At 39.1% G+C, this 121,896-nt stretch overlaps 4 protein-coding genes across 24 annotated transcripts; 1 reads left to right on the top strand and 3 right to left on the bottom strand.

The window, feature by feature from the left end:
• Positions 1-1,263: 1,263 nt before the first annotated feature.
• On the top strand, positions 1,264-44,784 carry PCM1 (pericentriolar material 1). Of its 21 annotated transcripts, none has more exons than XM_056330565.1 (41): positions 1,266-1,463; positions 5,527-5,645; positions 6,236-6,484; positions 7,614-7,886; positions 8,436-8,606; positions 8,784-8,900; positions 10,183-10,326; positions 12,306-12,483; positions 14,777-14,886; positions 15,273-15,489; positions 16,694-16,892; positions 17,200-17,376; positions 18,160-18,317; positions 18,528-18,742; positions 20,252-20,409; positions 20,491-20,620; positions 21,315-21,449; positions 22,965-23,155; positions 23,673-23,867; positions 24,809-25,031; positions 25,130-25,275; positions 26,232-26,425; positions 27,615-27,798; positions 28,457-28,815; positions 29,358-29,516; positions 30,298-30,354; positions 31,573-31,745; positions 31,830-31,958; positions 32,382-32,502; positions 32,791-32,928; positions 33,188-33,315; positions 34,370-34,504; positions 34,741-34,938; positions 37,124-37,183; positions 38,962-39,100; positions 39,832-39,980; positions 40,917-40,986; positions 41,974-42,230; positions 42,451-42,543; positions 42,662-42,785; positions 43,635-44,784. In XM_056330565.1, the coding sequence occupies exons 2-41, from the start codon at positions 5,550-5,552 to the stop codon at positions 43,658-43,660; spliced, it is 6,375 nt and encodes a 2,124-aa protein (XP_056186540.1). In that variant the 5' UTR covers positions 1,266-1,463; positions 5,527-5,549; the 3' UTR covers positions 43,661-44,784. The 21 variants fall into 21 exon arrangements, 20 of the variants coding, with proteins under 20 accessions (XP_056186630.1, XP_056186556.1, XP_056186575.1 ...); XM_056330545.1 differs by having other exon boundaries at positions 33,182-33,315; XM_056330557.1 differs by lacking the exon at positions 1,266-1,463 and adding an exon at positions 1,945-2,085 and having other exon boundaries at positions 33,182-33,315.
• A 1,325-nt stretch (positions 44,785-46,109) lies between these two features.
• LOC130145639 (general transcription factor IIE subunit 1-like) lies at positions 46,110-52,780 on the bottom strand. The gene is made up of 4 exons (XM_056330753.1): positions 49,377-52,780; positions 47,928-48,129; positions 47,175-47,401; positions 46,110-46,771 (listed from the first exon to the last, which is right to left on the bottom strand). The coding sequence occupies exons 1-4, from the start codon at positions 49,822-49,824 to the stop codon at positions 46,377-46,379; spliced, it is 1,272 nt and encodes a 423-aa protein (XP_056186728.1). The 5' UTR covers positions 49,825-52,780; the 3' UTR covers positions 46,110-46,376.
• Positions 52,781-63,256: 10,476 nt separating this feature from the next.
• On the bottom strand, positions 63,257-79,448 carry ASAH1 (N-acylsphingosine amidohydrolase 1). The gene is made up of 14 exons (XM_056330738.1): positions 79,291-79,448; positions 74,245-74,291; positions 73,964-74,054; positions 71,785-71,871; positions 70,878-70,956; positions 70,439-70,513; positions 69,576-69,621; positions 67,995-68,139; positions 66,739-66,793; positions 66,451-66,532; positions 65,727-65,858; positions 65,333-65,456; positions 64,719-64,775; positions 63,257-64,068 (listed from the first exon to the last, which is right to left on the bottom strand). The coding sequence occupies exons 1-14, from the start codon at positions 79,366-79,368 to the stop codon at positions 63,979-63,981; spliced, it is 1,188 nt and encodes a 395-aa protein (XP_056186713.1). The 5' UTR covers positions 79,369-79,448; the 3' UTR covers positions 63,257-63,978.
• Positions 79,449-83,862: 4,414 nt separating this feature from the next.
• Positions 83,863-92,422, bottom strand: FRG1 (FSHD region gene 1). Its single transcript, XM_056350539.1, has 9 exons — positions 92,273-92,422; positions 91,900-91,967; positions 90,033-90,155; positions 89,151-89,208; positions 88,856-88,970; positions 88,379-88,483; positions 87,532-87,623; positions 85,936-86,046; positions 83,863-84,987 (listed from the first exon to the last, which is right to left on the bottom strand). The coding sequence occupies exons 1-9, from the start codon at positions 92,332-92,334 to the stop codon at positions 84,951-84,953; spliced, it is 771 nt and encodes a 256-aa protein (XP_056206514.1). The 5' UTR covers positions 92,335-92,422; the 3' UTR covers positions 83,863-84,950.
• Positions 92,423-121,896: the final 29,474 nt, after the last annotated feature.

The following is a 121,896-nucleotide window of genomic DNA, read 5'->3' as shown; positions in this document are numbered from 1 at the left end:
GCTGTAACAGGCAGTCTTATGCTCACTCTTTTACATACTACGTATTGTCCAGAACTATTCCCTTCATATGGGGGCATCTGCTGGAGAAAACAATGGTATTTTTTACGGAAACATTTTTATTTCACAGGTTTTCCAATCATTTAGTTCCTTTTCTAAATTACAGATAGATTAATGTGTAATCGAAAAGTATTCATGTGTCATTTTTTTGGTGGAGCAAAATACACAGGTGTAAGTACTAATATGGGAGAGATGTGGGGTTAACTACATTTCCATGTAGTACCAGTAGAAAGTTTCTCACCCAGGATGAATTGCGAGGCCTATGTAAATATTTAATACTTCTGCTTTAGCAACTCAGTGTAATGGCAATGCTGGAAATGGTAACTCGCTTCTCCCATTCTGATGAGGGACAATCCCCTCAAATGAAAGAAATATAAACTGTATCAGCTTTACCAAAACAGAAACTGAAAATCCAGAGTATATTATGCAAGTCCAGCCCCTTGAGGACTAACAACAAGAACTTCTGCTAAATACCAAGTTTATCTGCCTGTAACAAGCGGGTGGTCAGAACATAACAGCACAACTATTACCCACAACTATTTATTTTTTTTTAAAGGCCAAATCCTCTGTTTTTTTCTGTATTTTTTTTTCCAAAGGAAAACATAAAGAACTTACATCAGTAAACTCCAAGCCCTAAAGCAAACAGCAAAAAATGAATAATGGCATCGCAGGAAAAGAACGTAAAAAACCGTAGGCCACTACAATGATCTCCACCTTTTCATCGCTGCAATTTTCAGCCGTGATTTCTTACAGGAGACCCAGCGCAGACAGAAACAGACTCTGCAACTCGATGCTGCTCCAGATGAGGACAGGACCTGACCCTCGCCCACGCGCCGTGTTTTGAGGCGACGTTAGCAGGCTTCCAGTCAGGTGAAGCCATTTACAGAGCTCATCATCCTTCCCGCACCTTCGGTTAGCAGCAAACCGAGCTCGGCGCGGTGGGCAGGCGCGAATCCTGTCAGGGGGCGGGGCGGTGCCCGGCTGGAAAACTACCGGTCCCAGGAGGCGCTGCGCCCCGCCCGGGGCGGTGCGAACCGCCCCTCGCGCAGTGCACGCTGGGATTTGGAGTTCCTGCGGCCCCCGGCGGCACGCGGCCATCCTCCGCCGGCGGCGCCCGGAAGCGCGGGAAGGGCACCGCTGGGCGGGGTTACTAGGTAACGGTGTGTATCCGTCCGCTGGGGCCCGCCTCTCGCACCCTTGGCGAGTGGCGGCCAAGATGGCTGCGCTCGCTGTTGGGGCAGGGCTGTGAGTCCCTCCGCCAGCGCTGTGCCGCGGCGTTAAGCGAAGCGAGGCCGCTGTTCGCTGCTGCTGGAAGGCGAAACGCTCGGTTGGGTAGCGCGGCCCCGCCGGTAGTGAACGGCGGTGGAGGAGAAGCCGGGCCTTGGTGACCTCTCCGTCGCCGCGGGGTGAGCCGCTGCCTCCGCCCCCTGGCGCGGCGGGTCGCCCCCCGGCCCTCGCTGGCGCCGCGGGCCGCGGCCGGTGGGGCAGGGCTGGCGGGGTAGGCCTTTGCGCTCCTGCGGGCCCGCGTGGGTGGGCGCCTTGGCCGGGGAGGAGAGGGGGTTCGGCTCGCTGTCCGGCGCGGCGCGGAGGAGGGCTCCGGGGGAGCCGGCACCGGCAGGCCCAGGGGAGGCTCGCGGTGCCACGGGCTGGGTGGGTCGCTCCCCTCGGCCGCGGGAAGGGCGCGTTACTCGCTCTCCAAGGCGACGCCGGCCGGGCGGCGGCCGCGCTTCGCCCTGAGGCGCTTTGAGCAGAGCCCGCCTACGCGCCGCGCCCTGCGCCGCCCCGCGATTCGGCGCCGCGGAGCAGCGGGCCCCCCTGGTCTCGCCTGCCTCCGCCGGCACAGCGCCGGGGCGCCGCGCGGGCTGCCGGACCCGGCCGCGGCGGGACCCGCCGGGCCTGGGGGCTCGACGCCTTGCCGTGGAAGTGGACCAGACCGAGTCGGGACGGCAGCCTGCGGGGCGCCGGGAAGGGCCGAGGCGTGCGCCCGGCCCCGCTCCGCCAGCTGGTCGTGGGTTTGCAGTTCTCTTGGTGCGTCGCTCGTGTGAGGACTGTCCGGTGCAACAGGAGAGGGCTTGCTCTCTTGACTGCGCCTTTTTGATGATTCCCGTGTGGTTGGCGGTACTCCATAGGCGTTCAACGGGTTAATGCAAAAATAATGAGCAGTGGCGAGCAGATGTTTTAAAAAGCTAAACTTGTTTGATGCCGGTTTTAGTCTTTATGGCTCTACGATGGCTTTTTACAACTTCTTGTTTCCGGTTTAGTTTTTAATTTCCAATAGTTTCTATGTGTAGGATTAAGTGCTCTTCAGAGCTTTTGCAGTTCACGTGAATGCTATAGGAAGAAAAAAAAAAGTCAAAACCAACTCCACTGTAGAAAAAAAGGCCTTTTAAAATATGCATTTTTCTTCTGTCAGCATATTTTGTAGTATAGTAATATTTGTGAGCGATTTGCATATTGCTGTTACATGTACAAAATATGTTTTTACTACAATCTTTCCTGTTTTGGATATAATGTTACATGTTATCTTATTATTTCTGTAGAAAATACACTTGGAAGAGTTTGGGTTTGGGTTTTTTTTTCCCCCCAAGTCCCTAGTAAATGTTGTAAGGCAGTATGCATATGCTTCAATAGAGCTTTTATACAGATTTTATAATGTGCAGGAAACTGATATTGGTAATGGATTGCTGGATTCAGAAATAGCATGATGGGAGGATACCAAAACTTCTGAGATGGTTTCTTCTAAAATAGCTGCTGAAATGTAAAGTAAGAAAAAAGAATTGGTGAGGTGTGTGGAGGAGAAAACCACAGCTTCATATGGGAGAGTTTCATTTCTAAGAAAAAAGCTGGCTGAACGTCTGTGTTTAACTGAGTTGAAGTGATACAATATCAGCATAGCTGATCTTAAACTCACTTGAATATAATTCATTTGGAAATATCAAAGACTGTAATATGAATATTTAGAAACTTGCTCTCCGGAATGTGCATGGTTCTGTTAGAACACTTTAAAATCCGCTTGCTGGAAGTAATCAGGATGTTGTTATTTTTGAGCTGTATTTATTAGGGTGCATTGGCTTATGGCCTTGTTTGAGAATATTATTTGGCATATTCTATGTGTGGCAGTGTATTTACTTCAGAAGTAATTGGAGGCTCTTAGAGCAGAGATACTTGAAGATAGCTGTTGTGAAAGCTTTAAATGAAATGTGAATAGTTGTTTGTATTGTCTAAAAATGAATATTGCCACTTCTTGTGGAAGGTAGGGAAAAAGTTCCTTTGCTACAGTTTAATAGAATTTATATAACATGACATGAAGAAACAGATTACTGAAATGGACTGTAAACTCAGGTGGCCCCTAATCTTGTCAAGATGAACGCATTATGCTTAGTAGCATAGGTCATGATAGAGTGCCAGTTGAAATGCTGGGTCTTGCACATCTACAAAACTGAGCAGTTTATCTGTAGGTGAAGAAAATTCTTACAAAACATAGCTGTTTTCTAAAATAAGCTAAACTAATAATTATGCATTTGTTTTGAATGCTTGTCAATTTTACCTTGAGTTGGCAGGAGAGCTTCCCTGTGAACTTTTCATAGGATGCTTGTGCTTCTACATGAAAACAAAATATGAAAGGGCATTTTGTTCTTATTTGCTAAATTTTTTCTAAATAAATTTTTTTCTAAATTATTTTCTAAATAAATCTGACAGGGAAAGTTGCACAGAAGGTGTAGGTTTACAGCTGATCAGTCTGGGGTTTGCTTTTCCTGATGGCATTGCTTTTATTTGCCTTCCTTGAGCCTACAGATAGTTCTTATATAGTAATAATGTTAGCCAGATCAGGGAGCTTATTCAGTTGAGAACTCATCTGCAGTTTGTTTTTTTTATTTTATTTTGGTTTTGTTTGTTGGCTAGCTGGTTTATAGATGGTACCCTCTGATTGCTTGGCCTCATGGACACTTGGGATGAAGAAGGGAGTATGTATGACTGTGCAAGGACAGTAGGGCACAGATCTGCCAGTTCCCAAAGTAGAAAGCACTTAATTACATCTGTGTTATGATTCTGATTGCAAGATGTAGAAGCTGAATTACTCCTAAGTGTGTTAGCGTGGCTTAGGTTGGTTCACTGCTGAGTGGAGATATGGTTGTGGTATAATGAGCATACCTAGTAGATCCCATTTCCTTAATGCTATAGTAATAGGCTCTGTTTGCATAAAAATACTGCTTTGTGCAAGTGCATCTACTGAGAGGGCTGTGTTGTGTGATTTTGATTGAATACTGTGCCTTAGCGACATAGGTGTACTAGTACAGCTTTTAAACTTAGTTGAGGATTAATTTTTTTTTCTGGAACTGATGACGAAAACCCCAACTTCTTAGATACTTCTTAATCTTGAGTTTTAGGTGGTTTCATCTGCGCTGTGTGAAATCTTGGTGTGAAAATTAATAGTAGATAGGTTGCAGTAAAATATCTAGAAATAAATGGACCGTTTTCATTTGTTTTTCAGTTAAAGTTAGGATCGTGTCCTAATGTAGCAGCTAAAACTAGCTGGAAGAAGTAGTTCTCTGCAAGACTCTTCTAGATCTGGAGCAAACTTCATAGCTGTTACAAAGAAAACATTTGTAGCTTTGTGCAGTACCAGCAGCACTTAGGCTGCACAGTTTTTGTTGTAGCCTTAGAGTACATACAGTTATGTATTCCTAACCTTTTAAAGGAGCCTAATCTACTTTTACTGTCATAAAGGAATACTTTATTTCTAATCTTTCAGCTTTAGCAACTTTTTTTATTACCAACGTCAAAACTAGAAGTGAAAATGAAAACTTGTAAACATATAGATTGCTTTATATTGACCAGAATGGCACTATCAGAGAGCAGCAAAGCTCTGGGAAACTCAGATTATTTTGTTTGGATTTGCTAGAAGCTATAATAGAAGTGGCACAGCATTTACTGCTTAAATAACTGTAGTAGAGAAAGTAAAAATCCTTTTATTGCTGTCTGTCTTGCGTGTATCAAGTATCCCCTTCAGTGTCTGTTGTCAACATCTTAGTAACAAAATAAATGTGAAAGATTGACGTACTAGGTCTCCAGAGTCACTTATTGTTCGAATAGACATCATCCTGCACCTGAAAGTGCAGGCTTTATCAATGAGAAAGCAGTTTTTCCAAGCAGTGTAGTGTGTTTTAAAGTGAGGAAGATTGAGAGCCTAAAAAGTGAAGAAAAAAAATTATTTACTTTCTAAGAGCAGAGATGAGAAAAACCCAACCCAACCAAACCCCAAAAATACTACTTGTTTAATTTTTCATGCCAGTATCTGTGTTCTTCTCACTGTTAGATTTTTAGCAAGGTGGTTTTTAGTTTCCTAAAACCGCGGTGTGTTTAGATTTTATAATGATTATGTAGTTGGCATCTCAGATTATGAATCTTTAACGTTTTCTACATAAACTGATTTTAATACAGCATATTTCTTTCAACTATTTATTTCAGATTCGTTTTCTTGGTTGCTTGTCATGGCGACAGGAGGTGGTCCCTTTGAAGAAGGCATGAATGATCAGGACTTGCCTTGCTGGAGCAATGAAAGCCTTGATGACCGGCTAAACAACACGGTATAATTAATCTTATCTTCAGTTACCATTTTATGTTGTACGTTAAAATTACCAGGTACATCCTGTTAGAGGCTGGTAACAATGCAAAACCCTAAGCCTTGTCAGTACAGCTTTATAGGTAAATATCTGCAAAACCAGTAAAATAATTGAGGTAGATGTAAGCAAGCAACAAGTGTGATTTAGAGGTGGTAAAATATGTAGATGTATTTATGCAAAGTGTTTTGGGTAAATAAAGTAGCTAGACACGAAAGCGTTGTTGGTGTCATGAAAGTGAAAACTAATTTTAAAACTTCTAAACTGCTGAAGTGCCTTCAGCAAAGAAGAAAAATACCGTTTTAACTTCATTTGAAATTAATTTAATGCACTGTAGGATGAAATGGGTTTCTGATTTCCTGACACGCTATTTTTAATTTATGCAGTAGAGAAAATAATATTTTGTAACGTGACGTTTGCGCTAGGAAACTTAGTGCATGTTTGATACTGCTTTTTATTTTTACTTCTGAAATGGAAGTAGACTCACTGAATTGTAACATTTACTTTTATATATGTGGATAAGAAATACAGCTATTTTTTATTTCCTTACTGTTAAGGACTGGGGAAGTCAACAGAAGAAAGCAAACAGATCTTCAGAAAAAAACAAGAAAAAACTTGGTGGGGAAGCTGAAACGAGGCTTACGAATGATATATCTCCAGAATCCTCCTCACCTGGAATGGGACGACGGAAAACCAGAGCTCCTCATAGTTTTCCTCATGCTCGATACATGACTCAGATGTCTGTTCCAGAGCAGGCTGAGCTAGAAAGACTTAAACAGAGATTAAACTTCAGTGATCTGGATCAGGTTTGTGTGAATACTAGCTCCCACTATAAATGTGACTGCAAAATTTATTCACTGTCTTATAATGAATTGACAAATAAAGCAAGCTTTCACAAGCAATTACAAAAAAAACCCCAACCCTTATAGGTACCACGGGACCCAAATCAAAATTCAGGTTTTGAACTTGAGAAAATTATGGAAGGTTCAGGATCATGGCTTTCCTGTACTTCAGAGTATGCTAGCTGTCTTCCCTTTTTTTCGCAATCATTAACAAATTCCTGTGTCCTCAAATCGGTATTTCTTACTCATCATACTTCTCTGCCACTTGATGATATCTGTTACCTTATTTTGAAAGGCTGTTCTTGAAGTGTCAGTTTGTGATTCTGAACATTGTTATCCTTGTGGATTAAGCAGAAGAGTAACAATACAGACTGATCCTCAGTAGAGTGTAGAGAAATGTATGGCATCAATTTGCCATAACTGATTCTTTGGGAATATGGCATATTCATCCTTCCCTTGCCTAAAACAGTGAAAAGTATGAGGGATTAATTCTTTGGTAACAAGGCATAAATTTGTGCTAATGATTTCAGAATAGAAGCTTGTTAGTCTTTACCAAAGTTTGTTGTTAACTTGCTTGGGTTGTGAAGAGTCTTGCAAATGTGATTGCTTGCTTTGACTTAGATTATCAAGACTGGGCATAACTTCTTCCTGAAATGTATGTTATGGCAAAAAGTTGCTAGTCGGAAGGTTCTAAAGAAAAGCTGAAGTTATGAGGTATCATATTCTGCAAGTGAATATGTTGCTCTTTTACTATTGTTAGCCTCTCAAATGTACATGGAGAAGTAGGATGCCTTTCATTATAGTAAGGGTTGAGGCCACAGCAAGGATGAGTAACTAAGCTCTGAGGAAAAGTAGAACCCTTTTTCTTCTCAGCTGTTCTGGGAGTGTGGGCTTGCTTTCTGAAAACTATATGGCAAAAATCATCAGCACGGTCTTCAGCTAGCTTGTGGCTAGTCAGTGACTAGTAAGCTAACTTTAAAAGCAGTCTAATAATACTGCAGAACTGGTAATCCAAACAGTGAAACTAATCAGTGTTGAGAATATATTGGAGGAAAAAAATAAAGCAATTGCTCTTTTTCTTGTTTGTTCACAGAGAAGCATTGGAAGTGATTCTCAAGGCAGGGCAACAGCTGCTAACAACAAACGTCAACTTAATGAAAACAAAAAACCATTCAACTCCCTGTCACTGCAGATAAACACTAACAAAAGCAAAGATCCTGCCTCAGGTTCCCCAAAAAAGGAAACAGGGATACCAGTGCAATGTAAAGAGTCGTTTGGAGGTGCTCTAAGCAAGGATTTCTTGCAAAATTGTCAAGCCTCTGTTCAAGAAGATGGAAGAGGACAGCCAGCTATGGATAGCAGCCAGGTATTTGCAGAGCTTGCGATGTCTACAGAATATTGACACTCAGGTTGTAACTACCTTGTTACTTTTCAGTGCATCTTTCTAAATTTCTGAAAAGTGTAACTGTTAAGTCTTTATTGGAATATCCCACTGTTCTAAAGGGCAACTTGAGGAAAATGTGAAACCAAACTTAATGATGTAGTTTTCTTCAGAAATTTGCTTATTGGTAACAGATGCAGTATTAATTTTCATCTTAGAGGTTGGTTCTTTTTTGTACGGTTCCAGAAAATAGTCTCAGAGTTTAGTATTTTCATATGTTAATGAGCTGAACTCTGTTTTAGCTTACGTCAACAAGAACCCCTGTGCTTCAGCCTTGCAACTTCATGCATGTATAAATCTATCCTTATAAAACCTGTTTACTTTTAACCACTTGCAGAAGTGTGCTTATAGGATTGAAAGTACTAGTATGTCACCTATTTAATTACTACTTTGCTGTTGCTGTCACCATGTCTTGTGCATTAAATACCTTAAAGCTGTAGTTGGATGCATTCAGTAACTTTAGTGTCTTTACAGATTGCGAGCAGACTAGTTCAAATTCGTGGCTATATTGCTAAGGCCAGCTCCATGCGGGATGATCTTGTAGAGAAAAATGAAAGATCGGCCAATGTTGAGCGTTTATCACACCTTATAGATCACCTTAAAGAGCAGGAGAAATCCTATCTGAAATTTTTGCAAAAGATGCTTGTAAGTTTGAGAACATAATATATTTTTCTGCACTGTAAGCTCTTTTTTAGGAGTTGACCATTGATGTTTTGATGGTGCTTCTGGGGGTGTTGGTTTTGATATGTAGTACCTTCCATAATTAATTTTTAATGCCCCCTTTGTATATAGCTTTTGATTTATGCCAATGAAATATTTCAGGCTAGAGAAAATGAGGAGGATGATGTTCGGACTATAGATTCAGCTGTGGGATCTGGTTCTGTAGGTGAGAGCACATCGCTAAACGTTGATGTGCAGTCTGAGGCTTCAGATACCACGGTAAGCTGCCTTTTAGTAATTAAGGTGCTAGAAATGAAGACTTTGTTTTGTTGTTTTGTTTGTTATGATAGTGTCATAATTTGCAGTTCAATTTGAAAATAGTAAATCCCCAGACACTCTGTTCAGGAGGTGTTCATGCATGTGTGGATTTTTTTATTATTATTATTTTGGGGAAAAAAAAGAATGATTCTGTCAGAACAACAATGTATCTTGATTAGGTTTTTAAAAATCCTTCTTCAAAGTAGAATGAAGGGTTAAATGTTTACTTTGGAAGAGCATGCACAGGACTTACGTAGGAAGGTATAGGGTTTTTTATACAGTTTTTCATCTGTAAGTTCATTTCTGCTTGTGGGTAATACTTGCTGGTGTTTAGTGGGGAGAGGGTTAGAAATGAATTATTAGTGGGTCAGTGCCCAAGCACCTTTGTAGCGATATCACAGAAGTATTGACCTAACATAAAAGTTTCTCTCCTTTTTTTTTGGAGAGATGAACACCTTTTAGAAAATGTGCTCTGAGTTTAGTTCTGAGATACACAGACAGTCATCCTTTCTATTTATTAAAGCTTTTACGCTAACGTGGTAAGCAATTCTTGTAGTAGATGCAAAAGTGTTTTAGTAACAACTAAGATTTCCATCTTCCAATACTGCTGTACTGAGGAGGAGTACTAGAGAACTGGCACTTTTTTGGCATGTTAGTACACTGAATGTTCTACAGATTAGGAGAATTTACATGCTTGGAAGTAAAACTGCAGTTAAGACATTAAGATGTTTTTGTAATTATTTTTAGCTTTGTAAGAACTTACTCTATCCCTATAAAGAAATAAAATCATAGATGTGGAAGATGTACTTTTAACTTTAAAAAAAGGGTATCGAAAAATGCAGAAAAAACAGTTTAGTTTTTAAGTATACATGTAAACTTGGATTTTTCTTCATCTTTGCAAAATGGATTTTAGTTTTGTTTGGCTTTTCATTTTGCATCTGATTTCTCTTTACCTGCAGCTTATATATGTTACATGTAGAATGAATACTTGTAGTCTTATACAGTTGATTGCTATACAGTGTTATTATGAAAATTCTAAGAGTGACTAAAGATGTCTTTGCTCTTTAGTAGATTTTATTTTCTATTAATCTTCATTATTTGACAAGATACGAGTGGGTAGGCTTGTAACTTGAAAGAGTGTGCTAAGTTGGAGCACATCTTGAAAATCTAATGTGCCTAATAAAGAAGGTATCTTCTAGTTTGAGTGTTTGTCCCCACACTGAGGACAGACTAGGGAATTCAGCTTCACAGGAACAGGTTACAGACATTGATGTTACAGCAAGTCCTAAAGGGAAAGGTGACAGAGCTGCTCTATATGACAGGAAAGACTGGTTTTGTAGGCTTAATACCCTACATGGTATTATGGATACGTGGATTGCCTTCAAAGGTACAGTTCAAAATTCCATTTTAGCCTCAAATAGGACTTGTACGTGCCAATCTTCATGCGTACACCCACCCCCACTCCCCCACCCCCTTTTTTAACTGCTTCAAATATATTTGTTACAGTGAATGTTCCCATTTGACTTGCTTGTCTGTATACAACTGTCTTTTCATAGAATGAATTGTCTGCCTGGAGGAGTTTGGGTTTTTTTAGAGATGTTTGACAACTTTCTCTTCTGAAGTGTCAACATTGACAGAGAAAGTAATTTGGTACAGCAGGTGTTCCGATTTCGTATAGATGATCCTTCCAATTTTGCTGTTATCTCTGGGAAAACATTGTAAATGTGACTTCCAGATACTTGGCATGTTTATGCTAATAGTCTGCCAATGCAAATTTAAGCTAATACCATATAGAGAAAATAAATTAAAGAATAGTAGCCTTAACTTGTTCCACAAATATTTTATTTTATAGCTGTTTTATATAAATACGTGGTTGGAAGGAGGAAGACTAAAGGGCTTGGAGTCTAGAACTTTGGTATCTGTTACCAGCTTTTCTATGGCTTTGTCCCTTACTCTGATTTAGGGAGCAAAAAAAAAAGTCTGATCCCCATTTACACGACCTCCCTGCCAAAAAAAACCCCAAACACCAAACAAACCAAAACAAACCACAAAAGGCTTAAATGTTTCATCAGACTTACTAGTCTAAATGCAGAACTAGGCTTGAAAAATTTGCTATGTAATTATGTAATTTTAATGAACTCAAGCAAATCTCGTACTCTGTATAAAGCTTGGATTATTTAATAGGTGGGTAGAGTGAGACACATCTTCTTTTTCCCTTTCTTCCCCTCGTTCCTTCCTGTGTTGATTTTATAGTGTACTCTGTTTTGCCTCTACTCTGCTCTTTATATATAAAGACAAAATAACAAGGATCATCAGTGCCAGCTGCAGTGCATGTTTTGGTGACACTTTGAAAGGTTTAGGTTTCTGGGTGGGTGCTCCTTTCTCTACTGGAAAGTTGAGCATTCCCTGGTACCCAAGAACTAGTTATATAAAGATGCCTACTTCTATTCTGACGTTTGGTGCAGTATTTTTGCACTGAGAGAATCTTATACTTCAGGATCTTAGCCCTATGTGGAGAAGATGATGCTTTTAAGTTAGTAATGTTCTTTTTAAGTACTTGTCAACTCCTAAGAAAAAGGAGGCAAAATTTTCCACAGTTTCATCTGCATAGTGCAATAATCCAAATTCAAACAGGATGCGGGTCTTAACTGTAGATGTCTTATTAAAATACTTAATTTGCAGACAACCCTTGAATAAAAGTTTTGAGGCAAGTCTCCAGCTTTTCATTAGGTTAGGATGAGGAAAATAACTTAGTTCTAACATATCTTAACTGCTCAACATGCTTTCATTCCCTCAGATCTATTTCTATGTGTTTGAAAATAACAGTATAGAGGAGATTCTGTGCATGTGTTTGTTTTGAAGTTGGTTTACCTAAATCTGGTGTATTCTAATATCTATGGCATAAAAGTAGCATACAAAATTAGAGGAGAGTAACTGCCCAAAACATTCTGCTGAAAATTTGGAGATTTTAGGCCAGTAAATCAGTCTGGATCTTTTATTATATGTAGCTCCGTGATACTGTGCCTTATCTTGCTTACTTTGCCAGTCTTGCCCTCTTTTATGATTCAAAAGACAGGGATTCCTGGGTTGGTCTTTGGGATACATTAGGGCAGCCAACTGGATTTGTAAAGCAAACTTAACCCCCAGGAGTGGTAAGCATGCCTTGATGGTACAGTTTTCTCCCTGTTGGATGTTTTTTTCAGACTGAAGAGGACTACTGAAAATGTAAAGGAGTTACATTTTCACCATTTTACACTAACCAGGCTGTTAGATTCTATTCAAGTCCTGCTTGTTTAGTCACTTCTGTTGCTAGTACTCAACAAATAAGTTGTCATGATTATGGTAAAGTTCTTCCGTATCTTGCAGGCCAGAGATCCTCAACAGGAAGCTGAAGAGGAGTTGGAGAATTTAAAGAAGCAGCATGATTTATTGAAAAGGATGCTACAACAGCAGGAGCAATTGAAAGCTCTTCAAGGAAGACAGGCAGCTCTTCTTGCTTTGCGGCATAAAGCAGAGCAAGCAATTGCTGTCATGGATGATTCTGGTATGTGGAATGACAGTGTCTTTGATAGCATGTTAGCATGTTGATTGACTGATTAAAAGGGGAATTGTGGAGTACACATGAAAAAGTCTTTTTTTTTATAACACGCTCTTTAAAAATCTTACCGCAAGGCTTCCATTTCTGTAAAGCGTTGACAGTGTAACATTGTAAACTGATGTGTCAGTTAAAAATCACACAGCTGATTTCTGTGGTTTACTTGTAAAATCCTGAAAGTGTAGGGTTTTCTGCCAAGGATTGGTCTTCCACTTCAGATGAGGAGTTTGCCTGTCATCTCCATCGTTATACCAGGACTTTGAAGGAAAGAATCTGAGCAGGGGATACAGTGTGTTCTCTCCCTTATTGCATCCTTCTGGCTATAGGCAGTTGCTGGTTTGAGGCTTTTGTTTGCTTTTTCATTCGGGTTTTTTTTTTTTTTTTGGTGGCTGGTTGCTTAGTAGTTCAGTAGCCATTGGTAGACTAATGGTTTATCTAACAAAAGAAAGGAGGAAGTTGCTAAAGCAGTTAAATACGTAAATATTGGAACTAGAATTCTGAAATTCTATGACATGTAAATTGGAGGCATGGGTCTGATAATAGAGCACCACCATTATGTTATAATCTTCAGTTTAAAAGCACGCTTCTAATTTGTTTTCATATATTCCCAACTTTTCATAAATTATCTTTGTGTCAGAGGAGACTGATACCTGCTTAAATGTTGTCAGCAGAGTTGTTTTCTCAAGAATTCAGTCTTAAAAGGGAGAACAGTTGTCCTTGATTTGTGTACTGTTGACATGTGAATTATCTTTTGTTTGTTGGAAACTCTTCTTGCCCCCCACCCCTCCCTAAATCCTGCTCAGTTTTCTTTGGAAATTTGGTACAGTTATGTGTACAGTTGTAGGGAATGACATTTTTGCACTGATCAAGTTTGGATTCAGACTGTGTTACTGTTCCATGACTCTTCCCCATAAAGAGTTGCCATTAGGCTTGATTAGAGGGTATATGGGATAGCAGTTCTTATTACAGTTATTGTATTTAAAATAGGTTAATTTTTAGTAAGTATAGGCTTCTACATTTTACAGAAAGTCTCTCCTTAAGGTTCCTTGCTCTCATGAGCCTCTCTTTCTGCTTTTTGTCCTGTCCTTGATTTGATAGACTATGGGAAAGAAGGTGGAACTAGTTAAGAAAACACTAGATTTTAGTGTAGGAAGAGAAGCAGAGAAGTTGGTAGGTGGTAGAGAGCTTTTAGAAAGCTACCACAGGAGCAAGAGAAGCAAGTGCCTTGGAAAGGTGGTTTGAAATGGTTTTCAGCAGTTGTTTTTCTCCTGTCTGCTCTGCAGCAGTCGACCTGTGATGGAATCTGCTTTCTCTCCTCAAATACACAGAACTCTTATCTTGATGAGGAATGGGTAGATGAAGTGGGTATAAAATAGGATTACTTATGATAAATTAGAACTTTCTTTGTTTTAATTCTTTGGTGGTGTTTTTATTTATTTCACATTTCCACTTATGTCACTCTTAATAACAGTTTCTTACTGCTGTATGTGTTGACTGACTTAAAAGATGTGGTATGTGCCAAAACTGTAGAGTTCATTCAAAACATGCAAATTCAACCTAAGGCAAGATAAATGTTTTAAAAATTGAAAACAGTAAAACTATTGTGCATGATCTATGGGGAAAATAAGGAATACTTACGCTTGACTTTTCTTATGAAGTTGCTGGTTCAGATTACTCAACTGCCAGTTCCCTATCTTAGTATTGTTTGAATCTGAGCTTTCAGGTAGGGGAGGAAAGCTTTCTTTCTAATGTGTTCCTCTCAAAGTTTTTTGAAGGACAAACCCTGAAGACTGCAGCTGTAAAGTTTATAACTTAGACTAAGATGAAAGCTTGGTGTCCTCTTAATTCATTATTTAAAAGAAGTAAAATTACATGCACTGTTCTTAGTTTGTCTGTTTTAAGTAATAACCATTTTATTTCCAACAAGCAAAATGTTTTCATCAACCCTGGACATCTTGTTGGTTTTCATTTTGCTCTGACTTTTTAGCAAAACACAGAACAGACTTATAAAGTCCTTTTGTATGGTCCTTCACAAAGGAGCTGCAAGTTGGTTTGTAAGTGTTTCTGTAATGGAAGGAATCTTTGAAGAGTAAAGTTAGTGGGAGGGACATAAAAATAACTGCTGTGTTTTAAGAGATGCAGTATATTGATGATCTTGTTAATCCAGACATTTTCATCAAATAGCCTTTATTTCATTGCTGTGGAAAACTACTTATGTTTGTTCTTCCTTCCACATGCCCAGTTGTAACAGAGACTACAGGTAGTGTTTCAGGAGTAAGCCTTACATCAGAACTGAATGAAGAGTTGAATGACTTAATTCAGCGCTTTCACAACCAGCTTCATGATTCTCAGGTCAGTCCTTGGATTCCACTGTATAAGTTTTGCCTATGTCCATTTTTCTTACTTTGAACAGTGCCGTTAAGTGTTTGTCTTGCTTATTTGTGTGCATTTGCTAGTGGAGTAATTGGGGTTGCCCCAAACTTGAAAGCTCAGTATCTTTGTGTTCTTAAGAGTTATTAGCAGATTGATCTGTGCTTTCTGTCTCAGTTTTCCATAAAATTCCAGAGTAGTTGTTTCTATATTGCGGTATAATTATATATTATGTCTTCGGTATCGCTTTCCCTTTATAATGTTCTTTGTTCTGGTGTTGAGCCTAGCAGGCCTATAAGAGGGCTTTTTGTTTTTACAGTTTGAGTTTTTTCATAGTACTGTGAATAAAATGAAGTTACTCTTTTTAGACACAATCTGTGCCAGACAACAGAAGGCAAGCAGAAAGTCTTTCACTTACCAGAGAGATTTCACAAAGTAGGAACTCTTCAATGTCTGAGCATCTATCAGATGAGAAGGCACAGCTTTTTAACACAATGCGAATGTTGCAAGGTAAAAAGCAAAAAATGGACAAACTGTTAGGAGAACTTCATACGCTTCGTGACCAACATCTAAATAACCACTCCTGTAAGTAAATATGGGCTGAATTGCATCTTTTCAAGAATACAACTTTTTTTAATGTGCATGTTTGTAATACGGTCCTTCAATTTGCAACTGGTTAATGAGATGCAGGTGTTAAAGCTGTGCTGGGGCAATATTCTGTAAATGTTCCTTAATGCTTTGTAAGTTTCTGGCTTAATGGATAGCTCTACAAGTAATGATGGTTTTGCTCATAGCACTTTAGTTTTTAAAGCATCATCAAAGTTGACTGTGAGAATGTGGTGACTGAGAATGTGAAGACTCTTCAAGTCTTGTCAGTGACACATCTGACCTGTAGAGTGTAGTATATGGACTTGAATGTTCTGATTTTTATCACAGTACGTCTGTATTTGTGTACTTGGCAATTCAGGTCTTAGTAGATCTATGGCATTACAGGGTTTCCTTCTCCACTGTCAAAAGTTTTTCTCATGCCCTTGTCACAGGGACTTTGATAATGGGCTATGCCAGAGGAATCTAACTGTCTGAATGGACTAGAGTTTTGGCCTGTGCCTTAGACTGCTTTTTCTTCTTCTTGAAGTCTTGATGTGGGCCTACTTGCTGCTTCACTTTTTTATTTTCTAGAAATACATTTGTACTGCTGCAGTTTATCCTATAGCTGGAAACGTCTGAGCGTGATCGTAGCATATTCCGGTTAACATTAAGAAATGAGGCAATTGAAGCGTCCTCCTGGAGAAGACCAGAGTGATTTGATAGTTACTATACCCCCATCTTTCTGCATGTACTCAGTGCATATAATATAAACATATTTGGATGTGACTTCACGTAGCTGGAAAAAGCAAACATTTATGCTCTACAGCATATAGACAAAAGAGCTTAGCACAGGAAAAGAGAGATAGGATTTTTCTTTTTAACATGTTGAATTCAGCCATTAATAAACCCTTAAAAGAACTCTTTGGGCACATTCACAGCATGAAAGCTTCCACTTTTGAAATTCGATAAAGTTAAAAGGAACTGACTGAAGTCTTGTTTACAAAAAGTACTTACTACTCTCTGCCTATTGGCGTTGCGTGCCATGAAACTTAAGACAAAAGCTTTTGGGCTTCTAAGAAAAGAAGTTATTAACTGTTGTTTTGTATGTTGGTAATACTTCTGTAATTACATTTTAATATAACTTGATTAAGCGCGTTCCTTTTTGCAAGTTTTTCTTATGAGTGGTGTTTCTTTTCTGTAGTTTTTTCTGCTTCAGGTTCTCCTCAAAGGAGTGTTGATCAAAGAAGTATAACTTCAGCTGCTTCTGGTCCTGTAGGCATAGTAACTGTTGTCAATGGTGAATCAAATAGCCTGGCATCTGCTCCTTATCCTCCTGATTCCCTGGTTTCTCAGAATGAGAGTGAAGAGGATGGCAATCTAAATCCAACAGAAAAGCTTCAGTAAAAGCTCTTTAATTTTTCATAATGTGCTTTAGTGATTTTTAGTGTTACTTTTTTAGTAACTTCTGTGTTAAGAAACCATTTCATATTTTAATCTACTTAATTTAGTATTATAGACCATGTAGTCAGTGGTCCAAGACAGTTAAGTGAGTGCAAAGCTTCAGCAGAATGTTCTTACAGCTAGGAAAATGGCAGGAAACTTTAAGAACTATAAATTATATGTGTACATATATGTATGTACTTTTCAACTATACATGATTTGATTAATATGACAAAACGCATAGCATTTTTATTTTTTTTTCCTCAGGAAGCTGAATGAAGTTCGTAAGAGGTTGAATGAGTTACGTGAATTAGTTCACTACTATGAACAAACATCTGATATGATGACAGACGCTGTGAATGAAAACACTAAAGAAGAGGAAGAAACAGAAGAATCAGAAAGTGATTCTGAACATGAGGATCCACAGCCTGTTACAAATATTAGGTTGCCATGTTTTTTGTCATCCTAAATCTCTTGTAGCTAAGTTGTTGCAGGTTTTCTGAAGCAATACGTTATTTCAGTCAACCAGAAGTAACTTAACTCTGTGATTGTATTAACTTTCTGAGATTTTAATATGAAGTAGCTTTCTTAAACATATGATTAATAATAATCTTGTCCTTGGTAACTTACATATATAGCAAACACAGATTAGACTAGACAATTAGAGTCACTGTGAGAGACTTCTAAATCTATAATTCCTTTGGATTTAAGCACTGAATTATGTGTATGGGATTCCGCTAGAAGGTTAACAGGCCTAGACTAGAGAATTGGAATAAACTCAAACTTCAGTTTAGACAGGTATTTAGACTTGGTGTAACAGGGCAACTGCATGCACCAAGGATCTTCATTGTGCAGAAATTAATACTAATTTAGCTATGAATCATATAAAGCTTCTATCATACAGACATGTATTTTGAAAGCCTCTTGTATTGTTGTAGATCTAGCAGGGGATAATTTATTGCTGCTTCTGACTGCTTTAAAAAAAAAAACCGGAAAAAAATGGAGGGATGAATACTGAGGAATTCCAGATGTCTGGACTAATTTTTATATGGGGTTGATTTGGGTTTTTTGTTTGGTGTTTGTGTTTTCTTTTGGTGGTTTTTTTTTGTTTTGTTTTTAAAGGGTCAGGACACATTCCTATAAAAGCCAGTTAATAAGATGTCTGAAGTAAAATTCCATCAATATTGGTTCTTAAAAAGTTAACATGAATAATGTATTTTACTCTAGAAACCCTCAAGGAATCAGTAGTTGGAGTGAAATAAATAGCAACTCAAATGTACAGTGTGGAACTAATAACAGAGATGAAAGACATCTTAATACAGACTGTGAAATAAATAACCGATCTGCTGCTAATATAAGGACTCTAAAAATGTCTTCTACTCTAGGTATGTTCTAAAATTTTCTAATAATTTTAACTCTTTAGTGCAAATAATTGATAGCTGCACAGAATTTAGGATAGCCTTGTTTGATGAGCAAAATGTTCAAGTTTAATCATTAAGCTCATATCTTTCTAGTGTCTGGTAATTACAGTGGACTTCAGAAGTTCAATAATGTGTTATTCGTACTGTTCTGTTTTCTCCTCTCCCCACCTCCAGACTGTCATAATAGAGAGGACGACAAAGATGCTGGCCTACCCCAAGGTGAAGATGACGAAGTGGAAGAACATAGAATTAGTGAAGATTCCATGTCTAGTCACAGAAGCAGTCTGGGTGATGCTGCTGGAGATGCTGAGTTTGAGCAGAAGATCAATAGGCTTATAGCTGCAAAACAGAAACTTAGACAGTTACAAAACCTTGCTGCTATGGTGCAGGTATTTTATAAATCTGTGCACAAAAGTGGAGCATTCATTATTTCATGCCATGTATAACATAATAGGGAAGAACACTCTTCTTTGAGTAACATTTACAATGCTCGTTTTTAGGCTGAGAAAAAGAGATGGTGTTTGTTTTTTCTGAGGTCAAGGTGATATTTTAAAGTTCAGATCTGGAATTTTCTTGGGGCATGCTAACCTAATAGAGGAATGGCCTTAATAGCACTGTATTACAAAATATGAACCAAGAGGTCTAATATTTTTTAAAATATTGATCTGCATTTTTATGCTTATAATGAATATTAATCAGTTTCAGTTTTTTGAGTCCTGGGTTTTGCACATCATTCAGTTGGTAAGGAAAAATTGCTTTTGATTATGGGTGGGTTTGTTGGTGGTGTTTTTTGGTTTTTGGAATCTTGAGGGTCAGCTATGAATTGGAAGTGTTTTTAATTTAGAATATCTCATGCTAATTTAGTGATTTTTATTAAACTTATTTTCAGGTATCTAACGTCCCTACAGAATACTTATATTTGAGCACTGTGTAATGTAGTGTCTACATACTGAATACGTGTAGGTGTGTCAGAAATGTAAAGGCTTTATATGAGAACTCTTAAAGGATGCTTTACAATAGCAACAGCGTAAACACTGTGTTGTTATTTCAATATTATACTGCTATCAAAAATTTGTCAGCATCTGGATGGATCTTGTTTATCATCACTATAGAGATGTTAACTGTACAGTGGTATAAATCAGCATGAGGTGATACAGCAGCCTCAATAGATGGCGTGTCTTCAGTCTTTCCTTCATGTTTGCAAGTCTTGTATCTCTATGTAGTTAGTAGGTAGTGTAGGTCTGTGTAGCTGTGTTACAGTTGGTCACTGATGATCTTTTCTGTTCAGCTGGTTCTGTGTTAGGAATGATCATGTAGGAAAACAAAAGAAGCTGTGGCAACAGTTTTTATGTTTTCAGTTTAAGTTGAGAATTGAAAATACAAAAATTATTAAATAAAGAAGAGTGGAATAGAGAACCATGTAGAAGACTGTTTCTCAAATACTTGAACTTTCAAGAGTAGTTTCGTTTATATTGTAAGCTGTGAATAATAATATTTAATTTCAAGAGTACAGTAATTAAGCAGTCTTGTTCACCTCAGTCTCCTATTCCTCTTGTTACCTCCCACTTTTCTTGACATGCCTGTGTGTTTTGTCCACTCAGTCATAAGCATAAAATACAATTCAAGTGGTTTATGGTTCCAGAATGAAACAAGTTATCGTCCATTTATAGTGGAAGTTTCAATAGTGTGAGCTTTGTAACTTTTAAGTTATTTTATTAACTTAATTTTTCTTAAAGTTATGATGCCATGAAGATGATGACTTTTCAGTTTATGATCTGAACTAAAGATAAAGCTATTCAGACTGTTAAGTTTTGAAAAATTCGTTTGACACACTAAACTTGTTACATTTTATGTATCAATTTGAAAACAGTCTAACTGCCTTTCTGACATCCTTTCAGGATGATGATCCAGAACCTCAAGCAACAATTGCAAATGCGTCTCTTATTGGTGACTTGTTCTTGGGTGAGATGGAAGAGACAAAGCAACAGCAACCAAACAATGTCCGAGCTAGTACTAACAAATTACAAAAAGATGTAGGACTAAATGAAAAAGCAAGGTATGCCTTTGTCAAAGGTTAGTAGAATCATGTTTTAGTCAGCTTCTTGCCAAGTAATATGCGGTTAACTTACCTACACAGAGAGAAGTTCTATGAAGCTAAACTGCAGCAGCAGCAAAGGGAGCTTAAGCAGTTACAAGAAGAAAGAAGAAAACTGATTGAAATTCAAGAAAAAATTCAAGTGTTACAGAAAGCTTGTCCTGACCTTCAAGTAGGTAGAATGTATTTCTTTGCTTTCTTAAGCTGTTGGGCAACAAGACATACCTTGCACACTGTTTTTTCACTATACAATTTGGAAAAAACTTGAAATTGGTAATACTTGTGTGCTGTAGGCAGCTGGACTAAGCCTAGAGAGGAGCTCTGGTTCTCATTACACTGTAGTTTTTTGCTCAGTGATTGCTGCATCAAGCTCTAATGTCACTGTACTTAGTCTTCATAAGCCTTGGTGTAAAGTCTTCAAAGATAACAAACCTTTTTTTCTTATTTTCAGCCTGAGATTTGTCTGCCCATCCTGCTAGTCACTGCATCTTCACTCCTTTTAGTAGTCATTTGCAGGGTCTGGTATTCTGAAACAATATTGTGTCTTGTAAGCACGGTCAACACTTTGTTGTATTCAAACAACTGCACACTGCTGTACTGTTTCTCATCTCTTCGAAGATGAACTTTTTTCTATGAAATGAGCATTAAATTATCAATACTGTGCATCTACAGCATTATATAATACAAAAATAAGTTTTGTTGATTCCTTACTAAGTTCTAAAATAAATATTTAGCCTTGATTTGAAAAGCCCTTTTCACTGAATACTGCTTTCCTATCTCATAAAGCCAGAACTGTGTTGGATTTTAACAGCAGGTGAGTCTCGGAAAGCTATTCTACTGTTTTGCCGGTTTGCTTTCTCTTTCAGTTGTCAGCTGGCCTGGGTAACTGCCCAGAAAACAGGCAGACTTCACCAGCAACCTCAACTCCAGCTATGAATGAGTGTAACACAGCTGGCAAGCCTTTACTTGAGTTTGATGAATCTGTACCAGTAGGCAATGAGGTAATTCATACTTGATATTGTGTGACTTAGAACCTTTTTCCTTTCAAAACCTTTTTTTAAGTAACTTGGACACATTTTTAAATATTTGGCCTGGGTAGCAAAGTAGTACCATTTTAATGAAGTGTGTATGACTTTTTTTATTTCTGGAAAAATGTAAATATTGACCTGAACTGGAGAGAGATCTTTCCCCAAATATAGCAGTTGTTGCCGAATATTAATGTGGAATTTGAATTAATTTTGAATTTATACTGTGAACACATGATAGTGTGTACTACAGGCAAGTCATCCATGAACAAAATGATGGCAATATCTGAAATGTAGTTTCTGCTGCACATCTTCCTTCCTCTTTTCCCAACAAATTCATGTCGTAAGTAATGATCTGGATATTACTTAGTCTTTCTGAAAATTATGCTAGCGTCTGTAGGGGTGCAGGGATAGGGGGTGAAAAGTGTTTCCCGGCTGGACTAGACATCAGAAACAAATGTCTGAAAAATACCTGTTTTAGCAGACTTTGACTTTCTCTGTGAATTGCATCAGCATTCCTGTAAATTTTCCTTTAAAGGTTTAGGTAAGGCTGATTGGGCAATGCCTGTACTGTTGTCATTAAAAGCCAAATTTTCCTTCTCCAAGAGGAGAATTTTGGAACTTTGGCATCTTCCAAACAAGCATTATAGAACAACTTGTCTCTTCACTAAATAAAAGGTCTGAATTCTTACCACTAAAACCAAACTGTCTCTAAAATGAATTGGCTGATGCAATTGGTAACACTTTACAAACAAGTTGGGATATTAATTACCAAAAGACATGGATTTTTGTTGGAAAACATCTTGGCTCCAGCACTACCAGCTAGTTCAGGCTTGAGTACATTGTTTCTTGTCTGTCTTAAGCCTGTGTTTTGCAGTCTAGTTCATTTACACAATTATTTTTGTATGTTACGCTGTTTACATGTTTGTAAAATTATTGTCATTTATTCTTTCACTGTATCATTTTAGATAGGTAAAGGCCTCTTACTACCTGTACCTTTCCTTTTATGTGTTGCTCTTTATAAATCATGGCTTCCTTAAGTCTTGTTCAAACATACACTGCAACTTGAAGTTTCTGCAAGTTGCAGAAAATCTTTTTGTTGTGTCCACTGCTTTGCGATCAAAGAAATATTTGGCACAATTTTCAGTTTTCTCCAGAAGGCAGTATTCTGTCATGCTACTTAAAGAGCTAACCAGTAATGTGTAATTTATGTGATAAAAAGTGTTGAGTGAAGCATGCTATTTTTCTTTAAAACTTTTGTCTTATAATATTTAATTACCTCCTTAGACGTTGCAGTATTTCAGGTAAATAGTAAATATGGGATATGTTTTGCAGCTAGCTTTCTGTGGTGTGGCTTCATTTACAATATAATAGCAATGCCTGAACAAAAAGGTATCAGTGTAGCATCAAATACTGAAATTTTAACTTGGGACAGTTTAGATTGTATTTATTTTGTATATAGTCTGATGTCTTCCATTTTACTGTAAACAGTTATGGTCTGAGATGAGAAGACATGAGATTTTAAGAGAAGAATTGCGACAGAGAAGGAAGCAACTTGAAGCTTTAATGGCTGAACATGAGAGGAGGAGAGAGCTTGCAGAAACAATATCTGCTGTTGCTGCATCTGTTAAAAGCGAAGGATCAGAAGTTCAGTGTACTCCACAGCACAGCAGGACTGAAAAGTAAGAACACAAGTCATACTATGTCAGTTGGTGGGTGCTTCTGTTATTTAGTGAGATGTCAGTCTTAGGGCGGTTCCCTGTTTTCATTGAGCACTGAATGTGATGATATAACAGAGCAGTAAATTAATTTCTTGACTTCTAAAGTGACTGTTAGTTGGCAACTTGCCAGTTTTATGTGTCTTCCCAGCATATTTAGTCTCCCCTTCACCATAAATGGTGAAAAATCACCTAAGGAGAGGAAAATGTGTGAGAAATGCCACATGCTCAGAGTAATTTTTCATCATCTCTATACCATTTATAACAATAGTAAAGTAATAATTTTCCATAACAATAAGTAATTTTATTTAACTGTCCCTGCATCAGAAGAATACTAGTTAAATTTTACATTGGTGAGATAATGTTTAAATTAATTTTGGTGCAGCTTGATTAATTGAAGACTTGTTTAAATAATTTATCGTAAACTTAAAGTACTCTTCCCTTAACAAACCTCTGCCCCCCACCTCTCCCTGTTCACTAGGACAATGGCTACCTGGGGAGGTTCTACCCAGTGTGCACTAGAAGAAGAGAATGGTGATGAAGATGGCTATCTCTCTGATGGAGCTGGTCAGGCAGAAGAGGAAGAAGATGCGACAAGTTTGAATGACAGTTTCTCTATTTATCCCAATAACAACATACCAGAAAATGCATATTATAGTAAAGAAAGCAAGGATAGGTTAGTGGCATTACTTGTTCATCTGATGCTTGTCAGAGTGTATTTGGAAAGGGGTGAAAGAAGCTTTGTATTAACTACAAGGCATCCTACAGCAAAGTGAAATTTCTTTCGGCTTGCTAGGGAGCTGTGGGTAGTGGCAGTTCCTTGTCCGAGTCTCTGTAGCTGAAGTTTGTATAACTACTTCAATATTTTTTAAAAAACCCACAGAATCATAAGGTGCTACTGCAACACAACTGGAGAGCTCAATGGCAGACCTTTAATATGACTGAAAACAGGAAAAAAAACAGCTTAAAAGATATAACCTATATGAAATTTCTACCATGATATTGATCAGTCTTTTCAAAAACAGTAGTTTAGAGAATTAAAATAACTCTGAAATTTTTGCTTTCAAATTGTTGGCTTTTGCAGCTTTGCAAACTATTTCTGGCTAGATTTTTTTTAATTAACATGAATATTTTTAACTCTTGCTTACCTGATTGATTTCCTTAATAATCTTCTTGTGACTAAATTAAAATAACCATGTTAAAAGTTATGTATATCTCTTCAACTGATTTCCTCTCTTTTTGATAACAAAATAATTTTAGCAGGTAGTGGCCTTCTAGTCAGGAGCTGGGCCTCTTAGTGTGTATTATGTTGGTGGCATCTATTTTTGTCTGAGTACATATTCTATATCAGTAATGGACAATACTAAAAACAGGATCCAGAAATGTCCTCAGCAGTTCTTTATTGACAGTGGTTGTCAGATGGATGGCTGTTATTTTCCATCTTAGGAAAATGTTGGATTGACAAAATTGCATGGGTGGTAGCTGGCATGTTCAAATAGCCTGTGTCAAGTGAGTTGTTGATGTACAACTGGAACATAGTTTGAATATTGGAAGTATCATTAAAAGTTTTTTGAAATATCAGCTTTTGTCCTCATTCTTCCTTTTTTCCCCACCCAGGTGGAAGAATTGCCGTCCTCTTTCAGCAGATGGGAATTATCGTCCACTGTCTAAGGCCAGGCAACAGCAAAATATAAGTATGCGACGTCAGGAAAACCTTCGGTGGTTGTCCGAACTTTCGTATGTGGAAGAAAAGGAACAATGGCAAGAGCAGATCAATCAGTTGAAGAAACAGCATGAATTTAGTGTCAGCATTTGTCAAACTTTGATGCAGGATCAGCAGGTAGATAGAATACTTTGTCTTTTTTTTTTTCTAAAACTTTCCAGCAATAACTTCTGGTTTTGGTAATTTGGTTGCTTTCATGTATTTTCTTTCCACAGACCCTTTCTTGTCTTCTACAGACTTTGCTTACAGGCCCTTATGGTATGATGCCCAGTAATGTTGCATCTTCACAAGTACATCTTATTATGCACCAGTTAAACCAGTGTTACACTCAACTGACTTGGCAGCAGAATAACATCCAAAGGTTTGTTGACTATATTAGTGTTTTGACTGTGGAATTTGAAATGCTTCAGTAAACAGAGAACAGAACAAGGTTATGTTAGTAAAAGATTACAGATAATGGTTAAATACAAGACTATGAGACTACTGAATTTCTGAGTTGATTACAAGCTTTTGAAATTATATCAAGCATTTTTGGTTTTTTTTTTTTGACCACTGCTTTAATGCCTTTGAGATAGTTTTTTGAGTAATCGTTAGTGAAGAGAACCAAAAGTTTACATCTCTTCAAAAAATTCCGTTGCGATAGCATTATTTTGCTTTTTTGGTTTAGATTGCTGTCCTTGCTTATGCTTTTATGGCTGTAGTCTTTGCTAGACTACCTGGCAAGATTCTGGATTCTAATGGTTATGGAAAAATGGTGGGAGAGCTTTTTGTCCTTTCTTAGTGTTGTCAGTCAGAATTCATGCTTACTTAGGTTTCATTTGGGTGTACTACTTTTACCTTCTGAACAACGATCTTGTTTAAAAAAAAAACGGTCATTTTAATTCATTTTGTGAAAGTTCAGGCTCTTCATCTGTTTTGTATTTGGTAAGGGGAATGTAGTTACTGGCCTCTTAAAATATTTTAAAGTAGCTTTTACATCACTTCAACAAATACTTTCTATCTTCTATTGTTTGTATTTAAGTTTCCTTTTCAGCCTCCTTATTTTTTTTAGTATCTACTCATTTTTTGTTGTTCTTGCAAGGATATTTAACTTTAGTAAACATGTCCACTAGTGCAGAGCAGTGGGTTTAAAAACTGTTCCTGTTGCTCAGGATTAAAGAAAGTTGTTTTTTCTTGAGGTTTTTTTAACTAGCTAAATGGAGCAGTTCTTTACATGCAATACATGGAGCAGGTGAAATAATATGAATATATATAAACTTAAAGCTTTGCCTTAGCAGTCTTTTTTTCCCCAAGTACTTATTTTTCCTTGCTTTCAAGGTTGAAACAAATGTTAAATGATCTTACGCGCCAACAAGAACAGCAACAGTGTCAAGAGAAGCCATCAAGAAAGGAGAGAGGTAGTAGCGCACCACCACCTCCATCTCCTGTTTTCTGTCCGTTCAGCTTTCCTCCACAACCTGTGAACCTGTTTAATGTACCAGGATTTACTAATTTTTCTTCCTTTGCTCCAGGTGAGTATTACTACAGGTGTGAAAAGAATTATGAATTCCAGAAATTTCCATTCTCTCATTTAATTGAAATCTTAATGTGAACTTGTTGAAATTCTGAAACTTATTGAAATGGTCTTAAACTACTTGCATGAGTCTGTGTTATCCTAGCAGAAGTTTGTTAACATTTGTTGCTGAACAATTGTACATTTTGACTTCAGTATGAAAAGCAAGACTTTCTCAGTAAGAAGTCTGTTATATTGGAAAATACCCACCCCATAAAGTTAACACTTTAAAATGTTCTTCTTCCAACATGTGAACAGCAATGATTGAACCTTTTGAATACCTTCAGCAATCATTTAATAGTGTTCAGAGTGAACGCTTTAATTTTAAGGTGGCACTTGGTAATTATGTCTCTTTTTCTTAGAACTTCCAACACGCATTTTTGTTTTAAATGCCTGTAAATGTAGCATGTTACTGATTTTTGTTCCCATCAGAGGTATAAAGTAACTGTTGACTTGGATACAGTGCTCCTAATCTCATTACCAATCCTACTTTTACTGTTCAATTTGAAATGGAAAAAAAGTAGGTATTTTACTGTATCATTAGAAATTGTTAAAGCTATCTTAATATATTTCAGCCTTTTCATAGGCATAGACCTAGATTGTAGCTTTCAGAGTCTAAAGTCTGTTTTCTGTTTAAGAATATATTTTAAATTACATAGAACCTGCACTGAAGAATAGTTGTGTTCGATTTTCCACTATTATAAAGATTCTGAAATAAAGTATTATGAGTTCATGGTCTTGGCCCTGTGAATACAGGTACCATTGGAATGTTCTTGTCAATTTGATGGTAGTTTGAAGTATTTATAAAGTTGTCATGATGCAGATAGAAGTGCTGTCCTTTTTTTTTTTTTTTTTGGAAGTGCTGTCATTTTTACTTTCCCTTGTAGGAGCTTTTTACTGGGGTTTCTTGAAGCACCTTTCTCTCTCCACTGATGGGATTGTAGTGGCATGTGTAGTATCCAGTAATGTTTCAAATGAGCATTTAAGATAAATTCTGATTATTGCAGTGATTTCAGGATGAAAGTTTTTGCTTCCCCATTGTATTTTTCCTTCATGATTTTATGTTGCCACTCAATATGTTTCAAATCTGACTTCTATCACACAGATAAATGAAGTGTTACCTTCTGACTCTCTTGTTTACTTTGTAGGTATTAATTGTAATCCAGTGTTCCCTTCTAGCTTTGGAGATTTTGCACATAATGCTTCCCCACACAGCAGTGAGCTGCAGCAGCAACAACATCCTCTAGATCATAATGCTTCTGGGAAAACTGAGAATATGGCATTCCCCAAACCTTTTGAAAGCAGTTCCACTAATGGAGTAGAAAAACAAAGGTATTTTATGTCACAGTGCAACACTCTTTTAATTGTTTTTCCTCCTCCTCTCCTCCCTCTTCTGGAAATTCATAATTCTTTTAGGGAATTTATTGTAATAGAATTACAAGATGAGCTTTACTTCTGCAGTTTCCTGTTGAATATTTTCACTTCTTTCAGTAAAGTGTTCTGCTTTTCTGCATATTAACTAATGTATCATTTCATGAATATTTTAAGATCAAGTACAGTGTTGAAATGATTTTGTGATACTTTTTGTAAGCAGAGGAAGATTTCATTTCCATGTTTCTTGCAACTGAGCTGTTTGAGTAACTAGAGGATGTAATTTCAGTGAATGCTTATTTTTTATGCTAGAGTAGATTGTAATGTTTAAGAAATGTTTTGCCCTGTAGTACTTTTAGAACACAGCAATAGCTGCGTAAGTACATTCAGGTTGAAATCAGTGATAAATTTTAATTTCTTGAGATATCTTATGTTTCCCATTTCAAAGGGTTCTCACTAGACTTTTTTTTTTTTTCCTTCAATGATCAGTTGATGAATAAGTAACTAGGGCAGGTAACTTGCGTTATGTATAAAGCTGTTTGCCTGGTAATGCATGCTGTTTTTATCTGAGAGACTAGGTTATGATATGTTGTGGGTTTTGTTTCCTTCTCTCTGACAGGAGGAGTCATAAACAAGCTGAAGAGGAAATGGAAAAAAGATCAATTTGGCTAAATAATAGCCAGGAAGTGAAAAAAGACGATGAGTCTCATCTGAAAGCAGGTTTTGCAGTTTCAGTACAAAATATTGCTTCTGGTCATAAAAATCAGTCTGATATGAGCAGGAGAAGAGAGTTCGATGAAGAGTCTTTGGAGAGTTTTAGTAGCATGCCTGATCCAGTAGACCCAACTACTGTGACAAAGACATTTAAATCTAGAAAAGCATCAGCACAAGCAAGCTTGGCATCGAAAGATAAAACACCCAAATCAAAGAATAAGAGGAAGAGTTCTTCTCAACTAAAAGGCAGAGTTAAAAGTACTGGTAGGTTGTAAAGTAATCTTGGATAGCATGACAAACTCAACTTGGATTATAATCATTACATTCCAGAGAACTTACTCTCTGTAGATGGTGCCTATAATAATGAAAAGAATTCATTGAAATGTTAATTCGTTTTACATAATGTAATCACGTACAGCTTATTTCAGTAAATAAAAAGTGTAACTGATTAGGACACCATGGTTTGAATGGATAGTGGATGCACATCTACTAAGATTTGGAATAAGTCACCAGGAGAATCTTCCTCTTCATTATGTCTTCGTGTTCAAACCAGATGACTTGTGGAAAGATGTGCTTTGGTACAATACTGAACGAGAAGAGAGGGACAGTACTCGTGTGTATAGTACTGTTGCAGTCACTGAAGATTTAGGGCTACTGTATGGCATCAGTGTACGGGGGAAATTTTTGGCTAGGAAACATCATTGGTGTTTTACAGCTTTGAGATTGCCCTTGAACAAATTTCTAAAAGTAATAAAACATTTTGTAAGCTATTCTTCTATTTCTTCCTTTTCATTCCTTCCTGTTAGGTTATGAAAGTGCAAGTGCTTCTAGTGTGTGTGAACCCTGCAAGAGCAATAAAAGCAGACACTCTGAAGAGGTTGTTCATGGAAAGGTGTTCAGCAAAAGGAATCGTGAACAATTGGAAAACATAATTAAATACAGTAGATCTACAGAAATGTCTTCAGGTATTCTTTTCTGAATGTCAGTATTGTGAACCTCTTGAGTAAAGGACCTCCATGCGTAGTTGCTAGTGTATAATTTAAAAGAAATGTATTATGACAAGAAGGCAATACTGTGTATTTAGCATGCGGATTTTCGTTTTTAATTTCTAAGAATGCTGTAAACGTTAAGTGTAAAAAGTTGGGTATTGATTGTTTTGGGATATTTTCTGTAGATTAGGTACTTGATCAAAATAATTTAAAGCAAACCTGTTACTGTAAAACAAAAAAAACCACCTAGCCAACCAGAAATCTCACCCATTTGTTAGTGTTTTTATGAAAGGTAACTGCACAACGTGAAACTGTTTAGCATTTAAACTGCATCCTGTACTGTATACATGTTTTTTTTTCTATTCATGCTTAAAGGAGCTCTATCAAATATCATTCAAATTCAGTCTTATCACATAAACCATTTTTGCCATCTGCACTGCTTTTCTTGTGTCTAGATTGTAAAAATATTCTCCTCTGTGTCTTTTTAGGTTCTGCCAGTATCTTTGTTTTTGAAAAATGCAGAAATTTTTAGTCATTTTAGCATGATGTACAGCTTTGTCAGTGTAGCTGTGTCCACACTAAGAGCTGTTTATTGGTATACGTAATAAACTGTTACCAGTCAAGTTCTCACAATAAGCAGCTTTGATGTGGTTTGGATGACTAAGCAGTCTTTCCTCCTGCTGTTTTGTATAGACCCTGTCTTTATTTCTGGTGCGCATTTTTGTGTTTATCACTGTCTATCCCCACTTTCCTACAGCGCATGCTAGGAGAATTCTGCAGCAGTCTAACAGAAATGCATGCATTGAAGTGCCAGGTAATGCATTCACTGCTTAGCTTCAACAATGTCCTATTACTTTTTTTTTTTTTTTTTTCCCCTCTTAGCTTTGGTCCTATAACTCGCTGTTTAACAGATGTTCAAAGTTAGTACTATTGCAGCACCTTCTATATAAACAAGGCAAGAGAAGTTACTTGGAATTGCCGTGAAATGCAATGATACAAGTGACTTTGAATTATAATTGTGGAGAACATGTTTATCATGTTCTTGCTTAGTCACAATTACAAATAGAAAATACGCAGGTAGATACTACAACAAAAATATTTTTAGTAGGCATTTTTAGTATGTTTAAAAGCTGCTATTAAATTTTATTAATGGAGGAGGGAAGCGATTTTGGTGGCTTATTAAAGGTTGAAAAGCTTGCCTTTGTGCTTAAAAATACTGATAAACTATTTGCAGATAATAAAATTGCACAGTAACATCTACTATATTGCTAATAACTTCATTAACTTGAATACTAACAAATACACATCTGTTAAACTAAGCTAAGTTTTCCAAATTTAACTTTTTTTCCATGCAACACTTGCCAAAATATCTGTGCAAGAATTTAAGTGTTGTAATGCAAGGATAATACTTAATTCTCAAAGAAATGGGAGACTTATTAGGAAACACATTGTCTTCTAATACATATGTAATAGGGCTTAAGGGTAAGATGTTTGTGAGCCTCAGAAGTGATATTAGACATGTATGAGAACATAGAATTTATGCTTGTATGGGAGGTGCGGGAAGGAGTGGCTTTCTTGAATTCAGTCTAAGAGCTTTCTTGATGTTGTTGCTTGTTGCAGAAGCGTAGACTACTTGTATTATATAAACTTGAGACCTCTGGCTATCCTGTTTGAATTATCTTAATTCCATTTTCAGTGTTGAATACGTAATTTGAAAGCAACGTTGTGGTGTGTGCAGTATTCTCTTTAATAAAGAATACTTCTAAAGGTATTGTTCAGAATTGTAAAGCAGGTTATTCCTATGAATGCTTTATATTTTACTTTATATATAAAGGATTGCATAAAGTATTATTTCAGAGTGTTTAAATCTTTGCCCTTCAGGATATGAATAAGCTTTAAGAAAGCAGCTGTATAATGGAATCTACAATGACTGAGGTGTAATTTGTGTACCTGTAACTTCCATACCTAATAGGCAGTTGTCTTTCAACCAGATGCATGTCTCAAAGCCTTAACGAATGCCTTTTTTCTACAGAAACTGGTAGTGATCTTTCTATGTTTGAAGCTTTGCGAGACACAATTTATTCTGAAGTGGCAACTCTTATTTCTCAAAATGAATCTCGTCCCCACTTTCTCATTGAACTTTTCCATGAACTTCAGCTGTTAAATACGGATTACCTGAGGCAAAGGGCTCTATATGCTTTACAGGTGTGCACAACAATTTTTATTTTATATATGAATCAAACTAATCTTAAGTACTTTTTTACAGTATAGATTTATTATCTTTGCCAGGATATAGTGACCAGGCATTTATCTGAGAACAACAAAAAAGAGAAGTGCACAAAATCGCTGAATTCTGCAACATGGATGGCATCAAATTCTGAACTCACTCCCAGTGAAAGCCTTGCCTCTACAGATGAGGTAAGGTTCAGAAGCTAGTTTACTGTCAACTTTTCATGTCTTTTTAATTCACATGCATGCTTGTGTACTGAAATATTCATACTAGTAATTTTTTCTAGAATTTATATTTTAAAAGAGCCAAAATCCTCTTATGAGTAAGGTTAGGGCCAGAACTGATCACAAGATTCACAAAATTTTTTTTGCTTTTTTATATTTGAGGAATCACTGATGCTTCTGTACAGTTTCTAACCTGTTTTATAGTTGAAGTATTTGAAACAAGCATGGTAGAATCACCTGATGGATTTGTCTTTAGAGTTGTTCCCCAATCAGGCAGTCTGGTGACAAGCCTTGATACCACAGCATGTGGCTGAAAAAAGGCTTGTTGACACATTATGAGAGGATGGTACATTCCTGCTTTATATTCAGTTGTTTGGCATTTTTTAGGAAACTTTTGGCAAGAACTTTTCTAGAGAAGCATGTCAAGATTGTGAACAAAATGATGCAGACAATGGGAGTACTATGTCTACGTCTTCAAATTTTGAACCCTTTGCCACTGATGACCTTGGTAAGAATTATGTGGTTTTCAGTGTTGTATTATTCCCTCTCTCCTAAGATGTCTGCAGATGTCTACACTTAATAGGGTACCCTTCCTTCATCTCTAGTGTGTAATCACCTTTTGTAAAGCAGCGCTTGGAGAAATTAGCCAATTGTGAAACACTTTGAGTATAATTCAACTACAGTTATATGTGGATTTCAAAATGTATGGCTTTGAATTTATTTTTATCATCGTTTACTTGTCTATCGACTGAAAACTTTTTATTTAGATTAAAAGGTGTTTTTATTCTAAATATAGGCAACACAGTGATTCACTTAGATCAAGCTTTGGCTAGGATGAGGGAGTATGAGCGTATGAAAATTGAAGCTGAAAGTACCCTTGACTCTGAGGGCTGCTCTAGTAATTTTCAGGGTGCTTCTGCTGCTAAGTTGGAAGGTATGCACATATATACATATTCTGCTTAGTTTTAGAAAATAATTATTCTAATTATCAAGAATCATTTAATTGGCTGAATTGTTTTCCTCTTAATTTGTATTGAAAATTTAGCAAAGTTTCAAAGGATCTTTACATACTTAAGTAAATATGATTTATTTTTTTAAAAGAAAACATATGGGTTTAAAATTGGTATTTCTTTAATAGTGATGTGGAATTACTTAAAAAATGTGCTTTTTAAATTTTTTTTAATGAGGTCCAGGTACCAGTGAATGTGTTCCTGTGCCACAGTCAAGTGAAGTTTCTGCTGTTCCATGTCCTCATATAGATACTCAGCAGCTTGACCGGCAGATTAAAGCTATTATGAAAGAGGTCATTCCTTTTCTGAAAGTAAGAATTCTTTTCAATAAGACATGAATTAGAAGAATAGGAAAAGGACCTGTGTAATTGCAAAGAACAACATTATTTAAAGTTTATAACTTGCATCTTGGCAACGGCTACCAATAAATAGTGTTAAGTTGCAGACCTTGCTGAGGATCAAGTAAGAATTAAATACTCAAACAGAAAGATTCTGTGACATTTTTAATAGGAGAAAGAAATGGTAAGGTTTCTAGATTGGATAGAGCTGGAGGAACAGAGATTTCTTTCTTTTGAGCTGACCAAATCGAATAGAAATGTTTGAAAATGTGCTTCTGAAATATTTGCTGCCTTTCAGCAAAGAGGACTGACATAATTTTAATTAAAATTGGTACGCAAAATGTAACTTGAGATATTTTTGAAGAATAGCTCTATGAGTTGTTGATTTTTAGCATTATTTGCTCCTGTTTAAAGTTGTTGACAGCTTTTAAACTTCTGTGAATACACAGAAATGTACTTCCTTAAAGAAGGCTAATTAGTCACAGTTCATTCTTTGCAAGGTTAAAAGAGCAGAGAAGATTGAGTGGTAAGATGCTTAAGTCATCTTCCTGTTCCCTTTTATAGTATGTGCAGTATATAAGCTTAGATGTATTAAATGAGCTACTTGGTTGGTATTAGGTTTAAAAACTCTGTTGTTGATATGCCACAGTCTCAGTGCCCGAAGACTCCTGTTTGGTTTGCAATTTTAAGGAAGCTTACAACAGCAGCTGTCTTAACATACACTTGAATACACTTGGGTACACAACCACAATATATGAATATTCTTAGTTTGTCCAAACATTAAAAGATGGCATGTACTCATGTGTTGGAAAAGTGAGTTAAAGCTTTGTGCGTCACAACCTATCGGTCATTAATGAAGTATGGTATATGCTATAACCATGTTGGAGTTGGTTTATTTTGTAAGTTCATGGAGTGTTGTTCCTTCAGTGGACAGGTATTTAGAAATTAATTTCAGTGTTTTGGTTGATGGCTGATTTTTTTTTTTTTTTAAAGTGGTAATTAAGCTCATTCTCTGATACTTGTTTAGGAACACATGGATGAAGTATGCTCTTCTCAATTACTGACATCAGTAAGACGTATGGTCTTGACTCTTACACAACAAAATGATGAAAGTAAAGAATTTGTGAAGTTCTTTCATAAGCAGCTTGGCAGTATACTTCAGGTTAGTAGTTTCTCAGTGTTGTTTTGCAACATTATTGCAACTTGGATAATGGGCAACAGACAAACCAGCTGTCCTGATGCAGTATTTTAGGATTTCAGTAGTGTAGCTGCTCTTCTCCTTCAGTTTTGATACAGCAATGAGGTATTATCTTGTTTCCTAAAATCAAAGCTTTACCACACACACCCCTGAGCACCGAAAGCCTGTTTCAAAAACTGAAGAATTATTTCTTTTCACAGGATTCACTGGCAAAATTTGCTGGTAGAAAATTAAAAGATTGTGGGGAGGATCTTCTTGTGGAGATCTCTGAAGTGTTATTTAATGAATTAGCCTTTTTTAAACTCATGCAAGACCTGGACAGCAACAGTATTTCTGTAAAGCAGAGATGTAAAAGAAAAACAGAAGCTACTGAAGTGATACAGTCTTATGCTGAAGAGGTTTGTTTTACTATATTTGAGTTTCCTAAATACCTGTATTTCTGAAAGTACTTTGATTACCTTAGTTTACACATTGTATATATTGGGTTTTTTACAAATTAGTGCTGTGTATTAGTCACAGTATTGCTTGTGTAGAAGCATGAACTAGTTTTCCTCCATAAGGGAATTGTCCTATATTGTAGATGAGTGTCTGTTACAGATACCTAATTGTGTAGACTTTGTTGAAGGGAATTCAGAGGAAGTGTGTTTTAATGGCTATATGTGCACACAGAAAGGAATAGTCAAGCGTTGAAATAGTATTAACATCTGGGGCTATTGGGTAGTAGTTGTAGTTTAACCTCAGTAGGCAGTTAAGCACCACACAGCCACTTGCTCACTTTCCCCCTGCTGGGGTGGAGGAGAGAATTGGAAGGGTAAAAGTGAGAAAACTCATGTGAGCAAAGCAAAACAAGGAATTTGTTCACTGCTTCCCATTGGCAGGGAAATGTTTAGCCATCTCTTGGAAAGCAGGGCTCCATCATGTGTAACGGTTACTTAGGAAAACGGGTGTCATAACTCCGAACATTCCCCCTTCCTTCTTCTTCCCTCAGACTTTGTTGCTGAGCATGATGTCATATGGTATGGAGTATCTATCCCTTTGACCAGTTGGGGTCAGCTGTTCCAGCTGTGTCCTCTCCCAAACCTTTTGTGCCCCCCCCCAACTTGCTCACTGCTGGAGTAGGGTGAGGGGCAAAAAAGGCCTTGGCTCTGTGTAAGCACTGCTCAGCAATGGCTAAAACATATCTGTGTTATCAGCACGGTTTTCATCACAAATCCAAAACATAGCCCCATACCAGATGCTATGAGGAAATTTAACTCTATCGCATTTAAATATCTTGACATATGGGGGTCTCAGTTCATTATATTTCCAGTTATGCCTACAGCTTCCCTTGCAGTAGCTTAGTTAGGCACCATCTTTACCTAACTTGAAAAGTCCTGTGAAGTCTTCAAATAGTTGGCTTGTTGGTATATGTAGAAAGTATCACTTTCTAGACTTGCAGTGTAAACTATATATATAAAGTTTTCGGAAATATTGGAGACTGTAGTACATATTTTGCTCTAGCAAAGCAAGTTTTGGTTGGTTTTCACACCATTAACATTATTACAAACATTGTATCACCATTTTTAAAGTTAATATTGCAGTTTCTAGGAACAGAGCTTTTTATAGTTAAATGAACTGTTCACAAAATGAAACACTTAAACAAAAAATGTTCATATACTTAAATAAGTCAGGTATCTACCTTAATATTACTTCTTGTATAGTATATTTATGACTTCAGTGTGCTTTCAGCTTTCTTTTAGAAATACAAATGCCAAAGCAAACCCTTTACTCATTCTTAGTTTAAAATGTTAGTAGAAGATATTTCAGGAATCTGTAAAGTCCTTTACGTAGTTTTAAGCATGTCATCAGCTGTATTTCAAGGTAGTTCAACTTAAATATACCGGTAACATGGCTGTGGAGTGTCTTGTGAAGAGGCCAGAGAAACACTCTGAATCCGGAAAGATTTGGACACAACTTCCTATTTTATCTGAAGATGCTTATTGGGCCTTTGCTACATAAAGGATTGGTTTATACACTGCTATGAGAATGTGTGGAGCCAACTTAGATCTGGCATTTCTTCTCTCCTGGAAGACAGAGAAGGTCGATGTTTGACTTGGTGCTGTGGCAGCAGTTCAGATTCGACAGAGCCAAAGATGGGCCAGAACCAGTAGGTGCTGTACAGACACAGACACACACAAATCTGCCTGTATGGTCTTCTCACTGCTTTCAGCTCTGGAACCCTGATGCAGACACATCTGATCTTGCTCAATTTTGTCGCTGTCTTGATTCCACAAAGCTAACTGGTTTCAGATTCCACACTGAAAAATAGAGTGCTCTGTCTTGACCAGAGCTGGTATACCTAATTCTATATGTTAAGTAAGATTCAACCACAGACCACAGAATTAGCCCATTTAAACATAGTTGTTTAAATAAAAAGGGTTAGCACAGTTTTTGTAATGTTTTATAACTCTAAAATTTTAAAAGCATCTGTGTAAACTCTTTTGTAGTATAGAATTCCCTGTGGCTTTCATGAAGCCCTAGTTTTGGTTTAGTTTTTCGAAGTTATTTCAGTTTAGAATTGAAGACAGTTTCTGTTTCTTCTAGGCAAAAAAAGGTCTCCAGGTGGATGTTTGTTCATCTGCTGAAGACGTCGATGAGGACAAAGTATGTTTATGCTTTTCAACTGTGTTTATTCCTCAGATGATTTCACAGATCCCTTAGTCTTACTGTTTTCTGTCATATAAATCCAGTATCAGTAAACAGCCCATTTCCTAGCGTTCGTAAGTTTATTAAATATTATGGGGTTTATCTCCTTTCTGTTATTTTCAGTGATTTAGTTTATCAAAGTAACAGAGTAAATTATAGTTTCCACTTTTTAGTTTGAGTTGATGATCTGGGAAACGACTACCAAAAAAATCTGCCTTCATCGATGTCTTTTTTTATTATATGCATTCAGTAAGCATGACTTGGGTATTAGTTCCTTGGTTGCTTTTGTATTTATTCCTGTTTCTACTGCAGAGCCATTAGCAGTGTAAAGACTATTTGATGCATTTCTTCTAAAACATCTTGTTACCTTTCAAGAAGTGCATTTAGATCAACAAGGACAGTATTAAAGATGCTTTCCTGTTTATTGTTGGTGACCTTTATGTAGAATGAGCTTTGCTTTAGTATTGACAATTTGAAAGTCTAAAAAGAGCAAAGTTTGTTAAATGCTACACAACTGCGATAGAAGAATTTGTGATATTCCCTGAGCAGCTTTAGGATAGGATCTTGTTTTTCTATGTAATATTCATTTTGTGTATCTTAAAGGAAAAAGACCTGTTCTGAAGGTGTTTATTGTGGAATTTGGTCTGGGGCAGTTGACTGTATTCTCAGCTCAGAGCATTGAGAACGTAGTCATTCATTGAGGAATTAAATAACAAGGATGGACAGCTTAACTGGTTTTAGCAATTAACACTTTCTTTTTTTAATCATATGGAGTAAGTTGCTTTACTTTTCACCTTAAGGAAAATGCAGATGTTCTGAGCTGGGACACTGGTCCTCGGAGTCAAAGTCTGTGTGTGCTCTGAGTATTAAACGTTAGTGTCCAAAAGTTCTCCTTTCTTTCTTGAAGTTTGTTTTGAAAACAACTAAAATTGTGTTTGGGGAGAGAGTTGTATATGAAGTTTTGTATTTCCTGCTGGAATGTTCAGCTTTTTCCAGCCAAAGAGAAAGATACAGGTAATGTACTAAGTAGAATGTCAAGTGCTTTCCTAAATGGGCATAGGCATATGTGTAAGCATGTATGGGCATAGAGTCAGTGCTTTCTTCTGGGGCTTAGAGCTTCTGTCACACTGCTTTGGAAGTAGAAGTGGAAAGCTGTGTGTTACTTGTTATGGTTGTTGTAGTGCAGGACAGTCCTTTCAAGATTTGGAACTAAACTCAGGGCTTTACTTGGGGTTCATAAAGGCTGAGCAGAATTTTCACACTCAAGGTATTTAGCAAATCAGCAGAGTAACTGCTGAATAGCTATTGCTAGAGAAATGACAAGCTGCAGTTAGGAATATTGCTAATTTTCGCTAGAGATCATTTAGGAGAAGCAGGGAAGTCCCTAGACGGTAATAACGCAGGTGTGTTGATAATGACAAGTCTAATTTAAATATTTTTTTTTTTAACTAGCATGCTGATCATTGTAAAGCGTTTCAGATAATGAAACACTCTGTTACAATGTCCTTATAGCTATGTCTGAACAGTGTGTGATGTCTTATAGTAGGTTCTGATGCTGTTTCAGGAGTAGCTTTGCACTACTCATTTCAAGGCCTTAAGGACTACTTAAACATTAATTTTTAGTCTGAAGATTTTTTTCATTTTTGAGAAACAAAGGTCACTTCTTGATGTAGAAACCATAGCTTAATCTTTAGATAAACAAACATGAAATTGCACAGTATTCCTTGTTTTCCTAGGACAAGGGTGAGACTGAAACTGTTAAACAAGTACCAGACTCAGAAATGTATGATGGTAATGGAGTTCCTGAAAGTATTAGATCTGATGCATCTGATCAAGAGGAAGATGAGGAAAGTGAAAGCGGTCCAGTGGCAATAAGTAAGTGGGCTTTTTATGTACCACATTATTCAATGCTTTCACTGTAATTTTGACTAATTTTACAACAGGATTTGTATGAAGTACTGCTGTGTAACACCCTCTCTCGCAGATGTTTCTAGTCAGGTCTTTACCAGTGAAAGCTTTCCAGTACTGTTTCTACTAGTATTGTGTCAAGAGTTAAACATTGCAATTAGAGGAGCTTTTTCTCTTTATAATCAATAGATTTGTAAAAACACGTTAGAATCAGATTAAGTTACACATCCCATCTCAGCTAAACTTAAAGTTTCTTAACCTTTAACCTGAACAATATGAAAGCTGCTGAAATTTTACAGTTTTTTATTTAAATGATGATTTTTAAAATATTTTCTGCTTAAGCTTGCATATTTTTTAATATTTTTTTTTGTCCTGTTTGTCATCTTACAGCAATTACTCATGGCTTGGGTTTCCGTTTATTTACATTATTTACCCCAGCTTGTTTAATAACTTGGGTATTTCACCCCAACACAGTGGTGTGTGTTTGTAATATAGCTTATGTGGACGATAGGGATCTTCAAAAGTTAAGTCATTACTGTATCTTAATTTCAAAGAATATTTTGAAGTAAGAGTTATAACTGATCATCGCAGTAAATTTGCAAAAGGGATTTGGATTTTGCAGCTTGACTTGAGCTTTGTCAGTCTCTGTCAGTATGTAAATCCAATATGAAAGTGGTTTTACGCTGATTTGCCTTCAGGTTTATCAAAAGCAGAAACCCAGGCTCTGACTAACTATGGCAGTGGAGAAGATGAGAATGAAGATGAAGAAATAGAATTTGATGAAGGACCTGTTGATGTGCAGACATCACTGCAAGCCAGCAGTGAAACAACAACTGAAAATGAACAGGTATCACCAAAGTTGTAAATGCCGAACGAACCTAAGCAAGTGCATAGCTTTTCAGTACATATTTGTATGTACCTCAGTTTTTCTTGTAGCACTGTTATTCATACTCATGAAAGTAGAAGAATGATACAAAAAATTACATGAAGGCAGTAGCTGGTACATACAAAAATGTAGCATTCCCCTCCTGAATTTATTATTGGTGTATTTGATGGAAAAATGGACAGATGGACACAGACAAAACTAATGTTTAAATCTGCTGTCAGAGGAAAAATGTTAAGTTGCAATAAAAAAGATGAACTTTCAAAGCAGCATCATATTTTCAACCGTTAACTGGTTCTTCCTCTGTTTGCTGACATCAGGTTCTAACCAGGCTTTTTGCAGAAGGCATTGACTTGTGTATTCCAGCATGTCTTTGATTTTTTTTCTCTTTATCCTATCAATTTTCTTCCTAGAACAATGATGAAGTGTTATTGTCTGCTATTGTCATTTCACTGTTAGTTTCCTTAAAAACATTTGGATGTGTGTGATCTGGTTCTGGAGACTTGTCAGTTCTTTACATCTTGGCAAATAAGATTAACTTCTGAAACTTTTGAAACTTGGCTTTACTCAACAGCTATTAACATTAGGCAAGGGTGTAACTGGAATGTTTTACTCTAAAGGCTAAAACAATAGATCTTTTCAGTGGAATCGAAGAGTTTACCTGGGAACAGCAATAATGAAATGTTCAGATCAAACATACCTATCAGTGTTAATAGTTTCTTAAAGTCTTGTTGACTAGCTGATGAATGGAGAGTAGAACTTGCTGTCTTTATGTCCAACTAGTGAAAAGACAAAAACATGGAGCAAGTATACTAGTTGGCAAGGAGGAATAAATTAGCCGATAAGATACGAAGCTGATTAGTGGAATTTGCACTAACTTGTTTTCACCTTCCCCAATAGACTTCAAACCAAGAATTAAGTAAGACAAAAAACACTGAGATTTTGACATCAGAACAAGAGTCTGTTAAAGGTGAGTGCCATATGCAGTAACTGCGAGATTAACACTTCTATGTAGATTTACTGTGAGAATTATCTTGGACAGTGCCTGTGGTACATGTAATTAAGAGGAAGATGGTCAAATTTGCAAGAGTTTAGTGGGCTGGTTTTTTCCATGGAATCACATCAGTTGACTAGATACATCTGTGTTGATATAGACATGGCAAACCATTTAAAGAGGAAACTTGGAGTAATCTTACTTAAGTAGATGTGGTTTTGATGTTTGACAACAGCATGAATTCCAGCCAATTGTTGCAACCTTTGGCACACAACTGTAGCAGAGCTAATTTGTCTGTTACAGTATTTTGATGTTTAGATTTGTCTAGTACTTGCTTTTTCTGTTACTACTACTTCCTAGCAATTCAAATCACTTTAAAATATAAAGATTTATTTTTGTGACTAATACTGTGTTGTAACTGATTAAGAACTGAGAAATCATTTTCTGTCAAAAGACAGAAACACTACTGGATGGTATGAATGTTACTTCTAACTGTTGTTACCACCACCTTTTTGTGTGTTTTTCTGTTGCTATTAGTTGTTTTGGTCTCTTCATAGACTAAAAGTAGTATTTGACTAGATCCTGTGTTGCCACAAGAATATGGCAAAATGTTAAGGAATTTATTGTTCTGTATTTAAATCTCATCATACCTATAACGAATATTTTACAGTAGGTCATAGTTTTGGAAGTGGCTTTTGATTAAAAAAAAAAAAGCAAAACTGTATCAAGTCAGAAATTTCTACGTCACATACTGTCTGGTGAAATAAATACTTAAGCATATGAGAGTACAAATAACATGTTTTATTTCAATCAGCTTGGTGTTGATCTGAGAGACTATAATTCACTTTCATTGCTCATATTTGTAGCTTTGGATCATAATTTGTAAAAAAAAGAAGAATAATCTGGGATTTTTGTGTACTCAATCTTTTACTATCTCTGCCTAGTTAAAATGTAGTTTTGTAGTTTCAGGTGAACCAGATGTGGCTACAATTTTGCCTTATTACCTCAATGTCATGGAGAATACACCACCTTTAACAGTCAATGTGCCAGAATCCTTTATAACCGCCGGTATGAAGACGGAAGAATCAAGCTCATCTTTACCAGTAAATGAAACTCAAACACTAGATTCAACATGTGTGGGAAACAAATCTGCCGCAAGTTCTGAGAGCTCCATGGCTGGCAGCCCCGATACAGAGTCACCTGTGTTAATGAATGAATATGTGCGTATATTTCAGTTAAGATACACCCAAGACAAATAGAAGCTTTTTTCTATTTCAGGTTTTTTTTCTGGTTTCCAGTCTTGTTCAGTTTTCATCTGCAGTTTTGATATGGGCATTGGTTTTTGCTGTTCTTTATGATAATATAGTAAAAAATTGTTTTATTTTCACTCGAAAACTAAAGTAGCAGTGTTTCCTTAAATGTCACTGTTTGTATTAACAGGAAGCAGGTTCTGGAAATGTAAGTCAAAAATCTGATGAAGATGACTTTGTGAAGGTGGAATATTTGCCCCTTAAACTTGCAGTATATTCAGAGGTATTTTGCTATTGTTTGTGGGGTGGTTGTTTAGAAGTGCACACCCTAAATGTCTTAATTCTTATTGCTGTCTAGATGATTATTCAGAATTTTGAGTTTTGCTTTTTCTGTTACAAAGGCAGATTTAATGAAGAAAATGGCAACGGAGGCCCAAACCAATAGTTTGTCTGATGAATTACTAGATGGAGGTGGAGCTCAAGATCAAGAATTAGTAGGAGATGCCCAAACTTTGAAAGAACCTGGTAAAGATTGTTTTCTAAATCCTGTGCACCTATTGGGAAAACACTCTGGAATGGCCTAGAATTTAAATACCTTGTTATCGATTGAAGTGAACAGTTATGGTGCTGAAAGAATAGCCCTTTTTGTTGTTACGCATTTGGAAATATGTATTGACATGAAGGGGTTTTGCCTTCCATGTCCCTTCTATATACTTCTTTTAGATTTTGTGGCTGATAGTCATAAAAAGTTAACATATGTCAGAGGTATGTTAAACATAATGGTTTTGAAACTTATTAAAATGGAGTAGTTTTTTTTGTTTCTTGTTACACAAGCTTAGGTTTGATAATGTAAATTCTAATTGCTATTCTCTGATTTAATAATGCCCAGTATAATTTGCTGACAGACTGCTCGGTGTTTCTGTAACAGAAAAGTTCAAGAAACTTTTCAGAGTAGTAAAATACCTCTTCAGGAAAAGAAAAATTTTTTACATATGAAGCATACTGTGAGGAAGAAAAAACTCTGTGTGTATGACAGCAATAACTATGCTAGCAGAAGTCTGTGGTGTCAGTTTGGTGAATACGGATGCACATGCCTGCTGTGGCAACAGTCTGGCTAAGAATGTAGCACCACATGAAACTGGTAGCTAGCAACTAAGCTATTCGTAATCTGGGGGGGGGGGGCGGGGGCGCGGGGGGGGGGGGGAGCTGTAGGTGTTCAAGTAAGCCATGGCTCAGAATGCTGTGGAAAAAAGGTGGGGATGAAATATTTCATGAAGGTGCCTTAATGGATACTTACAGGGAGTTGAAATGTGGCCAAGAGCCGTGTTTGCCTTGTAGCTGTTAGACAGTAATGAGTATACTCTTACTTTACAGAAACTTTTGGAGCTCAAAGTGCATGAGAATAACCTGAAGATATCTACAGTTCCAAACTCCATGTATACAAACATTTATGGAAGATCAGCACTAATTTCCCAGAATTCTGGAAGTGTATAAAAATGTAAAATTTCTGACACGCTGCCTCTTAGGATAGGTATGCTAACTTCTGCCTGTGGCAGCCTGAACAGCTGGAACTGAGTCATCTTCTATTCAGTTTTGCTGCACTGTTCTTTTTCTGTCTTAATCTTTTTTTATCTCTTATTGTGACTTGTTTAGTAATTTTAAAATTGTTCAGAATGGTAGCTTTAAATAAAGTTTGGACTTGTCTGTTAACTTGTTGAAAAATTTTAATCTGGCTTACAAAATGGTATGCTGGGTGTGTTGCTGGAAGTTAAGTTTTAAGTGTTGGCTTGCTTGTAGCAGTTGTACTGCTCTTCAGAGAAACACTGCTAGTTTTCCTGGGACAAGAAACTCTTGTCCCACTAAGTTTCTCCCTCTTCTACAAATATGAGGCATAGACACAGCACATATGTACATGTTGCCTTTATAGCCCAGGCTATAGCTGGTCTGTATAAAAAAAAAAAAAATAAAAATCCTGTTAATGGCCTGTGGAATTAATTTTTGTCAGCACATTTATCAGAGGTGAAGTTAATACTCTGGGTTTGTAGTTAACTGCAGAAACCATCTGTATTTTTTCTGCATTTTGTTTTGTACTTTCAGTATGTGAAGGGATAAACCTCTCTGAAAATGTTAGTATTCTTTCATGGGTAACATTTTCAATTGCAGCAATTGAAAAAAGTTAAAGTTGGCACTTAATGAAGTCTCATGGCAAAGGCAGAATTAAGATTGTAGAACATTCTTGGGGTAGTTCAAGTTTTACAGATCAGAGTTGCTAACAATAACAGTAAGGCATAAGGCTGAGCTGGAAACTGCTTTTTCAGCCTAGCTGTATTGGAGATCCTGTTTACCTTAAACACACACAAGGCTTCTCTCAAAATAGTTAAACAATGGTTGTCTTTAACCTCAAAAGGAACATAAATCCTGAATTAGTATAATAATAATATGGCTATGTGCTGTGGGAGACAATCTAGTGACAGCAAAGCCTAAATACACCTGAAGTTTGAATAAAGAGAGAGCGTGGTTCGTTTGTGACTTTTTTTCTAGTTCATTTGTTCTGAATGTCTCCAGGTTTTATGAGTGAATTTTGAAGTGGCAGATTGTCTTCAGAGACAAAAAGCATGTGATTGCCAAAGTATATCAAAAGGTTTGAAGATAGCTTCATTACTGTGCAGGCTTTAAACTCACAGTGATACTGCCTGCAGAAAAAAACTTTACGATTTTGAGGGTAGAGGAGACACATTGTGACAAAGGCAAACCTGTGAAAGTGAAACAAAACTAAGGGTTTTAATCACTAACTGGGCACAAGAATCATTCAGTAGGCCTAAACGAGGAAATTTTCATGAAGTAGAACAAGATTTGTGCATATTTTGAGACAAATCTAGTTTATATGGTTAATCCTTAAACTCTAAGCTCGAGAAATAGCACAGGCACATGCCATTACTGAATTCTGGCCCTGGAATGGTGTACATTAACAATGTACTGAAATGGTGGTTCTTTGGTTGAACTTTTTCTATACCCTTTCATCATGGAATCTTAAAATGGTTGATGTTGGCAGGACCTCTGGAGGTCATCTTGCTGCCCCACCCCCTGGCTCAAGCAGAGTCACTCAGAGCTGGTTGTCCAGGGCTGTCTATGCCCAGGTGGCTTTTGAGTAGCTCCAGGGTGGGAGATTCTACAACCCAACTCTGCACAACCTGTGCCAGTGCTCATTCACCCTTACAGTAAAAAAGTGTTTCCTAACAGTCAGAGGGAACCTCCTGTGTTTCAGTTTGCACCCTTCTAGTCTGCTGTCATTATCCATTGCTCAAGTAGTAGAATTGCTGAAGAAGTTAAACTGGCTTCTGTTCTGATGTCAGTCCTTCTACTCATACGTAGTTCAGTTCAAGTAGAATGTGCTTTTCCAGTGGCAGTAGAGATCGTGCTTAAAAAGATTATAGAGTGCACAAATGAGATATGACAAGCAGTCTTCTGCTTGATACATTGCTTCCTTACCAATCTGAACCAAAATGAATGTTATATTTTACTGTCCAGTGTTCATCACTTCAGAGACAGCTCTGCATGAGCAATGAGTTCAAAGAATTCAGATAACTATTTTAAAGATGAAAGTTAAGAGCCAGAGCTGGTTCTCTTCTATAGCTAACACCATTTAGTAACAGCTCTTCCCTTAGAGAAAGGTTGCTGTGTAACATCTGTTACTGTTGTATAGCAAGTGACCCAACAAAACAATCAGAATGCTCTGGTACGGAGTGAAACCAAATTGTGTTGGGCTTTGACTCATTTTTCACTACCGGAAGTATCTGCTGCTTCTGGGAGGAAGGTATAATAATTGATTTCTTACACTAGATTGCAACATTGCTTTTGAAACTTTATTTTAATCAGATCCTGCTGTATCCTGAAATTTTCCGTAGTCCAAAACAGATTACAGTATTCACAAAGTCTAAGCATTAAGACAAAAAACCCGTATTGTTTCCTACTACAGGATTACTATGTTGCTTAACAGCAAGGAGTTCAAACAGGAGTGGTAAACCTTGAAGAACATAAGTTAAACTATCAGGCTCTCTTATTTCAAAAGAAGCCTTCACTGACTCTATACAAGTCTGCGTATTCATATAGTAGTATTTATTCAAAGACAAATTGGAACATTTCTTGCCCTATTTTTATATAAGCTTCTCTCTCTTCTTTTGTCATGAGACACACAAGCTCTGGATTTTCACAAACTTCACCATAGGAATGAGGCTGACCAGCTACCATTAAAATAGGACTTTGTGTTTCCTGTTCCTCCTCTTGTTTAAAATTGCTGCCTGCTACTTCCATTCCTGCTCTTCTTGAGCGCTTGGTATCTTCTTCAGACTCACTAGTATCACTGCCCGATTCAGACACTTTGCTTTTGACAACAGGAGCCTGGTCTGTGCTAGATGATGACTTGGATTCATGGATCAGAAGAGTCTTGATGATTTCATTATCGCTGACAGTTTCTCTAACGCTTTCTCCAGTTTCTTCAGAAGCATTTACTCCTAATACACAATACTAAGTGTTAGAGGTAGCAATAGTTTACAGTTGCCACAGGCATCTTCTGTTTTTTCTACCCTGGATCATTTTTACCCACACTTTAGAATTTTCTTGAAAGTGCAGACATTTCCAAGAGCCTTACACTTTTAAGGAGTACCATTAATGTTACTGCATAGTTAAGAGCTAGAAATTTCAGGACCTGGTACCTGAGCTCTGGCTTTACTACTACCACCACCTAAATCAGTCTAAAGGGTAGTTTTTAGAAACTGAGATCTGATATCCAGTAGTGCAGAACCGAAGCGTTATGCTAGATTCTAAACCAAACTCACTACATTTTCAATGGGAAAGCTTTATTTAAATGCAGCAAGGCTACTGAATTTTAAGTATTTGCTAATGCTTAAAACTTACCAACACTATTGTTGGTGGCTGTTGTTGCTCCTTCCACGGTGCTCTGTGACATCCAGATAGGTTGCTCTTTAGTTGCTTTTTCTCTTGTTTTCTTCTTGGGCTCAGAGTTCTGCACATCAATAACTAAGTTTTGGGTGTACATATTGCCAAAAGAGGAACTTCTGTTGGCCCATTTTTCAGGTTGGTTGCAGGATTCCAGCACACTTGAACGCACCTTATCATCAAAACTGAATGAAGTGTCACCCATTTTGGGCAGGTTATATCCAGGCAAGAATCCCCCAGTTCCCATTTCAAAAAAAAAAAAAAAAAAAAAAAAAAAAAGAAAGAAAGAAAGAGAGAGAGAGACCAAAAAAGGCATGTTTTGTTAGCAGACCGGCTTTAAGTGTTCTATATTAAAACAATTCACATTTCCTGTTACCTCCTGTCAGAGGCAAGTGGTTCTGAACCATTTATTTTTGCATGGGTTCTTCAGTAGGGCATCTCTGGATGAAGCACACTAGTAGAGAAACTACTTTCTCACAGAACGGGTTATGAACATCAGATGAAGGGGAAGTCTGGAAAATTAACTATTTAAGATAAAAAAAGGTAGCAAAAGCAAAACTATAAAAACTAATTTAAAATGCCTTAGGTATTATGAACAAAGCAGAATGGACTTGAAAGTATGCTGCAAGTTCAGTATTTCAAAGATTTTACAGCTGGAAAGTTGTTAGGGGGTTTGTATTGAAATCAGAAATTCTAGGGGTATGTTTATACCTTTCTGATAATTCTGGTATTTCTGTTGGCTGAGGCTCCAGCAAGTCATATGGCAGAACAATATCTTCAGTCTCACGCAGTAGCACAAAGATAGGTTCAAGCTGCTCATTGAATTTTGCTAGCAAGGTTTGAGCCTCACGCTTAGGAAGTGCTGAGGCATCTTCCTCTACTTCAGTATTGCAGTAAGTGCAGCGGAAGGTCTCTGCAACATTATCCAAATTAGAAATTCTTATGTTCGTAGGACACAAAAGATTGTAGGACCTTGTTAAGAAATCCACAGTCTGGACAATTGCCAAAATATTCTGACTTTATCCATTCATTCACATTAACTAGGGGAACTCAAGAACTCAAGTTATAAAGGTAAGCCTTTTTTTTTTTTTTTTTTTCTTTTCATTCTTTTTTTTTCTCCCTTCCCTCCCACCTTTTTTCTTTTTTATTTGACAAGGACTGATATTCACACACTTGTTATGCAAGAGAGAAATGGCAATAGTGAAGCATAAAGAGCATCTGGTTTTAGTCGTTCAAAGCGTATGCTAAAAACCTATGTTCATTTTTTAAGCAAAAGAAATCTATTTAAAGCATATACTATTAAAATGTATCACCAGCCCCAATGGTTGCATTTCAGTAACTTGACAAAGTCCATCCCTTTGTTCTAAATGGAGGATTTTGCTAACTGACAGTATACTCATTTCACCTTTGACATTTCCAGTTAGTCATATGAAGTTCATTCTTCCCGGCTCTGGCATCTTTTGCCAATACCATGACCCAGGGGTTAACACAGTAGCGGCACTTGGAGTAATGTATTGCAGTAGGATGCCATTTGACCGCATTTTTGAAAGAGTACTCTCTAATTAGTCATTTTGGTTTTAGAGAAGAGAAACCAGCAAGCTCTGATGCCACTTCTGCTGCAGATGTGTTGCGTTGCCCTGGGAGGAGCCTGAAGTTCCCCGTTTGCAGCACTGGAGCGATAGAACACCTCTCCCCTGCTGCAGAGCTGCAACATGCTTATTACAGTAGGTGGCCGCAAACAGTTTTATCCATCTTGTCCAATGCTTCCATCAGAAGAACTGAACAGACAAATGATTAACACATTCAAAATGGAGTAGAGCAAGTACTGTATTCTCATTTCCATCTGAGGACATGGGACTCACAAGATTTAGATGAGTAATCTCAAACCAGGCTAAGCATCCTGCTTGTGGCAAAGCTGAGGCCTGCAATCTGCCTCCCAGCTCCAGCTCGTATATTCAAAAGTATTCTTCCTCTTGCTTGGCCTGTTTTGCAGAGGTATTTTTCTCTTACCCTTACCTCCCAGTTTCTCCTGTCCCAGGCCCTTGTCCACCAGCAAACAAGTATATCCTAACAGCTTTTATTGCAAAGTTTGCACAGGAGCCAATTTTGTGCTACCAGAGTTATTAAGATAAGAGCAAATCAGCAATATAAGCAACATACCTGTAAATACATCAAAGAGCTGATTAACCTCAAGGTCTGTGTAAGTGCTGGAGCAAGATGGACATTTAAAAGAGGACCTGGTAGTCGAATCCCGCTCATCTGCTTCTATTTTCCGGCGTATGTGATCCAGTTTGTATTTTACAACATCCACCAGCACCTTGTAATTGATGTAATAGTAATTGTGCCTTGTGCTCTTCCCATTAGGCCCTGTTTCAACTCTCATACGCACCTTCACAAACTTTTCTGCCTTGAGCGTGTTCAGGATACTACGCAGTTGTTTATGTTCATACTTGAGCAACTGTAACAAGTCATCCTCTTTCACACAGGGGTAGCGGATCAGTACATCTAGGGCCAGGGAGTACTCCACACCGTAGAAACCACGCACTACATATTTGGCCAGGCGCTTTAGGGCTGCCGGGACCTCTGTGATGACGTTTTGCTCTTCCATCAGGAGCTGAAGCACCACCAGACGTGCTGTACAACAAACAGAAGGGAGGTGAGCTGCAGCAAACCTTTCTTAGTGCTCACAGGCAGGTACAAAGCAGGTCATTTGCTGTCCTGCAGTTCTGCAAGAGTCTTCACTGAACAGATGAATGTAAAATCCTTAACCTGCACCTGGGGATAGGGAAGGTATCAATAGATATCAAAGATTACCTAATCTTGAAGTACAATGATTACACCTGAAATATTCATGTCCTCTTGTGTAAAACCCCATAGAAGATATCTAGGAGAACGGGTTACAGAAAGTTCATAATAATCCTCTTTACAGAAGACAGCACAGTTAACTTGCATGTCTAGGTCTGCCTGAAGGACCCGTTTTCATTCACAGCCAGCCAGATAAGATCTGAACTGAACACTATATGCCTTTAAAAGTAAGGCTCACAACACAAGCTGGGCAAGAAATCTTCGGTTTAGTTCGTAACAATAGGCAAACTAGCCGAGACGGTAACTCCCTTTGTGGCAAAGCCACAGGAGGTGTTCGAGCACCTTTTAGCTTGCTCTTTGTGATTTTTCTGCTGGCTGCCATAGTCAAAACAAATGCCTAGCAAAGTTGGCGCGCAGGACGCTCCATCTTGCCTGGCACTGCCCTCACTCAGCACAGGCTGTTTGGGGCTGTGCCTGCTTGTCCCACCACACTAAATCACCAGGGAACATTTGTAGCAGATTTTCCTCTTTAGCCCTCTTCTCCTCTGCAGGGGCGTAGGGCTTCTGGCAATAACCCATTCCTAATCCCATTTAATAGAATGCAACTAATTCTAATCAGTTCAGCTGTCCCTGTTTCTTATTCATAAGGAGTGGAGGGAGAAGGAAAAATAAATTGAGGCGTGTTTCAATAAAGCCACATCTCAATTCCCTTCTTTGAGGCACGTTAAAATCCTACAGAAGCATTTGATACTGCAGCCTCTAGACAGATGGCTTTGCAGAGAACCATGCAACACGCAGCCAAACAACACCGGTGTAGCTACCGGGTCAGAAGGTGGGTGGGTAGAGGGATGGCATGTTATGCCATGGTACATCGCCAGCACTAGCACTGGCATCCACTGCTGAGGGGCATCTTGCTCAAGCCCAGGTAGTCGCATATTGCTACACAGAGCTTCCAGGTGACCTTCGTCAGAAATCCCAGTTAAACAAAACTTATTTGCAGGAGCCTAGTCGTTTAAATTTGCATCTCACAGGGGAAGCACTATGTTTTGGGTAACCTAAACCAAATGTAAAGCTGCTGGTCTGAAGGCAATAGTACCACACTGACCTAAATTTCCCACGAGGAAGTGGGGGGGAACACTGGAACGGGCTGCCCACGGAGGGGGTCAAGTCTCTGTACTGCAACTGGGCAAGAGCCCGAGCAGCCTGACCTTGCTTTGAGATTGGTTGTGCCACCAACAAGGCTTGGGCCAGACAGCCTCCAGAGGTCTCGTCTAACCTAAATTCTTCTGTTCTCTTCCAAGAGAGTTAAATTTAACCACAGCAAGGACAGAAGCTGTGGGAACGTCAGTCAGTTCCTTGATAGCACTCCTCAGACTGTAAGACCACCATTCCTATGCTTTTTCACAAAACCCTTCAGAAAGAAGCAATTTTAAAAAATTACTGTTGTAGTTTTACTCTTTCACTTCTTTGTCCTCATCCTCAAAAAAGGCTTAACTACAGCGCACCTGACTGTCCCATGTTAGTAGGGCAGCGTAGCTCATTGCATGACTAGAGGAAGAATATTCCCTTCCACAAGCAGGAAGCCACAGGACCTTGAGCTTGTGTTCAACCAAGTCTCCCAGAAACTAAATCCTGTTGTTGCTGCCAGCCAAGCCCTAGCAAGGGTATGACACAGTCTGTGTACGTGTGCATGGATGTGTCTGCAGTGGGACAGGGACATACTCGAGCCAGGAGTCAGGAACTCCACCTGCTGAAAAAAGAATAGAAGTTGAATAAAATCTTTTTGACTGCAATCACATCTCCGCCTCTTTCTTTGATGGATGAGCTACCTCAAGTTGCCAGTGCATTTTCTGCCAGATAAAACCGTATGCAGACCTATAGGATAACACATTTGTGAGCATCATGGCTGTCCTTGAGCCACTCAGCGATGTTCATGTCCCAGAGGCACTCAGTAGGCAATTTTCCTTTCCCCATCCACAGCAAGGGCTCTTTGCCTTTAGAGCTGAGTAGCTTTCCTTTGAAGTCAGGGTAAGGGTATGCGGAGGAGACTACTTGTATATTGAGAATCGCCAGGAAGCTTCAGACAGCAGAGAAGCTACTGCTGTGCAGGACAGCTTAGATTACTGCTCTTGACCCAGGGCTGGGTTCCAGTGTTCTAACCCCAGGGGCACTTGAGCATAAAACACAAGATGTCTGGAGCACTGACAGGTATCAGACTTGTTCCACAGAAAAATATGCTAACGTAAGCTGCAGACTTCTCTTTCGTCCTCCTTCTGGCCTCACAACTTTAGAAGTTGTGTCTGCGTGGTGGCTTATACTCAGCAGGAAGGAAGGATGGACAGTGCCCTCAGCCAGCCCCAGCAATCAGGGGAATGGCTTTGAGTCTTCTCAGGCTCTGGAGAGCACTGAGCCTTGTCCTTCTATACTGTGGGCATATAGCCCAGAGACAGAGGCACTGTAGCCTCTGGCACAGGCCCAACGGCAAGCAGCCATCATGTATTTGTGTGACCTGGTCCAGCCCCACTGAGGGGCATCAAGTGCAGCCCCAGGATCTGTATCGGATATGGTACCGCTCACACGCATTAGCCCGGGCTAGCATCTCAGAAAGGGCCATGGTGCCCTCTGCTTTATATGAGGGCCAGTTGCATCGTGGCACTATTGAAAAAAGAACAAAACCACTTCTGTATCTAGCCCTCGGCTAATGGGGACGGAATCGTGACACTTAAAGGACTTGTATTAATTAGGAGCAGGTCTCACGACTGCTTTTTCTTACCCTAAGTCAAATACAGAATGAAATAATTTCAAAGGGACCATGATAAGTACCTAACAACATTAAGGAAGAAGTAGGACCTGAACTGTAAGCTTGAGGTTTGCTGATCTATCAGTTCTGTGGATGACTCCTTACCCCAACTTGCATCGCGTACTTGCGCCTTTAAAGCAAGCAGTACTCTGAAGTGCTAGCAAGTCTGGACTGCACTGAAGTGCTTCTGAGCACCTTGATGTTAAAAGCTCTTCAGGTCCAGAGTCTTACAACCATGCAAACTATTCAGGGAAAGAAAAAAAGCCACCACCCACACACAACAGAACTCCTCCGTACATAAACACACAGTATAAAATACCATGAATATATCCTGGGAGACAACTAAAAAGCTTTTTCTCAAGAACAAATCCATAGAACCCGCTGTCTGCTGTCTCTTTGCAGTGGAAGTTTAGATGTGTAAGCCTTTGTTCAATGTAAAAGGAAATGGCTTTCTTTTTAAGAAATGGCTGAATTTGCCCTGAATGAAGAACATTCATGGAAAACACAAACCCCTTGAGAAGTGTTCCTTTAAGCTACAAAAGAAACAAACCTGTATGCATTTTACAGTAAAAACTACATAAAATCAAAGTGGGGGAAAGCTTTCTCCAAGTGCTTTGGTATATTTGAGGTTGTATTTCTCCAGTCCATCTAATGCTGGATCTGAAGTCTTGCAATTCAGGAAAACTGCTGATGTTTAAAAGTTGTGTAGTTTTCAGTTCGCAAGCAGCAGTTTTTTAAGAGCAGCTGGAGACCACCCTTAACAAGGAAAGGAGGAGGAAGAGGAGCAGCTCCTGCAGAGGGAGGATGGCTTTAAACAGGAATCTGCTTTTCAGCTGAGCTACAGCCTATATTAAGACAAGTATTTTGCTGTTCATGCAGATTTTTTTCTTTTTTTTCAGCCGACAGCATATACAGACAAGATATCTTACAAGTCACAGTCTAGCTTCTACCTTTAGCTTCTTTTAAAGTACTTACATTTAGAAGAGTAGGAGCTACCTTCTTATTATATTGATTATTTTTAAGATTATTCAGTAACTTCAATGCCAGAGAGGCCCTTCTGCTTATAGTTAATATGGAACAATTATAATCTTCATCAAGGAGAGACGAATGCAATGTGCTGCTTTCCCCAAAAGCAGGAATTACCTTTAAGATCCTTTTTGTGCTTTGGGAAACCTGTACAGTTGCTTGCTGTGCTAGCAGGCAACTATCAAAAAAAAGCAGCATTTCAAGTTAACAGGCATCACATAGAGCAAGTTCTGCAAGATTTCCCTGAAACCAATTGCTTAATTAACATTTCACTTGAGCTGCCTGAGAAAGCAAACTACCCACCTCACACTTTAAGAGGCACTAAACCAGAAAGATTTATTAAAGTAGTCTTTTGTCATTCTTCATATAACTTCACCATTTGAAGTAAGTTAAAAAAACCTGATCGTTACCTCTGTTGTATAGGCAGAAAACTTCAGGCTGGTACTGTAGAACTGCTCCTTTCTTAAGAGCTCAAAGTAACTGCAAAACAGGCTTAAGTATTTCCCAGCCTTTTCCTAGACCTATCTGTGATATGCCCTAATTATCAGCCAGCTGGAGCAAAAAAGTCCCCCCATCGCATTTCATTAGCAACTGAATGAATTCAGACTTGCATACATTGCATCACAATAAAGTTTTAAATCATATTGCTCAATGAAATCCACCTACGACAGGCAAGGACTGAAAATGTAAGTGACAGCGATCTGATTAGTGTTTTCATTAGCATGACTTTAGAAGACTGAAAGTAACATAATAATTTATTCCTCTTTAGTTGCTGCAACCCAAATATTTAGTATAGGTAATTTACGTTATTTATGTTTAGAAGCTTTCATAACCAAACAAATCTGGAAACTTTATATCAACCTTGCAAAGAAATATTCATCTTGCAAAGAAAGAAGCTGGAATTTATATGTTTACTAGTTTTTGCATTTTTGCTTACTAATCTTTTTAGGTAGTTTATGTCTTTGAAAGGAAAAAAACCCCCATTTTTCAGCTATTTCTCTAGAAGATAAAGTTATAGATACTATTTTTTCATTTTATGAATTAGATATCTGTGTTTAAAAACAATGTTGAAAGAAGGCTGCCAGACACTGTACATCCAGGATTAAAATGGTGAATTCTATTAGGATTGCAATCATCATATTCTATCTCAAATCTTCGTGTCTTTCAGATTATTTTTTAATATATGCACAGGGGAGGCTGGTGTTTTGTGGTGATGTGACTTAGGTCTTCTAGATACGTGTTGCAGCTTGTACTGTGCTTTTGTACTGCTGTTTGCTGCCGGAACTCTGGGTCTCCAGCTTACCTGGCACATGGGTCTATGGAAACCCCAAAAGTGTGGGTGTTTGTCTGCATAGGATGGGTTGTGGGACTGGCATCTGTAAACATCACTACAGAACACAGTGCCTCTGAGAAACAGTCAATACTAGAAAAGAAACCTCGTATTTTAGTAGCTGTAGGAAGAATTTAGATTTGAAAATACTTCAGAGGTTGGAAACTGCAGGTTAGAAACTGCAGGAACAGGTGACTATAAAAAAAATCCCCAAGTTTAGCTCTGCTCTTGCTTGTGATTTATAGTAGCAGGATCAGTCTCATGCTTTATGCTGGGGAAAAACCTTGCTACTACTCTTTTTTAATTTGTTCCATTAAATAAGAAACTATTAGGCAGATACCCACAGATGAAAAATCTAATCGGCATAAACCTTCAACCACAAATTTTAAATGTCCACACAGGTAAAATTAAGCAGATAGACCTCTTTCCATAAAGTTGTTCTTGAGTATGCTCCTTTGCTGTTGTGTTACACTAGAAATGCAAAGGAGCAAGACTACTTGCTGGTACTTGTTGTGTTTAGTCTGTGGGAAATGTTTACACTGAGTAATACCCAGCTCCTTGCCAGCTGTTTTGAACAGGGCAAGTGTCGTGTAACCTCAGTGCTGGTACTGATGTGACAGTCCTCAGCCCGCACGCGCAGGCGTGGAACCAGACCACAAGAAAACACAAAACAACTTTCTGCATTAAGGAGAGTGATGGTCTGGCTGCTAACAGTGCTTTCAGAAATGGGTGACGGCCATCACCTGTGCAAGCTGCACCTGCTTGTCACGGACACTTAGCCTCCACCTAGCAGGGGTAAAGCTCCACGCAGCAGAGGTGCTGCTCAGCCGGGGGGCTGCCTGTTGGGCGGCTGGGAGGGAATTTGGTACAGGCTCACGTTGTGCTGCCTTTGCTGTGCACGCTCAGCGCAGGAGTGAAAATCACAGGCCAAAAAATACAAAAAGAAAGCGTGGCTTGAGCAGGTATTTTCTGACTGCTGGGAGCCCTGGCACCGAGGGCCGTGGGAAGCAGGGTTTGTGCCGGTGTGTTGTTGCGATGTTGCGTAACAGAGACATCACTGACAACGGGAGCTCGAGGTGGGGATAGGCAAGGTTGCCTGGCTGCGTGTCAAACCCCCTTGGGTGGTGGGGATGTTTGTCTGGAATGGTGTGGGCATGCATGGCACTCGCAGGCTACTGGATGAAAAGGAGGCAGATAATCAGCTGAGAAGTCTCAGGTGGGAGAAGTGAGTACAGAGTCTGATCACAGGTTGAAGGAGAAAATGAGTGGGTTGCTGCTTTGGGGGATAAAGGTATAATCAAGGTTCTCACAGCAAATGCAGTACATTTTACCTGTTGGCAGAGCGGAGGTTGGTGTAGACGGCCCGGTGGGAGGCTGTGACCTGCACCTGGAGTAAATGGGAGCTGTTCCAAGTTCCTTTATCATCCTCTCTGGGCTGAACAGCTGCTGTTCTGCCTTTCCTGGACACGCACATGGAAGCTACGTTCTGCAGTATCTTACATTCTCCACGTCAACCGATACCCAGACCTGAGTTTAAAAAATCAAATGCCTAGCTTGTGCATTCAAGCACTGCAAAATAAGAAAACACTAGGATTACAGGAAGTGCCTGTATGTCACCTGCTGCCCTGTACACACAGGGCTCTTAATCACAGTCACATCTCTCTTTTTTTTTCCCCCACGCTGGCCCTTTCGCAGTGTCTCTGCCTCAGCCAGTGTGGGGGGGTTAACGCTCAGCTCCCACGTGTAGCCCTGAGCCCTGCTTATTTTGTGAACCATCCAAACCTTGCACTGAGACGATTCATTTTCTTATCGGTTTTCCTGTGGTGTTCTCCTTGTATTACTTAATTCCACGATCCTTGAAGGCATGCTGGTATCGGACTAAATTAACTTGGTCGGAGGGCTGTAGACCTCTTTTTGGATTAGTTTATGTTGTAATCTTCCTGGTATCTAGAAAGATAGAGGATATCGTGCTTGTGTTACATATGGAGCTCTGGGGTACAGAATTTGAAACCAAGATTGCTGGACAATTTCGAGTGCCTGAACTGAGATTAAAAAAATTAAGATACATTTTACAGTACTTTATATTCCTGCAGCATAGCTCCCTCTGTCTTGACTGCCATTGTGATCAGTACTTCCAAAATGCAACCAGTGGTATCCCAGACTGGGTACTGGCCAAACAACACAGCCTACTGGGTTGCCTGTGCAGCACCTGCCAGGAAAAGGGGTGAGAATTCAGTTGTCCCAGTGGGTGCCTAGATCTGCCTGGTCTGTAACAGCAACCATTCCCTTGCGAGGCGTTAGCTTATTTACCGTCTTGAGAGCTGGAACAGAGCAGCCGCCTTTCTCCTCTGTTATGCCATCCCCATTCGTCACAAGAACGCAGCCTGTCGCTGTGCAGTGAGTGAAACAAGGGATCTCGATAAAAGGAATCTGGGGATCACACAAAGAGACCGTATCACATCCAAAAAGGAAGGGACGTGAATGGCTGCCATGCTTGTTTGCTTCCGGATGCTTCACAACCTTAGTATGCTTTTAATGTAACTTACCTTGCTTTGAAGAACGGTTGCTTGGGATAACATGTATTTTTAATGTCAATACTCTTTTCTTAGAGGATCAGTTTAGATTTAATGTCTCTCAGCGTAATTTGAAACAATGTGGTAACAGCAGTTACTAACCAGCAGGCTGCTGCAGCGGGGAGGCACAGTTTGGCTGGTTTCAGAGGACAGCAAAGGAACGCTCAACGCAGGGAGCAGGGAGGTCAGAGAGGAGCACGCTGCACTTGCTAGATCTTCACAGCCTGCCACTCTCGGCTGTCTTCCCATTCTGTTGTACTTCTCTTTCCTTTGACATATCCTGACACTCTGGCTCCTGCTCTTCCTTTTTTCTTTTTCCCCTCCTCCCTTTCCCATTTTCCTGTTCCTCCCCCTCCCCTGTTTTCCCCTCTCCATCCAGTCGCTTCTGCTTTTTCCCACCTGGGTCGTGCAGAAGGCCACCTTCTGCAGCTGGATATGGGTATCTTAAAAAGAACCGTTTCCAGCTCTCAGGGGATGGTGCATGTACACCTCTTGTAGGAATGCAGGTGTAGCATTTTGGGAACTAAGTTGATGCAAATTATATGTAACTACTCAAAGGTTTGAATACTGGTGTAATTCAGATGGTGGGTGTAGCCTGAGAAAAGGCCATGTCTAATCCAAATGCCTCCAGGTACCTGAATTAAAGTTCTGCTTTAAGAACAAGACAGCACTTCAGCACTTTGCTACAACTCAGTGCTTGTCACCTTTTTTCTTTTTTTACTACAGAGAAAATAAATTTTTTTGTGTTTCTCTTTCTTAATGAAACATTTTCATTGAAATATAAAGAGGGAAAAGTCTAAGGATGATTTTTTTCTCTACATTGGGTATCTGTCTAACAGAGAAAGCTTAGCAAGTCTAAAAGAAAGTCAAGACTAACCGTGGAAAACCTTAAGCAAGCCTTATGACTGGAGTTACCTTAAATACAGAATACTCAGCAGAGACAACCTCACTACTGGGGTTCTGCTATTGCTTATGCATAACCCTTGAGCTAGGAGAAAAAACTTTGCAAAACAAATTAGACTGAGATTGTCCCATATATAATTAATGTAATTCGGAGCTGATTCACTGTAGATCAGAAAATGTGCTGAGCACAGTGCTTCTGAGTATGTAAACAGACTAACTCCTTTATAATTATTGTCCTCTTTTCTAAGTAACAGAGTGTGGGAGCAGATTTAGCTACACAAGACCTTTAAAATCTTTGATACTGCAAGTTATCATGCTCTGAAAAACTGGGTGGCAGTCTTGGAAGAACTGTGTGGTCTGCCTGCTTCAAGTATTTGTCCAATTGGTATGCTGTGTTTCCAGACATTTTAACAAAGGCAGTTTCTTATAAAATGCATAAATATTTGGAGTTTTCTTCCCAAGGCAAATTGTGGTTTCTGCCACCGCTTTGATCGAGCATTACTCTTTCTGGCTCATCTTGTTCTTCTGGTGCAAAGGATGAGAGGTTTTGCTGCTTGGAGGGGTTGGGTGTGACTTTCTCACCAACACTTCTGGAACTCCAAGAGGAAAAGAAAGTCCATCTGACAATCTGTGACATATGCAAGTCATTTGCCTGCTCTTGCCACTACGGTGAAGTCCAAGCTTTTGAGCTTTCTGTTTGCATTTCTTTCTTTCTCCTTCCACCCGCAGCCCAAAGAGCTGGCCGTGTGACGGTGGGGACAGGTGTTTGTGCCGGGAGGGAGGCCTATTTTGCTGTTGGTTGTGGTGCCTGCCTAAAGCTCTCAGCTGCTGCCTGTCAGTCCACTCTCGGTCATGCCTGCTTGCTCCAGCTTCAGTCTTCTATTTACTCTTGCTGCTTTCCTGGCAGATATTTTACAGACCACCTGTGGGTGCTGCTCTGGAGTTTTGCTTCTAAGCGAGGCCTTCACTTGCGACTCTAATGCAAACTCACTTGCATGTGTGTCCCAGAACTACTGCTTGATTTTGACAGAATCAAATTCCTTTCCTGGATTGTCCTGTCCTCACTAGCTGCCAACATTTTGCTTTTTGACACAGGAGATGCCATTCTTTCTTCCTCTGAAGAGGAAGCTTCAGTCATGGCTTTCTTAAAGTGCAGAGGTGTAAAATTTTTTTGCAAACTGACTTCTTTTTGCCTTTAAATGCCAACACCCAAACAAATGCTTTGTCTTTCCTCTAACATCTTATTTGATCCCGTTCAGAATAAACTGGATTAACTCTTTGTATTTACATTAAAAGTAAAAATCTGCTGGAAGCTAAAATACAGAGGCTACTCTTCACAGAACTAGACTATGCAGTAATAATAGAAAACTATGTTTGTCTTGTTTCGTTTGTGGTTTTTTTTTTTGCAACCGTTTGATGATTTTTCACCCAGAACTAGGAAAGCTGTGTAACTCTCTTATTTAAACATAAAAAAGAAAACACTTATGGTTTCTTACTTGATCTAGGAAAAAAACAAATGTAAAAATAAAATAATCTGATGACCCTCTGTGTTTGTGAGGTACTTCAGCTATGTGTACAGCAAATGAAGAAACGCACCTATTTTTATTCTTTGCGTCTCTATAAAAACCAAGCAAACAAAAACCAAAGGAAAAAAGGCTAAATTAAATCCCAAAGTTGCAAGCAGTTGTATACATTTCTTCAGTGAAATGGTTTTAGCTTCCATTACAGTGCCCAGGACAGCAGAAGCCAGGAGGAAGTTTGATGTTAAAAATCAATGTCTCTCTCTGTACCATGAGCAAATTAAACATTTGGTCTGGCTTGAGAAAACCTTCAGAACAAGTGCTTTCAGAGTTGACAGATGTAGCTTAAATCAAGAAGCAATTAATCACATTCATCAGTTCTTCCATATTAAGGCAGACACAGTAAGACATAGTTGTTGAGGGTTTTGTTTTTAAACATCTTTGCTTATTTTAGTCAATAGCGGGCATATATGTTCAGGCTCTGGAGAGACATCCATTGGATTTAGCTGTGCTTTTGCAATTGTAAAGCAATTTCCAGTGTGGGAATGTGGATTGTCTTGCACAAGGGACATACCAAAAGCTCATTAGTTAATGACTGTAAATAGTCTACGCTGCTCCACATATGTTAAAGTGGGACAGGACTCATAAGTAAACTTATTTTTAAATGACAAAGTAATTTGATTATGGCTGTTATGCAACTAATTCCAAAGAAATCTAAACAACCCGCTACCAGATTAAGGTGCAGGCTCAGAAGTATATGATGTGCTTTTCATGGTACAGACTGTAACATCTGACTCAATTTAACCATTTTACATGAATCAAATGTCCCAGAAGCTGCATTTCACACACTACCTGCATTTTCCCCAAATCTAAATCATGCTGTTATGTTGATTTTAGTTTACGTAGCTTTGATATTTATGACTGAGACTTAAAATACACTCCGGTAGTACAATCATGTTAACATACTTCTGCTTGCGTACTTCAGTTAAAAAAAATTTAAGATGTGTAACTACGCTAGCCCTTTTTTGTAATGTCAGTTTAAGTAGTGGGATGCCGATTCCTGTCTGCTCTCACCCTGTCAGTGTTTTACACCCCTTTAAATTGTTTCTAGCTGTGCTACTACAGGCATTGTTCTAGGGCCTAGAACACCAGTGCTTCATTTTCTTCAACCAGAAGCCATGTCTCTTTATTAGCTGTTAAAGTTATTTGGCAAATAGCGTTCTTTTTGTCCCTGCTTCCCCCACTGCAATCCTCTAATAACAGTTTGCTGTAATCTGGTAACCTAGTTACTGAAACAAGGGATGATTAAAGGTTATCTTTTAATCACAGAATACCAGGTTAGAAGGGAACTCAAGGACCATCTGGTCCAACCTTTCTTTGCAAAAGCACAGTCTAGACAAGATGGCCCAGCACCTTGTCCAACCACATCTTAAGAAGTGTCCAATGTTGGGGAATCCACCACTTCCTAGGGAGATTATTCCAATGGCTTATTGTTCTCGTTGTGAAGAAATCTCCTTTTCTGTAACTTGTACCCATTATCCATCATCTTTTCCATGTGACTCCTTGTAAAAAGGAAGTCTCCAGCTTCTCTGTAGCCACCCTTTAAATACTGGAACGTGGTAGTAAGGTCTCCCCTTAAGCTTTCTTTTCTCAAGGCTGAGCAAACCCAGTTCTCTCAGCCTTTCCTCATCTGGCACGCTTTCCAGTCCTTTGACCATCTCTGTGGCCCTTCTCTGGACCCTCTCCAGTCTGTCCACATCTTTCTTGTATAGTGGGGACCAAAACTGAACACAGCATTCCAGGCGTGACCTGACCAGCACTGAGCAGAGTGGGGTAATGACTTCACCCCTGCTGGTGATGACTTTGTTGATACAACCCAGCATCCTGTTGGCTTTCTTTGCCGCAGCAGCGCACTGTTCACTCATGTTGAGCTTGTTGTCCACCAGGACCCCCCCAGATCCCTTTCCACAGAGCTCCCTGCCTATGCCACACTACTGGATTATGTTTTCCCAGGTGCAAGACCTTACAACTTGTCCTTGTTGAACTTCAAAAGGTTCCTGTTAGCTCACGCTTCCAGCCTATCCAGGTGTTCCTGCAGGGTGGCTCTCCCTTCTGAAGTGTCCACTGGTCCCCACTCAGCTCGGTATCAATGGCAAACTTCATCAGGGTACACTTGATCCCATCATCCAGATCACTGAGGAAAATATGAAAGTGTTGAGCCCATCATTGATCCCCGGGGGGACCCCACAGGTGACAGATTGCCAGTTTGAAAAGGAGCTATTTACCACCACCCTCTGGGTGCAGCCTCTCAGTCAGTTCCCCACCCACCACACAGACCACCTGTCTAGACTGTAACACATCAGTTTCTCTACAAGGACGCTGTGAGAAACTATCGGAAGCCCTGGAGAAATTTTAGTGTTTCTTTTAGAAAAGGAAGCAATACTAAATAAAACTTAGTCAGTTACACCTGGATGAAAGTTGACTTTGCAAAAATGAGCAATAACTTGTTTACTCTGCTGTAGACTTAAGTGTTAAATTTTCAATTATTAAAATAAATATCTTAAGTAGCCTTTACTGTTTCGCACAGAAAACTGCAGTATCCTCTGTTCTGAACTTCTGCACTACACTAGTACTGTTCTGTGTTCTGGCTATCAAGAATCCCATTGTGACTAGATGTCACAAACTTGCCAGTTTTACTTCGAATGCCTTAGGCAATACTGTCTCTGCAGACACCAAAGAGACGGCAACTACTTCCCTTATGCCAGTGGCAACTTTAAATTCACGGCTTAATTATAATTCTGGCCAACGGCACAGTCTGACTTGGCTGCCCTACCCTGCTTTCCAAAAAACAACCAACTGAACAAAATCTCCCCCAGACAACCCAACCACTATTAGTAGTTGGCTACTTCAGATTACGATAATCGCTTTCACTGTCAGTTTGAGAAAGAAATCAGTTCTTTGGACACTGTTAAAATCAGTCTATTTGGAAGTGAATGCCCTTTCCTCTATGTGATATGTAACGTGCATGAGGTATGAAATCAGTGCACGTGTACTGTGGTCAGAGAAAGTAGTTCTTAAAAATATTTATTGTATTAGTATTTATTTTTTTTGAGACAAAAGAAAAATTTAACAAAAAAAAATTGTTAACAGGCCAAGAAAGAGCTTGAGCAAAAGGTCTATAAATCAGTGAAAAGACATTTTTTGGCTCAAATCTTGTTTTAGGTATTTTCCCAAGACCTTGTTTCTATGACTAGATATGACACTTTGTAGTTTATTTTATAATAGGGAGTCTTAAACATATCCTCATATTGGACCAGAACATTAGCAATTCATCTTAAGTGCTTAGGAAAGAATAACAGAACTGTACCGTCCCAGATGGCCACCTTATACCCAATTCTTCTACAGGCTTGGTAGGTGCCATTTTAACTCCTGTGAACTTCAGAAGTATTTTGATCTAAAAAAACCCAACCAAACAACGAAAAATAACAAACCCACAAACCAAACCAAGAATACTGTCAAGACTGAAGAGATCTAGAACTAACTGCTGAACTCATTTGGCAGAAATGGCTGAAATCAAGACATTCATCAGTATACATTTCTCATCAGCAGAACTGCTGATCAGAAAGCAAGAAAGTCCACTGTGAGAGAGGGTCCTCCACTGTTAGAAGCTCACTGACATTTCTATATAGCCGTTAAGATTTCTGAAGAAAGGAGTTAGACTGAGGAAATCTTTTTCCAGAAGTAGTTTTTTCTTGGAGGACCTCCAATTCAGACAAGCAGCTCCCAACACAGGAAAGGTACAGGACTACCAAGGACTACAGGGATCTGGGCATTCCCGCAGGTAAGTCTCTGTATGACCATGATACACCTCCATCAGCGTTGTGCACACAGTCAGCTAACAGCAGATGGGAGAAGATAAAAAAAGAAAAAAGAGAAAGCCTCATTACAGCAATTAGTGAAAAACTGTCTCTGATACTAGCTGAACAGTTCAACCGAAATGAGCACTTATTTAGTCAACAACATGCAAGTATGAATAGCTTGTGTCCTCAGCTAAGAATGCTGTTTCCACTTAATACGGTAACTAAACTTTGTAATTCAAAAACTCTTCTCACCCCTTTAGTCTTTTTTTTTTTTCCTAAACACCAAAACCTGAAGTTCAGACTAAAGCATCTTCTGTTGCAAGAACATGCCTGCACTATGGCTAAACCATGAGGTATATTCGTTTGTTCCATGCTACTTACAAAGGCATGTATCACAGGTTAATTCAGGTTGGAAGGCTCCTTAAGATGTCTGTATTGCAAATGCCGCCTCAAGCTGGAGCCAGCTATGAGGAAAGGGCTCAGGCTACTCAGAGTTTTAAAGCTGTAGGGCCTTTGGAAAACAGCTATTCCATCAGTTACATTTGCTTTTACAAAGTAATGTGGAATCCTTTTTGTTCTTACATGCATGTTTTCACCTAACACCCCCTGTGACCTCTTCCTTAGAAGTACAGTAGTAAGTGGTCTGCCCCTCTCTCTAAACTTTCCACAAAAACAGAAGCATTACCTTATTGAGGACAGGTTTTGTGGAAAGAACATCATAAATTGTTGGTAGGGAGATGTTCTGAAAGAAAAAAATACATCGATGTTAAGGGACATTAACCCGTTAGTGTAAATGCTGAGAACTGTAACTTTTTTACTGCTCAACAGATAATAAGATAAAGCTTTAAGAATACATGATACCCGTACATCTTGAGATCAGAAGAACATGGGTTGCAAAGACTTGAGCAGACCAGATCTCAGTACAGCATGGGACTCTTGAGCAGCAGCGTCTGCTGCCTGACAGTGTGTGTTTGAATTTCACTGGTGATAAAACAGCCCAGGAAACATTGAAAATCTCTCCCAAAGTATCTCCAGGTCTACCCCGCTGCGTATGCAGCCACAGAACATGCTTGCAGGAAACCCACCCTGATGAAGGGAAAGCCTAAAACTAAAAAACATCTGCGTAAAGAGCCAGCTGGTACTTTATTAACCAGAAGCACTGACAAATTGTCACAAACCAGCCACCTCTGTCATGACATCGGTGCCTGCAAATGCCCTGAATGCTCCTGCCTGTGACAGATCAGTATTGTAACTTGGGAGTTCCAGAACAGCAAGATGGGGTATTCAGAGGATGTTTACCTCTTGCATTGTCTGGTTCAGGCATTTCATTGCAGGAGCTCTACGATTATCCAAGATTAGCGGAGGCTTCCAGCGATCATAGTTTGTTTCTAACACGTACCATGTGCCTTTCTTGATATCAAGGCTGGAAAAGAGGTACACATTTGTGTTTTGCTTCTCTGCATATATAGTAAGTACATATATAGTATATACTATGTACAGCCAGATTTAGTTTTAGGTTTGCTGTGGTATTTTTCAATGATGCTGAAGAATTGCTTGCACAACATTCTAGAATTTAGAACAATTTTAAATTGTACTTGCACAACAAAAGTTACAAGAAACACAAGCCGTAAGTATTGATGGAACCTGTCTTCTTCTGGAAGGCTGAGTCAGGTGTCAGGTCAAGCATACTCACTCCCAGATATCCAGAGTAGCTGTCCTGGAACGAGTTATTACGCATCCTTCTCCAGAATTTTTTCCACCCAGTATAAAGTAAGCTGGAGCCAACAGCCTTGTTTTTGCCAGTTTGTCTTTTGCATCCTGGTAACTGCAGACAAGAAAGCAGTGTTGGACTATTAAACACTATAAATGGTTCCAGTACTGAAGAAAGAGTTTCACAAACCCAGGAGAAGTTTGGGTAGTTACACCTTTCTTCCCCTTTCATGCACGTATGAGGAGATTGTATCACAATGAGGGAACACATTTAAGCAAAGATCCTCCACTCACTTTGTACTTAAAATATAGTGTTGAGAGGTGGTCTTTGCACTTTATCTACATTTAAAATAGGAATAAAATGACATGCTCTGTCATGTTCCATCTAATTCATTTACTGCACTACAGCTTTGTTGCTGTTCACTTCCTGTAATATACTAATATCTGATGGATGTGTTTTGATGCCATTCTGCAATTAGTTCATTGCAGGGGGAAAATCCAAGAAAACAATCTGAGGAAATTTAAGGGATCATGTGTGATGCCTCCCCCCTGCCCCCCCGAGTACCAGCAAATCCAGAACTATTTAATGTCAAGGCTTCGAGGAAGATATCTGTTTCATTACACACTAAGCGTACATCTACAGTATTCATGCCAGTTGAAAGCAAAGCAGATTAAAGCAGCAGACTATGTAGAGGAGGGGGGAATACCTTGTAGCATTCTCTAACACTGTTCTTGTAAGAAAGCCCATCCACATACCATCTCTTCTACCGAGAAACCATTCGAAGATTCCTGCAAAATGTCACTGGTTACAATAATGTGTTTACAAAAAGTTCACCCATGCTATTCTAACTTTCACAGCCTTTAAAATGAAGTGTGCTTTATCCTACTCATCTGGAATCCTTTCACCATTTGCGTGCCTGTTTATTAAGGTAACCGGTATGGTCAAGGTTTGGAAAACTTGTGCAGAAATAATGAAAGAAACGAGCATTACTCACCAACATAACCACCATCAAGACTGAAACGCTCATTCATTGTCAGAGTGAACAAGTCCTGAAAAGCATTAAACAAGTCAACCTTCATCCATCACCAGTCCATTAATACCAGTGATATACAAGAGGCCGCATTGCAATTTATGTGCCAACTGAATTTCTCGTTTGTCACTCTTCCTCTTTGAGTAATAGGCTGCAAGATCAAGCCCATGTGAAGAACATAATTTATCACTGCTTGAGTAAGTAGAAGTGATAATTCATCATTTTCTGACCTGGCACAACAATCCAGCAAACCATGCTTTTATGCTAAGCAAGTCAAGCCTGTCGCCATTTTTCGCTTGGTCCTCGTTTGCATCACTGAATTACCAGTTTTCCTTCCCCTGCTGTATGTAACGTTCTTCTCAGACCTCGGAATACTATTCCAGTTTGAAATAAGATACTGTAAGTCCAAGTGCTGAGTACACCCAGATAAGTGATTGCTGTTCATATGGGCATGCAGCTGTACACAATTCAATCCGTGCTACTTTAAACGCGCAATTCAAACTCAAATACCAGTCGTCTTCAATGAGTGTTTCTTTCAGAGGAAAGCAGAATTTAGCTACACTGGGTCATTTTCAAAATGGACTCTTTCCAATTTATTTGACCAGAAGACAACAATAAATGAATATACAGTGCAGGGATTTACACCAGAAATGCTCTACTATGAAAAGGTCCACCTATAATAGAGGGTAAAGGCAGAGCATGTAGAAAAGGAGTAGTTATGGTAAGCTGGAGACCCTGGTATAGTTCTGTACTGCTGGTTTTTAAGATGTAGATAAACCCCAGATTTCAGGTGCCTATTAAAAAAAAAAATAATCTTGCCATATAGGACTTGGAAATTTTCCAAGAAAGACTGGAGAAAGAATTAAAATAGCACAAGTATGCCGTTTTACCTCTGGGATCACAGCAGTATCTATTTGCTATCAATAAATTCCAACCACTTGAGCACTTTGTATTCGCTCCTGTTCGTATTCAGAATTCAATATTGTTTTTAAGAATTTTCCAAACATAAATATCTCATTTATGCAATCTCCTTTCACAAGGAAGAGTGCAGCATTGTCTTATTTTACCTTTCTTCAAATAGCTATACTGTGTACCAGAATAATTATGAGGTAATTTATTAAAAAACATCCCAAGACATGATGAAAGCAGAAAAATTTACATCTTAAAGGCAAGTCTGAAGAATTATTAACAAATTGACAAGGCCCCCTCCCCATACTTACTGGTTTGACTCCAGACACCATGCCTATGTATCCTGCAAAATTTGTAGACTTGAATACAGTTTTGTTGTTTCTCTGGAAGTCCAAGTTTACCACTAGAGGCTTCAGTTCCCGAGTTAAAGTCCAGGAATTATTTTTGACATCCCACCTGCAGAAGACAGCACTGCATTTAAAACTTCCCTCTCTCAGTAGCTTTTAGAACTTCCCTTCACAGCACGCAGATTTTCCATATGTGATGCCTGTCCTCTGATCTTACTCACAACAGCCAACACCGCTGCTCAGTAGCTGCTACCTAAGCAGCAGCAGTAAGGGAGAACTAGGAAATCTAAACACATAGGCAGTCAGTGAAAAGAACCAAGTTTTGTTCACACAAAGCTCAGTATTAAACAGCACCACCATTACAGCTGGTTTGTTTTGAGCACACGTAACTTTGTTCTGTTCCTCCCGATAAAGGGAGGCTGCTAAGGGTACTGCCTGTGACACCAAACCGACTGTATCCTCAAAGCATGTGTAGCTTGTTCTGCAGCAGAATGAGCTGGTTCCCTCAAATTCTTACTTTTCAAAGGGAGAAAACAAACCACAAACTACTGAATTTATTCTGCATAAAGGGAAGTCCCAGTTTGGGTTTGTAAAATAAGCCAGAACAGTTTGCAGGCAAGAGGGTGCTAAAGAACACTTAGCAGACCATTACATTCTCTGGAATCAATCCAGGTTCTGGGAACAGCTTTGAAAGTTGCCCTGATTTTCAGGAAGCACGTTCCCAGTATTTCTGAGAAGTGGGAAAAACTCATTACAAGCCAAAGCAAGGGACAGGTGGAGTCACAGTTGAAAACAACTGAATTTTTGATACGCAGGTAATAATTTTAATGAAGATGGATATTTAAATTCCATTTGGGCACTGAGAGTCATCTGGATGAGTGACATTACAAAATATACTGGGATAATAAAAGCAAACACTGAGCTACCTGATCATGAGGTATGAAATGAGAACCAAAAGAGAATCCAGTGCTGGGCAACAAACTACAGAGTTTGTATCCAAATGAGTGATAATGTTAAATCAGTGGAATACAAATCACTGGCCCCTGAGTAGAAATGACGAATGATGGGAAGTGTCAGCAAAGCACAGCACAGAAGCTAGGGGGATAATGTGGAAAAAACCCACAACCTCAAAACCAGGCTCCAATCCAATCCCATTCCACACACTAAAATTGATGCTTCTGTCCCATCACATAAAGAACAAAATATACTGCACCTCAGAGATAAGGTTACATGGAGGTTTTTTGGTTCGAGCTGAGAAAACACTAATTAACACTGAACACAATTGTTTTACAAAGTCATTCCTGACACTCTCAGAGTAGCTTGACATAAAATCTGCAGAACAATCCTGTTGTTCGTTTTAGCCTTTTTTTACAACATACAATGCAGAATTACTTGTCACAGTCTTGACAACATCCAGTTCATCATTTGACTCAAAGGATGAGCATAGAAATTTCAAGTTCAGCTAGCTTTTTATTTGGTTTGGTTTTTTTATTGGGTTTTTTTTTCTTTTTTTTTTAAAAAAAAGGCACAAGTTTAGGTACTTACCCAAGAAAGAGTCCAAAATCCAAGTTTCTGGCATGGTACAGCTTCCCTACATAACAATAAATAAATATAATTTTTTAAATAAAAAGACATAAATTTCAGCTTAGAAAAGCAGGAAATGAGCAAACAGGAAAAGTAGCTGGGAAAGTAAGCTGGGAAAATACCATTGCCTAGTTGGCCTTTTCACAAGCACAGATATACGGTGGGGTTTTTTTGGATCAGAGAAGTGTTTTGCCATAATCAAAATCAAGTAATCTTGTCAACTGCTGTCCATCTCAGCCTCAGGTGCCTCAGTCTTAATGCAACGGTAATACCTTGAGCTTCCTCTTTGAGGTGTCTGTAAGCCTTCTGAGAATCCCTCAGAAACTTCCTAAGCTGGACAGGTGCAGACAAGGGCTGCAGAACTGAGTAAGAGAATCAAACAGTCTCTTTTCTTAAAACAGACTGTCCATTTTGTCCAGCACCATACATATGTGATAGGCAGAAACTAGGTGCAAAACAGATGCACTAGAATCCCTCATGGCACTGAGGAGGTATCAGGTGTCTGGTGTTTCTTTCCCCTAGAAAAACAATTGCCACCTATCAAAAAAACCCAAACAACATCAAAACACCCCCCCCCCAAAAAAAAAAAACCCCAACAAAACCAAAAGCAAGCCATCTCTGAAAGTATTTTTCCCCTTTTTTAACTGAAGACACCCATGATCTCTTATTCCCTTCTCAAGAAATACCTTTTTATTATTTTTATTATCATTGGTTTTAGTCTTTTCTATTAGACCTTCTTGCCTGCAGTTGAGGACTATGTTTGTGTAATTGAGGTGGACCCTCTCCAAAAAGAAAGTTGTTAATACTGTTCTGGGTTGCATTACCTGTTTTATCCTCCGCCACTATTGATGTACATACAGTAAAGATTTCATAAAAGATGTTAAAAATAACAATTTCCCCTAGAACAAAAAGAAACAAAGTTCAATAATTTAAAACTTTTTCTATGAACAGAAAAAAATAGTTAGAAAAAAGCATACTGCAAAGTTCAGCATTCTTTATTTCTCTTAAGAAATTTTGTTTTAATCTCGTTTGATCTTTGAAATGACCAGTTCAGCAAAATCAAGAGCTTCCTGAAAGGCAAGTGGAAGGATCAGAATCCCTTGGCCGCCTTCTGCCTTTATTGCTTTATGCATGTAATTAATAATGTATTTGTTAAAGTCACAGATGACTACAACTATACTGCAGATTGTTACACGTGCTGATTTTGAACGAGTGTGGATTTCTACTTTTCCACTATGTTAATAAAGTGTTGGAAACTATTACCCAAAGGAATCCCAGATGAATTTGCAATCCCTTGGAGTTCTTCATTGAAAGGATAAGGAAGCGTGGCGGTCAGATGAGCCTGAAAGGAAAAGCTTTTTGTACGTTGTTCATGTAAATATATGTTATTTTGTTACTTAAAGCAAACTTCTCCCCAATAGGTACATCCTTCTCACAACTACTAAATTAAGTATTTAATTCCTGTCCAGTCTGTAGAACTTGAGGATATCTGTAGAGCACTTGGAAGACAAGTACATTCCTAGGGAAAGTAAAAACTATTACTTATCAAAATATGACATGTGAGCAATGGAGATTAGCACAATATCCTAATTATTGTGAGCAGCAACAGCTGGAACAGAGTGAAGCAGGACTCCTATGTTAAGAGCTCAACTGGAACTGAGCTTGGCATCAGTGTTTAAGTGAATCCCTAAATTTCACACATTGCTATGACCACCTGTATGTGCTACCTTTATGTCAACCCCACTCAGGCACATCAGAATAAAAATGAAGAGTGGCCAGCATGACCTAAGGCTGCTGTAAATAAAGATGAGGGAAAGATCTGACCTTATGCAGTCTCTAGTGCTACGCTGTTTTCCCTGTCCTGATTCTACACCAAAGCGTATTTTAAGCAGAATCAAACTATTTTTTTAAGATGACGCCTAGTCAAAGTTGCCCCTGTAATCAGACATTTATTACACTTTTCAAAACTTGATTTCCACCACCCCCCCGCCCTGCATAATTCAGACTAGGCAAGGAGGCAAAATTTCAGAGTAACTCTTGAAAACAGCATTTTTGTACTGGAAGAGGAAGAATTATCACTTGTAAAGGTCTTAATTGCCAAATTTAGTAGCATTCTAATTCTGGTAGTCTGAGCATACAGCAAGAAAATAATTAAGCTGAAAATACTTACTATTTTGTTATCCACTATGTCAACAACTTTGCCGCTGGGGAAGAAGGTATTTGCTATATCTTTAATATTCTGGACCACAGTCTTCAGCTAAAAAGAACAAGGGCTTTTGCTGAATAGAAGATCTTGATAATAATGATTACTAGAATAACAGAACTCCTTCACATACTTTTCAAAAACACATTTGTTGGAAAAATACATATTTAAAGAAAATGCTAAATGTGGTGTTCTTGGTAGAAAAACAACCCCAGCTCCCATTAAAGATCACTCTTCAAGCTTTATTCAAGTAACTTTCTAGATTAGCTCCAGTATATCCCTCTACCAGAGAAAACAAATTACAGGAAAAAGCCATCCTCATCTTCTGCTCCTTCGATCGCATTTTAATATTTTGCACTCTTTATCTTAAAAAATGTGAATTAAAAGCTCTTCACTTAAGCACTGATGTTCTTGAAGACTAATAAAAGTACATGCTTTACATGTGAATGGCCAAAAATAAAGTTCCACTCCATGTGATCTAACTCCAAAATACATGAGAGAGAAAACCCTTCAGAATTTAAGGTGCAACCTGAAGCTTCCAACACCCACTGGCTGAAATGAGACTTTTAAAATAAATACTACGCTGTAAGTAGAACTTGTCTGGCTTTCAGAGTTGAAAGGTCAAAGTCAGCAGGGATACAGCAAAAATCCCTGGCCATTTTTGAGAAATTAAGCATTACTAAATTGAATTTTCAGAAACTGTCAGAAGAGCTGTTCTAAGTAGTTTCAAACATATTCATAGAATCATTAGATTGGCAAAGACCCTTAAGATCATTGAGTCCAACCATAAACCTAACGCTGCCAAGTCCATCGCTAAACCATGTCCCTAAGCGCCACATTTACACATCTCTTAAATACCACCAGGGATGGCGACTTAACCTTTCCAGTTTCCCTGGGCAGCCTGTTCCAATGCTTGATAACCTTTTTAGTGAAAAAAAATTGCCTAACATCCAATCTAAATCTTCCCTTTTGCAACTTGAGGCCATTTCTTCTTGTACTGTCGCTTGCTACTTGGCAGAAGAGACCAACACCCAACTTGCTACAACCCCCTTTTAGGTAGCTGTAGAGAGCGATAAGGTCTCCCAAGTCTCCTCCAGGCTAAACAACATTCTCCAGTTCCCTCAGCCATTCCTCATCAGACTTGTTCTCTAGACCCTTCACCAGCTTTGTTGCCCTCCTTTGGACGTGCTCCAGCACCTCAATGTCCTTGAAGTGAGGGGCCCCAAACCAAACACAGTATTCGAGGTGTGGACTCACCAGTGCTGAGTTCAGGGGGATGATCACACCCCTTGTCCTGCTGGCCACATCATTTCTGATGCAGGCCAGGATGCTGTTGGCCTTCTTGGCCACCTGGACACACTGCTGGCTCATTATTAGGCCAGCTGTCAGCCCACATCCCCAGTTCGTTTTCTGCAAGGTAGTTTTCCAGCTGCTCTATCCCAAACCTGTAGTGTTGCATGGGGTTATTGTGACCCAAGTGCAGGACCTGGCACTGATCCTTGTTGAACCTCATACAATTGGCCTTGGCCCATCGGTCCAGCCTGTCCAGATCCCTTGTAGAGTTTTCCTGCCCTCCAGCAGATCAAAACTCCCATCAACACTCACTTTCATAGGCTTGAGTATTTTTAAAATTATTTCTTCTGTGTAAACACCAGTGCTGCAGCCAGCATCCCTGAAAAGGGCAGGGAGTTCTTCGTTTTGCCCTTGCCATTTCATCATCTCATGCTGTGTTTGAGAGAAGCAGGGATGTGCAGAGGAGAAGGGATGCTGTCTGGGTTTCACTTCAGTTTACTGAGGCTGTCCCTTTGGTGTAGTCCTCCCCCTTTGCTCTGTATTGCTTCATGACTAAGGAACTCTGATAAACAAAAGCCTGCTTTATGCCACACTGCTTTTTATTCCTCTACATCCCAAACATCAGTGCCTCTATCTTTGATGCTGCTAGCTCAAGTGTCGAACAGAAGAAAGTTTTACTCAAGCAATTATCTTAGTCTAGTATCATAATAAAAAAAGTCAACCAGAAATATTACTCCTTTCAGAGAATTTTTAGCACAGGTATGAATTCCTTCCTAAACCTTTTTTTCAAAATAAGAGGCCACATGCTAGTTCTATACCTGCTGAGCTTCAAAGCAAGCTCTGCACTTCATACCTCTGTCTTTTTGTCGTGCATCAAGTTATCCCATCTTTTGCTGGGAGGTAAATCAAGATTTATGACATATGTGGGTACATTCCCTTTGAACCTGAAAAATAAGTACCAGAGTTCAAATTTAAAGAAGGTTTTGAAAAAACATTTGACGAAATAGGTGCTCCCCACCTGAAATTAGTATTTTCTAGATCTGCAACAGGAATAAGTTACAATAAAAAGCTGTTCAGTCTTGCAAATCATTACCTTTCTGTAATTTGTTAGACAAGTTGAATCAGATTACTTACGTTGGTCCTGAAGGAGGGTATGTTTTACTCCTGCACTCTTCTCCATACTGTAAAGACAGTGAAACATTACTATTTAGCTTTTGTTAAAACAATTTGTTATTCTAGCAGACTTAGGTTTGAATTAAACCTTTAGGACTAGTCAGTTAATTCAATTCATGATGATTTGATAATAAAGGAAGAGAAAGTCTTGAGACTTTGGAAAGGGTGCAGAGAAGAATACAAGAGGTAGGGGACAAACAGCAACTTCACCGTGCTGTCTGACAAGACCTTCAGACAACTTGCCTAATGTCATCCAAGGCAAGTACAAGTTTACAATAAATATACTGAGTAAAAATGGGTTTGTATGACTCAATGAAGAGCACTTCAAAAACGTATTCTTTAGTCAGAAACCTTTAATCTCAGTATGGGCCAGTTTGTACCATTCATTCAATTCATCACCTCATTTTATAGTGTCTTTCACAATCATGCTCAGTGTTAAGCTTCGCTGTGTAGCTGGGGCAGAGAAAGCGCAATGAACTTTGGGCAAATTACTCAGCGGGAGGAATGAGCTATACAGCATGACTTTTTATTTAGTGTCGAAAAATGCTGCTGAACTGGTGCTAAATATTATGAGAGTCGCATTTCAGGAATATAACTAGTTACCCTCATTCCTGTAAGCATGGCTAGTTAGAAATGACAGTTTGAGAACTGTATCTAGGTGTACTCAGAGTGAATGCAAGTGTGTTTTCCCATCAATTACAGAAAGCATGCACATACGTACATAAACATACGCGTATACCTGCCACAATTATAATTGCATGTTTTACCCAATGAAACATAAGCAAATGCCTGCTAGCCACACGGGCTTCAAGCCAGCTGAGAGCAAACCAGATCTGGTCCCCAAGCTATATGAGCAGATTAGTAAGCTCATAAAAGCACAGCATGTCCCACTAGGAAAAAGGAAAGGCATACATACTCTTCCAGGAGTCCATACAAAGGCTCCCAAAGCACAAGTGTTTGGGAGACAGAACAGAAACAAAAGTATGTAGGGATCCTGCCACCACTTCCCCCCTCCCCACCCCTGCCCCCAGTTTCCAATATTTATTTGGCTATACTAATTAGATTACTAATGTGTCCTTATAATGCGTTCAGACTCCAGTAAAACCTGAGACAAGCTCTAGCAGCTATGTACCCGAGACAAACAAGCTAACTAATGTCCATGTTCTCTTTGGGCTAATCACATTATCTGTTTTTAACGCATTAATCTAGAAAACACAATGTCTTACACAATGCCATGGACTTCAAACACTGGCATAATTTCTTACAGCTGGAAACAGAAATTTTAAAGTGGGATTTGTTTTCTTTTTGTATTGTTTCCCATAGCTGGGAGAAGGCATGAGATGAATTTTGGTTTCCCTCCACACAAGATGAAGGTATACAACCAGCAGCTATGTGTTTCATAGATTACACTGCAGTGCAGTTATAGCCTTTGCATAGCTGGAACAAAAGGTCAAACACAAGAGGCCATTTAATTTTCAAAATGAGGAAATTTCAAAACAAGGAGGGTACAGGAGGCTATCAGATGACTAATTAGGCAACCAAAGTCAGAGGCTTTGTGCAAAGCCAAGCAAATACTGAACAATACCAATACCATTGTCTTGTATTCAATCCTGCAATACTAAAATAAATCAGAAGTGACATTGTATTTACACCCTACTGCAACGGATGCACAGATTTGGACCTTCCGGAAATACCTGCTGTTAAAATACGCTTCTTGATACACAAAAGCCTGTAACAAAAAATTATATGAAATGGATGAAAGTTCAGTTGATCTGTCAATATCAACTGCTATGTTGATAGTATCAACTATGTGTACACAGAGCAAACAGTGGCAACCATGCAAGCTGATTTCAGAGGATTTTAAGTGATGTTCCAGGTGCTAAATGTTGTGACACTCCTGATGCTCTCTCCTGAGATTTTAATCTTGTATTTGAAGCTATTTTTACCTTCCTAGCCCTTTGTAACCTAAGCTACAAATAAGCTGAGGAAAACAACAATTAAAGGGAGAGTTAAGGGAGAGAGACAGAGAAAACGTTCCCTCCTTACACATCAGTAATTTTTGACTTCTCACCTGCCTATGTATAGCTAAAGAAACCAATAATTCCAAAACAGACTATATATCTTCTAAAACTGCTAGCATTGACTGAGGTATCTGAAGAAAGCCAAGACTTAACAGTGTCTTTAGGTAAACTATCATATGCTGGCACATAAGCAGTAATTTAAAAAGATGTCAAGACAACCAGAAAACTAGATGTGGGGGATTTTTAGTTTCTTTTTTTGTTGTTTGTTTATACAAAGTTCTAACGAGGAACAAAAAAATTGTAAACTTTTGCAATCAGCTAAAGACTAACTGCAAACTTTCTGACAAGGTTAAAAAAAAAAAAAAAAAAAAGACACCTAAAGAATTTTCTTACAGCGACAGAAAAAACACCAGGCACTTCCCATCACTTGACTGAAATAAGCAGCTATGAAGTTACTGCTGTGGTCAGCAAGATCCTCCCCTCTGCAGAGGCTTGATAGTGGAAGAACAACAAATGCTGTCTGAGAGAAGCAGAAGCAGCCTTCCAGCATGAGAGGATGGCCCCGCGTTTCCAACGTGACAACCCAGAGCTGGTCTCCTAGCAAAAGCTAGCAGAAGCTAGCTGCCAACAGGGGGTCATCACTGTAAATTTGCTTTTCAACCATGCATTGAACCCCCTAAAAGGAATACGGGTATTCTTGACTAGTGATTAAATACTCTTTTCTTTTTTTAAATCACCTGTTACAGTAGGTTGCATATTTTGATTATCTGATGTACTGCTGACTTTCACATCTGCATGTAATGATACAAAAATGGGTGCATAGCAGCACAGAATCAAAATAGTAAAAGAAAGAGAACAGAGTGGAGGAGAAAGAGAGCATGGTATAGGGAAAAGACAGAAATCATAAGAAAAAATGGAAGAAGCACAGAAGATTTATGTTATGACCACCTGAATGAGGAAAAAAAAATTAGAGCAGAACACTAACAAAATAGCTAGTGAACTCTCAGGATTAATTGCTACCTGGAGAAAAAAATCAAGTAATAAAAGTTATTATTCACTGCAGTAAAGAAAATTAATGCATGGTTTAACAACTGCTGAGTAAATATTTTAAAACCTAGCCTGATTTCATTCACATGAAATAGGCTGAATGTAGCTTGCCCAGTCTAAAGAATGCCAGCACTTTCTTTATTACCCTCAAAAACAGCTTTGAGGTGGACGATCTCTAGCATCCTTCCTTGGTATTTGGTGTTTCTCAGCTTCATATTTTAAAAAAATATATAAAATGATATCTCTGAGCTATGAAATATGATTCCATAGTGTAAGGATCTAGCATTCAATCTCTTTCAGACACTGTGATCTGTTATACATAGCATCCTTTGGTCCATGGACTCTGTGGTCAAACATATTTTTCTCTCTGCTCTTCTCCCCTTATGGGATGATGCCAACGCAACACTCTGTCGTGCAGCAGCAGCCCCAGTGCCGTTCACCTTTCTGAACACCTCTTGTAGCACTGAAGAAATGGGAACAAAGCCAATTTAAACTGCAGTTTGGACAGAAAGTTCAGTGTGGTTGAGGGGGGCTAACCGAAGGCTAAAAGCACTGACAGTCTGCACCACTGAGACGTAATTCATGGCATTTAGCTTCTATGTACTTTGTTAACGAATAGAACCCAACCAGTTGTACATAGGAAGACAATAATCTTTGCTCATTCTTCAGCAAATGATGCATCATCCCGGCATCTCAAATGAAAGTAAAATATCCAAGCCCGATACCTGGCTACACGGCAGCACAGCCGGCAAGCTGGACACCCAGTGGATATTGTGCAAATGCAAAGATGTACCAAGTGCAATCAAATGCAAAATCAAGCTCTAATGACAGGCTCTGCTGATAGCTGGCACTTTCACCCCACTCCACACCCTGGGAAGCTTTTGTTAAAATTCTGACGGTGTTCTAAAGCTGGAGCTGGCTTATAATATTGGGAAGCTGTTCTTGGGAGGAAAAATGGGATTGGGAGCACAGAAGAGGGCTTAATTCTGTGTAGTCAGGATGCTAAGGGAACATGGATCACCCAGATGTCCACAGTCCTTTAAAGCCTTTCCTGCAGTCCTCCCCTCTCCCCAAACCTATACTATTTTTCCTGAAATCCATATAATTTGCTAGGAAAAGCTTTAGAGCAAACACCAAAAAAATACAAGAAGTAGTATGTTCTCCAAATATTTATAAACATTTTGCAAAAGACTATTTTGAAATACGGAGATGGTTAAAAACCTGTCCTCTTCACAGAGGATGAGGAGATGCAGGACCTGGAGAGCCAGAGGAGTGCCTCGGGCACAGCCAACACACGGGGAAGAAGGAGCAGCTGCTTACCAGCCCAGGAGACGGATGCCAGCCTGTTCCAAACACGCACCCCACACCCACCCACCTCACGATTCCACCAGAAGTTAAATACTTATCAGTTAAAAAATCCAAACCAAGAAAACCCGACAGCCCAGTCCCACCCGCACGGCCCACCCTGGGGGCAGCTCCAGCGCACACACCAACCGGACCCAAACGCGTGTGCGCTTCTGGTGAGCGCTTCCCGACCTCGGCTTCGACGGCCGCTGCGGGCGTGCAGCGTTAGGACAGTCACGTTACAGGTGTAAGCGGGACCGAACGCAGGAACGAACAGGGCCTTGTAGAACACACCCGATTAACACCAGGCTGGTAACCGGTGCCGTGGCCGCGCCGGCTGCCGGAGGAGCCATTTACAAGTGCCTGGGCCCGTGAGGGCAGGGGGACGCCACTTCAATGTCACAGACGTGACCTCCCGGCTCGCCCGGCCTCCTGCACGGGGCAGCGCGGAACGCCCGGCTCCCCGCACAGCCCCGGCCCGCCGGCCCCTCTGGCAGGGCCGCCCGCACCACACCGCACCCCGCCACCTCCCCCGGAGCGGGCCGAGGCCGATCCGATCCGCGCTGCCCCCCTTCCCTCACGCCGCCAGGCTCACCGGGTCCGGTGCCCAGACGAGCTGCGCCGCGACGAGCAGCGCGGCGGGCGGCAGCAGCACGCAGCCCCAGCTCGCCATCCTCCTTCCTGGCTCGGCTCGGCACGGCGCTCCCCGGGGCGGCGGCCCACATGACACCGCCCCGCCTGTCAGCGCAGGGAGCAGGGAGGCGGCGGCCAGCGGCAGGGCCCCGCACCGCCCCTCCGGGCCCCGCACCGCCCCCCCCGCGCCCCGCACCGCCCTCCCGGCTCCGCACCGCCCCCCCGGGCCCCGCACCGCCCTCCCGGCCCCGCTCCGCCCCCCGGGGCCCTGCACCGCCCCCCCCGGGCCGCCTTTTTATTTTTAATGAGGGAGAGGAACTGATTTTCCGTCATACTCCCAGAAGAGGGAAGTTCCGCACACGGAAATCTGAAGTATAATCGCCTCTCTTAGGCAACACTACGAGCAAACCCGTGGCGCCAGTTTTCGCTTCGTAACTATTGTGATTTTTAATTGCGCTGTGCCCTTGGGAGACTGCAGGCAGGCCTTGTGGCAGTGCCAGGTGCAAGGCCGCACCTTGTCTGGAAAGGCCTTTCTCCATCCTGCTGAGTAAGGGAGCAGGTGACTGGGGGCAGGCGGATGGGAAGCACAGGGAGGGCGACGACGCACCCATCTGAGCATGCTGCCTGTCACTTGCTATATACCTCAGTGGTGTATTTGTTGTAATAATAAAGTTGTAATAATAAAGTACAAGCTGGCAGCAGGATAAGGTGCGTACTCCAAATAGCTTACAACAAACCCATACAATTTTACTGGGAGCAAATGAACATATGATGAGTGTATTACGTTATCAACAGCCGTTGGAAGCAGCACAAATAAATACTAAAAACATAGGACGCCTGTATTTCAGCTCGTTTCTTTTAGCTTGTACCTTGTGCTTGACGCAGTGCCCAAGACAAGTCACGTTTTTTAGGCACACAGAAAAGAAGCAATAGTCTTTAATGTCTTTACTTCACTGGCTGTGCAATTAACTCTCTTATAAAAACCTGGGAGGGCAGGAAGGGACAGCCGTGGCAGACAGTTGATTGGAAAGCTGTATGGCATTGCAGAAATGGAGAAATAGGGAAGGGTAAACCCAATGCACTGAAGGCATGACAGCCTTGGGCAACGGGAGAGCGTGCGGCAGCGTGTAGGAAGGAATCCCCTCAGAACTGAAGCTTGGAATTGCACAGAGCTGTAGAGACCAAGGCAGAAAAGCATTAAGCACTGCTGGAAGAAGATGCAGTACCTATCAAGGGATTGAGGAAATGGGGAAAATTACAGCATTAATGGGAGAACCCTCAAGATTTTCATGGCAGTGTCTTTCTCAAATAATAAATCAGACAGTTTCTACAGGGACCAGGTAAATTTTTTTTTTAACTTTTTTTTGGTTGAAAACAAACACCTGTAAGACTGTAATTCTGTATTAGCTTGTGGGTATGTGAATATGCTGTTATGGTCTATGGTAAGAAATAGCTAGATTAAATCGGTCCTGTTATTTCCTAAATATCTGTAGCCCCTTTTGCTCAGCTTTTATTCCTGGACCTTTTAGATACTTTACTCTCTTTAGGACATTTTTAATGGTAAAAAAAAAAAAAAAAAAGTCAGCTTTGGAAAATTAAAAACTTTTTGACTGCCCCAAAGACAAAACTATGCCATCATCATATTACACAATCACAACTTGAATTTTTGAAGACTCTTTGTCCTTCTGATTTAGCTCTTTCACCAGTAAAGACATTCTCAGTTTAAAGAATAGTTAACACCCTCCAGTACCAGTGATTCGCCAACTATGGATATTCTGCTGTGTTCCTGTCAGAATGCCTTGTCTCCAGGGTCCACACTAGTACTTTAGGTCCTCCATTTTGTTGCCTAGGTTTCCTCCGTCAGTTTTCAAAAACGTAAGTGAAGTCAGGAGAAGAAAACTTCTTGAGATGTGCAGTTTTTGAGATAAGCAGTTTACTCATTAACTACACCACCTGACAGCTGGTGTCACTGACACCTAATACCTCATACCACCCTTTTGCTTTCTCATACTCATCTATCCAGTATTGTACTACCACTCCCCAGATCTGTTCCCTCCTCCAGATGTAGAGGCTGCAGTTTTCCCCCTTTCTCTCAGTTTCAGGTAAAGCTCTTTATGCCAATGCTACTGCCAGGACATAGTATCACCAAAACGACTTCACGAATACCTCAGTGGGAAAACACACCAATGGACTCCTTATAGCAATGGTTTTAATACACGTACTGATCTTCATTGTTTCGTCATACCTTTGCTTTCCTTTTCCTGGGACTAAAATTCCAGTGAATTCCCCAGACCTCTGCTTCTGCACTATCTCAGGACATGTTTTAGCAAGAATCTAGTATATCATTAGTCCCAACGCAGAGGGCAACCCCATTGCTACCACAATATCCTTATTCCCTGCAGGGCTAGCAGTCCCTTGCTAAATCCAGCAACTTCCTCTTCTACTTACGACAGTGTGATTTTGTTTGCTCTAATGTTACATTCTGCTTCACTTATTCCTAGCTCTGTAACAAACATGACTCAATTCCATTTTCCCTTTACTATAACTTACACCACCTACACCCTGCATTCTCCTATTTACAAATGTAAATATGAAATGGAAAATCCCTTTCCGTGGGTAATTCTCAGGCTTTTCTTCAGATTCCAAGTACTCCTTTCAGCACCTTCTCCACCAGCATTGCCGAGTTGTGCTTCCAGCTGCATCTGTGTTCTAGTAATCATTTTTGTGCGTTCTACCAGACAGGATTTTATTTAAACAATATATTCTTGAAAGGAAAAACAGATACTGTAGCATCAGCCTACTTCAACCATCACCACTCACTTCAGATGCTTGTGGATCAATGACACCTGCAATGAAGTGCCCAATAAATAATTCCTCTGGCCTGCAGCCTGCTCCTTGTGGTGCTGCCTCTTTCCCAGTGTTTCTGGGTATAGTTTTGGCAGTAGGCCACTTCCAGGTCCATGATGTTGCACTGGTCATACATCAGGTTACTTAGAAATCTGAGGAGGGACATGCAGCATGGTACCGACAACCAGAACAACTTCATGAGCCTTAATCTCCAATTCTAGACCAAACTGAGGCACCCTGGGGAAAAATTAATTACATTCTTTTTCTGTGATGGTACAACCCACAGTTATGCTGTGCTTTCATCCAAGAATTCCTCAGTTTGGACAGGAACATTTGCCAACAATCATCTATTTATTTCTAGCTTTTGGCTTCCTCCCTGCAAATACAGTGCTCACACTTCTGTCAGACCTCCCAAGCATGCACAATGCATCTTTTCCAATAATACAGAAACTCAAAATAATGACCTTTACTCACTGTGGAAAAGGCAGCACAGATCTCCTCTTTACCAAAATTGAGCCATGGAGCATATGTACACACATTGTGATTCAAAAGCTTCTAAACTACATAAAAAACCAGTTTCATCTGCTTAACCATTTCTGCCACTGCCTACATGGCTTTTGTTTGCTTGATGGGGTGTCTAAAACGCCAATCTGTAACAACTTTAAAATGAAGCTATTGAACTGGCAAAAAGGTCAAGCATTTGATCAATTTACATGACCACCTGATACTATTACATTTTGGTTAACAGTATTTTTCCTGACATACAATAATCTGATAGATATAGTGGAAAAGACAATTCTCTAGAAGATCATTTAAGTTCAAAAAAACGCCACTCCAGCTACTGAGCGGTCTTCTGAACCTCTGAAAACTGAGAGGGAAAATTCTCATCTGATAATTTTACTTTTTTTTTTTCCATTCAATATAGACCTTGCTTTTATTTAATTTCTCAGCATTTTGTTATAACTTCTGTCACCATTAAAATACAAAATCTTATGGAGCAGTTGGAATGATAGGAAGATCTCCAAGGATTTGTTCATATGAGAAAGTCACAAGCACAATTGTCCCAATATAGTTGCACAAACCAGCTCCCCAGAGGCAGCATTTTGATTTCTCACTTAGTATCTCAACAGAACAAACTGAATTGGGAAGAAAAAGCACCAATTCCAAAATAGACATTCATACAAGGAACTAGTGAGTGTGCAACTGTGAGTATGTCTATTCTTCTATAATAGGTATAAAGTGAACAGTAAGTTTTGCAAGTATAAACCAAATAAATTATACCACCTTAGAGGCAAAAGCCCTGTGGCAGAAATTTCTGTACTCAGTAGGACAAAGCCAGGTATGGAAAGCTTAAAAAATGCCGTCAGTGAAAGGTTTGGATTTTTGTTTGGTTTTCTAGAAACAAATGAGTTTTGAAAAATCCCTCTGTTACATCATGAATGTGCCCAGCCCATAGAGATTATCTTCTTTTGGTTCCATAAAATCTGTATGGGCTATATCCATATTTTTCTAAATTCTTTGAAAAATAAATGCTTTTATTGCTAACACCTTAGCTAGCCTTCCCTAACCAGCTATAATTTGTTTTCATGCTGAAAAGTCAATAGAAGTTTAAAACAGTTATGATGCACTTAAATTCTTTGTGCTTCTTCCTCAAGACCAACTGCCTATGAAATTAGGCCAATATAAATTACTGTTACCGACTAGACTTTATTGCTCTGTTCTTATGCTCTTTTTTAGATACATTATCTTGCATGAGGTTACAGTTTTGTACTATGTGTGCAGTTCAAACTGACAGCCAGGAGAAGCTTCATAGAGACAATTCAAATTATTACCATAAAAATCCTCAATTTTCTTACCAAGTAATCTTTATGATGCAGATTAAAGAAGCTGTGGAGAGAGTAAGCAATTATTCTGAGGTAGTTCCTATGGAGATGATGTTACTGAAAAGCTTCTTGGTAAACAGAGCAGACAGGAATAAACAAATTTTGTATGAGGTATTAGGAAATGTGTAGTATACTATGACCTTGAAAAATAGTCCCTGCTGTTTTCTTAAACAAATGAAAATCCATGCTGTAGAGAAACCAGCAAGTTTGCAAAGTCAATTTTTCCCTCTTGTAAAATCAGCAGCCTGTTAACACAAAGGAGCCATTTCTTATAGAGCACCTGCATTTTCATCTGTAATAGGGTTCTTGTGACTTGTCAACACTTTTTCCAGCATATGGATTATGCCGCTTACCAAGCTGAACAGTGAGTCAGTTTTGAACATTGCTTTACAAAGCCTGAATATTCTGGTCCACTGCTCACATGATGCAGTGTAGAGTGGCTCCACAGACATCCTACTCAGGATCTGGTAGGATGTGTTCCAAGACAAGCATTTTCAATTATTTCTTCTTGTTCAATACATTTACATATTTCTTAATGGTTTAATGTGTTACCCATATTTTACTTTTGAACTTCATCATCATTCTATTCTGCTCTTTCTCTCAGCTCAGGTTCTTTTCATCAGCCTTAGAAGATTCAGTGGGTCAATTTTTTTCCATTAAATAATTATCTCGCTATTTCAATAGCATATAGTTTTACAGTAAACTTAATAGTATTTATTACTGAAAGATGACATTAGTTTGATGCTTAATTATAGCTGTGGCGATCCTTTAAAAATAACATAATAAAAACATCAGCAAAACACATTCAATAAAAAATAATTACAAAACATTTTACTCCTTTTCAATTTGACCCTGTCATCACAGATGCAGAAGAAAATGGTCCAGCTGGCTGTCACTTGCAGTATCTATCTGCTTTCACTTTTGCCCTCCTGTATGGAAAAAGTAACGAAACAAGATGATTTCAAAGGTCTTTTCCAACCTAAATAAATCTAAATCTTGGAATCACAGAATAAGACAAAAGCCAGGTGTAGTCATATTTGATCTGCTTCAAAGTGTTAAGGAAGCATTGAAAGCTATTTTTCTTAAACTTTACTTCAAAACACGTAAAAAAAAATCTAACAACATTTTGCATTTATTAACTTTGTTTTCTTAAGGAGCTAGGACTGCAATATCAAAAGTTAACCTTGTCTTTAGTTTCAAATCATCATGAATTGTTTTGCCCATTCTGAGGCACAGAATACAGATTCAGTGTTATTTGAAACTGACACCCACCTGTGATGGCCCAGAAGTGTTCTCACATCATTTGCAATTATGATAAATAGCCTTTGGCATTCCACCCCATGAGTTAATGTAAGTATTTACACTGTATGCCAATACAAAACATTTTGAAAATTCAAGACAGTTTCTACAGTCTCAGCTCCGAGTTGGGGCGGGGGGGGGGGGGGGGGATCCCCCGTTACTCCCACTAGATAACATGAAGGCTGTTCTCCATAAATGCTCTTTCTCTTAAAAAAAAAAAAAAAGCAAAAAACAGCTTTCCCCTCTTCAAAATATTCTTATGCCATAGGTATTTTAAAATACTAAAAATTAGCTTAATTTTTATGGTTAAAAAAGATTCACCTTCAACTCCTCTATACTAAACAAACTGAACAACATGTCCAGAATAATTAATTTCTGGGTCAATCCAAACCTGAAAATTTCAGCTAAAGAAGTGAAAACTCAGAACAAAAAAAATAAGCCAACCCCAGAACTTAGGCAGAACACTGCTCAGCACCCCATCCCCCTGAAATCTAGCGCTCTTTGTACCCCAAGTTTACTCTAATTCCATCTCCCAGTACTTCTCCAATCAGCACATTATTTCTTGTACTTTGAAGTACCTGTCAAGCAGCATTTCGTGAAAAGTGCCTTCTTTCCTGGCTTTTCTAAGGAGTTTTGTATCTTCTTTGCTTATTTTAAGCTTTTTGTCTTGAAAGCTTTGGAATTTCTTTCTGTAAGGGCAGAAGGGGAAAATGTAAAAAAAAAAAAAAGTGTAACTTCTTTGAAGTTCTGTGTTTCAGTAAAAGAACAGCTGTCATGTTATGCCAAAACTGAGTTCTTCATCCAGTGTGCAAGAGCTGATCCACACACCCGTCTAATCACACTTAATTCTCATCGGTTTTTACAAGTCTCATCTCCATTTAAAGGTACGTGTTGTTTTTTTCCACCAGCATACTGTGTGGAGAGGGGTCTTTGTTGGTGGGGGGCTCTCTTTGCTCAAGGGTGGATCTTTCAGTTTTCTAATTAGGATAGTTCACACACAGTGCCAATAATTTTCTGTTTAGTCTCATTAATCATTTGGTTCTCTTTGAGATTATCATGTGCCCTAGCTTGCCATATTTATGGTATCTGTTCTTTCTCCCAGGGACGTGTTTTGTTAACAGTTTGTAAAGATTTAACTAACATCCTCTGTTTTCAAATTCTTTCTTGTTTTTCACTATACTTTTTTTTTTTTCTATCTCTTTGTTTTTTAAAGTAAATAATTCCTATATCAATAAGAATCTTAGCTTGTATTACAGAGCAGATGACTGGCCTAATAAAATCCAACAAACCACCCCAATACCAAATATTGCACTAAGACTTCTGTAGGTGAAAACCATTTAGGGTCTTTTTGGTAGTCCAAATGGGAATGAGCCCCTACATGATTAGCATGATGTGGTTACAAGTTCTAAAGAGCTGCTTCTTTAACTACTAGCATGACAAGTCAGGGAGTGAAAGTGTATTGGGTGTAGGTGGCAAGGTGCTGATGGTGGAGGACTTGCAGGGGTGGCCTCTGTGAGAAAAGGCCAGGGGCTGCCCTGTGCTGGACACAGCTGGCTCCACAGCAAAGTCCATCAGCAAAACATCACCTCTGTGAAAATGTATTTAAGAAAGGGGAAAAATGCCAAACAAACAGAGCAGAGAAGAAAAAAAAAATAGTGCAAAATGGCAGTGTGAACATCAGGGACAGAGGAGGTGCTTCAGCCACTGAAGCAGATATTCTCGTCCAGCTTGTGGAATGGACCATGCCAGAGCAGGGGAAAAGCGAGAGAGGAAAGAAGTGGCAGAGAGAAACCGCTATGTATTGACCCATACCCCCATCCTGCTTGGGGAAGCAGGCAGAGGAGTCGAGTGAAGCTAAGCTTGGGAGATGGGGGAGGGAAAGGTGGTGTTTTAAAATTTTTGTCTTAGTTTCTCACTACCAAATCTAAAGGGCAACAAATACAATTAATTTTCCACAAGCTGAATCTGTTTTTTCTGTGACAGTAAGTGGTATGCAATCTCCCTCTCTTTATTGCAACCCATGAGCTTTCCCATGCTCCTTTCTTCGCTCGTCCTGCTGAGAGGAAAGTGAGTGAAATACTGGGGTGGGAGTTTGGCCCTTCCACCAAAGGCAGCCCCAAAGAGAAGTGAAAAAAAATGGTACTTGAGCCTGTAAACAGCTCTAAAATACATACACATAATTGATTTCACACTGTTTAACATTTCCTTTGTCTTCTTGTGGAACATCATCTTTCTTCTTAGCTTCTCTTTCAGCACAAGTACGAATCTAGTCATTGAAAGAAAACCAAAACAAAACAGAAAACACCTTATTTTTTAAAACCAGAAGTTACAGGTTAAAGATGACAACATATCCTTCATAAAAAAATGAGTCGTGATGATTTACTAAGTACACAGCTTTCAAATTGGTTAATTCACAACTGGAGACAACTGCAAAAAAAGCAAGAGCTGCCTGAAGCATGGGAAATACTAAGTATAACCCTTGATACTATTTGAAGACATAATCGCCTTCATCTCAGAGAAGCACCATTACAATTCTTAAGTTTTAGCAGAAGTAAAATGCTTTTTTCAGAGACTGACTAAAAGTATTATTGCTCTGTCTAGTAGACACTTGGAAGCACATGTGTATTTCCCACGTCCAGATAGAGTCAAGGTAAGTCTTCATACATTTTCTTACTTAACCGATCCCCTTCTGCATCATTCTAGTAAACCCTTCTCTGTCCCTGCTTCACTCATAATTTATCTCTTCCATACCAAGCTATTCAGAACTATAGGGAATATCACATAGACTGTCTTGCCCCACAACATCTTGATGTTCTGTGGTGGTAAAATATCTTCCTGTCTCCACTGGAGGTATCTCAGTTTATGCATCCCTGGAGTTCATTTACCTTTCTTGTAGCCAAATCACTTGACCGCTTACAGAAAGCTATTATAACTGTATTGACAGTCAGTTGTAGCACATAGACACCCGCTTGTTTGAATATTTCTGCCAATCCTGTATTAATTGTAAAAGTTATAGTTTACCTTTATCATTTCTTCTTCCCCTGCCGTTTTGCTTTTGGCTTCTATGTCTCCCTCTTCATTACATCTAATAAAACGGCTATTTGCTGCTAGTAATGCCATTTTCTTCTGCAGAAATAACATCATATATTATTAGTATAAAGAGTTTGTATATAATCCTCGATTCATACATTTACCCTATACGATACACCAAAACACTCTGTGCATGCATTTTTTATATACAGAGACTCAATAGCTAGCCAGCAGACTTGCTGGGTCCTTCATTCTTAAGATGCTTATCGCTGCCAAAATGCAGTAACTTGAAGTATTTAAGAACTTCCAATTATAGTAAATGCATTGCAGTTGGGAAAATTAAGGTTAAAAATTACAATATGGAAGAGACTGCAGAAGGCTGTTACTCCACAAAGAACACCAACATAGATTAACTCAAAATGCTGTCAAATGCTAGGAACATCAAATTAACTATTCCAAACAGCTTACATCTTGGAAGACAGGTTCCCATTGCTCTCTTGATCCTATCGCATCTGAACGTCCAACAACAAGTCCATCTGAATTTATACCAAGGTATTTGCCATAACCTGACTTCAGAGCAATCCTCAGAGAAGAAATGCAAGAACACAATAAAGAACGTTTTTAATTCAAGCAATTCACAATATCCAACACATCAAACACATTATTAGTAGACAATGTATTTCAAGAGACTATTAAAACATTTATTTACACCAGAAACAAGGACAAAAAATATTGAATATTGTAATATTGTCACGGTAATTACCTTGTATCAGACAACTTCACTGCTGTAAACTGTTCAGGAGGACTAGGGCCCTCATCATCTATGAATCAATTTTCCATCAGTTAGGTACAAAGTATTAAACACACAACATTTTAGCCTGTTAATACTGCACTTCCAAAAAGAATTAAACAGTAGCCATTGCTAAATATTATGGAAAGCTGCAATACTTTATTCCTTTAAAAATTCCTTTTTTTAATATCCGTTTTTGAAAACGGAATGCAGGTGCTCATTTATGTTCATATATTTAGTGTTTAAGGCAAGACACCAAATAAAGAAAAAATCTTCTGTAAACAAATGTTACCAACCTCCCTATCCCTCAAAACCAAAAAGAGATAATACTGTCATCAATGCTGTGCTATCACCCTGGAGCTGAAACACACTGTCAGGGTTCTAGAACAGTCTTTGTCTGACTGATGGCTCTTGAATTCAAAGTAATGACAAGCTAATTATCCCACTACATTAGTAGCCCACTTGTGCAGCAACAAAACAAGTATATCAAGATAAGGATGCAGCAATAAGCCTTTAAACTCATCCGCCTCGAGTTTCACTCTTCAACTGACACCATAAAGATTTTATAGGATTTAATAAAAGTTATACTGCTTTTTATCCAGTAAGTGGTATGGCCATTAACAGGTGATCATCTCCAATGCAGTTCAATTTATCGTACACATAAAACAGCAAGAAACTAGATAAGTGAAACTAATTGGCAGTCATTAAGTTTAAGTCATCTGCAAGCTATGGCTAGGATTATTGCGTTATTTGTAATAAACTGCTTTTAGCTGTAAAACTGCTTGCCTTTAAGTGATGCTGCTTTTATGCCTTTCATTACTAGAACTGCTTATTTCTAAATTTCCTGAAACAAACCTTTATGTGGTGCTCCAAGAGTAAACAAGCCGTTGTCAAGGGCATGGATGTACGCTCCTTTATCCATTTCTATAGCGATTGTTCCTGTAATTTCACCGAAGTTACTGATAGCCCACCAATTTCCTAAAATACAAAACCATGACAGTTTAATCACAACTTCTGATTACTGTATTTCCACAGATGTTTTGCATCTTCTCTGAGATTTGAAATTCTAAAGATACAATTGCCATTGCTATCTCAACATCTTTGTGCATTTATTTTATAGTACAGAGCCAGTTTAATGGTGCTGCTGCTGAATCAGAAAGTCCTGCTGCTCTGCCATCCCTAGTTACAGGCTTGGGTGCTTCATCCCTTCTTTGTGTTAGCAAGTTGATCCATTCAGCTGATGCTGCAAAGATACACCTTGCAAGGAACAGTTTTGGGTTTTTTTTCCCCCTCTGGACCAACCTCGTGCAGTTATGAGGCCACATCCAATTATTAGATTCTCCAACACAACAGAAACAGATTAACTATCTCATCTGCTGTTAAATTACTTCACCTGAGCTGTAATCCTTCGACTTCAGTTTTCAAGCCAATCTGAGTTTGAATGTTTGAGCCCCACAGAATTCTACCAAAGTCAAAGGCAGCCCTACCCATCTGCATGAATTAAAATTATGACATTTATATTTTTTAAACAGCAAAATTCTCTCCTGTGTATTCTCTTACAAATACTTCCTACCCGATTAAGATAATAACTATTTATAATTCATTTGAATATGGCATCTTTTTTCCACATGGTAGATTTGGCAGGTCAATCTGCCTTGAACAGAAATTATCTTCCCCTATTTTATACAACATATGGAGCCAATTGTCTTGTCCTATACACTCAGGCTTGCAGATCAATGTATGTTTTTTCCAACTCTCTGCTACTTTTTTGACATCTGGCTAAACTATGAATGTAGAACATCTGTAACATTCTTCTAACATAAGACACAGAGCCTATTTTCTCATATATTATTAACATAGGGATGACTTCCCCTTGCACTACTTCAGCTTATGCCTATATACACATAACAAAAAATGACATTTTTCTCCAATGTGCACTGTGCTACAGCATGCATCTCTTATGACTCTGTGGTTCTTTTTTAGCTGTTTTTGTTTGTGAACTGTGATCAATCAAGGACAGGACAGTATTGAAGGGCAACAGTCTGTCAAGTTACGGCTCATGACCATAAATACTTTGATCCCTGTATTTTATGAAAAAGGAAAGTTATATTTTGTTATTAATTAATATTTGTGTCTTCAGCTTCAATTAACTGCAGCAAATTTATGATGTGAACTCCTCACAGCACTCAAACAAGTAATCAAATTAAAAACAAATAAACAAACTAACCAAGACTCCTTTCCTTTTGAAGGGATTAAGTTTTGAGCAAACTGAAGAACGCAGTCAGAAAGTAACATGTGCCAGGGTATGAACAGAAAGCACTGGTGGTCCAACCGCTAATTGTCAAAGTAATAGTTACAGAAGGTGTGAGTTGTTTACACAGAAATGCACTCATTAAATAACAGCATTACAGTGCTAAAAAGCCTCCCCTCCTGAAGCAAATACCACAGTGGGAGGGGGGAAGAGATCCAAGCTGATAAACAGCTTGAGATTATATAAGAACATCCTTCAGCTACAAACATAAGTGGAAAATCCATCTCGCTGGTGTCAGAAGTTCCCTTTGGAGTCCAGGAAGATCCCAACACACAAACTATACCTCATGAGAAATAGTTACAAGTCCTACAGGGACCACGCTTGGTTTACCAAGTCCTATAACAACCTCTTCAGCTTCTGCCGTCCCCTACCGTTTCCTCATTGTCACACAATGCCTGGAAAGCAGCTCACCAACAATATCGAGTTGCTCTGCTGCATCCTCTTCCCTTTTCCTTTTCTTCTCCTTGTGCTTCTTCTTGCTGCAAAGGGAGGTACAAGGAAATAAGCATGTGCGTTCGCCCCGGCCCTGCCCCAGCGCGGCGTCCCTGCCGGAGCCCGAGCGCAGCGGGCCACTGCCACCGGCCGGGGGCACCGGGCTGACCGCCCCCATCCCCTGCCGGCCCGGCGGGCCCCGGCACACCCGCGGCGGCAGCTCCGGGACGGGGCGGCCCGGCCTCCGAGGCGACCCCAGCGCAGCGCGGGGAGCCCGGCCAGCGCTCCGGGAAGCACGGCGGCGGCCGCCGCGGGGACCCCGGGGCAGGGGCCGTGGACAGCCGCTCCTCACCTTTTCTCTTTCGCCCCTTTGAGGACGAGCTTGGTAGATTTCACGCAGGAATACTCCGCCATGTCGGGCTACGGCAAGCGCGGAAGGACACGGCCGGCTACGCCCCGCCGAGCAGACGGAAGCCCCGTAGCGCCAACCTTCCCTCCGGGCCAGCGGGCTGCGTGCGCCGCCTTCTGCAGGGTGTTGTGGCCCCGGCCGCAGAATTTGAGGGGAAAAGTAAAACAAGAAAAGTTTAAAATTACGTTGAAGAGCGTGTGCCCTTGCACCTTCCCCATCGACGCCTGGCTTGGCTCTGCTGGTTGCTCTGGCACTTTGCAGAACTGCATACCCCTAGCACTAAGGAATGAAGAGCCTACAGCTTCTTTAGCATGTGGCTGCAACGAGCTTGTGCATGTGTGTAAAGACATACAAAACAGACACGAAGCAGAGCCCTGGGCCATGGGCAGCAGGCCTTGCCTGCGTGGCGGCAGGGATGGCGAGGGCAGCGTTCCCTGAGGGCTGGGCAACTGCCGGTGCCAGGCCGAAACAAGCCCGGGTAAGCCTGTGAAGACAAGTGGGGAAATGAGGCTCGTACGTCAACCCAAGTGCACCAAACTAGAGGCAAAATGAGGTTTATGACAACTTTTCCCATTCTGTTAGCCACTCGGTGTTACACAGAGTAAAATCTACCTCAGGTTTTCCTTTTTCTTACACAGTGATCTTACCACCTTCTCAGTGGGTATCACTACTCCTTCTTTGGGGAATGGCCTTAGTAGCTCAGGTGTATTTAGACTCCCAATTAGAGCAGTAACTTGTGTTCAGTCCTCCGGTCTGTTTGACTTCACACTAATGGAAGGGGTTTTGTGCCCAAAAAGTTATCTGCTGATTGTATTAGTCGGTCAAATGAAGGATACCATCCCTATCAAATCTAGTCTGGCATGTACACTTAGAGACATAGTTGTACTGGATTGCTTGCTTTTGGTTTCTGATTTCACTACCTATGCTTGCAAGTACCGAGCATCTCAAAGGTATCGTATACAAAAAAGAAATGAAAGTCTTATGGTTATGTCAAGGCCTTGAAATTCACTGAAATCTTGGCCAGGTGATAAAACTCTGCATGTATAATGTCCCAGTGAACAACCCTGGAGTTTGTGGATGACTGCAGGTGTCTTCCACAGGCACTTTGATTGGGTCCAGAACCCTGCCACTTCTCCCCAACTTTCAATCTATACACCTAACATGACTAACCCAATATTTTTATCTGTGAAGCTGGAGTGGTTCCACCTGCCATGTAAATTGAAAGCAGCCATAATGGACTTTGAGAGTTTTTGGCAAGTCCCCCATTTTGGAGCTTTGGGGAGAAGGCGGCTGGGAGGAGGCATGGGCTTGTCAGCAAAAGCAATGCTTGAATCAAGCTGCTGGTGCATGTAAATCCAGAATACTTTTTTTTTTTTTTTTTTTTTTTTGGTGCCTCTGGTATACTGTCCTACTAGTGTCTTAATCTGTTGCAGTTTGTCAGTGAAAGACAGTCATCTCCTTGATCAGCGTTTGGGCAGTGGATAACTGGAAGCAGTGTGTTGCTGTAGTAAACAGTATATGACTTTATTGATTTACTGACTTACCAGTCCCAGAAACTTTCATCTTGCAATGAGTTCTTCAGTAAACGCTGAAAAAATAGCAGTTCAGAAAGTTGCAGGTGATGATGGACAGCTTGCTGACCACTTCTGATCTCTGCATGGAGCTGCGATCAGGGAAGTACTGCATTAGCAGTCTTGTTTCCAGTCAGGTTGTGAAGGTCCCGCATACTTACTGTACATGAAGGACCAAAGAAGATCCAGATTTCCAAATACAAGATGGAGATACCTAGCGAGACCACTAGCAATCCATCCACTGACTTCAGTATCACCCTCAAGCACATTCTGTTTTCTGTTCTCACATTTCTAGATATTATTGCATGACTTCTTCTAGAAACCTTTTGATACTGTCTTACAGTTTTACAACCAATAATAGAATGGTTCTTCCTTAGTTTGCTTCCTTGTTTTTGGTGGTAGATACAATGCCTTGTTCACTGTTAAAACATTTTAATCAATATATTCATGTTTCGTTCTACGTTCTCATGTCTCCAGCCCCTTGGAAATTAATTCAAGCTAACCTCAGCATTGAGCAATTCTAGCAAATATTTGACTCTCGTTTTATCATTAAATACTTTTTGCTGGTTCTAGACAGATATGCCTATAAGGCAGAAATTTTAGTAAAGGGAATATGAAAAATAAGAGCAATTATGTAGGAATTAGAAGAAAACACAGAGGAAATGAGTGAAGCAAAAAGAATGTCTGTCGGCATGCTGATCACTCAGCCACCCTTGCATGCTCACTTGCCCTTCAGTATTTTGGTTATTTTGGGGGGTTTATATTGAGGTTTTTTTAGGCTTTGATTCTGTGGAGAGCAAATCTGCAGGGGCTCTTTATTGTTTTTTTAACTTTAACTTTACAACTTTATTTCTGATAGATCTTATTTTTTGACTGCTGCAACTGTAGCATTTGTGAGGTATTTGTATGCTCTTGTCAAAGTGTGTCAGTGTATGTTAGTATACCATGAGGTGCACTTCAAAGTATGCAAGCACTTGCCTGAGAGGTAAGATGGGAGAGAAAAAGGTAGTATTTTAGTATGTTATGAAACAAAGATACCTTGACCACTTTTCATTAAGAATATAAACCATATTATAATAGGTGTAATAACTTTGTTATTAAGAATTATCTAAGTTAAATTATTGTTTTTTCTTGCTAACTTTTAAAAACCAAAAGAAAGTAAAAAGTTTGTATTTTAACATACATTTATAGCATATGATGATACAACATTTATATATGATACAACATTTATAGCATATGATAGAAGTTCATGGGCTTAATATTTTTTTAGTTGTCCACCAGATGTTGCTATAGCCACAAAAATAAATGCAGATTAAGTCATGTGAAAAAAATGAGTAGTTTTATTTTCATTACAGATCACCCTTACTATCCTGATCCTGGAAAGAATTACACACATGCTTACATTTTTGCATTGGGAATATTCCCGGTGAGTTCAATTAAGCAACTCATTCTGTGTAAAATTAAGTATGTTTATAAGCTTTTTAGGATGGAGCTATATCAATTATGTTTGCTGTTTTCTCTGTTTGCTCTTCTGTTTCCTCCATGTGAAGAGAAAGAGCGAAAGACAGAAGGATAGAGATCATAAATGTCTAATTTTAAAAGAAATGTACATTTTTTTTCCCCAGGTCCCCATAATGTAAAATATATCTTCTTGCTAATTAGTATAATTTTATTTAAAATTCACATTGTTTAGGTTTCCTCTTTAATTTAGTGACTCCAGCCACAAATAGGCATCACTACAGTATATACAGAAGATGGTAAAACCTTTTCCCACAGGGTAAAGTCATACCATCAATCAGAAAACTGTATCTAAAATGGTACCACTTTAGAAAACCCATTTAAACTCTAATTTGCTAGTTAGTATTTTTGACATTAAAACATTTCCAAAATGTGCTGGCTATGATTGTTTGGAAAAATATAACAGTTCATTTTCTTTACGGCAATGGAAATCAATGGAGCCTTTGTGTTTGCAAATGTAGAAAACAAATCACTTTTTTAATGACTGGATTTTCCTGCCAGCTTGGAATTTGCCGCATGTGCATTTTATTTTGAATGCCTAAAAAGTGAAATCATTTGCTGTCTCTCATGCAGATGGGGCAGATTGGCTGAGGTGTCATTTGCAAAATGTGTACTTTCATCATTCAAGTTTGAAGGGTTTCATTACAAACAATGATTCCTATAGACACTCAGCATTAATGAAAGTGGAGGGCTGAGAATGAGCGTCCGTGGGTATAGCCTAGTGTTGTAAGAGCCTGGATCAAAACCTGGGTGCTTTGGAGTTTTCTTCTGTCTTGTTTATTTATGTTAGGAAATATAAAAATGCCTCCCCAAACCAGAGAAACTTGAATTGGTTCTCCTCATAGCAGAGTTGACAGATCGTTTATATGCTTTTTTTTTTTTCTTTGCTTTCATTTATATGTATGGGACCCTTGTGAAATATCTAAGCTGCTGACTGATATAACAGCCAAGATTGATATAGTTTTGTTTACTCATTTACAGAAGAAGTGAAATCTGATATGAGTTAGAACCAGAGCAACTATATTTTAATTTTCCCCAGTGGGACAAAGTACATACACTGGAATGTTCCAATGGTTTCTTGTAATGTTCAGCAGCAGTTGTGTGAGAGTTGAAGCATCCCCAGGACATGATGGTGCCTACCACAGAAACATGACAGATGTAAATAAAAAGCTAATTTGTTTCTTGGCATTTTTAATACTGCATGCTGAAAATGCTTTTATTATAACTCCAAAATTTTAAATGTGCCCTGAAATGTTAGTGTTAGTTTTTTAGCACAGATAAGTAAATATTCTCAAAATGGCAGTTCTACTACTGAGTTTATGGTATAGTAATTAGAGTAGTTGGAAAATAGGAAAGGTTTCTCAGCCTGCCAGGGGCAAGGATGGAGCCCTAGCTCAGATCCCCCAGTCCTTAGCATCCCTGGTACAGGGACCCTGTGTGGTTGCGGCTTCTCAGCTTCTTCTGCCTCATTTGATCACTCCCTCACTTCCATCTGCTGTTGCTCTGCAAAGTTTTGTGGCTGAGTTTTTGTAGCTAGCCAGGTCTTCTCAATATCTGCTTCTCCAGACATTGAGACCCTGCTCTACAGTTTGGCAACGGGTGATAGAGCACTTGCCAAAATCCCTTTCTCCTGGACACTGAGGGAATGCAAAAGAGAAATGAGAAGGCAACTGTGAATGTACAGTGGTCTCATGCAGATGCCAACTCTTTATGGTGTTTACTTGGGCTCAGGCCTTCTGGTTTCTGCTTGTCATCCCAAATGCCTTAGCATGTGTACTTCTTCACATTCTATTATTCTTTTCCACTAATTGTTCTGATTTTTATCCTGATGTACTAAGGAAACTTTTTGTATGTGTATGAACGCGTTTGTCTCTTTGCCTATTAGTCTGTGTTTCTTTATCAGTACTTTTTTAACTGGCCGGTTTTGTTCCAGTTTAACAGGCAGGTGGAAGTCACAACAATAATTGAACTCTAGTGAGTTCTGAAACTGTTATTAGTTAAGCAGGAAAAAGACCTGTAACTTTGCCGACAGAGGGAAGGGTTGGAATATGAAGTCCCATCGTACTAGAGGTGGGAGAGAACTCTCATGCAGAAAGGGGTCTGTAAGGAAAAACTCCTAGTAAATCATAGTACACTAATGAGTGAAAAATGAAACTGTATTACTTCCAGTGCTTACAAAGCAACCTATTGCTATATACTGTAATTTCAGTTTTTATGGGATGGAAATTTGATACTATAAGTTGAGTGCATTTGATATTTTTTGACATTTCCTGACAAATAGCTAGCGTGGTTGATGCAAATGTAGTTGAAAACTCCTTCCCTTATTCGCCGGTACTCTATGGCAAATGTGGACTCAACTATAAATTAAACACGACAGGATTTTTGTGGCAAGTTACCTGCTTTGTTCTATGTGTTCATATGCAGACTTTTCCTTCTCTGGGACACACTTTTTTCCTTCTCTCCAGTGAGCCTAATTTCCCTTGTTTTATGTGGTTGAGTTTGTTCATCTCACTAGGAAAGCCATGGGATCCATGGGGAAAGTTTTGCCATTTCATGTATATGTAGTACTGTTGTGGTTGTTCTTTGTTATCCTATAATCAAGTTTAATTTGGATGCAGTTTCTAACTAGTACTTTTTTTTTTTAATTGAGTGTTTCAAAAAAATGTTTCTTACTTTTTGTATTTCTTCTGTGACTTGGTAAGAAATAAACAGGTGGTTTTTCATGGTCTAGGAAGGGTGTACTCAGGTTCACAGCATTCCTTCTGAGAAGGAGCTTACTGAGGGTAAACCCTGCACCCCCCCACAAGAGTATGTGAATTCCCTTTGGCCTATGTATTTTTCTTACTCCATGTCCTCTGAGACTACATGAGTGTCCTTTATAATTTCAATGGGGATATGAATTGGCAGGACTTAAAAGGAGAATGAATCAATGGTGGGGTGTTCATTTTCAGTGCTGCTGTCCTTCTGGCCATAATGCTACACTTTTTCTTTGCAAATTGTGGTTCCTTTTCGCCAGTATTGCCATATAACTTCTTTCTCTATTTTTTTTTCTGGCAGGACTGGAGCATTTACCCGGTATGATTGTTTTCATTGCCCATTTGAATTTGAAGAGCTGTTCTAAGTGATTTTCCTCTCTTACCCTCCATAGCTCCTGATTCTGTGTAATTTGTTCTGAATACAAATGCTTTTCCACAAAAAGGCAATTTTTACTAATGCAGTGGCAGTGAATGCTTTTGTATGGACTTAGCAATTGTAGAGCTGGAAGGGAGACCTGTAGACTATTGCTTATAGAATAGGTATAGTCTAGGCAAAGATAGAAAAAGCTTTTTGCTGTGGAGGAAATTCTGAGCTGTTCGTTATCCCTGTCCATTCACTTCCTTGTAAATGTGTAAGTTGTAAGTGATGGTAGTTCCACTTGTGGTTTGTTTTTTTTTCCCCTTCTTGGGCCAAATACAAAAGACAAATAAATGCACTTAACTCCTGCTCATTTATGAGGGCTTGATTCAGACTGTCTCCTTGTTTTCTCATCCAGACAGCCTCCAAACGATGACAATATTTATTAGATTTTGAGGCAGTTAGAGAAGAAAGGCAAATGTAGAACTTCCTGATCTTCACCTTAACCAGGACTCTCATCATTATCTCACTGTACTTTTGTTTTTACATTTGCCTATCGGATATCTAGTAAGTCTGGTTTGCCCAGCTTTTTGTGATATACTTTCTAAAAGCACCACGAGCAGAACAAAGCAGGTTCTGGGTTTACAATCATCCCCTCTTTCTTGACATTAACAAAATTTCTAACCTATAGCACAGTATTTGGAAACTGTTTTGAAATGTGGCAGCCAGAGATGGCAGCATTCACCATCCTAATGCGGCTTGACTTTGGTTTTAAAGCTTCAGTAACTTGAATGAATGAATGATGTTGAATTTTTAGCTTCCACTGAAAAAATACAATGCAATCCGGAATTCCTGTCCCTTGTTATGAAGAAGAGACATAACACCTTATTGTAAGGTTTTAAAAATTTGAAAGGCAGAACAAAAAAAGACCACATCTACTGTTTTTTTTAAAAAATACTGCTTTTAAAGCCATTATTGTGAGTATTTTAGCCTTACTAATGACTGTTGAGTGCTTTGAGTTGGTAACATCTGTTGGCTTGTGTCCTGTCACAGCAGGTAAGTGAGTGAGAGTTGAAACCACTGATCTTTCCATATTCTGATCCTGTGAGAAAAGGAGAGGAAGCATTTCAGTATGCATCATCTGCTTTCAGGCTGTTTTCCCTTCAACAAACCCTTAGTGTATATCAGTGCTTTTCTTACAGTCTAGGTGCAGCAAGAAGTATTTTTTCTCAATTAAGCTTTATTTTGCTGAAGGGTCTCTCCTGCTCCTCAAAATCCCAAATCTAATTTGCCAAAGATAAAAATAGTCCTTTTACTGTCACAGCTTCATGAAACTGTATTGTGACAAGGCATGACCCGGTTTAGATCTTAAAAGGTGAAGTCTGTGAGACTGGCTAAGGTGCTTCAGTCCTGTCTGGCTGGAGCGGTGTCCTAGGGAATAATCCAGGCAGTTTCTGACATGTGCAATACATGGGGTGTAATTTATACAATTAACTTATTAATGGATCACTGAGCTGTATCCATACTTTTCCTTGGCCTGTTTGAAGAGTGGAGTCCCTAGGTGTGTGTGTGAGGATCTGCTGTAACTGGTCCAGAGCACTAGACCTGAAATTCTCCCAGACCTGCTTCAGGTGTTTAGCCCTGTGGTGGGTAGGAATCAGTCTCAGATCTGGTTATGTTGGGTTCTGAGGGAATAGTTCAGCATTGGTACGGTCTGTTGTTGCTGTTTGTCTTTGTTGCAGGTGACCAAGGTCTAGCTCAGGTTTCATTACTGCCTGAAGTATCCAGAACTGCCACATCCAGGAGGTACAAAATGTCTGCCAGATCTGTGAATGGGACATGTATTTTTCTCCAGTATCCACTGGAAAGCCACAAATAGTCTAGTTAAATACCATGCTGCCCAGGGCCCCAGCAGTATCAATGAGCAATCTGTGGATCTATGGTCAGATATGTAGGCTATACACACCGTAGCCATGGACCTCATTTTCCCTGGAGACAGGGAGATTCCCTCTGTTTTGAGCAAGACAAACAGTCTGTCCCAGGGAGTGCAGAGGGCCCCTCATGCAGGGACAGGATGTGAGACGATGGCGGTTGCAGCTCGCTGAGGTTAGAGTGAAAACAGATAAGAACAGTGGTTCATCCCCACCCTTCACCAATGGCATGAAATTCAGGGAACACGGTCATGTTGTTTAAGTAGAACAGGTTTTTCTAGTGTAAAAACAATGTTTGTAGGCTTGTGGTGTGAGGCAAGAAGTGAGCCCTGCAAGTCAGGCCACTCTTAACGGTCCTTCAGCACTTCTCTGCAGAGCTGGGACATTAAAAAGAAGAGAGGATGTTTATGCATGGGTGAGGCTTCTTCTCAGGGGCTGATGGAGTGTGTAAAGGACTGCCCTTCTTGGTAGCAGTGTATAATAGTCAAGGTCACAACCATACAGTATTTTCAAATATTGTTTGAAACACTTTTCATGGTAGTTTACCGTAGCAGTCTGGAAAGCTTCAGCATCAGTTCAGACTTACTGTACTCCTGTCATGCTTGGGTTATGGCCTGAGACAGATTACTTACAGGAAGACCACGAACATAAACACGGACCACTTTGTGACCTGATGTGCTAAAGGCAATGAGAAACAAAAATGCCCTGTGGAATCAACATGAAGGCAAGGCAATACAGTTAGTAAAAAGCAAGGGTTTGTAGCAGTGTAAGACCCTGCTTACCCATACCCACGCCTGCAAATAGAACAGTCACCAAATGACAGTGATTGCTCATTGATACTGCTGGGGCCCTGGGCAGCATGGTATTTAACTAGTCTGTTTGTGGCTTTCCAGTGGATACTGGAGAAAAATACATGTCCCATTCATAGATCTGGCAGACATTTTGTACCTCCTGTCATTATACCAAATGACAGTGACAATTCTAAGAAGGGAAAAATGGAAAGAGGCTCCTGGATGCTGTGTGAAGCCCCCTTCCTTGCTTTACCTAGCAACTTTCCCACCTCTCTGACCTGAAGGTGCCAGGTCTTTCCTCCCTCTGCTTCTCAGGGTGTGGGTACTGGTAAGAGATGCTAAGAATATTTGCAGATGCCACCTCTTGTTTCCTCTCCTGCATGTTGAGGTGTGTGACAGGACTCCCCAGACTTGGTGCCAGTGATGCATCTTCTTGAAAGAATATCTAAAAAAGTTATGGCTTTCAGATGATGCTAGATTGAGAAGCAGTCACCCATTTGATCAGTTCTGCTCTCTCCAGCAGGTAGATACATATTAAGACTGGATATAAAATTTACATCATCTGTGTTGATCCTGGGTTTGTTTGTATCAGAGTTACTGCCGTGACTACAGCTTCTAACAGGTTGACTGTCTGAGTGTTTACCTGCTTTTGCACCTTACTCTGCTCTTCTCTGAAGTTGGTGAGCTTGAGAGTAAATTATGTTTAAGCCTTGGTACCAGTGATACCTTCACAGAGGGGCATGTCAGTCTAGGAGTGTGATCCAGATGAAACTCATCTAGAGGTGGCGTGGTTTCCTGAAGGTAACCTGTGAGTCCCTTGCTAGCGGAAAGAGGGAGAGCGGCTGAAGAGAGCTGTTTTTTCGAACGCCTCCTTTGAGGTTAGTGACAGAGCACTTGTGTTATGTGGATGCATAGTACTGTTTTATGCTTCCACAAGGTGCGTTCCTGCAGAGAGGCTAGGGAATAATCCTGGCTGGATTGGTGACATGGTTTTAGCTACTGCTGAGGTTGTGGTCTGCTCTTGCATGAGAAAGGCAACGTAGCATCCTCTTAGGTGATGTCTGAAGGGTCAGATCTTTGGTCTCCTGTTCTTCCCCCTGAAGTGTAGTAAGATTTTCTACACAGGCTGCATGCTGTATGGTGCCTTCCTTCATTCCTGAAACATAGTCAACCCACAGAAGTTTTGCCTTTTATATCTTCCCATCTCCCATAAAGAGCTATAGACATCTCTCTTTTTTATTATTTTTTTTAATGTTAATTTGGCATGGCTTTTAAGTCTTACAAACCTAAGAACTGAATCAGGCAGTTTCCTCAACTGTGTGCCAGTTTTTGGAGACTATGATGTGTCCATATGGCTCAGAGACAGATCCCTAGTGCGGGGATCACACAGTGCCTCAGGCTATTGTCTCATAACTATTAAATGGTATTGTGAGGTTTTTTTTGAGAGGTTGTGTACCTTGCGTGTTCCAGTACCATAGGATGTGATAGACAGGTGGGGTTGGAAACAGATTGTCAAATGAATCCACACCCAGCTCCATCTTGTGGCGAAGATATTGGCAGACTTTGAATGCTGAAGTTAGTGAGCAGGTGGAGAACAGAGTAATGAGAATAATAATGAAGGTACGTTTGTGGGACTGTTTAGGATCCAGTGAAATACCAGTAATTTAACTAGAACATTACGTGGAGAGGATTCAGCCTTTTAGACATACCAGTAAAAAAGACCTGGATCTTGAGACAAAACCTTTCAACCTAAAATAGAAACAAGGACAGTATGTGATTGGGTTAGTATTGCTTGTATTCATGAGTTTCAGCTAGCAGCAGAGAAGGCCTCACGTAGGTTCGTATTTTTTCTTAAAGAGAAGTTGTAAAGGCAAAGAAGTGTTTCCTGACATGTTTTGAAAGTTCATGCAGAAGACTCATTCACTAACTGTGTAGCTAACTTTCTAGCTATATAATTTTCTGTATCACATCATGATTATACAGGATAATGCAGACCTATAGATCAGCTCTATTTGTCTTTTCCTTTATTTCACTGAATGTGCAGGGGGGTACATACTCTGGAAAGTTCAGATCGAAAACCTATTCTGTAGCCTAGTTGGAACCCAGCCCTCTGGTAAGCACTCAGTAATTTGCCACAGGTGATGCATGCAGCTGATAGTAGGCTGATTGGTTTGTAGTTCCTAGCATCTTCCATTGCCTCCCTTAGAAGACCAATAAGGGCATTATCCTGTTTTTCCAGTGCTGTGCAAAGCAAGACAATGAATGTTGAATCAATAAAATAATCCACAGTTTAACCGCTCTAAGGCAAAAAATAGAAAAAAAAAAAAGGCAATTTAAAACTATAAATGATTTATTTTTCCTAAAGCATTTTAGTGGCATCATCTGCTTGTGTTTTACTTGAAATATCATTTGGATCCCCTTTATGTGAAATGCTTTATTTGAAGCTTTTTTCAGACTTTTAAATTAATAGATTAGTTTTAGTAGAGAGCCAGTTGGAGTTAATCAATTGAGAACAACTGTACAGAGGTTCTCTAAGCTAGGCTGGATTTGAAGGGTTTAATTTTAATCATAGTCTGAAAGCTACAGCTGCTTCATGTTTGTTTAGTAATAGAGTTGATGAGCAGCTAATTTGAAAGGAAAGCTCAGGCACAGGTGTGAAATTCCTCAAGAGTATAAGAGAACTGGCCCCAAATATAGGAAGTTAGTGCTGAACATATTGCTCTACAGTAAGTCAAAGAGTTTGTGATGTTTGTGGTTTTTTGTTTGTTTTTTTTTAGTATTATTTTTTCTGAACTAGCACATGTGACATAAATCCCTTGACCCAAACATCCTTCACCTTTTTATCATGTCACTTAAGTTATCATTCATTATGTCAGAGACCAGGGTTTGATACCCTGCTCTGTCTGGTTTTGAATCTGTACCTCCTGGTTTCAGGATCTGAGGCCTAGTGACAATAGTGCTCTGAGTGGGGCTTTTATTTTCTCCATATGATGCTATTAGTTTGCCTAGAAAAACTAGTATCAATTTGATTTGAGCAGCACCAGTTACTACTGTCTATCCTGTGTGCATATAGAAGATGCAGAGGTGTGAATCCTCACCCAGGACTAGTTGCCTCCATCGACCTTGCAGGAAGGAGGATGTAAACTTGTGAAGAAAGGCAGAATTGAAAACACCTCTGGCATTTCCTACTCAGCAGGTTATGAGCTCTGTGGACGGTGTGTTTAGTCCTAGTAAATACTGCTTTTATGTTAGTAAAGCTTCTGATTTGTGATCTCTGTCATGCTTGCTGTGATTACTCTGATGCTCTTCTAGCAGTTACTGCGAGTCATAGCTCACAGATGAGAATATTGTCTTTTAATAACCACCTTCTTAACATCATGTGAGCAAACAGGCTGCTGGCTTGTGGAAGCTGGGGAGGTAACACATGATTTACTCTGTTCCCTATGCTGTGATATTGGTAAGCTCTGGTGAAGGTGCCTGTGGCAGGTGAAGGGGCTGTTGCTTGCAGATATTGCTGTTGGTGTTGACGACTTCTGCAGTCAGGCCTTGGGTGATTTCCAGGGGGCAGGATGACCTAGGAAGGCAGGATGTGTGAGACAGTTGTGATGCAGTTGCTGTTGCAATGTGTGAGTTCTTTTGAATAGCCAGCGCCAAAGCTCCAATTTACAGCAGGCTAACATGGAGGAAAGAGCTAGATGAGATTCAAGAAAATGTCAGGTTTAAAATAGTCCTAGCAGATTTTGACCAGAGTATATGTATAAAAAACCAGAGCTGGTTCTCTAGTTCTGAAACCTAGGGACAAACTCATACAGGTAAAATATTCTCCAAATTCACACAGAAAGCAGGAAAATACCTTAAAACTTCAGTTATTTTAATGTCATCTGCATTTTCTTGATAAGATCATAAGCGGAAATACTGTGCATTAGTATTCTATTAAGAATTTCCATGTGCTCCAAAAAGATGGGCCCAGTCTTAAAGGTTCAAACCAATCAGCAGACTGTGGGGATAATAAATCAATTCTCTGGCTTCTTTGAATTAATTAAAAAATGAAGTTCTTAAACTAGTTTATTATTAGTGAGGAAAGTTACCAGCATTTCTGTTAGGTAATTAGATGTTAGTATCCATCTTATTTCAGTGGTATGCAAGATGAAGGCATACAGAGATAATACAGATATTTTGAGACTCTGCAAGTTAGTGACAAGGTGAGGAAGTGATGCAAAAAATCTTGATTTTAGTCTTCTGTACAAATAATCAGATTTACTGTATTTCCCAGTGCAAAGTCATGCAAATCCTTTTGGAGTTCACTGGACATTAATATTAACTGCATTGGAGATGAAGATGAATGAGAGAGACATACTTTTTCAATTATAGGAGCCTGAGTTGCTGCTGCTGCTAATTGATTCAGTTAAAAAATACTTCTCTGCTCTGTAAGAGCAGATTCTGTGATTTGAAACATGTTTACATACTTTTCTAGCTGTGGGTTAACAAGGTGAATCATCATTTCCACAGTGCCTTCATATTGTCCAACACTGGTAGAAGAGGGGAAAAAATTGGTTTTTTGCAGCTCTTCCTGATATATCCAGTTGTCATGGTTATTGTGCTGGCACAGAATTGATTTCATTTCACAGAATTTTCTTCATTTTACAAAAATGGAGAAACTGGTTTTGCTGACATTTTAGTTTCACAATGCCTGCCTTTCTTAGAGAAAACCACTGTGTTGTGAAAGGCATTGGATGCAGTAGTAAGTGTAACATCCTGTGCCTGGAAGGCGTTGTGAGCCACCGGAATCAATCCAAGAACCTTATCAAGTACAAGTAAACAATAAAATGAAACCCATTTATTTGAACGGCAGTACAAAGTATGATGTGAGGAGTACTTGCTTAACCCCGTAAAAGCCAGCACATCAGGAGAAGGTTTGAGGTTTCTTCACTCCCACTTTCTCTATATTCTATATGATGCTAGGCTGGCAGGGAGGAAAGGAGTGTGTGCATCTATCTCCATGCACAGACACACATACAGGTGAATGTACAAACCATCTTCTGTTTCAAAAAGAAAAATCAGAATATTTATTTCATTAAGATTTAGAGAACTAATGCACTAACATGAAAAAAGGTGGTTTTTCACATGGTTTCTTAGCACCCGTATAAAAATAAAACCCCAGTCTTTTATGCTGTCTTAAATAACTTGTCTGTATGACTTGCTTTACAATAAGAAAGACTAAATGGAGCCTGTGTATCTTTGGAGTATCTAAATAGCAGTTATGATTGTCAAATGTGATGCTAGATTGAGAAGCAGTCATCCATCTGATCGGTTCTGCTCTCTCCAGCAGGTAGATACCTATTAAGACTGGATATAAAATTTACATCGTCTGTGTTGATCCTGGGTTTGTCTGTATCAGAGTTACTGCCATGACTACAGCTTCTAACAGGTTGACTGAGTGTTTACCTGTCTTTGCAACCTTACTCTGCTCTCCTCTGTTGCTAAACCTGAGAGTAAATTCAGTTTCAGTTAGCTTGGATATGGCTTGCAGTGACTGTGCTTTTACAAAGCCCCCAACATATGGATAGGTTTTTAGATGCAGCACAAATGCTTTTCACTGTGCTGTTAGTAGACTGTTTGGCTACAGACTCCAGGGTCTCGAAATTTTTTTAGCTATGACAAATGCTAGTAAACAACATTAATAACAGTGAGTTTTATAGCATCTTTTATTAGTACTTGCATTCCAGGGTGTTTTTGCTGCCTGATGGCACTGAAACAATAAGACATTGTATATTTTAACTTATTTTCATTGAATAAGAGGGCATTGTGGTCCTGGGCAACCTGTTGTAACTGGGCCTGCTTGAGCGTGGAGGTTGGACTCATGGGGCTGGATCTCAGGAGATCCCTTCTGACCTAAATGATTCTGTGACTATGAAACAGGAAGTCAGAGAAAGTAACTGCAGATTAAGTGATCATTAGTAAATTTATTTTAAGTTCAATGGAAGAATAATAGTGGGTTTTTCAATTCAACCAGAAAATACATAGTACATCCAGGTATAGAATCATAAAATCATTTAGGTTGGAAAAGACCCTTAAGATCATTAATTGCAACCATTAACCTAACACTGCCAAGTCCATCACTAGACCATGTCCCTAAGCACCACATCTACACATCTTTTAAATACCTCCAGGGATGGTGACTCAACCAGTTCTCTGGGCAGCCTGTTCCAGTGCTTGATAACCCTTTTGGTGAAGAAATTTTTCCTAATATCCAATCTAAACCTCCCCTGGCACAATTTGAGGCCATTTTTCCTATCACTTGTTACTTGGGAAAAGAGACTGACACCCACCTTGCTACAACCTCCTTTCAGGTAGTGGTAGAGAGTGATAAGGTCTCCTGTCAGCCTTCTTTTCTCCAGACTAAACAACCCAGAGCTCAGGAACTTGAATATGGAGAATACTTATAAATTGCTAAATGTATTGGAAAATTTATCCCAACTAAGATTTAAGACATTTAGATGGATGAATATGCACCTTGGAGAGAATTCAGAAATTAAATAAAGGTGAAGACTTAGACAGATGAAGATAAAAGATACTGTAGGTCTGGCACCCCAGAACTAACTGCAGGCTTTCTCAATAAAAATGGTGACATTGAGGTGAGAGGGATAACGGAAGGCAAGCATCTAAATTGCAATGCCTGTAAACAGGCTATAAATTCAGGTTGTTATTACACTCAAGTGGAGTTGATGAGATAATTTCCATCTCAGAATTCTCAAAACTCTTGCAGCTCCAGTAGCAAATATTTTAAATAGAGCAAAGAGGTGTTCCAGAGGCCAACAGAGTTAAAAATGAGGAAGTATTGGAGAAGCAGGCAAAAGTCTTCATGGAAACTGTAGGTCAACAAAGCCATCCACAATTGCTTTCAAGCCTACAGAAAGAAATGCAATTTAAAGATGCGGATTAAAATAGGGTTAAATGCTAAGTGGTTTTTGTAAAGGTAGGTTGCACAAAAGTAATGTTACTGCTTTCTTTGATTTGGTGCAAGATTTTCTAAATGAAGGGGATATACTGGATCTCATCTATTTGGATTTCATTAAGGATTTTGATATTGTAACACCTAATAAATGATGGCTTAAATTAGAGAAGGAAGTGGTTAACTTGATAAATGTTGCTAATGTTAAAAAAAAGAAAGAAAAAAAGATAAATTCCCAGTCTATCAACCAAAATATATACAGCAAAGATAGGGCAGGATTGATATCACTGTGGGGTTCCTGAAGAGGTCTTACCTGAAACTGTGTGCAGTTCTGGTCATTAGTATTCAATAAAGAGAAAATGAAAATTGAGCAAAGTGCAAAGAATTGCTATTAGAATGATGAGGAAAATGGAGGACACATAAGAAGAATATGAAAGGGCCTGACTTGTTTAGCTTAGCAAAATGAAGGCTGAAAGAGGTTTTCTTTTAGTTTTCTATAAATATATCGGGTGGTAAGCAGAAAAGAAAAATTATATAAGGTAAAGTTATGATGAGAATAGGTGATGATAAGGTAGACAGTAATAAATGTAAGTGGAAATTGGAAGAACAACTAGATGCTTTTAGAATGGAGTTTGGCAAGTTTTGAAAAGGCATTCCTGGGTGGCGACACCCATGATATCAAGGAAATAGTGACCCTGGGTGTTTGTGTTCACATATATGATTCTGATGAGAATTTTGACAGAGGAATATCCCATTTTGTTTTCTGAATCAGTACTAAAAGACAGGTAGGCTGTTGGGCATTTCAGGTTTGTTCTATTGTTTAGCAATATCCTTTTATCTAGTAACATCTACATGTATGATTTTGAATATGCTATAACATTTTACTTCTTCAAAAAGCAAAATAGGTATAGCAGAAATTTAATTGTCCCACTTGTATTGGTTATTAGTTAAAGTTACATATCTTACCATGTTATAAAATTTCAGTAGACAGTGAGAAGATGAGAACAGATTTTCTGGTTTTGGTTATTTGGTTATAACCATGTAATAAACACTTGGAATGGGGATTTCATACAAATAAAACACCTTCTAAAATTTTGATACAGGTGAGAAAAATAGTATATATCCATAGAGCATCTGTAAGCCTTACTTAAAGGTGTGGATGACATTTCAGCTGCTTACTACTTTGTCCCCTCAAAGCAAGCAGTAAATATAACAAACATGTTTGATGCTGATGCAGCCACGTGTAGCATGTGTATGAATATAGGTAAAAGTACATGGGGAAAAAATGTTTGTCAAATGATGTAACTCAAGGGAAATGCTGAATATGTTCCAAAGAGAAATATCTAATGAATGGAAGAATATGGTGTGTCTAAGGAATATGTAGGAAGTGCTATTTTGGGGGTTAATCTACAGCTAATAGGAAAAGAAGGATCCATGATGGTGAAGTGTCCTAAGAAACCTAGTCTGTAAAAGTATTTAAGGTCCTGTGGCAGGTTCACCTTGGGTGACTGCCAGATGCCCACCCAGCTGCTCTTTCACTCCATCTTCTCAACAGGAGTAGAAATTGAGATGGAAAGCTTGTGGGTTGAGATAAAGACAGAGAGGTCACTTACCCATTACTATCACAGGCAAAACAGACTTGGAGAAAGTTAATTTAATTTATTGCCAATTACAAATAGAGTGGGATGGTGAGAAACAAAATAAAAACTAAAACCACCTTCCTTCCACCCCTCTCTCCTTGCCAGGCTCAACTTCAGTCCTTCATTCTCCTTCTACCTCCTCCCTACCCCAGGTGATACAGAGGGGTGGAGATCTGGGGGGTTGTGGTCAGGCAACACAGTTTCTCTCTGCCACTCCTTCCTCCTCACACTTTTCCCTTCCATGGGCTACAGTCCTTCAGAAAGAGATCCCTTCAGCCTGGGTCCCTCATGGGCCACAGTTCCTGCCAGGAGCCTGCTTCAGCATGAGTTTGCTGGGGGTTGCAGCTTTGTTCAGGGCACACCCACCTGCTGCATGTGGCATCCTCCATGGGCTGCAGTTTGGCCCTTCATGGGCTGCAGGGGCTACCTGCTTCACTGTGGTGCTCATGGGCTGCATGGATTTTCTGCTTCACTGTGGTCTTCTGTACAGGTTGCTGGGGCATCTCTGCTCTGGCACTGGAACAGTTTCTCTCCATCCTTCTCCACATACCTTGGTGCTTACATGATTTTTTCTCACTCCTCTGTCTCACAACTACCATGCAATGTTTTTAATAATTTCTTAAATGTGTTATCACATAGGTGCCCTCAGCTTGGCTGATGTCTTCAGCTGCGTCCTGTAGTGGGTCTGGTTTGGAACTGGCTCAGTCTACAACAGGGGCAGCCACTGGTTTCTCCTCACAGAGGCCACCTGTTGCCATGTTAAACCAATAGAACACCTCCTCAGCCCTCTGACACCTGAAATAAAACCAAAGCAACTTGGAATAATAGCCTGAAAACCAAACCAACCAACCAAAAAAAAGACAACTGAAGTATTCTATATGTAAGCACCCTCTGTAGGGCTCCTGGAGATTTGTTGATGCCACCAGTGTGAAATCCAAGAATTAAAATAATGAAGCTGCGAATAATACAGGTCTGTCTTAAACTTTGCCACCCATTCCTAGTTTCTATAGTGGGAATGAAGCCACGATACCTGCACTTGGGAATGTTATGGTAGAAAAGAATCTGGCAGAAATTGAAGTAGTCCCATTAACATTAAAGAAAACATGCCACTTTAGAGTAGCTCTAGAAAAGGGTGTTAAAAGGTATTATGCTGGATTACTGAACTTTATTAGAAAAGTAAAGTAATTAAATACTTTCCCTGGTCCTTATTTCTTTTTTGGCATTAATCAATCTCCATTCTTATCTTTCCTGGCAAGAATTATATGTGATTTTTGTTTGTTTGTACACAGGAGTAGTTGTGATGAGCTATTTTATGTTACACTCAGAAATTGCTTCACAATTTGTAGTCTATTCAAGTCTAGGGTCTTCTTTCTCTGTGGTGCTATTAGAGTGTGTGACACTTAAACATATAGCAATAGTAATAAGATGAAGGAGTTGAGCTCTCTTCATTTGAAAGCTATTACTTTGCAAATGAAGTTCCATTCCTGTTCTGGTAACTAGTTTTGCAGATGGGGAACAGCTGAGACCACTACAAGTATGCACACAAACACAGTATGTAATATGTATTTTCCTGAACATATTGCATATTGAAAAAAAATGTGTCTTCATCCTTTCGGTAATTTGTGTTTTGAAGACAGTTGGTATTAGAAGGCACTTACAACTAATACAGCCAAACAGTGAGGATTTCACACTGTCATTTGGATAAATCAGTTTACTGTTTGGTAAATCAGTTATACTTCTGAGTCCTAACTATTTGAAACACATGGCTTTGGTTTCTTATCTGTGTTAAGTAAACTCTAGTTTAAAAATTGCTTTGCATGCAGCAGTACTAAGTATACAAATTCTGAGTTAAAGGGAATAGTTGGTATTATCAGGAGGATTACCCCCAAAAGCTCTTCAAGCTCTCTGCTATCTCATGACACATCTGTTTTTTCAGTCATGGGAATAAAATGAAATGTTTAGGCAACAGTTTATTTTTCAGAATGATTTGTGAACCTGAACTACAGAGTTCAAGTATCATTTTTATCTTTCAGGCTTTTCTTGTGCTTAGGTACCAAACCAACAAAAATCACTGGTTATTTCTCTCTCTGACCTTCAGGTGAAATAACTGAAGACATACATAGATACATTAAGAGGCTTTTAGCAGATGTTTTAAAGCATTATTTTGAAGATTTTTTTCCCCCTAACAAGTCAGATTTTCCCAAATCGAATGGTTGAGACAGAGGTATTTCCTTTGCTCTTTTATCAAGGTAGGTGGAAGTGATTAGAGCAAATTCTGTCATCAATTCCTAGTATTATACTTTTATCTTCAGTCCTTAATAGGTTGGTGGTGTCAGCACACACTCCAGGTCAGCCCTTGATCTCTTTAGGCAGTTGTAGGCCACCCATGTGCCCAGAGGGATAAAGTGAAGTAGAAAGGGGTTTTGAGACTGACACAGCATGACTAACTCTTACCATGCCTGGTATTTTTCCTAAATTTTCAGCTTTACGAGTCATTACAATCTGAGCTTTAATTTTAAGTGAAATTTCTAGTCTCAAGAAGGAAAATAAGTATTAGCTTTTTTCTTTTTTTTTTTTTTTTTTTTTTTTTTAATTGTGTTTTCTGGAATGTGATCTCAAGTTAATTCTGAGTGATGACAATGCTGCTGACTGTATCAGTGGACCACAGTCCTCTCTGACAGCTGGGTCACACCTTTTCAAAGGTAGAGACTTTGCCATGTCTTTTATCTAAAACTGTAGCTCTCTAGAGGAGAAAGTGTTTCTGTAGCACTCCAGAGGATACCTGGAAAGGGAAAAAAGATATTTTTAAAAAATTTACAAATTATATATATATATATACACTTTCTTTTCTTGGAATTTCTTCATTAGCTTGAGATAATTTGCCAGGCTGCTCATTTGAGATCGTATGCTGAGACATCTGACATTCTTTTTGTGTTGTATAGGCAATCTAGCAAACAACTAATGAATACATTTGTTTATGTAACTCCCAGTTAAATCAAAGGAGGATAGGCACTCCCTTGGTTCAGAGGTGGTTTTTTGGGGATACAGTGCCAAACACTGCTGCACTGAAGTTTCTTTGTGATACCACTTTGTGATACCCAGTTTAATAGTGGCTTTATCATTAGTTTGTCATCAGCTCCACACATTATTGCTATATTTTTGTGTTGCAAATGAAGTTGCTGATTTTGAGGCTACCCTGAGGCACAGCTTAGACATTTACTGAAAATGAAGATTTTGTTAAGGGGAAACTTTTTTGGATGGAATTAAAAAATCCAGGTGAAACAACTGTAAAATAGCATGAGAGAGCAGTGCATTTTAACACAGTGACAAAAATTAGAAAGTGTTTTCAACAGGTGATTATAAAAGGTGTGTTAAGTACTACTTACCGCATATAGTTGTTTCACAGTACTTTAAACATGATCCAAAAATGAATTCATGAAGAATGATTTCAATGATAGAAGTATCTGAAAACTACTAATTTTAGAACTCTGATTTCAGTATGGAAAACAGACTATCTGTGGGCAGATTAGGCATTGACTTACATTGATGATTGTAGAATGCGCATCACTTGCAGCTAAAATGTGCAAGAAGTGGAGCTCGTATCACTATTTGTGTTAGCAAAGGCATGGATCTTTGTGAATAATGAGTTACTAGGGAACCTGATATTTATTTGCACCTTTTTGGTGCAAAGTTTTTAGGTTTTCCTAAACATTGTGTAAATACTTGTTGTGAGATATGTCATAGAAATAATTTAAAATCTGGTAAGATTAGCAAGAAAGTTTCACAGTTTGGAATAGTATCATTTTAGATCTGAGTTATACATAGGCATGTGTGCACACACACGCATGCACAAATATCTACCATACCAGGAAAATGAAAATGATACTGACAGTGCTAATGCCATCAGACATTATAGGTGCCCTCAGACAGGGTAACTTCTGACATACGTGTGTGTTCCTTTTTGGCAAATGTTTCTGCAGTTGTCATTACCAGGCTGATGCACCTGACGATGATTAGAAAAAGAGGTGAAATAGTTTACCTTAATCTGTATGTATTTATAACTTGTTCCATGTTATTTTACCTTCTGCTTTGTGATCTCCAAATGTAGATGGGATTGTATTTGTGAAGATAAATGCATGTGAATTTCCTCATTATTTAATAAGCTGACTTTGGACATAGGTCTGATGTCTGCACTGGAGATTCAGCGTGAACAAACGTTATAGCTTTTTGGAGCATGTGCTTCTAGGAGTAAGCCAGAATTAAAATGATTATGCAGGAAGGGCAGAAATAGTAATAAGGCTAAGAGAAAGGAATCATAATTTGTTTAATTGCTTTGGAAGTTCAGCGTGTGTACTATAAAAAGAGTATTTGTGAGTTCTTGGGCAATTCTCAACTGGTCTATACGGTTTTACAGTTGACTTGCCAGCAGGGTTATGTTGCCGCTACTTAGCAGTATACTAACAGGTCTTTTCACTGCAAGGAAAGGGCTCAGCACTGTGCTCTCTCATCTGTAGAAGAGAAAAGGAGCTTGGGTAGAAACTGTCTTGGGTCTTCAAATTTAGAATTTGAATAATTTTAAAAAGTCAAACTTTTTAAAGTGGTTTTAATCAAAGCACTGTATTTCATTTAGCCTGAAACAATTATCTTTCAGGTTTTCCATTTAATACATTTTTTCATTTTTAAAAAATTCCATTCATATTCAGGAGCGATGATAAATCTGACATCCTCGAAACCTTGAGAGAATGGGAAAACCATTTCACACTGTGTCTCTAGTAACTGAATAGTTGTTTTCACTTTTAAGAAGAGAAAATACAGTTCTGCTTTGCCATAACACTAGGCTTCAAGCTCATGGGAAAGTTGTCTCCTATTGTGTTAGAAGGCACCTTGTGGAACGTAACAGAAAAGTGATGGGCGTTTGGCTCCAGATTACAGTGGGAGGTGGGAAGGCTTGAACAAAGTGTGTAATTTCAGAACAGAAGTTCCTTTGGTTTTGGAGGCAAGAAGATAAATTAATGAGAGTTTGGATATAATAACTGAAAGTAGCTCCTGACAAATAGGATGCTATATATCCTATAGAGAGAAACATGCAGACACAAGAATGATTAAAGATAGGGATTACTGTTACGAATAGATTGACCAGGACATTAAAGTTGGAAAGAAATAACTAGAAATGATGGAATTTGGAAAACGAAGCTACTGCAGCTGAGAAATACAAAAACAGGGTATGATTTGTGAAGATCTGGTGCTTTGGTTCCATGCAAGATAAGCTAGAAATACAGATGTGCCTTACAGCTGTACATACTGTCACATCATGATTCCTGAGCAGGAGTCCTGGACTTGACAAGGTGCGCTATTTCCATATATTGCAAATTTTTTCTTCAACGGGCACTAAATCTTGAACATAAATTGAGAAAGATTTATTATGTTGGAATATTGCTGAAAGCAAATCAGGACAAGAAAATGTTAGAAAAGAATGGAAAGGGAGCTTGTGCAAAGAAGACTTGTCTTTGAAATTGCACTTACAGTAAAAATCTTGCAGCTCAGTATTCTGCAGCTGACTATTCCAACTTTGCTTTTCTATTAACCTATGAGTAACTTCTGTCAGGAAATTAAATGGGGAAGAATGAGTGTTTAGAAATAAAACAATTTTAAAGATTGAATGTTTGTATTCATCAGAAGTTAAGTAAATAGACCATCTATTTCCAAGTCAGTCTTTTTGGGGACTTGCATTTAGGGAAACATTAGTTGCAGGTTATTCTTATTAATAGTTGAAAGCCAACACTGCACAAAGTGCTTTAGCAACAAGGACAAAATTTTTTTTGGAAATGCTTACTGTGTAGTTAGGCAGTATAGAGTGAGAGGATGGATGAGTTACACTGAGAGGCATTGTAAATGAAATTGAGCAGATATTGCTTTAGAATTTTATGATTTACTTTAGATTTTTATATCTTTTTTAGTGTTGGTGGCTTTCATTTGTCTACTGGTTCAATCTTCTAGAGCGTTATAAGGTGCAGAAAAGAGGGCAGGTGTTTATATGAGCTTGTGAAAGATAAATATAAAGGAAGAGGTTTTATTTCTTGGGGTTTTTGTTCATAACTTTCATCTAGTTGCAGCCCACTTTGTCAAATATACATAAATTGGCTACACTTCAGCATTCCTGGACCAATTTCAGCAAATCTGTTATAGGAGGTGATTTAAACAAATGGAGACTAGCAAGCCACAATAAACATGATATAGATTCAGCTTCTCTTCTGAGTTCCTTCCTGATTTAGAGCCAGTACCAGCAGATACTTAGGTGATAAAGTGAGGGAAGTTCATATAAAAGATGATAAAAGAGGGAAGTCTTTAATAAAAGTGATCCAGGACTCTGGATGGAAGGAGATTTCCTTTAATGGCTAAATATTTTGGTTCAGAGCTAATTCTTGCAACCAATCTGAAAAAATGTTTCTTGTTGATTTCTATTTGGTAAGGACTTCTTTTTTGGCATTGAATCATCCTCAGAACAACCTTCTTCTAGTGTAGCTATCCTTTGGAGTACGGTTAGAGCTTCTAAAATAAACAAATGTGGAATTTCCAAATCTTTGGTTACTTAAACACTGGCACTTTATTTTCTGCTGGGGATTTGGACAGTCCCATAGCATATGTAACTGAGCATCCCTGTCAGAGTTAAACATTGCCAACATTTGCGTATGCTGGCAATCCCAGCTGTGTGCTTTCAAATTGGAGCACACTAAGGGCCAAATCCTGCTTGCTTTGTTTGATGATCAGCTCTGGGGCAGCAGACAGGAATTGATAAAATGCTTTTCAGAGTTATATGCATGAACTGCTGCATCTTGGTCACCAAGCTACAATTCTGCTACTGGGGCTGGTATCGAATCATCTTTGGATGTGACTAGTGTGAAGCAGGCACAAAAGGGCCTGGAAAATGCACTCTCACCACTCATTCAGTAACAAGTATTCTAAACTGAGTAATACAAACAGGATTTTGTCCACTGTTTACTTTTGTAGAACAATTTGAGTTAATTGTTGTTAAAATCTCCCAAGGGTACATAATTAAGCCATTTGAGGAAGCTGCATAGGGGATGCACAGGAGGACTGTGGACTCTCTGCTTCCACAGCTGTCTCTGAAAAAAACCAAAAAAAGGGGCAATATTTTTTTTTAAGTGTCAGCACACAGACAAGTTGTTAAGATTGTACCTTGAGGCTTGTGTAAGGCAACTTTATTTTGTTACTAGCAGACCAGTTGTATAGCATAGTATGTAAGGAACAGATACTGTGTAGTTGCTGTCACCTGCTTTAAGTTTGCACAGCAATTTATCCTGTAGTAATTAGAGAATGAACATTACCTATATGGTAATGGTATGGATCACAGCCTGATAACAGCTAGTTCTGTGAAGGCCTTCTCCCCTTTATCCCAAGTGCTCCACACCCCCTTTTGGTACATCGAAGAATTTCTGCTACTTAAGTTTTGTGCCAAGTACACTGAGCTTCATCCTCTGTGAATCAGAGGAAGACTATTAAGGTGATCCAAGTATTTCAAAGATCACTTTAAAAAGCAGCATTTGAGAAGCTGAGCTAAAGCAGTGATTGCTTCCGGTTTAGTCATTTTCACGGCAGCCTACTGCTATGCCCTGTTATTTTTTTCCTAGGCATAATTTGCTACTTGACTCAGGAAACAAACAAAAGACAAGTTCTCTCATTTAGCTTGAGGCACTGCTGTTGGATGTATAGTACAGCAATGTGCATGGGCCTCTAAGTGCATGCATGTATCCATAATCTGTATGTATATACAGAGGATAGTTTAATACAAATTCTTCACCAGTTTAAGACTACACGGAGGGGGAGACAGTTTTATTTATTTATTTGGTTTTTTGTTTATTTTTATATTTAAGTGGAGCAAAAGGGCTCTTTTCTTTACCTAGAGTAACTCCTTTCCAAACTATGCTTGACTTAGGGAAGAAAAAGGTGCAGAGGGGGAAGCTGAAAAGGAGAAAAAGCTAGATGAGATCTGCTTCTTGAAATATGAATATAATAGAATAGTTCAGTTGGAAGGGACTTGCAGTGATTGTCTAGTCCAACTGCCTTACCAGTTCAGGACTGTCCAGAAATTAAAGCATATTATTGAGGGCATTGGCCAAATATGTCTTAAACATCGACAGGCTTGAGGCATCAACCAACTCTCTAGGGAGCCTATTCCAGTATCTGACTATCCTTCATAAAGAAATGTTTCATAATATACAAAGATGTGTTTCTTACATGAAGATACAGGGAGATAATGACTGGATGCACAGTGCTTCCATTGGGTGTTTTTATAGCAGTAGAAGTTGTGAGGGAAGCTGAAATTGTGACCGCTGCTTCCAAGTGGAGCCCTTAGAGAGCTTAGTATTCTGTGAACGTATGAACAATAGGTATAGTTTAAATGAGCATAAGCTAGTGTGTGAAGAGGAGGTGAAGCAATCAATACAGTGGTGTTTATCACACTGAAAACATGTCCAAGTACTTTTGCAAGAAATAAGAAATATTAAAAACACTCTGCACCACCAAAATCCTGCATTTGTGTTCACCTGAACGACTTTGATTTCATTTTTTTTTCCTGTAAAAATTTGGTTCAAACAAATTCTTAGTTTAGAAAAAGATTGTAATGGAGGTCTGTTTATCCAATCCCCAGGTATTGTTGCTGGAATGCTTCTGGGAGGAAAGTGTGTTGTGGTTAGTTCTGAAGTACTAAGGGATAGATAGCTCTAATCTCCAATTTTGAAAAAACAAGATGGAGAAAGTTATGAGTAATTGCATGTGAGTGTTACACATGCTATATATGTACATACAATTACACTTAATAATTACAGAAATATATTCTATTAAAACACTTGTTAAAAAATTACATTGCTATAGGAATATTTGTCCTTGCAGCATAGCACGTGTCAGGATTCACATGCATAGAAACTAGTTGTATATATATATATGACTCTGTTGAGAAGTTTTATATAATTGTGAGGTGCTATTGCATTTCCAAGTATGACTACCCTCTTAGAGGGATAAGAGCTTTCTCATCCATGTATGTTCTATTTTATCAGGGTGATGTTATGTGTGAAATCAGCCATGCCATGGCAATGAAGCTTGTTTCCTTAATTTGTACATGTCCTTAAGAGTTCAGCCCTGCTTGTGCTGGCTGTATTACATTCTTTTACATTTCCCCTGGATTAGGAGTGCTTTGAAAGTTAATGAATTCTTGCAGATTTTAGGAATGTAATATACAAAATCCTCAAAACATTTTATTCTTGATGGGTTCATATATCCTTTTTTCATATTTATGAATTTAGACTTTTTTGGTTTTGATGTCAAAGCCAACATAACCATTGATACTAGGTTTTCTGAATCTGCATCAATACCTGATGCTTGAAAACTGTAAGCACCAGGAATGAAGATTGCCTATATATGTAAGATCCAGTGTGAGGTAAAGCTGCTTAAATTTCATAATGGCTTTGTAACCTTGACTGTAAATTAAAGCTTCATCCTTTTTAATATTGAGAAAGCTGTTCAGTTCCAAAGGGGACTTTTACTTAGCTGTGCTGTAGGGAAACTGACTTATGTTATTTTTTGGTAAAGTGATGATAGCTAATGAAATCTGTTTTAGTTTACTCTATTGATGGCACATATCAGAAGGACAATGGGAATCTGCTCGATGAGCAATGTATGTTATGAGAAAGCTGATGGTAAAAGCGCAGTGATATAGTAGATAAAAATTTAACACAGAACTGCTTTCAGCAGAGGGTAATGGGATATTGCAGAAGAAAAAAATTGAAGAAGAACTTCTATTTCCCTGTAGTATGCCTAGTTTTCAAAGCAATTTTTACCCTTGGTTTCTTAGCTGCTCCCTGACTGACTTGTATTGTGTCCCATGTCTTGTTACTCTTCTCACCTGTTTCCCACTACTTTATGGCTACATAAGGATTGACAACATGACGGGATGAGAAACAGAGGACCAATGCAACAGCAGCATGTAGGAAAAAAAAAATCAGATATGAATCATAAGAAAGCTCAGCTTTTTATTATTCACTTCTCTCTTCTGAGCCTTCAGTGCATCTAAACAGGTACAGAGGCAGTATTCCTATTACAATTCAGTGTTCATCTTTATTTTTGCTTTATAGTCAGTTTTCATATGTGGTGAATATGCCAACAATCACACAGCTTCACAAGTCCCTCTGATCTTTAAAAGTGGCAGGGTAAAAGCCACTAGGAATCAAAGCAATCTGTCTTTAAACTGCAGAGTTTAGTTTTATATGTCAGGGACACTTAAACACTTCTCTTTACTGCTTTTTCTTCCTCAGAACAATGCAAACATCTAGATTTCTCATCTATGGTACTTTAAACAAGCCCAAAGCTGTTATCTGACAAGCCTTGTTGACAAGACCAATTGTTCCCACAGTTATAATCTCTTCTTGCTTTCCTTTGGCAAAAGATAATTTCGAAGGGGAAAGGCTTTTATTTACTTTTTCTCCTTTCTTCTCTCTCATCTCTCCTCTCTCCTTTCCTGCCTCTTTCCCTTTTGCAGCACTTTTCCTTACCACCTGCTTTTTGCTTCTGTATGTCTCTAACCTCAGGTAGATCTGGGAGTAGAAGTAGAATGGAATGTTTTAATCTCTGTTGAAGATTAAGGCTTGGGTTTGGATGGGAGCTGATAGAAATGGGCTCAGTGCAATTTTTGGTAACAAGTTCAGTAGCTGATGTGCAGAGATTATCCTACACCCTGTGCCTGGACAGATGGGCTATAGCTTTCTCTACTACAATGCTAATTTGTTGGGTATTGGGGGAAGATTTATTTATGAAATAATCTGTGTGGGTAAAATGCAAATTCCAAATTAGCTTCTAAGACTGACATAAAGATAGTGAAGAAAGTTTCAGATTTAGGTTAATCTTTCATTCTGTGTATCGATGTGCACGCTTATATGCACAGGGTTCTTGTCGTTGTGCTATTGATAACTGCGGTTAATCTTATTTCCTCAGCAAGTATTTTAAGGTAGTTTCCAGCAGCTATGAATGCCTGCTTGCTCTCTTCCCTGACAAGTATCAGAGCAACATAAACCAGAAAGCAGTAGCTGCTTTTGGCGTTAGATCTGTATTGTAGGCAGCTCATCCACTAATGCCAGGAAATGATTGAAGAAGGAGCTCAGTATGTAATTTTACTCTGAGTGCTCCCATATCAACACTATACCAGTGTAGATCCATAAGCAGGGGCAGAGATGACAAACAGATGTTTGGTGAAGAAAATAACAGCTCAACCAGATGAAATAAAACCACAAGAGCATAAGTAGCATAGTGTCACTGTGAAGCTACTGCACCGTCTTTTCACCTTTGCACTGGATCAGTCTGAGTTTGGTTCCAGCTAGCACGTTGCTCAGCGTGGTTGTGTGTTTTGGCTCAGTGCTAGATGGCAAGGCTGTCAGAGGTCTGACTGTTTACTTCCCCTGAGCCAGTAGCATTCTTTTATAGTTTGCCCAGCATCTGTTGTCTGCACTATACCTGATTGCAGGTGCTCCTGCTTCTTCTTCCTCCTTCTCCCATGAGTAAATATTGATGTCTGGTGTTATAATGGGCTCTGGGAGACAGAAAAAAGCTTTTCTCATACAGGAGTAAGTTGGCTCCCCTAGCATTTCTTCACTATCTTACAGTCTAGTTGCGGTTGCAGTAAGAGGTTATGTGCCATCTTGGGGCTCAATCTCTAAACCCCTTGTGATCATTTTTTTTTGTATTTTGTTTTTTGTAAAAAAAATAAATTTGTTTTAAGCAGTGTTTAAAGGACAGCAATTTGAAATGAGAGAATACATGTCTGCCTTCTCAGTTGTGATGAAAATAACTTTACAATATTAATTGAACTGGCAAATATTTACATACAGGATGCAGAAGATACACGCAGAAAGTTGCAGGGAAGATGTTAGTTTCTCTGGATTGTTATGTTGGCCTCACTCTAAACTGAACTCTGAGATGGGTTTTGAAATGCTTTGTTTTTTTCTTTGAGGTAGGTGATAGTATTCATTTCCATGGGAGAGATG

This window comes from Falco biarmicus, chromosome 1 (genome assembly GCF_023638135.1).
Source record: "Falco biarmicus isolate bFalBia1 chromosome 1, bFalBia1.pri, whole genome shotgun sequence".
NCBI lineage: Eukaryota > Metazoa > Chordata > Aves > Falconiformes > Falconidae > Falco > Falco biarmicus.
This window is presented reverse-complemented; position numbering and strand designations above follow the sequence as displayed.

Excerpts from the sequence above, each read along its gene's own strand:
- PCM1 (XM_056330545.1), top strand. The coding sequence starts at position 5,550 with ATGGCGACAGGAGGTGGTCCCTTTGAAGAAGGCATGAATGATCAGGAC. Across the intron at positions 33,316-34,369 it reads AGGTCATTCCTTTTCTGAAA|GAACACATGGATGAAGTATG; the intron begins GTAAGAATTCTT and ends ATACTTGTTTAG. Across the intron at positions 40,987-41,973 it reads AGAACAAGAGTCTGTTAAAG|TTTCAGGTGAACCAGATGTG; the intron begins GTGAGTGCCATA and ends GTAGTTTTGTAG.
- LOC130145639 (XM_056330753.1), bottom strand. The coding sequence starts at position 49,824 with ATGGAAGAGCAAAACGTCATCACAGAGGTCCCGGCAGCCCTAAAGCGC. Across the intron at positions 48,130-49,376 it reads GCTCTTTGATGTATTTACAG|AGACCTTCCGCTGCACTTAC; the intron begins GTATGTTGCTTA and ends ATAATGTTGCAG. Across the intron at positions 47,402-47,927 it reads ATACCAGAATTATCAGAAAG|TTTTGATGATAAGGTGCGTT; the intron begins GTATAAACATAC and ends CACTTCATTCAG.
- ASAH1 (XM_056330738.1), bottom strand. The coding sequence starts at position 79,368 with ATGGCGAGCTGGGGCTGCGTGCTGCTGCCGCCCGCCGCGCTGCTCGTC. Across the intron at positions 66,533-66,738 it reads TCTTGATGGTGGTTATGTTG|GAATCTTCGAATGGTTTCTC; the intron begins GTGAGTAATGCT and ends GACATTTTGCAG. Across the intron at positions 64,776-65,332 it reads TGAACCAGACAATGCAAGAG|AACATCTCCCTACCAACAAT; the intron begins GTAAACATCCTC and ends TTTTTCTTTCAG.
- FRG1 (XM_056350539.1), bottom strand. The coding sequence starts at position 92,334 with ATGGCGGAGTATTCCTGCGTGAAATCTACCAAGCTCGTCCTCAAAGGG. Across the intron at positions 89,209-90,032 it reads TCTTGGAGCACCACATAAAG|ATGATGAGGGCCCTAGTCCT; the intron begins GTTTGTTTCAGG and ends ATTGATTCATAG. Across the intron at positions 88,971-89,150 it reads GTGAAGTTGTCTGATACAAG|GATTGCTCTGAAGTCAGGTT; the intron begins GTAATTACCGTG and ends TTCTTCTCTGAG.